Genomic DNA, 144,179 nt, shown 5'->3' on the forward strand with positions numbered 1-144,179 from the left:
GAAAAGTTCACTCAGTTTCTTTCTCCAAAGTGATCAAGGTAAGCATCAAGAGGTTTTTCATCCTCAAAGGCACCCAGAAAGCTAGAAAGGAACAGAGGGAAATGTCCCGACTCCAGAAAAACATGCAGAATCTGCTCTGGCTGCAGTCGATGGGGGTCGATGTCAAGGAGGAACTCCAAGAGGTGAAGAGCCAGCAAGCCTCGCTCTTTGCCTCGGAGGCCTCCAAGATCATCTTCTGTTCCAGGGACTAAGGCCCTTGAGTCCTTCGAGAAGAGTAAAACTCCTGGAAGCGACGGCTTGCTGGCGGAGTTGTATTCGGCTCTGTGGGACTTGATCGGCCCAGACCTGCTAGGAGTGTACGAGAGTATGCTCCTGGCCGGTAGTATGTCAGAATCCATGAGGAAAGGCATCATCACCCTCATCTACAAGCACAAGGGGGGAAGGGAGGAAAGGGAGGAAATTAGAAATTGGTGACCCATTTCACTGTTGAATGTGGACTATAAGCTTCTGTCGAAGGTCATCGTCAATCGGGTCAAATCCGCTCTGGAATTGGTGATCCACCCTGACCAGACCTGCACTGTGCCGGGCAGGAAGATCTTTGACAGCCTGGCGCTGCTCAGGGATACGATTGCCTATGTACAGGACAGGGGTGTGGATACCTGCCTCATCAGCTTGGATCAGGAGAAGGCCTTTGACAGAATATCGCACACCTACATGGTGGATGTGCTCTCCAAAATGGGGTTTGGGGACGAAATTCGCAACTGGATCCAACTGCTCTACACTAACATCAGTAGCGCAGTCTCAATCAATGGGTGGGAAACAGATAGCTTTCCGATGAAATCTGGAGTCAGGCAGGGCTGTCCTCTCTCGCCTGTCCTTTTCGTGTGTTGCATAGAACCCTTTGCCGAGTCCATCAGGAAGGATCCGGGCATAAGAGGAGTGACGATCCCAGGCAGTGGAGGCACTCAAGTCAAAGCCTCCCTGTACATGGACGACGTCGCCGTCTTCTGCTCGGATCCGCTGTCGGTGCGCAGACTGATCCACATCTGCGACCAGTTTGAACTAGCCTCGGGAGCCAAGGTAAATCGTGGGAAGAGCGAGGCCATGTTCTTTGGGAACTGGGCTGACCGATCCTTTGTCCCCTTCACCGTCAGGGCTGACGGCCTGAAGGTGCTGGGGATATGGTTCGGAGGGTCCGGGGCATGTGTTAGAAACTGGAAGGAATGAGTGGCAATGGTAATAAGAGCACTGGGCATGCACCCAAACCCATTCTTAGGAAGGATGAGTGCCCATGAGTAGCATGTTGGCATGGGTCAGTGTGGAGAACAGTTAGGGGCTGGCCATCCCCCATGGACCTCAGGGGTGTTACAGTCAGTGGCAGCTGCCAATGATGCCGAAGTTCGCCAAGGGGGTGAGCCCTGGCTGCATGGACTGAGTGCCTTGCGGGTCGAGTGCCACGAATCGGATGTGCCCTGCGAGATGGTCCTCAGCTGGGGTTGGACTGGCTGCAATGGCGCTGCAGGTAGAGAGTGGACTCACTGCTCCTCTATACTTTCAGGAGAAGACATCCCATAACAATATTGAGAGGTCACAGACTGGCGGGGAACCCCACACCTCCTCATCCTCACTCACTATAAGCAGAAGGCCTTGGAACTCGAGGGGCAGCAAGTACCTCGGTCAACCAGCCATGGTGAGGTTGGGGTATCAGACGAAGGTCAGAGTGCAGCGCACTGAGGTGAGAACTTCAGCTTGTGCAACCATTCTAGTGTAGCCTCTTCATTGATGTGCGCCTCGAACCTGGAGTCCCCATTGACAATCAAAAGACGAGGGCACCATGAAGCAGATCTCCGTTGTCTCACCAGGGTGCCTGGCATGTACAGTGAGAGTCTGATGACTTTCACTAACGACATGTTCATCTTCTCCCTTTTGGGTTCAGCAGCAGGCGCTCGCACTCAGGACCCTGAAGGGCCACCCCTGACCCCGGAAGATCACCATGTTCCCCACGCGCCTGCCTCACACCCGCTCTGTCAAGCAGGCACCAGCGCAGATACCAGCATTAGATGGCCGTCCAGTATCTCAGTGCACATTGGTGAGGGCACTTCACACTCGTTTGAGGTGCAGGCGGAGGCAGAGAGTGCCCAGGGTGCTGGCAGTCGGAGGACTGCTGGAGACCAGGACGATGCTCAGTCGAAGGCTGATGATGAGCCTCTGGAGTCGTCCATTAGGAAGCAGATGCTGGACGTCCAGCGGGGTGTGCGGGAGGATCTAGCGGAGATCTATGAGGGTATGTGCGCCATGGTCTCCATTATGGAGGAGTCCATGCGGAGCATGACCACTGAGCGCACTGCCTCAGCCAAGGAGAGAGTGGTGACTGTCAGGGAGAGGCTGCCCCAGGGACAGGATCAGGGGTCCCTGGGGATACACTCGGACCTGCAAGCGCTCACACCGGCAATGACCTCAGGTGGTCAGTGTCCGTGTGTGAGATGGATGGGGTACCCAGTATACCAGCTAGGTGCCCGTCCATCAATGGTGAGCAGGGAGGTCCTGAGTGACCTCACGTTGGCGCACGAGCTGCCTGTTGTCTCTGCGGGCTCCTCTCAGGGCCCTACGGATGATGGCAGCAGCCCCTCTGCCCCTCTGCCAGTGACCGTGGCATCTGATGAGGCTGCGGCGACTGGGGAGATGGCAGCCATGGCACTGGCCGCTCCCTCCCAGGTGGGGACAGCACAGGCTCCACTGGCCAGAGGACGACCGCCAAGGTCACCCAGGCCAACAAGGCAGCAGAGTCAGCAGGCTGCCTCCAATGCCAGTGCCAGCGAGGGGGCAGCACCTAGACATAGCACCCACAAATGTAAATTTAAAGCACCTTAAGCACAAGATGGTCTTGTCACGGGTGATGTTTTGTTCCCCCATTTTGCTTTGAGTTTTTTAATGGTGTGACAAACAACACCGGTTAATGTTCAGTTCAGGAATCTGTCACCTGCAACATTAAATGACATTTGATTTTGTGTTATTGGCCTGAGTTTGCTTCATTTGTTCTGCAGGTGCAGCGTAGGCCAATATTTAATGATGCACCGAAATATCGCGAGAGTGCGCGTTGACGTTGGGACGCTCGGCTGATGTCAACATGTTTCATTTCAGGCTCGAGCGAATCGGACACGCGCCCGCCCACCAAGCCAAAAATTCTGCCCATTGAGTTCAGTCTTTAGCCTATTTTGGGCAGTGAAAGAAGTTGTTTTGGACAATGGAGCCCCAAATCCTGGAAAACCGTTCATACAAAAGCACCATTCACTTGCAAATACACCTCTCCACCACTCTCTCTCTCTCTCTCTCACTCCACTGCAGCTTTTACCTCACAACATTTTAAACCAGTTCTCTGCTGCCGCTGCTGATACCGCTCTTAAAAGTACAGCAAGCTCCCAGCTCAAAGCTCATAGACTTTACACAGCTGCTGACAAGCGTCTAAATTCACGATCACACAATGGTTACGGTGCGTAAGCAGGCCAATCGGCCCATCGTGTCTGTACTGGCTCTCTGAATGAGCATCTCAATACCCAGTGCCATTCTCCTGCCCTCACCCAATAACCCTACAGATTGTTTCTTTTCAACTAATTATCTAATTCCCTCTTGAATGCTTTGATTGAACCACACTCTCAGTCAGTGCATTCCGGACCCTAGCCACTCACGGTGTGAAATCGGTTTCTCTTATGTCACTTCTGCTTCTTTGACCCGTTGCTTTAAATCTGTATCCCCTCATTTTCGATCATTTCACAAGTGGGGACAATTTCTCCCTATCTACTCTCTCCAGACCTCTCATGACTTTCAATACCTCTATCAACTCTCTTCTCAGCCTTCTTTTCTCTCAGGAAAACAGTCTCAACGTCTCCAATCTTACTCCGTAACTGATCTTCCACATCCCTCTTCGGCACTCTCTCCAATGCCTTCACATCCTCCCTAAAATGTGGTGCCCAGAACTGTACGCAGTACTCCAGCTGTGGTCTAACTCGTGTCTTATACAAGCCCCTATTAATAAAGCCTAGGATACTGAATGCTGTGTTAACTGCTCTCTCAACTTGTCCTGCCACCTTTAATGACTTATGCAAATACACACCCAGGTCCATCTGTGTCGACGCCCCCTTTATTTTGTGCTGTCTCTCTATGTTCTTCCTACCAAAATGCATCAGCTCATATTTCTCCACACTGAACTTCATCTGCCACATATCCGCCCATTCGACCAACTAGTCTGTGTCCTTTTCAAGTTCTCCACTGCCCTCTTCACGGTTCACAGTTGCTTCCAAGTTTTGTATCGTCTGCAAATTTTGAAAAATTTTCCTCTACTCTAAGGTCTAAACCATTCATATATATCAGGAAAAGCAAGGGTCCAATACTGACCCCTGGGGAACTCCACTACAAACCCGCCTCCAGCCCTAAAATCATCCATTAACTATTACTCTCTGTTTCTTGTCACTCAGTCAATTTTCTATCCACATTGCTACTGTCTGTTTTATTCCATGAGATATAACTTTTCTCACAAGTCTGTGTGGCACTGTATCAAATGCCTTTTGGAAGTCCATGTACACCACATCAACAGCATCACCTTCACCAACCCTCTCTGTTACCTCTTCAGAAAATTTCAGCAAGTTAGGGAAACGCCATTTTCCCTTAAGAAATCCATGCTGGCTCTTCTTAATTAACCCGCATTTGTCCCTGAATTTTCCGTGCCCGCTGGTGGTGGGCATGATAGGTGGCGCGATCGGTTTCACGATGGTGGGAAGGCAGGTTGTGATTGTCCGCTCAGCCCGCCAACGACAGGCCGCGTTTCCCACCATCGGTCATCGGGAACCTCATTGTAATACACCAGCATATCATTATCAGGCCATCCCGCCAGGCTCTTGCACCCCCGCTGGATCATCCGTCCACGTCAGCGGGAAAGCACGCTGACGTGTTTCACAACAGCACAGAGGTGACGTGCACTTGGCGGCTGCACTTTGGGTAAACTGGAGGTGAGTGAACAGCTCACTGGGGTTGCCTGTTGCTTTCCAGGCTTCAGGGGCACAGGGGGGGTCGGGGGTATGTGCTGCCCTGCCTCGGAGGCGACTTTTGTGGGTGAGGGGGAGTGGGGGGCAAGTGCAGCCTTGCCGTTGAGGTGACTGGTGGCTGAGGGTCATCGTTTGCTGTGCCCTTTACTCTGGGTAGGAGACGGCAATGTCCATTTCGCCAAGAGTGGCTCGGTAGCACCACTACTGACCGAGCTGGCCGAGTCCTAAAGGACATAGCTGCTAGACTGGGTCTGTGGCAGGTGGTGAGGGAACCAACAAGAGGGGAAAGCATACTTGACCTCATCCTCACCAACCTACCTGCTGCAGAAGCATCTGTCCATGACAGTATCAGTAGGAGTGAGCACCACACGGTCCTTGTTGAGACAAAGTCCCATCTTCACATTGAGGATACCCTCTATTGTGTTGTGTAGCACTACCACTGTGCTAAATGGGATGGATTTCAAACAGACCTAGCAACTCAAGACTGCATCCATGAGGCTCTGTGGGCCATCAGCAGCAGTAGAATTGTACTCGAAACAATCTCTAACCTCATAAACCGGCAAGTTCCCTGCTCTGCCATTACCATCAAGCCAGGGGTTCAACCCAGGTTCATTGAAGAGTGCAGGGGGGCATGTCAGGAGCAGCTCCAGGCATACCTAAAAATGAGGTGTCAACCTGGTGAAGCTACATCACAGGACGACTTGCGAGCCAAACAGCATAAGCAGCAAATGACAGACAGAGTCAAGTGACTGACCTTGATATCAAGACAGCATTTGACCAAGTGTGGAGCGGAGCACATCAGTGTAAAAGATAAGGCTGAAGCACTTGCAATAATCTTCAGCCAGAAATGCCGAGTGGGTGATCCATCTCGACCTCCTTCTGAGGTCCTCAGCATCACAGATGCCAGTTTTCAGCCAAAGCGATTCACTCCACTTGATATCAAGAAATGGCTGAAGACACTGGATACTGCAAAGGCTACGGGCCCTGACAATATTGCGGTAATGGTACTGAAACTTGTGCTCCGGAACATGCCGTGCCCCTAGCCAAGCTGTTCTAGTACAGCTACCACACTGGCATCTACCCGTCAATGTGGAAAATTGCCCAGGTATGTCTTGTACAGACAAATCAGGGCAAACGCAACCCAGCCAGTTACCGCCCCATCACTCTACTCTCGTTCATCAGTAAAGTCATGGAAGGGGGTCATCAACTGCGCAATCAAGCGGCCATTGCTTAGCAATAACCTGCTCACTGACAGGTTTGGGTTTGGCCAGGGTCACTCAGCTCCTGGCCTCATTACAGCCTTGGTTCGAGCATGGACAAAAAAGCTGAACTCCTGAGGTGACGTGAGAGTGACTGACCTTGATATCAAGACAGCATTTGACCGAGTGTGGAATCAAGGAGCCCGATCAAATCTGGAGACGATGGGAAATGGGGGGAAGCTCTCCGCTGGTTGGAGTCATACCCAGCACTAGGGAAGATGGTTGTGGTTGTTGGAGGTCAATCATCTCAGTTCCAGGACAACAGTGCAGGAGTTCCTCAGGGTAGTATCCTCAGCTCAACCATCTTCAGCTGCTTCATCAATGACCTTCCGTCCATCAAAAGGTCAGAAGCGGGGACGTTCGCTGATGATTTCACAATGTTCAGGACTGTTCGTGTCTCCTCAGTTACTGAAGCAGCCCATGTCCAAATGCAGCAAGACCTGGACAATATCCAGGCTTGGGCTGACAAGTGGCTAGTAACATTTACGCCACATAAGTGCCAAGAAATTACCACCTCCAACAAGAGAGAATCTAACCATCACCCCTTGACATTCAATGGCATTGCCATCACTGAATCACCCACTATCAATGTGCTGGGGGTTACCATTGACCAGAAAATGAACTGGACTACCATCTCAATACTGTGGCTGCAAGAGCAGGTCAGAGGCCAGAAATCCTGCGCCGAGTAACTCACCTTCTGACTCCCCAAAGTCTGTCCACTACCTACAAGGCATAAGTCAGGAGTGTGATGGAATACTCTCCAATTGCCTGGGTGAGTGCCGCTCCAACAACACTCCAGAAGTTTGACACCATCCAGGACAAAGCAGACCGCTTAATTGGCACCCCATCCACAAACATTCACTCCCAACACCACCAACGCACAGCGGCACCAGTGTGTACCTTCTGCTAGATGCACAGCAGGAACTCCCCAAAGTTTCTTAGGCAGCACCTTGCAAACCCACGACCACTACCATCTGAAGGACAAGGACAACGGACACATGGGAACACCCCCACCTACAGATTCCCCTCCAATCCACTCACCATCCTGGCTTGGAAATATGTCACCGTTCCTTCACTGTCGCTGGATCCAAATCCTGGAAGCACTCCCTAACACAATGTGGGTGTATCCACAGCACATGGACTGCAGCGGTTCAAGAAGGCAGCTCAGCACCACCTTCTCAAGGGCAATTAGGGATGGGCAATAAATGCTGGTCTAGCCAGTGATACCCACGTCCTGTGTAAATGAATGAAAAAAGACTGGAAGAGCCTTTCTCACCACTGGCCAAGCCAAGTCTTGCTGGAAGCTGTGTAAAACCCCTCGGGCTGTATGTTTAACATGAAATGAATGCTGTAATGTAACCTTTAACTCTAAGTGTAGTGAGGCACCCTGTATGGAATGAAACTGATGTGTTAAATTTGAACTGTTCTGGAATGTAGCTTTACACATTTTATGAAACAAAATGTACTTTTTCACAAGCTTAGAGATCAACAGCAAATCAAGTACAGTGACTGTTGTTTACTGGGCTGAGGGGAGGAGTCAAGGTGTTGGGCTTCTCTCTGTCCCTGATATCTGATCGATTCAGCAGCCTGGAATGTTTATTCAAATTCAGTGTGAGGAAAAGACCAGACTAGGAGCAGTGAGCGAAGAGAGTAGCGGCATTTTAATTTTCGCATGGATGTTACTGATACAAGCCTTGATTGAAACAATCAAAGGTGAGCAGCCACTGCTGAGGACAGAAATACCGAGTGTTGATCTATCACGGAGCACTCACAAGAATTGACCAGCCCAGTGCATTGCCAGGAGGAACCTGAAAACTGTGCTAAGCACAAGAGACCAAGACAAATTCAATTGAAAAGAGGAAAGCTGAGATCTGGGAGAATTGAGCAGCAAAGACACTCAGGTAAGCATGCTAGTTTGAAGATCAAGTTCAAAATGTTGTGCAAGATGTATTTACAGCGCAGATAATTTTCACTTTCCTAGAACAAGCCTTTTCCTTTCTGCAAGTTGCTCAATCTGCACGGTTGTTCTTTTCTGCTGCCCCTTCCCACTCACCTTGCCTGTCGCACAGGGGCTTCATGAAATGATGGGGAGATGATTAAAAGTAAAGTGAGAGGAAATTGGTGCAACCTGGCAGATATTGTTCTGTGCTCACAAGTGATTTTGTTCCCAAGTTTGCCTTGCATTCAAATGCAGGTTGAGGTTGAAAAATTCCTAAAATGTTGTAGAAAATAACCTTGGAGAAGGACGGATAAACATTGTAAAAATGGAATCTCAAGTGATTGTGAAGGAAATAATGGTGTGACGGCAAAAGTTGATAATTTGTCTCATTGTATTGCACGGCCTCAATTGGGCTGAGCTGTGTCATGTTGCAGCTTCTGTAATTTTGAGATTGTTTTCCGAATGTCCGGCAGTAAAGCTTTTTTTAATAGTTTACTGTCGGCCCCACATGAAGCGTCTGGGTCCTGATTTGCACATGTAAGGGAGCCATCCACTCCAACAGGTCTTGTCTCGCTTTAGCTGTTGCCCCCATCCCCCACCAGGTTCCACCTCATGGCTAGGGGAGGGGTGCTGCTGAGGTGGGATTCTTTTGAAGAACTGAAACGTTTTTTGTGAAAAATATACTTTATTCATAAAATATCTGGAAGAACATTCCAAAATATTTCAAATTCACCATCACAAAAAGTACAGTCAGCTTCAACTTTTACACATGGATCACCAGGTGCATCAATACGATCAATGAATATTACAATCATTTCAATCTGGTCATTACAGACAGTCAGACAATGGGGTTGGAGTTATCAACATCCATCAAGTTGCTCTCTGAGGTGCTTCAATACAATTATAATACAATTAGCATTCAATGCATTCAATGCATTGTGAGCTGGACAGCCCGAGGGGCTCTGATTTAAAGCAACTGGCAGAAGAAGCAAAAACGATTTGAGAGAAAGCTTTTTCACACAGAGTGGCTAGGGTCCAGAACGCACTGACTGAGAGTGTGGTTCAATCAAAGCATTCAAGAGGGAATTAGATAATTAGTTGAAAAGAAACAATCTGTAGGGTTACTGGGAGAAGGTAGGAGAATGACACTCGGTATTGAGATGCTCATTCAGAGAGCCAGTACAGACACGATGGGCCGATTGGCCTGCTTATGCACCGTAACAATTGTGTGATCGTGAATTTAGACGCTTGTCAGCAGCTGTGTAAAGTCTATGAGCTTTGAGCTGGGAGCTTGCTGTACTTTTAAGAGCGGTATCAGCAGCGGCAGCAGAGAAGTGGTTTAAAATGTTGTGAGGTAAAAGCTGCAGTGGAGTGAGGGAGAGAGAGAGAGAGAGAGAGAGTGTGGTGGAGAGGTGTATTTGCAAGTGAATGGTGCTTTTGTTTGAACGGTTTTCCAGTATTTGGGGCTCCATTGTCCAAAACAACTTCTTTCACTGCCCAAATCAGGCTAAAGACTGAACTCAATGGGCAGAATTTTTCGCTTGGCGGGCGGGCGCGTGTCCCATTCACTCGAGCCTGAAATGACACATGTTGACATCAGCCGAGCGTCCCAACGTCAACGCGCACTCTCGCGATATTTCGGTGCATCATTAAACATTGGCCTACGCTGCACCTGCAGAACAAATGAAGCAAACTCAGGCCAATAACACAAAATCAAATGTCATTTAATGTTGCAGGTGACAGATCCCTGAACTGAACATTAATTACCGTTAATTAAATTGCACAATCAGAAAAGTAAAATCTAAAATAAACCAACGCACCAGGCAGAATAATAGAAAGCAATCTTTTCTTTGTTTTCCATAAGCAGCGTTCCTTGAGCTATTTAATAGAGGCAGCACTGATGTTGATTCTATTGCTACCACTGAAAATACTGTAACTCCTTCCGCTGACTGGAAAGGCGTCAGCAACAGTTGCGCCTGCGCACTCGGGCCTCACTGTTGAATAGAAAAGTAGAGAGCTGATGCTTCAGTTATTCAGGGCATTGGTGTGACCCCATCTGGAGCACTGTGTACACTATTGGTCTCCTTATTTGAGGAAGAATGTCAATGCGTTGGAAGCCATTCAGATACGGTTTACCCAGCTAGTACCTGGATTGGGCGGATTGCCTTATGAGGAAGGATTGGACAGGCTAGGCCTGTATCTGCTGTAGTTCAGAAGAGTAAGGGGCGACCTGATTAAAACATACAAGAAGCTGAGGGGCCTTGAGAGGGTGGATGTGGAGAGGATGTTTCCTCTTGTGGGAGAATCTTGTATTTGGGGCCACTGTTTAAGACAGAGGTGAGGGGAAATTCTTTTCTCTCAGAGAGTCGTGAAACTTTGGAATTCTCTTCCTCAACAGGCGATGGAAGCAGAATCGTTGCATATTTTTAATTATTGAGAAGTAAGTGGATGAAAGGTTATCGAGGGTAGGGGGTAATGTGGAAATGAGGTTACGATCAGATCAGCCGGGAGCTTATTGAGTGGCGAAGTGGGCTTGAAAGGCTGAGAGGCCGACTCCTGTTGCTAATTCATATGTTCATGTGTTTTTGTTAGTAACATGAAGAGGTTTTCACCCTCAAAGGTATTCAGAAGGCAAGAGAGAGAGGGAGAGGCTGGGGGAACGTTTCCCGTCTCCAGAAAAACCTGAACAAAAACAAAAATACCTGGAAAAACACAGCAGGTCTGACAGCATCTGCGGAGAGGGACACAGTTAATGTTTCGAGTCCGAATGACCCGTCAACAGAACTTCTCTGTTGAAGGGTCATTCGGACTTGAAACGTTAACTGTGTCCCTCTCCGCAGATGCTGCCAGAACTGCTGAGTTTTTCCGGTCTTTTTGTTTTAGTTTTGGATATCCAGCGTCCGCAGTTTTTGCTTTTATCCAGAAAAACCTGCTCCGGCTGCAGTCGATGGGGGTCGATATCAAGGAGGAACTCCAAGAGGTGAAGAGCCAGCAAGCCTCGCTCTTTGCCTCGGAGGCCTCTCTAGATGATCTTCCGGTCCAGAGTCCGCTCCGTGGAGCAGGATGAGACGTGCTCACGTTTCTTCTTCCAAAAGGTACACAGAGAGAGCTCTGTGATCAGCAGCCTGAAGGGAGAAGACAGCTCAGTAAAGTCATCGCAGTCCGACATTTTGAGGATCAGCAAATCCTTTTATGTCGGATTGTAAGATGTGATGCCCACAGACAGTACGGAGTCCCAGTCCTTCCTGTCCACCATTACAAAGGGCTTTGATAACAGTACATGGGAGAGTCTGGACAAACATGGTGGATGTGCTCTCCAAAATGGGATTTGGGGAGGGAATCCGCAACACGCCTGGAGTCTCACCCCCTCTGCATGTTGCCCTCGAGGTGGCTGTGGTGGGGACAAGATCGTTGTTCACATCCTTGTGGATTGTGCCTTTGCAAAGAAGGTCTGGAGAGAGATTTTTTTTGCAAAAATATACTTTATTCATAAAATATCTTCAATCACATTCCAAACCATTTCAAAAACACCATTACAAGGGTACAATCCAGGTTAAACTTTTACAAAATGTATCACCAGGTGCATCAGTACAAACAATATTACAATCATTTACAGCCTTTCATTTTGAGCTGTACAGCCCGAGGGGCTCTAAACAGTTCCCAGTCTCTCGGTGCGCTGTAGCACAAAAGGTCTTAGACAGCGACCCTTCCCCATTGTGCCTTTGCGGCGGCTGCCCCAAGCTTTAGTGCGTCCCTCAGCACATAGTCCTGGACTTTGGAATGTGCCAGTCTGCAACACTCAGTCGGGGACAACTCTTTGCGCTGGAAGACCAACAAGTTTCGGGCAGACCAAAGCGCCTCTTTCACCGAGTTGATGATCCTCCAGCTGCAGTTGATGTTCCTCTCGGTGTGTGTCCCTGGGAACAGCCAGCAGAGCACAGAGTCCTGTGTCACAGAACTGATCGGGACGAACCTCGACAGAAACCACTGCATCTCTCTCCAGACCTTCTTTGCAAAGGCACAATCCATAAGGAGGTGAACAACGGTCTCGTGCCCAACACAGCCACCTCGAGGGCAACATGCAGAGGGGGTGAGACTCCTGGCGTGTAGGAAGGATCTGACCGGGAGGGCGTTTCTCACCACCAGCCAAGCTACGTCTTGGTGCTTGTTGGAAAGTTCTGGCGATGAGGCATTTTGCCAAATGACTTTCACAGTCTGCTGGGGAACCATCCGACAGGATTCTCCCTTTCTTTTTCCCGCAGGGCCTCTAAGACGATATGTGCCGACCACTGCCTGATGGACTTGTGGTCAAAGGTGTTTCTCTGCATACATTTTTCCACCAGGGACGGGTGGTACGGCACGGTCCAACTACTTGGAGCGTTCCGCGGCAGCGTGGCCAGACCCATCCTTCGCAACACTGAGGACAAGTAGAACCTCAACACATAGTTACACTTGGTGTTTGCGTACCAAGGGTCTACGCATAGCGTGATGCAGCCGCACACAGTTTGAGGGCATGTTGGGAACGTATTCTCCCCCTTTATCTAGAGGCTTGTACATCACGTTCCTGCGGACACGATCCATTTTCGACCTCCAGATAAAGCTAAAGATGGCTCGGGTGATCGCCATCGCGCAAGAGTCTGGAATGGGCCAGACGTGCGCCACGTACAGGAACAGCGAGAGTGCCTCACACCTGATGACCAGGTTCTTACCCGCAAATGAGAGGGAGCGTCGCTCCCACATGCCCACTTTTCTTTCCACTATTGATACTCGCTCTTTCAAGTTTCTAACACATGCCTCGGTCCCTCTGAACCATATCCCCAGCACCTTCAGGCCGACAGCCCTGACGGTGAAGGGGACAAAGGATCGGTCAGCCCAGTTCCCAAAGAACATGGCCTCGCTCTTCCCACGATTTACTTTGGCTCCCGAGGCCAGATCGAACTGGTCGCAGACCTGGATCAGTCTGCGCACCGACAGCGGATCCGAGCAGAAGACAGCGACATCGTCCATGTACAGGGAGGCGTTGACCTGAGTGCCTCCACTGCCTGGGATTGGCACTCCTCATATGCCCGGATCCTTCCTGATGGACACAGCAAAGGGTTCTATGCAACTCACAAACAGGACAGGGGAGAGAGGGAAGCCCTGCCTGACTCCAGATTTAATCGGAAAGCTATCTGATTCCCAGCCATTGATTGAGACTGCGCTGTTAGTGTACAGCAGTTGGATCCAATTGGGTTTTGAAACATGTACATGTTGGAAAGTAAAGAAAGCTTCGCTGTCCTTCACCGTCACCCGAACGGTGTTACGTACCCCATGATATGGGGCTCGACTGGTTATAGCCATTGCTTCACGACTACACTTGATCTTTGCCAAAAGGCCGAGAAGCGATTCCATTTGCCTTCCTTGTTACCTGCTGTACCTGCATACTAGCTTACAGCGATTCATGCGCGAGGACACCCAGATCCCTCTGTGCTGAAGCATTTCTGAAGTTTCTCTCCATTTAAATAATAAGTCACCTTTTTATTCTTCTGACCAAAATGGATAACCTCACACTTATCCACGTTAAACTCCATCTGCCAAATTTTGCCCCATTCACCTAACCTGTCCAAATCCATTTGTAAATTTCTTATTTCTTCATTGCAACTTACTTTCCCACCTATTTTGGTGTCATCTGCAAAGTTAGCTATAGTACCTTCTACCCCTGAATCCAAGTAAATAGTTGGGGCCAAAGGACCGAACCCTGTGGCACCCCACTAGTTACAGCTTGCCATCCACAAAAGACCCATTAATCCTGACTCTCTGCTTTCTGTTGGTTAGCCAATCCTCTAGCCAAGCTAATATATTACCCTTAGCTGCGTGTGATCTTATCTTGTGTATTAATCTTTTGTGCGGCACCTTATCAAATGCCTTCTGGAAGTCCAGACATGCTACATCTACAGGATCCCCATTATCCACTTTGCTTGTCACATCTTCAAAGAACTCCAGCAAATTAGTCAAACACGATTCACTCTTCGTAAAGCCATGCCGACTCTGACGGATTGCAATTTGACTTGCATTTTAGGAAGGTAGTGAAGGCATTGGAGAGAGTGCAGAAGAGGTTTACGAGTTTGGTTCCAGGGGCGAGGAAGTTGAGTTATGAAGTAAGATTGGGGAAGCTGGGAATGTATTCCTTGGGGAAAAGAAGTCCGAGAGGAGACTTGATAGAGGTATTGAAAATCATGAGGGGTCGGGAGAGAGTAGATAGGGAGAAACTGTTTGCACCGGGGAAAGGATCGAGAAGGAGAGGGCACAGGTTTAAAGTAACTGGCAAAAGAAGCAAAAGTGATAGGAGCAGCGAGTGGCCAGGGTCTGGAATGCACCGCCTGATAGCGCGGCGGAGGCAGGTTCAATTGAAGAGGGAATGAGATGATTATTTGAAAAGAAAGCATGTGCCGGGTTACGTGGAGAAGGCAGGAGAAAGGCACGAGGTGGAATGTTCATTGGGAGAACTGGTGCAGGCACGACGGGGGGAATGGGCTCCTTGTGCAATGTAAGGATTGTGTGAATGTGGATGTAGAGGTTTCGGAGTAGCTGTGTAAAGTGTGTGAGGTTTGAGGTGTGAGTTTTGATTGTTGCTGTATCAGCAGCAGCGGCAGCGGCAGCAGAGAGCTGGTTTAAAATGTTGTGAGGCGAAAGGTGCAGCTGAGAGAGTGTTTGAGAGGTGTATTTGCAAGTGAAAGATGTTTTTATATGAGTGAGGTAGAGTGTTTGTGAGATGAGAGTGCTGTCTGTGAGTGTTGGGTGAGCGTGCATGTTTTTTGTGTGTAGCTGCTGCGGGTGAGTGAGTGAGTGAGAGAGAGAGAGAGAGAAAGAAAGAAAGTTGGGTTTTGGAACATGTACATGTTGAGAAGTAAAGAAAGCAGATGTTTGTAAGAAAACTATTTTTAGCATTGAAAATCCCCTGGAAAGGGGAGGGTGCACCGTTCCCAGAGATACTGCAATACCGGGTCGATGCGTGGAGTGGACGGAGCAAGCCCCTATTCCATCTCCCTGCTCCAAAAATCAATTTAATATATGGTCCCCAGATAAGGGACGTATCAGATATTAAACTGATAAGAACAGATTTTTTTTTTTGTAAAAATATACTTTATTCATAAAATATCTTCAATCACATTCCAAACCATTTCAAAAACAACATTACAAGGGTACAATCCAGGTTAAACTTTTACAAAATGTATCACCAGGTGCATCAGTACAAACAATATTACAATCATTTACAGCCTTTCATTTTGATCTGTACAGCCCGAGGGGCTCTAAACAGTTCCCAGTCTCTCGGTGCGCTGTGGTAGAAAGGTCTTAGACAGCGACCCTTCCCCATTGCGCCTTTGCGGCAGCTGCCCCAAGCTTTAGTGCGTCCCTCAGCACGTAGTCCTGGACTTTGGATTGTGCCAGTCCGCAACAATCGGTCGGGGACAACTCTTTGTGCTGGAAGACCAACAAGTTTCGGGCAGACCAAAGCGCCTCTTTCACCGAGTTGATGATCCTCCAGCTGCAGTCGATGTTTGTCTCGGTGTGTGTCCCTGGGAACAGCCCGTAGAGCACAGAGTCCTGTGTCACAGAACTGCTCGGGATGAACCTCGACAGCAACCAATGCATCTCTCTCCAGACTTTCTTTGCAAAGGCACAATCCACAAGGAGGTGGACAACGGTCTCTTCCCCACCACAGCCACCTCGAGGGCAACGTGCAGAGGGGGTGAGCTTCCTGGCGTGTAGGAAGGATCTGACGGGGAGGGCCTTTCTCACCACCAGCCAAGCTACGTCTTGGTGCTTGTTGGAAAGTTCTGGCGATGAGGCATTCTGCCAAATGACTTTGACAGTCTGCTCGGGGAACCGATAAGAAACTGATAAGAACAGATTTTTTTTTTTTGTAAAAGTATACTTTATTCATAAAAAATCTTCAATCACATTCAAAACCATTTCAAAAACAACATTACAAGGGTACAATCCAGGGTTAAACTTTTACAAAATGTATCACCAGGTGCATCAGTACAAACAATATTACAATCATTTACAGCCTTTCATTTTGATCTGTACAGCCCGAGGGGCTCTAAACAGTTCCCAGTCTCTCGGTGCGCTGTGGTAGAAAGGTCTTAGACAGCGACCCTTCCCCATTGCGCCTTTGCGGCAGCTGCCCCAAGCTTTAGTGCGTCCCTCAGCACGTAGCCCTGGACTTTGGATTGTGCCGGTCCGCAACAATCGGTCGGGGACAACTCTTTGTGCTGGAAGACCAACAAGTTTCGGGCAGACCAAAGCGCCTCTTTCACCGAGTTGATGATCCTCCAGCTGCAGTCGATGTTTGTCTCGGTGTGTGTCCCTGGGAACAGCCCGTAGAGCACAGAGTCCTGTGTCACAGAACTGCTCGGGATGAACCTCGACAGCAACCACTGCATCTCTCTCCAGACTTTCTTTGCAAAGGCACAATCCACAAGGAGGTGGACAACGGTCTCTTCCCCACCACAGCCACCTCGAGGGCAACGTGCAGAGGGGGTGAGACTCCTGGCGTGTAGGAAGGATCTGACGGGGAGGGCCTTTCTCACCACCAGCCAAGCTACGTCTTGGTGCTTGTTGGAAAGTTCTGGCGATGAGGCATTCTGCCAAATGACTTTGACAGTCTGCTCGGGGAACCTTCCCACAGGGTCCACCCTCTCCTTATCCCTCAGGGCCTCTAGGACGTTACGTCCTGACCACTGCCTGATGGACTTGTGGTCAAAGGTGTTTTTCTGCATCAATTTTTCCACCAGGGACAGGTGGTACGGCACGGTCCAACTACTTGGAGCGTTCCGCGGCAGCGTGGCCAGACCCATCCTTCGCAACACCGGGGACAGGTAGAACCTCAGCACGTAGTGACACTTGGTGTTTGCGTACTGAGGGTCTACGCACCGCTTGATGCAGCCGCACACAAAGGTGGCCATCAGTATGAGGGCGATGTTGGGCACGTTTTTTCCCCCTTTATCTAGAGGCTTGTACATCGCGTCCCTGCGGACACGATCCATTTTCGACCTCCAGATAAAGCGGAAGATGGCGCGAGTGATCGCCATCGCGCAGGAGTCTGGAATGGGCCAGACCTGCGCCACGTACAGCAACAGCGAGAGTACCTCACACCTGATGACCAGGTTCTTACCCGCAATGGAGAGGGAGCGTCGCTCCCACATGCCCAGTTTCCTTTTCACCATAGCCACTCGCTCCTTCCAGTTTCCAACGCATGCCCCGGTCCCTCCGAACCATATCCCCAGCACCTTCAGGCCGTCAGCCCTGACAGTGAAGGGGACAAAGGATCGGTCAGCCCAGTTCCCAAAGAACATGGCCTCGCTCTTCCCACGATTTACCTTGGCTCCCGAGGCCAGTTCGAACTGGTCGCAGATGTGCATCAGTCTGCGCACCGACAGCGGATCCGAGCAGAAGACGGCGACGTCGTCCATGTACAGGGAGGCTTTTACCTGAGTGCCTCCACTGCCTGGGATCGTCACTCCTCTTATGCCCGGATCCTTCCTGATGGACTCGGCAAAGGGTTCCATGCAGCACACGAAAAGGACAGGCGAGAGAGGGCAGCACTGCCTGACTCCAGATTTAATCGGAAAGCTATCTGTTTCCCACCCATTGATTGAGACTGCGCTACTGATGTTAGTGTAGAGCAGTTGGATCCAATTTCGAATTCCCTCCCCAAAGCCCATTTTGGAGAGCACATCCCCCATGTAGGTGTGCGATATTCTGTCAAAGGCCTTCTCCTGATCCAAGCTGATGAGGCAGGTATCCACACCCCTGTCCTGTACATAGGCAATCGTATCCCTGAGCAGCGCCAGGCTGTCAGAGATCTTCCTGCCTGGCACAGAGCATGTCTGGTCAGGGTGAATTACCAATTCCAGAGCGGATTTGACCCGGTTGGCGATGACCTTGGACAGAATCTTATAGTCCACATTCAACAGTGAAATGGGTCGCCAATTTCTAATTTCCTCCCTTTCCCCCTTGTGCTTGTAGATGAGGGTGATGATGCCTTTCCTCATGGATTCTGACATACTACCGGCCAGGAGCATACTCTCGTACACCCCTAGCAGGTCTGGGCCGATCAAGTCCTACAGAGCCGAATACAACTCCGCCGGCAAGCCGTCGCTTCCGGGGGTTTTATTCTTCTCGAAGGACTCGAGGGCCTTAGTCAGTTCGTCAGGAGTTAGCGGTTTGTCAAGGCTCTCCCGCGTGCTGTGGTCTAAGACCTCCGTGATAGAGGACAGGAAGGACTGGGAGGCCGTGCTGTCCGTGGGCTTCACGTCATACAGTCCGGCATAAAAGGATTTGCTGATCCTCAGAATGTCGGACCGTGATGACTTTACTGAGCCGTCTTCTTCCTTCAGGCTGCTGATCACAGAGCGCTCTCTGTGTACCTTTTGGAAGAAGAAACGTGAGCACGTCTCATCCTGCTCCACGGAGCGGACTCTGGAACGGAAGATGATCTTGGAGGCCTCCGAGGCAAAGTGCGAGGCTTGCTGGCCCTTCACCTCTTGGAGCTCCTCCTTGACATCGACCCCCATCGACTGCAGCCGCAGCAGATTCTGCATCTTTTTCTGGAGTCGGGACATTTCCCTCTGTTCCTTTCTAGCTTTCTGGGTGCCTTTGAGGATGAAAAACCTCTTGATGCTTCCCTTGATCGCTTCCCACCAGTGTGTCAGGGACTCAAAGAGGGGTTTCACGGTTCTCCAACCTTTGTAATCCCTCTTGAGCTCCTCAATGTTCTCTGGGGTCAGCAGTTGCACATTTAGCTTCCATGCCCCCCTGCCCACCCTCAGGTCTTCCTCCAAGTGGCAGTCCGCCAGTAGGAGGCAGTGGTCAGAGAAGAACACCGGCTTGACCTCGGTGGATCTGACTGTGAATGCACGGGACACAAACAGGAAGTCTATCCTGGAACGAATGGACCCGTCTGGCCGCGACCAGGTGTATCTACGCTGCGCTCGGTCTGCAGGGTTGCTGAAGACGTCGTGCAGCTTGGCATCCTTAACTGTTTCCATCAGGGATCTGGACGTAGCGTCCAATCTGCTGCCGGCCCTGCCGGCGAGTGTTGGGTGAGAGTGCGTGTTTTTTGTGTGTAGCTGCTGCGGGTGAGTGAGTGAGAGAGAGAGAGAGAGAGAGAGAGAGAAAGAAAGAAAGTTGGATTTTGGAACATGTACATGTTGAGAAGTAAAGAAAGCAGATGTTTGTAAGAAAACTATTTTTAGCATTGAAAATCCCCTGGAAAGGGGAGGGTGCACCGTTCCCAGAGATACTGCAATACCGGGTCGATGTGTGGAGTGGACGGAGCAAGCCCCTATTCCATCTCCCTGCTCCAAAAATCAATTTAATATATGGTCCCCAGATAAGGGACGTATCAGATATTAAACTGATAAGAACAGATTTTTTTTTTTTTTTTTGTAAAAATATACTTTATTCATAAAATATCTTCAATCACATTCCAAACCATTTCAAAAACAACATTACAAGGGTACAATCCAGGTTAAACTTTTACAAAATGTATCACCAGGTGCATCAGTACAAACAATATTACAATCATTTACAGCCTTTCATTTTGATCTGTACAGCCCGAGGGGCTCTAAACAGTTCCCAGTCTCTCGGTGCGCTGTGGTAGAAAGGTCTTAGACAGCGACCCTTCCCCATTGCGCCTTTGCGGCAGCTGCCCCAAGCTTTAGTGCGTCCCTCAGCACGTAGTCCTGGACTTTGGATTGTGCCAGTCCGCAACAATCGGTCGGGGACAACTCTTTGTGCTGGAAGACCAACAAGTTTCGGGCAGACCAAAGCGCCTCGTTCACCGAGTTGATGATCCTCCAGCTGCAGTTGATGTTTGTCTCGGTGTGTGTCCCTGGGAACAGCCCGTAGAGCACAGAGTCCTGTGTCACAGAACTGCTCGGGATGAACCTCGACAGCAACCACTGCATCTCTCTCCAGACTTTCTTTGCAAAGGCACAATCCACAAGGAGGTGAACAACGGTCTCTTCCCCACCACAGCCACCTCGAGGGCAACGTGCAGAGGGGGTGAGACTCCTGGCGTGTAGGAAGGATCTGACGGGGAGGGCCTTTCTCACCACCAGCCAAGCTACGTCTTGGTGCTTGTTGGAAAGTTCTGGCGATGAGGCATTCTGCCAAATGATTTTGACAGTCTGCTCGGGGAACCATCCCACATGGTCCACCCTCTCCTTATCCCTCAGGGCCTCTAGGACGTTACGTGCTGACCACTGCCTGATGGACTTGTGGTCAAAGGTGTTTTTCTGCATCAATTTTTCCACCAGGGACAGGTGGTACGGCACGGTCCAACTACTTGGAGCGTTCCGCGGCAGCGTGGCCAGACCCATCCTTCGCAACACCGGGGACAGGTAGAACCTCAGCACGTAGTGACACTTGGTGTTTGCGTACTGAGGGTCTACGCACCGCTTGATGCAGCCGCACACAAAGGTGGCCATCAGTATGAGGGCGATGTTGGGCACGTTTTTTCCCCCTTTATCTAGAGGCTTGTACATCGCGTCCCTGCGGACACGATCCATTTTCGACCTCCAGATAAAGCGGAAGATGGCTCGAGTGATCGCCGTCGCGCAGGAGTCTGGAATGGGCCAGACCTGCGCCACGTACAGCAACAGCGAGAGTACCTCACACCTGATGACCAGGTTCTTACCCGCAATGGAGAGGGAGCGTCGCTCCCACATGCCCAGTTTCCTCTTCACCATAGCCACTCGCTCCTTCCAGTTTCTAACGCATGCCCCGGTCCCTCCGAACCATATCCCCAGCACCTTCAGGCCGTCAGCCCTGACAGTGAAGGGGACAAAGGATCGGTCAGCCCAGTTCCCAAAGAACATGGCCTCGCTCTTCCCACGATTTACCTTGGCTCCCGAGGCCAGTTCGAACTGGTCGCAGATGTGCATCAGTCTGCGCACCGACAGCGGATCCGAGCAGAAGACGGCGACGTCGTCCATGTACAGGGAGGCTTTTACCTGAGTGCCTCCACTGCCTGGGATCGTCACTCCTCTTATGCCCGGATCCTTCCTGATGGACTCGGCAAAGGGTTCTATGCAACACACGAAAAGGACAGGCGAGAGAGGACAGCCCTGCCTGACTCCAGATTTAATCGGAAAGCTATCTGTTTCCCACCCGTTGATTGAGACTGCGCTACTGATGTTAGTGTAGAGCAGTTGGATCCAATTTCGAATTCCCTCCCCAAACCCCATTTTGGAGAGCACATCCCCCATGTAGGTGTGCGATATTCTGTCAAAGGCCTTCTCCTGATCCAAGCTGATGAGGCAGGTATCCACCCCCCTGTCCTGTACATAGGCAATCGTATCCCTGAGCAGCGCCAGGCTGTCAGAGATCTTCCTGCCTGGCACAGAGCAGGTCTGGTCAGGGTGAATCACCAATTCCAGAGCGGATTTGACCCGGTTGGCGATGACCTTGGACAGAATCTTATAGTCCACATTCAACAGTGAAATGGGTCGCCAATTTCTAATTTCCTCCCTTTCCCCCTTGTGCTTATAGATGAGGGTGATGATGCCTTTCCTCATGGATTCTGACATACTACCGGCCAGGAGCGTACTCTCGTACACTCCTAGCAGGTCTGGGCCGATCAAGTCCCACAGAGCCGAATACAACTCCGTCGGCAAGCCGTCGCTTCCGGGGGTTTTACTCTTCTCGAAGGACTCGAGGGCCTTAGTCAGTTCGTCAGGAGTTAGCGGTTTGTCCAGGCTCTCCCGCGTACTGTGGTCTAAGACCTCCGTGATAGAGGACAGGAAGGACTGGGAGGCCGTGCTGTCCGTGGGCTTCACGTCATACAATCCGGCATAAAAGGATTTGCTGATCCTCAGAATGTCGGACCGTGATGACTTTACTGAGCCGTCTTCTTCCTTCAGGCTGCTGATCACAGAGCGCTCTCTGTGTACCTTTTGGAAGAAGAAACGTGAGCACGTCTCATCCTGCTCCACGGAGCGGACTCTGGAACGGAAGATGATCTTGGAGGCCTCCGAGGCAAAGTGCGAGGCTTGCTGGCCCTTCACCTCTTGGAGCTCCTCCTTGACATCGACCCCCATCGACTGCAGCCGCAGCAGATTCTGCATCTTTTTCTGGAGTCGGGACATTTCCCTCTGTTCCTTTCTAGCTTTCTGGGTGCCTTTGAGGATGAAAAACCTCTTGATGCTTCCCTTGATCGCTTCCCACCAGTGTGTCAGGGACTCAAAGAGGGGTTTCACGGTTCTCCAACCTTTGTAATCCCTCTTGAGCTCCTCAATGTTCTCTGGGGTCAGCAGTTGCACATTTAGCTTCCATGCCCCCCTGCCCACCCTCAGGTCTTCCTCCAAGTGGCAGTCCGCCAGTAGGAGGCAGTGGTCAGAGAAGAACACCGGCTTGACCTCGGTGGATCTGACTGTGAATGCACGGGACACAAACAGGAAGTCTATCCTGGAACGAATGGACCCGTCTGGCCGCGACCAGGTGTATCTACGCTGCGCTCGGTCTGCAGGGTTGCTGAAGACGTCGTGCAGCTTGGCATCCTTAACTGTTTCCATCAGGGATCTGGACGTAGCGTCCAATCTGCTGCCGGCCCTGCCGGCGAGTGTTGGGTGAGAGTGCGTGTTTTTTGTGTGTAGCTGCTGCGGGTGAGTGAGTGAGAGAGAGAGAGAGAGAGAGAGAGAGAAAGAAAGAAAGTTGGATTTTGGAACATGTACATGTTGAGAAGTAAAGAAAGCAGATGTTTGTAAGAAAACTATTTTTAGCATTGAAAATCCCCTGGAAAGGGGAGGGTGCACCGTTCCCAGAGATACTGCAATACCGGGTCGATGTGTGGAGTGGACGGAGCAAGCCCCTATTCCATCTCCCTGCTCCAAAAATCAATTTAATATATGATCCCCAGATAAGGGACGTATCAGATATTAAACTGATAAGAACAGATTTTTTTTTTTTTTTTTGTAAAAATATACTTTATTCATAAAATATCTTCAATCACATTCCAAACCATTTCAAAAACAACATTACAAGGGTACAATCCAGGTTAAACTTTTACAAAATGTATCACCAGGTGCATCAGTACAAACAATATTACAATCATTTACAGCCTTTCATTTTGATCTGTACAGCCCGAGGGGCTCTAAACAGTTCCCAGTCTCCCGGTGCGCTGTGGTAGAAAGGTCTTAGACAGCGACCCTTCCCCATTGCGCCTTTGCGGCAGCTGCCCCAAGCTTTAGTGCGTCCCTCAGCACGTAGTCCTGGACTTTGGATTGTGCCAGTCCGCAACAATCGGTCGGGGACAACTCTTTGTGCTGGAAGACCAACAAGTTTCGGGCAGACCAAAGCGCCTCGTTCACCGAGTTGATGATCCTCCAGCTGCAGTTGATGTTTGTCTCGGTGTGTGTCCCTGGGAACAGCCCGTAGAGCACAGAGTCCTGTGTCACAGAACTGCTCGGGATGAACCTCGACAGCAACCACTGCATCTCTCTCCAGACTTTCTTTGCAAAGGCACAATCCACAAGGAGGTGAACAACGGTCTCTTCCCCACCACAGCCACCTCGAGGGCAACGTGCAGAGGGGGTGAGACTCCTGGCGTGTAGGAAGGATCTGACGGGGAGGGCCTTTCTCACCACCAGCCAAGCTACGTCTTGGTGCTTGTTGGAAAGTTCTGGCGATGAGGCATTCTGCCAAATGATTTTGACAGTCTGCTCGGGGAACCATCCCACATGGTCCACCCTCTCCTTATCCCTCAGGGCCTCTAGGACGTTACGTGCTGACCACTGCCTGATGGACTTGTGGTCAAAGGTGTTTTTCTGCATCAATTTTTCCACCAGGGACAGGTGGTACGGCACGGTCCAACTACTTGGAGCGTTCCGCGGCAGCGTGGCCAGACCCATCCTTCGCAACACCGGGGACAGGTAGAACCTCAGCACGTAGTGACACTTGGTGTTTGCGTACTGAGGGTCTACGCACCGCTTGATGCAGCCGCACACAAAGGTGGCCATCAGTATGAGGGCGATGTTGGGCACGTTTTTTCCCCCTTTATCTAGAGGCTTGTACATCGCGTCCCTGCGGACACGATCCATTTTCGACCTCCAGATAAAGCGGAAGATGGCTCGAGTGATCGCCGTCGCGCAGGAGTCTGGAATGGGCCAGACCTGCGCCACGTACAGCAACAGCGAGAGTACCTCACACCTGATGACCAGGTTCTTACCCGCAATGGAGAGGGAGCGTCGCTCCCACATGCCCAGTTTCCTTTTCACCATAGCCACTCGCTCCTTCCAGTTTCTAACGCATGCCCCGGTCCCTCCGAACCATATCCCCAGCACCTTCAGGCCGTCAGCCCTGACAGTGAAGGGGACAAAGGATCGGTCAGCCCAGTTCCCAAAGAACATGGCCTCGCTCTTCCCACGATTTACCTTGGCTCCCGAGGCCAGTTCGAACTGGTCGCAGATGTGCATCAGTCTGCGCACCGACAGCGGATCCGAGCAGAAGACGGCGACGTCGTCCATGTACAGGGAGGCTTTTACCTGAGTGCCTCCACTGCCTGGGATCGTCACTCCTCTTATGCCCGGATCCTTCCTGATGGACTCGGCAAAGGGTTCTATGCAACACACGAAAAGGACAGGCGAGAGAGGACAGCCCTGCCTGACTCCAGATTTAATCGGAAAGCTATCTGTTTCCCACCCGTTGATTGAGACTGCGCTACTGATGTTAGTGTAGAGCAGTTGGATCCAATTTCGAATTCCCTCCCCAAACCCCATTTTGGAGAGCACATCCCCCATGTAGGTGTGCGATATTCTGTCAAAGGCCTTCTCCTGATCCAAGCTGATGAGGCAGGTATCCACCCCCCTGTCCTGTACATAGGCAATCGTATCCCTGAGCAGCGCCAGGCTGTCAGAGATCTTCCTGCCTGGCACAGAGCAGGTCTGGTCAGGGTGAATCACCAATTCCAGAGCGGATTTGACCCGGTTGGCGATGACCTTGGACAGAATCTTATAGTCCACATTCAACAGTGAAATGGGTCGCCAATTTCTAATTTCCTCCCTTTCCCCCTTGTGCTTGTAGATGAGGGTGATGATGCCTTTCCTCATGGATTCTGACATACTACCGGCCAGGAGCGTACTCTCGTACACTCCTAGCAGGTCTGGGCCGATCAAGTCCCACAGAGCCGAATACAACTCCGTCGGCAAGCCGTCGCTTCCGGGGGTTTTACTCTTCTCGAAGGACTCGAGGGCCTTAGTCAGTTCGTCAGGAGTTAGCGGTTTGTCCAGGCTCTCCCGCGTACTGTGGTCTAAGACCTCCGTGATAGAGGACAGGAAGGACTGGGAGGCCGTGCTGTCCGTGGGCTTCACGTCATACAATCCGGCATAAAAGGATTTGCTGATCCTCAGAATGTCGGACCGTGATGACTTTACTGAGCCGTCTTCTTCCTTCAGGCTGCTGATCACAGAGCGCTCTCTGTGTACCTTTTGGAAGAAGAAACGTGAGCACGTCTCATCCTGCTCCACGGAGCGGACTCTGGAACGGAAGATGATCTTGGAGGCCTCCGAGGCAAAGTGCGAGGCTTGCTGGCCCTTCACCTCTTGGAGCTCCTCCTTGACATCGACCCCCATCGACTGCAGCCGCAGCAGATTCTGCATCTTTTTCTGGAGTCGGGACATTTCCCTCTGTTCCTTTCTAGCTTTCTGGGTGCCTTTGCGGATGAAAAACCTCTTGATGCTTCCCTTGATCACTTCCCACCAGTGTGTCAGGGACTCAAAGAGGGGTTTCACGGTTCTCCAACCTTTGTAATCCCTCTTGAGCTCCTCAATGTTCTCTGGGGTCAGCAGTTGCACATTTAGCTTCCATGCCCCCCTGCCCACCCTCAGGTCCTTCTCCAAGTGGCAGTCCGCCAGTAGGAGGCAGTGGTCAGAGAAGAACACCGGCTTGACCTCGGTGGATCTGACTGTGAATGCACGGGACACAAACAGGAAGTCTATCCTGGAACGAATGGACCCGTCTGGCCGCGACCAGGTGTATCTACGCTGCGCTCCGTCTGCAGGGTTGCTGAAGACGTCGTGCAGCTTGGCATCCTTAACTGTTTCCATCAGGGATCTGGACGTAGCGTCCAATCTGCTGCCGGCCCTGCCGGCGAGTGTTGGGTGAGCGTGCGTGTTTTTTGTGTGTAGCTGCTGCGGGTGAGTGAGTGAGTGAGAGAGAGAGAGAGAGAGAGAGAGAAAGAAAGAAAGTTGGATTTTGGAACATGTACATGTTGAGAAGTAAAGAAAGCAGATGTTTGTAAGAAAACTATTTTTAGCATTGAAAATCCCCTGGAAAGGGGAGGGTGCACCGTTCCCAGAGATACTGCAATACCGGGTCGATGCGTGGAGTGGACGGAGCAAGCCCCTATTCCATCTCCCTGCTCCAAAAATCAATTTAATATATGGTCCCCAGATAAGGGACGTATCAGATATTAAACTGATAAGAACAGATTTTTTTTTTTTTTTGTAAAAATATACTTTATTCATAAATTATCTTCAATCACATTCAAAACCATTTCAAGAACAACATTACAAGGGTACAATCCAGGTTAAACTTTTACAAAATGTATCACCAGGTGCATCAGTACAAACAATATTACAGTCATTTACAGCCTTTCATGTTGATCTGTACAGCCCGAGGGGCTCTAAACAGTTCCCAGTCTCTCGGTGCGCTGTGGTAGAAAGGTCTTAGACAGCGACCCTTCCCCATTGCGCCTTTGCGGCAGCTGCCCCAAGCTTTAGTGCGTCCCTCAGCACGTAGTCCTGGACTTTGGATTGTGCCAGTCCGCAACAGTCGGTCGGGGACAACTCTTTGTGCTGGAAGACCAACAAGTTTCGGGCAGACCAAAGAGCCTCTTTCACCGAGTTGATGATCCTCCAGCTGCAGTCGATGTTTGTCTCGGTGTGTGTCCCTGGGAACAGCCCGTAGAGCACAGAGTCCTGTGTCACAGAACTGCTCGGGATGAACCTCGACAGCAACCACTGCATCTCTCTCCAGACTTCCTTTGCAAAGGCACAATCCACAAGGAGGTGGACAACGGTCTCTTCCCCACCACAGCCACCTCGAGGGCAACGTGCAGAGGGGGTGAGCTTCCTGGCGTGTTGGAAGGATCTGACGGGGAGGGCCTTTCTCACCACCAGCCAAGCTACGTCTTGGTGCTTGTTGGAAAGTTCTGGCGATGAGGCATTCTGCCAAATGACTTTGACAGTCTGCTCGGGGAACCATCCCACAGGGTCCACCCTCTCCTTATCCCTCAGGGCCTCTAGGACGTTACGTGCTGACCACTGCCTGATGGACTTGTGGTCAAAGGTGTTTTTCTGCATCAATTTTTCCACCAGGGACAGGTGGTACGGCACGGTCCAACTGCTTGGAGCGTTCCGCGGCAGCGTGGCCAGACCCATCCTTCGCAACACCGGGGACAGGTAGAACCTCAGCACGTAGTGACACTTGGTGTTTGCGTACTGAGGGTCTACGCACCGCTTGATGCAGCCGCACACAAAGGTGGCCATCAGTATGAGGGCGATGTTGGGCACGTTTTTTCCCCCTTTATCTAGAGGCTTGTACATCGCGTCCCTGCGGACACGATCCATTTTCGACCTCCAGATAAAGCGGAAGATGGCTCGAGTGATCGCCGTCGCGCAGGAGTCTGGAATGGGCCAGACCTGCGCCACGTACAGCAACAGCGAGAGTACCTCACACCTGATGACCAGGTTCTTACCCGCAATGGAGAGGGAGCGTCGCTCCCACATGCCCAGTTTCCTCTTCACCATAGCCACTCGCTCCTTCCAGTTTCTAACGCATGCCCCGGTCCCTCCGAACCATATCCCCAGCACCTTCAGGCCGTCAGCCCTGACAGTGAAGGGGACAAAGGATCGGTCAGCCCAGTTCCCAAAGAACATGGCCTCGCTCTTCCCACGATTTACCTTGGCTCCCGAGGCCAGTTCGAACTGGTCGCAGATGTGCATCAGTCTGCGCACCGACAGCGGATCCGAGCAGAAGACGGCGACGTCGTCCATGTACAGGGAGGCTTTTACCTGAGTGCCTCCACTGCCTGGGATCGTCACTCCTCTTATGCCCGGATCCTTCCTGATGGACTCGGCAAAGGGTTCTATGCAACACACGAAAAGGACAGGCGAGAGAGGACAGCCCTGCCTGACTCCAGATTTGATCGGAAAGCTATCTGTTTCCCACCCATTGATTGAGACTGCGCTACTGATGTTAGTGTAGAGCAGTTGGATCCAATTTCGAATTCCCTCCCCAAAGCCCATTTTGGAGAGCACATCCCCCATGTAGGTGTGCGATATTCTGTCAAAGGCCTTCTCCTGATCCAAGCTGATGAGGCAGGTATCCACACCCCTGTCCTGTACATAGGCAATCGTATCCCTGAGCAGCGCCAGGCTGTCAGAGATCTTCCTGCCTGGCACAGAGCAGGTCTGGTCAGGGTGAATCACCAATTCCAGAGCGGATTTGACCCGATTGGCGATGACCTTGGACAGAATCTTATAGTCCATATTCAACAGTGAAATGGGTCGCCAATTTCTAATTTCCTCCCTTTCCCCCTTGTGCTTGTAGATGAGGGTGATGATGCCTTTCCTCATGGATTCTGACATACTACCGGCCAGGAGCATACTCTCGTACACCCCTAGCAGGTCTGGGCCGATCAAGTCCCACAGAGCCGAATACAACTCCGCCGGCAAGCCGTCGCTTCCGGGGGTTTTAGTCTTCTCGAAGGACTCGAGGGCCTTAGTCAGTTCGTCAGGAGTTAGCGGTTTGTCCAGGCTCTCCCGCGTACTGTGGTCTAAGACCTCCGTGATAGAGGACAGGAAGGACTGGGAGGCCGTGCTGTCCGTGGGCTTCACGTCATACAGTCCGGCATAAAAGGATTTGCTGATCCTCAGAATGTCGGACCGTGATGACTTTACTGAGCCGTCTTCTTCCTTCAGGCTGCTGATCACAGAGCGCTCTCTGTGTACCTTTTGGAAGAAGAAACGTGAGCACGTCTCATCCTGCTCCACGGAGCGGACTCTGGAACGGAAGATGATCTTGGAGGCCTCCGAGGCAAAGTGCGAGGCTTGCTGGCCCTTCACCTCTTGGAGCTCCTCCTTGACATCGACCCCCATCGACTGCAGCCGCAGCAGATTCTGCATCTTTTTCTGGAGTCGGGACATTTCCCTCTGTTCCTTTCTAGCTTTCTGGGTGCCTTTGAGGATGAAAAACCTCTTGATGCTTCCCTTGATCGCTTCCCACCAGTGTGTCAGGGACTCAAAGAGGGGTTTCACGGTTCTCCAACCTTTGTAATCCCTCTTGAGCTCCTCAATGTTCTCTGGGGTCAGCAGTTGCACATTTAGCTTCCATGCCCCCCTGCCCACCCTCAGGTCCGTCTCCAAGTGGCAGTCCGCCAGTAGGAGGCAGTGGACAGAGAAGAACACCGGCTTGACCTCGGTGGATCTGACTGTGAATGCACGGGACACAAACAGGAAGTCTATCCTGGAACGAATGGACCCGTCTGGCCGCGACCAGGTGTATCTACGCTGCGCTCCGTCTGCAGGGTTGCTGAAGACGTCGTGCAGCTTGGCATCCTTAACTGTTTCCATCAGGGATCTGGACGTAGCGTCCAATCTGCTTCCGGCCCTGCCGGATCGTCCAGCCGCATCGATGATGCAGTTGAAGTCCCCGCCCAGAATGACCGGCCTGGAGGTCGCCAGCAGCAGTGGGAGCTGCTGAAAAACCTCCAGCCGCTCAGCCCCTTGTGCCGGGCCATACACGTTAATTAACCGGAGTGGAGCGTTCTTGTACATTACGTCTGCTACCAGGAGTCGCCCGCCCACCACCTCCTTGACCTCGGAGACGGTGAAGTTGCCTCCCCGCAGCAGAATACCCAGGCCGGAGGAACGAGAGTCGTTTCCGCCCGACCAGATCGATGGCCCGTGGGACCACCATCGTGACCATTGCCTGTAGGAGCTGAGGTGCGGTATCGCACACTCCTGCAGAAACAACAGGTCAGCTTTGACCTTGGCTAGGTAGTCCAAGGTCGCAACACATCGCGTAGTAGATTTAATGCTACGCACATTTATGGATACAATCTTTAAACCCATTTTAAAGCATTTATTCTCCTACCAAACCCACTGTCTCTGAGAGTCCCAGACCTTTAGTCTGCTCCTTCATACCCGTAGTGAGCTCAAATTCCTTCACTTTGGATGGGCTGAGGTAGATCTCCTTGGCCGTGTTCTGCTCCAGTGGCATCTGGAGGTTCTCGTAGAGAGCGGGTTTTGAGATGACCTTTGCTGGAGAAGCTTCTCCAAAACTCACCCCCTCTGGGGTGTTGCTGTTCCCGGCTTCCTGGAGCTGGGGTGCGATGATTGCCTCACTGCTCCCAGATTCCAGGGGCTGTGGTGCACTGGCCTCCTCAGGTTGCAGGCAAAGTTGGGGTGCGCTGGTCTCCTTGTTGTCTCCAATTTCCTGGAGCTCGGGTGTCTCGTCCTCCAACGCCCTGGAGCTTTGCCGCCTCTTCTGTCGGTGCCGCCCTGGCACTTCATCATCCGAAGAGCTGCTGCCCTTGTCGTCCGTGTCGGATGGGAGACGCCTCTTGCCGCTTCTCTGGGAAACGCCTTTGCTTCTTCTTCGCTCCCTCTTACTTTTCTTGTTCTTGTTCTTCACCGTCCGCCACTCCCCCTGCTGCTTTTCCACTGCTGCCTCCTCCTCCATTGATTCGCTGTCCTGAGGACTGGGAGGTTCAGGGGGTAGTGCTGTTGGTTGGCTCTCTGTTGCCTCAATCTCTTTCTCCACCTTGTCTCTCTCTGTGTCCTCCTTTGTCCCGTTGAGCTCCCTGGGGGCCTTGGTGGTTGGAGTGACACGAAACATTTCTTCTGCTTCCCCCTGGTCGGCTTTGGCTGCCTGTGCGTAAGTACGGCAGCGTTTGGGGCAGGTCCTGTAGAGGTGACCTGCCTCGCCACACAGGTTGCAGCACTTGGCCTGTTTGCAGTCTTTTGTCTGGTGCCCTTCCTGTTTGCAGATCTTGCAGAGGGAGGCGCTGCAGTTGGCCGCCACATGACCAGCCTTGCCGCATGAGCGACAATGCTTGGGTTGCCCAGCGTAGACCAGGTAGCCACGGTTTCCCCCGATAGCGAAACTGGAAGGAGGGTGGAAAATGGCTCACTTACCATCGGTCTTTAGCGTGACCTTAAACAGGCGTTTGCCTGTCCAGATCCCCAAGTCGTCTCGAATCTCGGTGCCGCTCCCCACCTTATCGAAGTACCTGGTGAGGAAGGTGACCACGTCGGCGACAGGGACGAAGGGGTTGTACACATGCACCATCACCACACGTTCCCGTTGCAACGGCAGAGAAAAGTGCGGCTCCGCCGTCAGGATTTTCATCTCCGGCAGGTCTCTCTTCTCCTCGAACACCCTCAGGAGCCGGACGCAGTCTGCCACCCGCTTGAACGTCACGTCAAAATAACCACCTTTGCGGGAGTCCTGCAGGGTGAAGATCTCCGGAGCTTGGAAGCCGCACGCCTTCAACAGGATCCTCCTGGTGAAGAAGCCCCGATCCATAGGTGATCCTCCTTCGCTGTGGTTCACCGTGACTCGGACGGTGATAGGTAACCCACGGTATGGATTTGGATTGCGATTGGTTTTCGCCCTTCCATCCCGACCTTGCCTTGGCAGGACCATGGTGTCGCCCCTGCAACACTTGATCTTAGCCAAAAGGCCGAGAAGCGATTCCATTTGCCTTCCTTGTTACCTGCTGTACCTGCATACTAGCTTTCAGCGATTCGTGCGCGAGGACACCCAGATCCCTCTGTGCTGAAGCATTTCTGAAGTTTCTCTCCATTTGAATAATAAGTCGCCTTTTTATTCTTCTGACCAAAATGGATAACCGCACACTTATTAAACTTATTTAACTTAGTTAAACTCCATCTGCCAAATTTTGGCCCATTCACCTAACCTGTCCATATCCATTTGTAAATTTCTTATTTCTTCATTGCAACTTACTTTCCCACCTATTTTGGTGTCATCTGCAAATTTAGCTATAGTACCTTCTACTCCTGAATCCAAGTAAATAGTTGGGGCCCGAGGACCGAACCCTGTGGCACCCCACTAGTTACAGCTTGGCATCCACAAAAGACCCATTTATCTTGACTCTCTGCTTTCTGTTGGTTAGCCAATCCTCTATCCAAGCTAATATATTACCCTTAGCTGCGTGTGATCTTATCTTGTGTATTAATCTTTTGTGCGGCACCTTATCAAATGCCTTCTGGAAGTCCAGACATACTACATCTACAGGATCCCCGTTATCCACTTTGCTTGTCACATCTTCAAAGAACTCTAGCAAATTAGTCAAACACGATTTACTCTTCGTAAAGCCATGCCGACTCTGAGGGATTGCATTTTGACTTGCATTTTAGGAAGGTAGTGGAGGCATTGGAGAGAGTGCAGAAGAGGTTTACGAGTTTGGTTCCAGGGGCGAGGAAGTTGAGTTATGAAGTAAGATTGGAGAAGTTGGGACTGTATTCCTTGGGGAAAAGAAGTCCGAGAGGAGACTTGATAGAGGTATTGAAAATCATGAGGGGTCTGGAGAGAGTAGATAGGGAAAAACTGTTTGCACCGGGGCAAGGATCGAGAAGGAGAGGGCACAGGTTTAAAGTAACTGGCAAAAGAAGCAAAAGCGATAGGAGCAGCGAGCGGTCAGGGTCTGGAATGCACCGCCTGATAGCGCGGCGGAGGCAGGTTCAATTGAAGAGGGAATGAGATGATTATTTGAAAAGAAAGCATGTGCCGGGTTACGTGGAGAAGGCAGGAGAAAGGCACGAGGTGAAATGTTCACCGGGAGAGCTGGTGCAGGCACGACGGGCGGAATGGGCTCCTTGTGCAATGTAAGGATTGTGTGAATGTGGATGTAGAGGTTTCGGAGTAGCTGTGTAAAGTGTGTGAGCTTTGAGGTGTGAGTTTTGTTTGTTGCTGTGTCAGCAGCAGCAGCGGCAGCGGCAGCAGAGAGCTGGTTTAAAATGTTGTGAGGCGAAAGGTGCAGCTGAGAGAGTGTTTGAGAGGTGTATTTGCAAGTGAAAGCTGTTTTTGTATAAGTGAGGTAGAGTGTTTGTGAGATGAGAGTGCTGTCTGTGAGTGTTGGGTGAGCGTGCGTGTTTTTTGTGTGTAGCTGCTGCGGGTGAGTGAGTGAGTGAGAGAGAGAGAGAGAGAGAGAGAGAAAGAAAGAAAGTTGGATTTTGGAACATGTACATGTTGAGAAGTAAAGAAAGCAGATGTTTGTAAGAAAACTATTTTTAGCATTGAAAATCCCCTGGAAAGGGGAGGGTGCACCGTTCCCAGAGATACTGCAATACCGGGTCGATGCGTGGAGTGGACGGAGCAAGCCCCTATTCCATCTCCCTGCTCCAAAAATCAATTTAATATATGGTCCCCAGATAAGGGACGTATCAGATATTAAACTGATAAGAACAGATTTTTTTTTTTTTTTTTTTGTAAAAATATACTTTATTCATAAAATATCTTCAATCACATTCCAAACCATTTCAAAAACAACATTACAAGGGTACAATCCAGGTTAAACATTTACAAAATGTATCAGCAGGTGCATCAGTACAAACAATATTACAGTCATTTACAGCCTTTCATTTTGATCTGTACAGCCCGAGGGGCTCTAAACAGTTCCCAGTCTCTCGGTGCGCTGTGGTAGAAAGGTCTTAGACAGCGACCCTTCCCCATTGCGCCTTTGCGGCAGCTGCCCCAAGCTTTAGTGCGTCCCTCAGCACGTAGTCCTGGACTTTGGATTGTGCCAGTCCGCAACAATCGGTCGGGGACAACTCTTTGTGCTGGAAGACCAACAAGTTTCGGGCAGACCAAAGCGCCTCTTTCACCGAGTTGATGATCCTCCAGCTGCAGTCGATGTTTGTCTCGGTGTGTGTCCCTGGGAACAGCCCGTAGAGCACAGAGTCCTGTGTCACAGAACTGCTCGGGATGAACCTCGACAGCAACCACTGCATCTCTCTCCAGACTTTCTTTGCAAAGGCACAATCCACAAGGAGGTGAACAACGGTCTCTTCCCCACCACAGCCACCTCGAGGGCAACGTGCAGAGGGGGTGAGCCTCCTGGCGTGTAGGAAGGATCTGACGGGGAGGGCCTTTCTCACCACCAGCCAAGCTACGTCTTGGTGCTTGTTGGAAAGTTCTGGCGATGAGGCATTCTGCCAAATGACTTTGACAGTCTGCTCGGGGAACCATCCCACCGAGTCCACCCTCTCCTTTTCCCTCAGGGCCTCTAGGACGTTACGTGCTGACCACTGCCTGATGGACTTGTGGTCAAAGGTGTTTTTCTGCATCAATTTTTCCACCAGGGACAGGTGGTACGGCACGGTCCAACTACTTGGAGCGTTCCGCGGCAGCGTGGCCAGACCCATCCTTCGCAACAGGTAGAACCTCAGCACGTAGTGACACTTGGTGTTTGCGTACTGAGGGTCTATGCACCGCTTGATGCAGCCGCACACAAAGGTGGCCATCAGTATGAGGGCGATGTTGGGCACGTTTTTTCCCCCTTTATCTAGAGGCTTGTACATCGCGTCCCTGCGGACACGATCCATTTTCGACCTCCAGATAAAGCGGAAGATGGCTCGAGTGATCGCCATCGCGCAGGAGTCTGGAATGGGCCAGACCTGCGCCACGTACAGCAACAGCGAGAGTACCTCACACCTGATGACCAGGTTCTTACCCGCAATGGAGAGGGAGCGTCGCTCCCACATGCCCAGTTTCCTTTTCACCATAGCCACTCGATCCATCCAGTTTCTAACGCATGCCCCGGTCCCTCCGAACCATATCCCCAGCACCTTCAGGCCGTCAGCCCTGACAGTGAAGGGGACAAAGGATCGGTCAGCCCAGTTCCCAAAGAACATGGCCTCGCTCTTCCCACGATTTACCTTGGCTCCCGAGGCCAGTTCGAACTGGTCGCAGATGTGCATCAGTCTGCGCACCGACAGCGGATCCGAGCAGAAGACGGCGACGTCGTCCATGTACAGGGAGGCTTTTACCTGAGTGCCTCCACTGCCTGGGATCGTCACTCCTCTTATGCCCGGATCCTTCCTGATGGACTCGGCAAAGGGTTCTATGCAGCACACGAAAAGGACAGGCGAGAGAGGGCAGCCCTGCCTGACTCCAGATTTGATCGGAAAGCTATCTGTTTCCCACCCATTGATTGAGACTGCGCTACTGATGTTAGTGTAGAGCAGTTGGATCCAATTTCGATTTCCCTCCCCAAAGCCCATTTTGAAGAGCACATCCCCCATGTAGGTGTGCGATATTCTGTACAGATTTTTTTTTTTTTTTTTGTAAAAATATACTTTATTCATAAAATATCTTCAATCACATTCAAAACCATTTCAAAAACAACATTACAAGGGTACAATCCAGGTTAAACTTTTACAAAATGTATCACCAGGTGCATCAGTACAAACAATATTACAGTCATTTACAGCCTTTCATTTTGATCTGTACAGCCCGAGGGGCTCTAAACAGTTCCCAGTCTCTCGGTGCGCTGTGGTAGAAAGGTCTTAGACAGCGACCCTTCCCCATTGCGCCTTTGCGGCAGCTGCCCCAAGCTTTAGTGCGTCACTCAGCACGTAGTCCTGGACTTTGGATTGTGCCGGTCCGCAACAATCGGTCGGGGACAACTCTTTGTGCTGGAAGACAAACAAGTTTCGGGCAGACCAAAGCGCCTCTTTCACTGAGTTGATGATCCTCCAGCTGCAGTTGATGTTTGTCTCGGTGTGTGTCCCTGGGAACAGCCCGTAGAGCACAGAGTCCTGTGTCACAGATCTGCTCGGGATGAACCTCGACAGCAACCACTGCATCTCTCTCCAGACTTTCTTTGCAAAGGCACAATCCACAAGGAGGTGAACAACGGTCTCTTCCCCACCACAGCCACCTCGAGGGCAACGTGCAGAGGGGGTGAGACTCCTGGCGTGTAGGAAGGATCTGACGGGGAGGGCCTTTCTCACCACCAGCCAAGCTACGTCTTGGTGCTTGTTGGAAAGTTCTGGCGATGAGGCGTTCTGCCAAATGACTTTGACAGTCTGCTCGGGGAACCATCCCACATGGTCCACCCTCTCCTTATCCCTCAGGGCCTCTAGGACGTTACGTGCTGACCACTGCCTGATGGACTTGTGGTCAAAGGTGTTTTTCTGCATCAATTTTTCCACCAGGGACAGGTGGTACGGCACGGTCCAACTACTTGGAGCGTTCCGCGGCAGCGTGGCCAGACCCATCCTTCGCAACACCGGGGACAGGTAGAACCTCAGCACGTAGTGACACTTGGTGTTTGCGTACTGAGGGTCTACGCACCGCTTGATGCAGCCGCACACAAAGGTGGCCATCAGTATGAGGGCGATGTTGGGCACGTTTTTCCCCCCTTTATCTAGAGGCTTGTACATCGCGTCCCTGCGGACACGATCCATTTTCGACCTCCAGATAAAGCGGAAGATGGCTCGAGTGATCGCCGTCGCGCAGGAGTCTGGAATGGGCCAGACCTGCGCCACGTACAGCAACAGCGAGAGTACCTCACACCTGATGACCAGGTTCTTACCCGCAATGGAGAGGGAGCGTCGCTCCCACATGCCCAGTTTCCTCTTCACCATAGCCACTCGCTCCTTCCAGTTTCTAACGCATGCCCCGGTCCCTCCGAACCATATCCCCAGCACCTTCAGGCCGTCAGCCCTGACAGTGAAGGGGACAAAGGATCGGTCAGCCCAGTTCCCAAAGAACATGGCCTCGCTCTTCCCACGATTTACCTTGGCTCCCGAGGCCAGTTCGAACTGGTCGCAGATGTGCATCAGTCTGCGCACCGACAGCGGATCCGAGCAGAAGACGGCGACGTCGTCCATGTACAGGGAGGCTTTTACCTGAGTGCCTCCACTGCCTGGGATCGTCACTCCTCTTATGCCCGGATCCTTCCTGATGGACTCGGCAAAGGGTCCTATGCAACACACGAAAAGGACAGGCGAGAGAGGACAGCCCTGCCTGACTCCAGATTTAATCGGAAAGCTATCTGTTTCCCACCCATTGATTGAGACTGCGCTACTGATGTTAGTGTAGAGCAGTTGGATCCAATTTCGATTTCCCTCCCCAAAGCCCATTTTGGAGAGCACATCCCCCATGTAGGTGTGCGATATTCTGTACAGATTTTTTTTTTTTTTTTTGTAAAAATATACTTTATTCATAAAATATCTTCAATCACATTCAAAACCATTTCAAAAACAACATTACAAGGGTACAATCCAGGTTAAACTTTTACAAAATGTATCACCAGGTGCATCAGTACAAACAATATTACAGTCATTTACAGCCTTTCATTTTGATCTGTACAGCCCGAGGGGCTCTAAACAGTTCCCAGTCTCTCGGTGCGCTGTGGTAGAAAGGTCTTAGACAGCGACCCTTCCCCATTGCGCCTTTGCGGCAGCTGCCCCAAGCTTTAGTGCGTCCCTCAGCACGTAGTCCTGGACTTTGGATTGTGCCAGTCCGCAACAATCGGTCGGGGACAACTCTTTGTGCTGGAAGACCAACAAGTTTCGGGCAGACCAAAGCGCCTCTTTCACCGAGTTGATGATCCTCCAGCTGCAGTTGATGTTTGTCTCGGTGTGTGTCCCTGGGAACAGCCCGTAGAGCACAGAGTCCTGTGTCACAGATCTGCTCGGGATGAACCTCGACAGCAACCACTGCATCTCTCTCCAGACTTTCTTTGCAAAGGCACAATCCACAAGGAGGTGAACAACGGTCTCTTCCCCACCACAGCCACCTCGAGGGCAACGTGCAGAGGGGGTGAGCTTCATGGCGTGTAGGAAGGATCTGACGGGGAGGGCCTTTCTCACCACCAGCCAAGCTACGTCTTGGTGCTTGTTGGAAAGTTCTGGCGATGAGGCGTTCTGCCAAATGACTTTGACAGTCTGCTCGGGGAACCATCCCACATGGTCCACCCTCTCCTTATCCCTCAGGGCCTCTAGGACGTTACGTGCTGACCACTGCCTGATGGACTTGTGGTCAAAGGTGTTTTTCTGCATCAATTTTTCCACCAGGGACAGGTGGTACGGCACGGTCCAACTACTTGGAGCGTTCCGCGGCAGCGTGGCCAGACCCATCCTTCGCAACACCGGGGACAGGTAGAACCTCAGCACGTAGTGACACTTGGTGTTTGCGTACTGAGGGTCTACGCACCGCTTGATGCAGCCGCACACAAAGGTGGCCATCAGTATGAGGGCGATGTTGGGCACGTTTTTTCCCCCTTTATCTAGAGGCTTGTACATCGCGTCCCTGCGGACACGATCCATTTTCGACCTCCAGATAAAGCGGAAGATGGCTCGAGTGATCGCCGTCGCGCAGGAGTCTGGAATGGGCCAGACCTGCGCCACGTACAGCAACAGCGAGAGTACCTCACACCTGATGACCAGGTTCTTACCCGCAATGGAGAGGGAGCGTCGCTCCCACATGCCCAGTTTCCTCTTCACCATAGCCACTCGCTCCTTCCAGTTTCTAACGCATGCCCCGGTCCCTCCGAACCATATCCCCAGCACCTTCAGGCCGTCAGCCCTGACAGTGAAGGGGACAAAGGATCGGTCAGCCCAGTTCCCAAAGAACATGGCCTCGCTCTTCCCACGATTTACCTTGGCTCCCGAGGCCAGTTCGAACTGGTCGCAGATGTGCATCAGTCTGCGCACCGACAGCGGATCCGAGCAGAAGACGGCGACGTCGTCCATGTACAGGGAGGCTTTTACCTGAGTGCCTCCACTGCCTGGGATCGTCACTCCTCTTATGCCCGGATCCTTCCTGATGGACTCGGCAAAGGGTTCTATGCAACACACGAAAAGGACAGGCGAGAGAGGACAGCCCTGCCTGACTCCAGATTTAATCGGAAAGCTATCTGTTTCCCACCCATTGATTGAGACTGCGCTACTGATGTTAGTGTAGAGCAGTTGGATCCAATTTCGATTTCCCTCCCCAAAGCCCATTTTGGAGAGCACATCCCCCATGTAGGTGTGCGATATTCTGTACAGATTTTTTTTTTTTTTTTTGTAAAAATATACTTTATTCATAAAATATCTTCAATCACATTCAAAACCATTTCAAAAACAACATTACAAGGGTACAATCCAGGTTAAACTTTTACAAAATGTATCACCAGGTGCATCAGTACAAACAATATTACAGTCATTTACAGCCTTTCATTTTGATCTGTACAGCCCGAGGGGCTCTAAACAGTTCCCAGTCTCTCGGTGCGCTGTGGTAGAAAGGTCTTAGACAGCGACCCTTCCCCATTGCGCCTTTGCGGCAGCTGCCCCAAGCTTTAGTGCGTCCCTCAGCACGTAGTCCTGGACTTTGGATTGTGCCAGTCCGCAACAATCGGTCGGGGACAACTCTTTGTGCTGGAAGACCAACAAGTTTCGGGCAGACCAAAGCGCCTCTTTCACCGAGTTGATGATCCTCCAGCTGCAGTTGATGTTTGTCTCGGTGTGTGTCCCTGGGAACAGCCCGTAGAGCACAGAGTCCTGTGTCACAGATCTGCTCGGGATGAACCTCGACAGCAACCACTGCATCTCTCTCCAGACTTTCTTTGCAAAGGCACAATCCACAAGGAGGTGAACAACGGTCTCTTCCCCACCACAGCCACCTCGAGGGCAACGTGCAGAGGGGGTGAGCTTCATGGCGTGTAGGAAGGATCTGACGGGGAGGGCCTTTCTCACCACCAGCCAAGCTACGTCTTGGTGCTTGTTGGAAAGTTCTGGCGATGAGGCGTTCTGCCAAATGACTTTGACAGTCTGCTCGGGGAACCATCCCACATGGTCCACCCTCTCCTTATCCCTCAGGGCCTCTAGGACGTTACGTGCTGACCACTGCCTGATGGACTTGTGGTCAAAGGTGTTTTTCTGCATCAATTTTTCCACCAGGGACAGGTGGTACGGCACGGTCCAACTACTTGGAGCGTTCCGCGGCAGCGTGGCCAGACCCATCCTTCGCAACACCGGGGACAGGTAGAACCTCAGCACGTAGTGACACTTGGTGTTTGCGTACTGAGGGTCTACGCACCGCTTGATGCAGCCGCACACAAAGGTGGCCATCAGTATGAGGGCGATGTTGGGCACGTTTTTTCCCCCTTTATCTAGAGGCTTGTACATCGCGTCCCTGCGGACACGATCCATTTTCGACCTCCAGATAAAGCGGAAGATGGCTCGAGTGATCGCCGTCGCGCAGGAGTCTGGAATGGGCCAGACCTGCGCCACGTACAGCAACAGCGAGAGTACCTCACACCTGATGACCAGGTTCTTACCCGCAATGGAGAGGGAGCGTCGCTCCCACATGCCCAGTTTCCTCTTCACCATAGCCACTCGCTCCTTCCAGTTTCTAACGCATGCCCCGGTCCCTCCGAACCATATCCCCAGCACCTTCAGGCCGTCAGCCCTGACAGTGAAGGGGACAAAGGATCGGTCAGCCCAGTTCCCAAAGAACATGGCCTCGCTCTTCCCACGATTTACCTTGGCTCCCGAGGCCAGTTCGAACTGGTCGCAGATGTGCATCAGTCTGCGCACCGACAGCGGATCCGAGCAGAAGACGGCGACGTCGTCCATGTACAGGGAGGCTTTTACCTGAGTGCCTCCACTGCCTGGGATCGTCACTCCTCTTATGCCCGGATCCTTCCTGATGGACTCGGCAAAGGGTTCTATGCAACACACGAAAAGGACAGGCGAGAGAGGACAGCCCTGCCTGACTCCAGATTTAATCGGAAAGCTATCTGTTTCCCACCCATTGATTGAGACTGCGCTACTGATGTTAGTGTAGAGCAGTTGGATCCAATTTCGAATTCCCTCCCCAAACCCCATTTTGGAGAGCACATCCCCCATGTAGGTGTGCGATATTCTGTCAAAGGCCTTCTCCTGATCCAAGCTGATGAGGCAGGTATCCACCCCCCTGTCCTGTACATAGGCAATCGTATCCCTGAGCAGCGCCAGGCTGTCAGAGATCTTCCTGCCTGGCACAGAGCAGGTCTGGTCAGGGTGAATCACCAATTCCAGAGCGGATTTGACCCGGTTGGCGATGACCTTGGACAGAATCTTATAGTCCACATTCAACAGTGAAATGGGTCGCCAATTTCTAATTTCCTCCCTTTCCCCCTTGTGCTTGTAGATGAGGGTGATGATGCCTTTCCTCATGGATTCTGACATACTACCGGCCAGGAGCGTACTCTCGTACACTCCTAGCAGGTCTGGGCCGATCAAGTCCCACAGAGCCGAATACAACTCCGTCGGCAAGCCGTCGCTTCCGGGGGTTTTACTCTTCTCGAAGGACTCGAGGGCCTTAGTCAGTTCGTCAGGAGTTAGCGGTTTGTCCAGGCTCTCCCGCGTACTGTGGTCTAAGACCTCCGTGATAGAGGACAGGAAGGACTGGGAGGCCGTGCTGTCCGTGGGCTTCACGTCATACAATCCGGCATAAAAGGATTTGCTGATCCTCAGAATGTCGGACCGTGATGACTTTACTGAGCCGTCTTCTTCCTTCAGGCTGCTGATCACAGAGCGCTCTCTGTGTACCTTTTGGAAGAAGAAACGTGAGCACGTCTCATCCTGCTCCACGGAGCGGACTCTGGAACGGAAGATGATCTTGGAGGCCTCCGAGGCAAAGTGCGAGGCTTGCTGGCCCTTCACCTCTTGGAGCTCCTCCTTGACATCGACCCCCATCGACTGCAGCCGCAGCAGATTCTGCATCTTTTTCTGGAGTCGGGACATTTCCCTCTGTTCCTTTCTAGCTTTCTGGGTGCCTTTGCGGATGAAAAACCTCTTGATGCTTCCCTTGATCACTTCCCACCAGTGTGTCAGGGACTCAAAGAGGGGTTTCACGGTTCTCCAACCTTTGTAATCCCTCTTGAGCTCCTCAATGTTCTCTGGGGTCAGCAGTTGCACATTTAGCTTCCATGCCCCCCTGCCCACCCTCAGGTCCTTCTCCAAGTGGCAGTCCGCCAGTAGGAGGCAGTGGTCAGAGAAGAACACCGGCTTGACCTCGGTGGATCTGACTGTGAATGCACGGGACACAAACAGGAAGTCTATCCTGGAACGAATGGACCCGTCTGGCCGCGACCAGGTGTATCTACGCTGCGCTCCGTCTGCAGGGTTGCTGAAGACGTCGTGCAGCTTGGCATCCTTAACTGTTTCCATCAGGGATCTGGACGTAGCGTCCAATCTGCTGCCGGCCCTGCCGGCGAGTGTTGGGTGAGAGTGCGTGTTTTTTGTGTGTAGCTGCTGCGGGTGAGTGAGTGAGTGAGAGAGAGAGAGAGAGAGAGAGAGAGAGAAAGAAAGAAAGTTGGATTTTGGAACATGTACATGTTGAGAAGTAAAGAAAGCAGATGTTTGTAAGAAAACTATTTTTAGCATTGAAAATCCCCTGGAAAGGGGAGGGTGCACCGTTCCCAGAGATACTGCAATACCGGGTCGATGCGTGGAGTGGACGGAGCAAGCCCCTATTCCATCTCCCTGCTCCAAAAATCAATTTAATATATGGTCCCCAGATAAGGGACGTATCAGATATTAAACTGATAAGAACAGATTTTTTTTTTTTTTTTGTAAAAATATACTTTATTCATAAATTATCTTCAATCACATTCCAAACCATTTCAAAAACAACATTACAAGGGTACAATGCAGGTTAAACTTTTACAAAATGTATCACCAGGTGCATCAGTACAAACAATATTACAATCATTTACAGCCTTTCATGTTGATCTGTACAGCCCGAGGGGCTCTAAACAGTTCCCAGTCTCTCGGTGCGCTGTGGTAGAAAGGTCTTAGACAGCGACCCTTCCCCATTGCGCCTTTGCGGCAGCTGCCCCAAGCTTTAGTGCGTCCCTCAGCACGTAGTCCTGGACTTTGGATTGTGCCAGTCCGCAACAGTCGGTCGGGGACAACTCTTTGTGCTGGAAGACCAACAAGTTTCGGGCAGACCAAAGAGCCTCTTTCACCGAGTTGATGATCCTCCAGCTGCAGTCGATGTTTGTCTCGGTGTGTGTCCCTGGGAACAGCCCGTAGAGCACAGAGTCCTGTGTCACAGAACTGCTCGGGATGAACCTCGACAGCAACCACTGCATCTCTCTCCAGACTTTCTTTGCAAAGGCACAATCCACAAGGAGGTGGACAACGGTCTCTTCCCCACCACAGCCACCTCGAGGGCAACGTGCAGAGGGGGTGAGACTCCTGGCGTGTAGGAAGGATCTGACGGGGAGGGCCTTTCTCACCACCAGCCAAGCTACGTCTTGGTGCTTGTTGGAAAGTTCTGGCGATGAGGCGTTCTGCCAAATGACTTTGACAGTCTGCTCGGGGAACCATCCCACAGGGTCCACCCTCTCCTTATCCCTCAGGGCCTCTAGGACGTTACGTGCTGACCACTGCCTGATGGACTTGTGGTCAAAGGTGTTTTTCTGCATCAATTTTTTCACCAGGGACAGGTGGTACGGCGCGGTCCAACTACTTGGAGCGTTCCGCGGCAGCGTGGCCAGACCCATCCTTCGCAACACCGGGGACAGGTAGAACCTCAGCACGTAGTGACACTTGGTGTTTGCGTACTGAGGGTCTACGCACCGCTTGATGCAGCCGCACACAAAGGTGGCCATCAGTATGAGGGCGATGTTGGGCACGTTTTTTCCCCCTTTATCTAGAGGCTTGTACATCGCGTCCCTGCGGACCCGATCCATTTTCGACCTCCAGATAAAGCGGAAGATGGCTCGAGTGATCGCCGTCGCGCAGGAGTCTGGAATGGGCCAGACCTGCGCCACGTACAGCAACAGCGAGAGTACCTCACACCTGATGACCAGGTTCTTACCCGCAATGGAGAGGGAGCGTCGCTCCCACATGCCCAGTTTCCTCTTCACCATAGCCACTCGCTCCTTCCAGTTTCTAACGCATGCCCCGGTCCCTCCGAACCATATCCCCAGCACCTTCAGGCCGTCAGCCCTGACAGTGAAGGGGACAAAGGATCGGTCAGCCCAGTTCCCAAAGAACATGGCCTCGCTCTTCCCACGATTTACCTTGGCTCCCGAGGCCAGTTCGAACTGGTCGCAGATGTGCATCAGTCTGCGCACCGACAGCGGATCCGAGCAGAAGACGGCGACGTCGTCCATGTACAGGGAGGCTTTTACCTGAGTGCCTCCACTGCCTGGGATCGTCACTCCTCTTATGCCCGGATCCTTCCTGATGGACTCGGCAAAGGGTTCTATGCAACACACGAAAAGGACAGGCGAGAGAGGACAGCCCTGCCTGACTCCAGATTTAATCGGAAAGCTATCCGTTTCCCACCCATTGATTGAGACTGCGCTACTGATGTTAGTGTAGAGCAGTTGGATCCAATTTCGAATTCCCTCCCCAAAGCCCATTTTGGAGAGCACATCCCCCATGTAGGTGTGCGATATTCTGTCAAAGGCCTTCTCCTGATCCAAGCTGATGAGGCAGGTATCCACACCCCTGTCCTGTACATAGGCAAACGTATCCCTGAGCAGTGCCAGGCTGTCAGAGATCTTCCTGCCTGGCACAGAGCAGGTCTGGTCAGGGTGAATCACCAATTCCAGAGCGGATTTGACCCGGTTGGCGATGACCTTGGACAGAATCTTATAGTCCACATTCAACAGTGAAATGGGTCGCCAATTTCTAATTTCCTCCCTTTCCCCCTTGTGCTTGTAGATGAGGATGATGATGCCTTTCCTCATGGATTCTGACATACTACCGGTCAGGAGCATACTCTCGTACACTCCTAGCAGGTCTGGCCCAATCAAGTCCCACAGAGCCGAATACAACTCCGCCGGCAAGCCGTCGCTTCCGGGGGTTTTACTCTTCTCGAAGGACTCGAGGGCCTTAGTCAGTTCGTCAGGAGTTAGCGGTTTGTCCAGGCTCTCCCGCGTACTGTGGTCTAAGACCTCCGTGATAGAGGACAGGAAGGACTGGGAGGCCGTGCTGTCCGTGGGCTTCACGTCATACAGTCCGGCATAAAAGGATTTGCTGATCCTCAGAATGTCGGACCGTGATGACTTTACTGAGCCGTCTTCTTCCTTCAGGCTGCTGATCACAGAGCGCTCTCTGTGTACCTTTTGGAAGAAGAAACGTGAGCACGTCTCATCCTGCTCCACGGAGCGGACTCTGGAACGGAAGATGATCTTGGAGGCCTCCGAGGCAAAGTGCGAGGCTTGCTGGCCCTTCACCTCTTGGAGCTCCTCCTTGACATCGACCCCCATCGACTGCAGCCGCAGCAGATTCTGCATCTTTTTCTGGAGTCGGGACATTTCCCTCTGTTCCTTTCTAGCTTTCTGGGTGCCTTTGAGGATGAAGAACCTCTTGATGCTTCCCTTGATCACTTCCCACCAGTGTGTCAGGGACTCAAAGAGGGGTTTCACGGTTCTCCAACCTTTGTAATCCCTCTTGAGCTCCTCAATGTTCTCTGGGGTCAGCAGTTGCACATTTAGCTTCCATGCCCCCCTGCCCACCCTCAGGTCTTCCTCCAAGTGGCAGTCCGCCAGTAGGAGGCAGTGGTCAGAGAAGAACACCGGCTTGACCTCGGTGGATCTGACTGTGAATGCACGGGACACAAACAGGAAGTCTATCCTGGAACGAATGGACCCGTCTGGCCGCGACCAGGTGTATCTACGCTGCGCTCCGTCTGCAGGGTTGCTGAAGACGTCGTGCAGCTTGGCATCCTTAACTGTTTCCATCAGGGATCTGGACGTAGCGTCCAATCTGCTGCCGGCCCTGCCGGCGAGTGTTGGGTGAGAGTGCGTGTTTTTTGTGTGTAGCTGCTGCGGGTGAGTGAGTGAGTGAGAGAGAGAGAGAGAGAGAGAGAGAGAGAGAAAGAAAGAAAGTTGGATTTTGGAACATGTACATGTTGAGAAGTAAAGAAAGCAGATGTTTGTAAGAAAACTATTTTTAGCATTGAAAATCCCCTGGAAAGGGGAGGGTGCACCGTTCCCAGAGATACTGCAATACCGGGTCGATGCGTGGAGTGGACGGAGCAAGCCCCTATTCCATCTCCCTGCTCCAAAAATCAATTTAATATATGGTCCCCAGATAAGGGACGTATCAGATATTAAACTGATAAGAACAGATTTTTTTTTTTTTTTTGTAAAAATATACTTTATTCATAAAATATCTTCAATCACATTCAAAACCATTTCAAACACAACATTACAAGGGTACAATCCAGGTTAAACTTTTACAAAATGTATCACCAGGTGCATCAGTACAAACAATATTACAATCATTTACAGCCTTTCATTTTGATCTGTACAGCCCGAGGGGCTCTAAACAGTTCCCAGTCTCTCGGTGCGCTGTGGTAGAAAGGTCTTAGACAGCGACCCTTCCCCATTGCGCCTTTGCGGCAGCTGCCCCAAGCTTTAGTGCGTCCCTCAGCACGTAGTCCTGGACTTTGGATTGTGCCAGTCCGCAACAATCGGTCGGGGACAACTCTTTGTGCTGGAAGACCAACAAGTTTCGGGCAGACCAAAGCGCCTCTTTCACCGAGTTGATGATCCTCCAGCTGCAGTCGATGTTTGTCTCGGTGTGTGTCCCTGGGAACAGCCCGTAGAGCACAGAGTCCTGTGTCACTGAACTGCTCGGGATGAACCTCGACAGCAACCACTGCATCTCTCTCCAGACTTTCTTTGCAAAGGCACAATCCACAAGGAGGTGGACAACGGTCTCTTCCCCACCACAGCCACCTCGAGGGCAACGTGCAGAGGGGGTGAGCTTCCTGGCGTGTAGGAAGGATCTGACGGGGAGGGCCTTTCTCACCACCAGCCAAGCTACGTCTTGGTGCTTGTTGGAAAGTTCTGGCGATGAGGCATTCTGCCAAATGACTTTGACAGTCTGCTCGGGGAACCATCCCACAGGGTCCACCCTCTCCTTATCCCTCAGGGCCTCTAGGACGTTACGTGCTGACCACTGCCTGATGGACTTGTGGTCAAAGGTGTTTTTCTGCATCAATTTTTCCACCAGGGACAGGTGGTACGGCACGGTCCAACTACTTGGAGCGTTCCGCGGCAGCGTGGCCAGACCCATCCTTCGCAACACCGGGGACAGGTAGAACCTCAGCACGTAGTGACACTTGGTGTTTGCGTACTGAGGGTCTACGCACCGCTTGATGCAGCCGCACACAAAGGTGGCCATCAGTATGAGGGCGATGTTGGGCGCGTTTTTTCCCCCTTTATCGAGAGGCTTGTACATCGCGTCCCTGCGGACACGATCCATTTTCGACCTCCAGATAAAGCGGAAGATGGCTCGAGTTATCGCCGTCGCGCAGGAGTCTGGAATGGGCCAGACCTGCGCCACGTACAGCAACAGCGAGAGTACCTCACACCTGATGACCAGGTTCTTACCCGCAATGGAGAGGGAGCGTCGCTCCCACATGCCCAGTTTCCTTTTCACCATAGCCACTCGCTCCTTCCAGTTTCTAACGCATGCCCCGGTCCCTCCGAACCATATCCCCAGCACCTTCAGGCCGTCAGCCCTGACAGTGAAGGGGACAAAGGATCGGTCAGCCCAGTTCCCAAAGAACATGGCCTCGCTCTTCCCACGATTTACCTTGGCTCCCGAGGCCAGTTCGAACTGGTCGCAGATGTGCATCAGTCTGCGCACCGACAGCGGATCCAAGCAGAAGACGGCGACGTCGTCCATGTACAGGGAGGCTTTTACCTGAGTGCCTCCACTGCCTGGGATCGTCACTCCTCTTATGCCCGGATCCTTCCTGATGGACTCGGCAAAGGGTTCTATGCAACACACGAAAAGAACAGGCGAGAGAGGACAGCCCTGCCTGACTCCAGATTTAATCGGAAAGCTATCTGTTTCCCACCCGTTGATTGAGACTGCGCTACTGATGTTAGTGTAGAGCAGTTGGATCCAATTTCGAATTCCCTCCCCAAACCCCATTTTGGAGAGCACATCCACCATGTAGGTGTGCGATATTCTGTCAAAGGCCTTCTCCTGATCCAAGCTGATGAGGCAGGTATCCACACCCCTGTCCTGTACATAGGCAATCGTATCCCTGAGCAGCGCCAGGCTGTCAGAGATCTTCCTGCCTGGCACAGAGCAGGTCTGGTCAGGGTGAATCACCAATTCCAGAGCGGATTTGACCCGGTTGGCGATGACCTTGGACAGAATCTTATAGTCCACATTCAACAGTGAAATGGGTCGCCAATTTCTAATTTCCTCCCTTCCCCCCTTGTGCTTGTAGATGAGGGTGATGATGCCTTTCCTCATGGATTCTGACATACTGCAGGCCAGGAGCATACTCTCGTACACTCCTAGCAGGTCTGGGCCGATCAAGTCCCACAGAGCCGAATACAACTCCGCCGGCAAGCCGTCGCTTCCGGGAGTTTTACTCTTCTCCAAGGACTCGAGGGCCTTAGTCAGTTCATCAGGAGTTAGCGGTTTGTCCAGGCTCTCCCGCGTACTGTCGTCTAAGACCTCCGTGGTAGAGGACAGGAAGGACTGGGAGGCCGTGCTGTCCGTGGGCTTCACGTCATACAATCCGGCATAAAAGGATTTGCTGATCCACAAAATGTCCGACCGTGATGACTTTACTGAGCCGTCTTCTTCCTTCAGGCTGCTGATCACAGAGCTCTCTCTGTGTACCTTTTGGAAGAAGAAACGTGAGCACGTCTCATCCTGCTCCACGGAGCGGACTCTGGAACGGAAGATGATCTTGGAGGCCTCCGAGGCAAAGAGCGAGGCTTGCTGGCTCTTCACCTCTTGGAGTTCCTCCTTGACACTGACCCCCATCGACTGCAGCCGGAGCAGATTCTGCATCTTTTTCTGGAGTCGGGACATTTCCCTCTGTTCCTTTCTAGCTTTCTGGGTGTCTTTGAGGATGAAAAACCTCTTGATGTTTCCCTTGATCGCTTCCCACCAGTGTGTCAGGGACTCAAAGAGGGGTTTCACGGTTCTCCAACCTTTGTAATCCCTCTTGAGTTCCTTAATGTTCTCTGGGGTCAGCAGTTGCACGTGTAGCTTCCATGCCCCACTGCCCACCCTCAGGTCTTCCTCTAAGTGGCACTCAGCCAGTAGGAGGCAGTGGTCAGAGAAGAACACTGGCTTAACGTTGGTGGATCTGACTGCGAGTGCTCGGGACACAAACAGGAAGTCTATCCTGGAACGGATGGACCCCTCTGGCCGCGACCAGGTGTATCTACGCTGCGCTCCGTCTGCAGGGTTGCTGAAGACGTCGTGCAGCTTGGCATCCTTTACTGTTTCCATCAGGGATCTGGACGTAGCGTCCAATGTGCTGTTGGCCCTGCCGGATCGTCCAGCCGCATCGATGATGCAGTTGAAGTCACCGCCCAGAATGACCGGCCTGGAGGTCGCCAGCAGCAATGGGAGCTGCTGAAAAACCGCCAGCCGCTTGCCCTTTTGTGCCGGGGGGTACATGTTAATTAACCGGAGTGGAGCATTCTTGTACATTGCGTCTGCTACCAGGAGGCGCCCGCCCACCACCTCCTTAACCTCGGAGACGGCGAAGTTGCCTCCCTGCAGCAGAATACCCAGGCCGGAGGAACGAGAGTCGTTTCCTCCCGACCAGATCGATGGCCCGTGGGACCACCATCGTGACCGTTGCCTGTAGGAGCTGAGGTGCGGTATCGCACACTCCTGCAGAAACAACAGGTCAGCTTTGACCTTGGCAAGGTAGTCCAAGGTCGCAGCACATCGTGTAGTAGATTTAATGCTACGCACATTTATGGATACAATCTTTACACCCATTTTAAAGCATTTAGTCTCTTACCAAACCTGTTGTCTCCGAGAGTCCCAGAACTTTGGTCTGCTCCTGCATACCCATGGTGTTCACAAATTGCCTCACTTTGGATGGGCTGAGGAAACTGTCCTGAACCTCCCCATTGGAGATGTTCTGCTCAGGTGGCATCTGGGGATTCGTGTAGAGGACGGGATTTGAAATGTCCTCTGTTGGAGAAGCTTCCCCAATCCTCTCCCCCTCTTTGGCGTCGCTGCTCCCGGCTTCCCGGAGCTGGGGTGCGCTGAGCGCTTCACTGCTCCCAGATTGCTGGGGCTGGGGTGAGCTGGCCTCTTCGGGTTGTAGGCAAAGTCGGGGTGCGCTGGTCTCCTCATTGTCTCCAATGTTCTGGAGCTCGGGTGTCTCGTCTTCCAAATCCCTAGAGCTTTTGCGCTTCTTCTGTAGGTGCCGCCCCGGCACATCTTCGTCCGAAGAGCAGCTGCCCTTTTCATCCGTGTCGGATGGGAGACGCCTCTTGCCTCTTGTCTGGGAAGTGGCTTGGTCCCTTCTTAGCCCCTTCTTCCTTTTGGCTCTCTTCACCAGCTGCCACTCCCCCTACTGATTTTCCGCTGCTGCATCCTCCTCCATTGATTCGCTCTCCTGAGGAGTGCGAGGTTCAGGGGCAGTGCTGTTGATTGGCTATCTGCTGCCTCAATCTTTTCCTCCACCTTGTCTCTCTCTGTGTCCTCCTTTGTCCCGTTGTTCTCACTGGGGGCCATGTTGCTTGGAGTGTTGCAAGTGTCTTTGGTAGTAGTGACACGAAGCATTTCTTCTGCTTCCCCCTCATTGGCTTTGGCTGCCCGTGCATAAGTGAGACAGCGTTTGGGGCAGGTCCTGTAGAGTTGACCTGCCTCGCCACACAGGTTACAGTACTTAGTCTGTTTGCAGTCCTTTGTCCGGTGCCCTTCCTGTTTGCAGTTCTTGCAGAGGGCGGCGCTGCAGTTGGCCGCCACATGACCAGACTTGCCGCATGAGCGACAAAGTTTGGGTTGCCCAGCGTAGACAAGGAAGCCACGGCTTGGAAGATGGCTCCCTTACCGTCGGTCTTGACCGTGACCTTAACCTGGCGTTTGCATGTCCAAATCCCGAAGGCGTCTCTAACCTCGGTGCAGCTCCCAACCTTGTCGACGTACCTGGCGAGGAAGGTGAGCACGTCGGCGACAGGGACGTAGGGGTTGTAGAGATGCACCGTCACCACACGGTCCCGTTGCAACGGCAGAGCAAAGAGCGGCTCCACCGTCAGGATCTTCATCTCCGGCTGGTCTCTCTTCTCCTCGAACACCTTCAGGAACTTGACGCAAGCTGCCCCTCGCTTGAAAGTCACGTCGAAATATCCAGCGCTGGGGAAGTCTCGCAGGGAGTAGATCTCCTCCGCTTCAAATCCACACGCCTTCAACAGGATCCACTTGATGATGAAGGCCCGATCCATGGGTGCTCCTCCTTCGCTGTCCTTCACCGTCACCCGAACGGTGTTACGTACCGCATCATATGGGGCTCGGCTGGTTATAACCATCGCTTAACGACCTTGTCCTGGGAGAACGGCTTTTTTTGGAAAAATTTACTTTATTCGTAAAATATCTGGAAGAACATTCCAAACCATTTCAAAATCACCATCAGAAAAGTACAATCAGATTCAACTTTTACACATGGATCACAAGGTGCATCGATACAATCAATGAATATTACAATCATTTGCAGACATACATTTTGCGCTGTACAGCCCGAGGGGCTCTAAACAGTTCCCAGTCTCTCGCTGCACTGTGGCAGAAAGGTCTTAGACAGCGACCCTTCTCCATTGCGCCTTTGCGGCGGCTGCCTCAAGCTTTAGTGCGTCCCTCATCACGTAGTCCTGGACTTTGGAATGTGCCAGTCTGCAACACTCGGTCGGGGACAACTCTTTGCACTGGAAGACCAACAAGTTTCGGGCAGGCCAAAGAGCGTCTTTCACCGAGTTGATGATCCTCCAGCTGCAATTGATGTTTGTCTCGGTGTGTGTCCCTGGGAACAGCCCGTAGAGCACAGAGTCCTGTGTCACAGAACTGCTCGGGACGAACCTCGACAGAAACCACTGCATCTCTCTCCGGACTTTCTTTGCAAAGGCACAATCTACAAGGAGGTGAACAACGGTCTCGTCCCTACCACAGCCACCTCGAGGGCAACGTGCCGAGGGGGTGAGACTCCTGGCGTGTAGGAAGGATCTGACGGGGAGGGCCTTTCTCACCACCAGCCAAGCTACGTTTTGGTGCTTGTTGGAAAGTTCTGGCGATGAGGCATTCTGCCAAATGGCTTTGACAGTCTGCTCGGGGAACCATCCCACAGGATCCACCCTCTCCTTTTCCCGCAGGGCCTCTAAGACGTTACGTGCCGACAACTGCCTGGTGGACTTGTGGTCAGAGGTGTTTCTCTGCATAAATTTTTCCACCAGGGACAGGTGGTACGGCACGGTCCAACTACTTGGAGCGTTCCGCGGCAGCGTGGCCAGACCCATCCTTCGCAACACCGGGGACAGGTAGAACCTCAGCACGTAGTGACACTTGGTGTTTGCGTACTGAGGGTCTACGCACCGCTTGATGCAGCCGCACACAAAGGTGGCCATCAGTATGAGGGCAATGTTGGGCATGTTTTTCCCCCCTTTATCTAGAGGCTTGTACATCGCGTGCCTGCGGACACGATCCACTTTCGACCTCCAGATAAAGCGGAAGATGGCTCGAGTGATCGCCATCGCGCAGGAGTCTGGAATGGGCCAGACGTGCGCCACGTACAGCAACAGCGAGAGTGCCTCACACCTGATGACCAGGTTCTTACCCGCAATGGAGAGGGAGCATCGCTCCCACATGCCCAGTTTCCTCTTCACCATAGCCACTCGCTCCTTCCAGTTTCTAACGCATGCCCCGGTCCCTCCGAACCATATCCCCAGCACCTTCAGGCCATCAGCCCTGACGGTGAAGGGGACAAAGGATCGGTCAGCCCAGTTCCCGAAGAACATGGCCTTGTCTGAACATATCAACGGACAGGCCTCCTGGGGAGCAGATTGAAAGACCTCCCAACATGCCAGGGGTGGAGTCTGCAAACTGCTCGTTCAGGGTATACCTGGCTAGGAACCCAATCCGAAGACCGCCTCCAGAGTGCGGAGCTAGTCCCCACTCTGGCTTAATGTGTGTGTGTTCCCTCTGTCTCAATCTGCTTTATAACTTTTTGACTTGTTTGTATTTGAATGTTGCTGAGTTGCAACTGAGAGTGAATCATTGGCTCTTGTGCTATTTTGTTTGAAAATGATCTTTGCTTTCTGTTTTAATGAAATTAATTTTCTCCCCCACCCCTCAAGGAATTTTTATTTTGAAACTTGCAATCTGAAGATCCAGATCGGGACAAGGACTCTTCCTCTTCAGGAGCTTCCTCCAGAGGGGACGGACTGAGACCTTCTCCAAGGCTGCGCCCCATGGGCCCACGTGAGTTTGTGTCGGTTTCTTACCCTGAGATTTCATTTCCTCTCCGGGACCCTGGTTTTCGGTGGCTCCGGTTAACCAGTTCCTGTTGGACTGCGGGCCTGGAGTTTCAAAAAGATAATCCTGGGGTTAAAGTAGCCCGGCCTTGCAATCTAAAACTTACATGTTAGCCTCTGGTGCGTGAGGAACAGGAGCCCCACAAGAGGAAATGAAAAGTCCTAATGTGAAGCTGCCTAAAATCTTGTTATAATTCAGGGATAATGCGTGTATTTTGGGCTGTGCGATCATTCTGACGGTTAAACGGGATTGCCGGTGGTCATTTTACTGAGGGTTTAGATTTCTATCTGCCTTTCTCCAGTTTTCTTTCTGTTTATTTCTTCGCTTTGCGCTATTTAAGTCTTCAAGGAATAATCACAGGTGAATTGATGGACCCACAGCAGGGGAAGTGAGCTGCAGAAGGGGCAGGGAAAGACTTTACACATGGGGAGAGGGGGCAGGAGTTTCAGAAGGTAGGAGTGACAGAGGCGGCTGATCAAGGGGGAGGGAGGCTGCTGTTCGTTTCGGAGGGGGGTAATTAGAATGAACATGGGGACAGGGTGCTTGTTCATGTTTGAAGTAGTGAGGGGTCGCTGCTACATGTTTTAAATGGTGAATGCATATGAGTTAATAGCTGACTGATATGAGTTTGTATTTACACAAAAGTCCAGAGAGGTAGGGGGTGGAGGGCGGTGCTGGGAGTCGGGGGACTGTTGTGATGGTGGGTTGGGTGTTACATGGGGGTTTGAGAGAGATTTTTGAGTGGGCAAATGCGGGGTTAAAAATGGCGCGAGTAATTTGGTGGCGACAAAACAAATGGTCGGGCGAAAATGACGTGGAGATGGAATAATTGCCGGCTGATAATGACAGGGAGGAAAAGGAAGGGGGTTGGATAATATTTGCGAGGCGGAAAGAAAAAATGAATAACCAACCAGTATGGTATAGATTTTGAAGAGCACACACCGGGGGTTTTTATATGAAAGGAAGTAGAAGACAAAATGAAAGATATGATGTGAAGTCTATTTTTTGAATCGTGAATCAGGGGAGAGCGCGAACGCAGTCCCCCACTACCACAAATTTTGCAGTCGAGTATCCCGCATTTGGGGACATCGCAGGCGTCAGCACACCCGAAGTGCAATGGGCTAGCCTCGTCCTGGGAGAACCTTTTTTTTTGCAAAAATATACTTTATTCATAAAATATCTTCAATCACATTCCAAACCATTTCAAAAACACCATTACAAGGGTACAATCCAGGTTAAACATTTACAAAATGTATCACCAGGTGCATCAGTACAAACAATATTACAATCATTTACAGCCTTTCATTTTGAGCTGTACAGCCCGAGGGGCTCTAAACAGTTCCCAGTCTCTCGGTGCGCTGTGGCAGAAAGGTCTTAGACAGCGACCCTTCCCCATTGCGCCTTTGCGGCAGCTGCCTCAAGCTTTAGTGCGTCCCTCAGCACGTAGTCCTGGACTTTGGATTGTGCCAGTCCGCAACAATCGGTCGGGGACAACTCTTTGTGCTGGAAGACCAACAAGTTTCGGGCAGGCCAAAGCGCGTCTTTCACCGAGTTGATGATCCTCCAGCTGCAGTTGATGTTTGTCTCGGTGTGTGTCCCTGGGAACAGCCCGTAGAGCACAGAGTCCTGTGTCACAGAACTGCTCGGGATGAACCTCGACAGAAACCACTGCATCTCTCTCCGGACCTTCTTTGCAAAGGCACAATCCACAAGGAGGTGAACAACGGTCTCTTCCCCACCACAGCCACCTCGAGGGCAACGTGCAGAGGGGGTGAGCCTCCTGGTGTGTAGGAAGGATCTGACGGGGAGGGCCTTTCTCACCACCAGCCAAGCCACGTCTTGGTGCTTGTTGGAAAGTTCTGGCGATGAGGCATTCTGCCAAATGACTTTGACAGTCTGCTGGGGGAACCATCCCACAGGGTCCACCCTCTCCTTTTTCCTCAGGGCCTCTAGGACGTTACGTGCTGACCACTGCCTGATGGACTTGTGGTCAAAGGTGTTTTTCTGCATCAATTTTTCCACCAGGGACAGGTGGTACGGCGCGGTCCAACTACTTGGAGCGTTCCGCGGCAGCGTGGCCAGACCCATCCTTCGCAACACCGGGGACAGGTAGAACCTCAGCACGTAGTGACACTTGGTGTTTGCGTACTGAGGGTCTACGCACCGCTTGATGCAGCCGCACACAAAGGTGGCCATCAGTATGAGGGCGATGTTGGGCACGTTTTTTCCCCCTTTATCTAGAGGCTTGTACATCGCGTCCCTGCGGACACGATCCATTTTCGACCTCCAGATAAAGCGGAAGATGGCTCGAGTCCAGAGTCCGCTCCGTGGAGCAGGATGAGACGTGCTCACGTTTCTTCTTCCAAAAGGTACACAGAGAGAGCTCTGTGATCAGCAGCCTGAAGGAAGAAGACGGCTCAGTAAAGTCATCGCAGTCCGACATTTTGAGGATCAGCAAATCCTTTTATGTCGGATTGTATGACGTGAAGCCCACAGACAGTACGGAGTCCCAGTCCTTCCTGTCCTCCATTACAAAGGGCTTTGATGACAGTACATGGGAGAGTCTGGACAAACATGGTGGATGTGCTCTCAAAATGAGATTTGGGGAGGGATTCCACAACACGGCAGGAGTCTCACCCCCTCTGCACGTTCCCCTTGAGGTGGCTGTGGTGGGGACAAGACCGTTGTTCACCTCCTTGTGGTTGTGCCTTTGCAAAGAAGGTCTGGACGTCGGTGATAGACGCTCTTTGGTCTGCCTGAAACTTGTTGGACTTCCAGCGCAAAGAGTTGTCCCCGACCGAGTGTTGCAGACTGGCACGTTCCAAGGTCCAGGACTACGTGCTGAGGGACGCACTAAAGCTTGGGGCAGCCACCGCAAAGGCGCAATGGGGAAGGGTCGCTGTCTAAGACCTTTCTGCCACAGTGCACCCAGGGACTGGGAAATGTTGAGAGCCCCTCGGGCTGTACAGCTCCAAATGAATGTCTGCAGTGAATACTAATTATATTGAAGCACCTCAGAGAGCAACATGATGTATGTTGATAACTCCAATACTTTTGTCTGATTGTCTGCATTGACCATATTGAAATGATTGTAATATTCATTGATTGTATCGATGCACCTTGTGATCAATGTGTAAAAGTTGAATCTGATTGTAGTTTTGTGATGGTGATTTTGAAATGTTTTGGAATGTTCCTCCAGATATTTTATGAATAAAGTATATTTTTCAAAAAAAAATCTGTTCTTATCAGTTTAATATCCGATACGTCCTTTATCTGGGGACCAAATATTAAATTTATTTTTGGAGCAGGGAGATGGAACAGGATCTTTCTCCGTCCATTCCACACATCGACCTGGTATTGCAGCGTCTTCAGGAATGGTGCAGTTTTGCCCTCTACAGGGTGAAAGGGAAACTGAAAAGAAGAAAAAGTCATTCAGAGCATTGTCCTGCTTTCCATCATTGATCTGGTTGAACTGAACTTGTGCTGAGTGGCAGGACAGGCTCATTGGTGCCAGACTGAGTGATGCCCCCTTTAACTTTAATTTCTCCTTTAACTCCTCTCAATTCCTCCAAATAAAAGGTGTGGCCATGGGTACCCGCATGGGCCCCCGCTATGCCTGTCTCTTTATGGGGTATGTGGAACATTCCTTGTTCCAGTCCTACTCCGGCCCCCTCCCACAACTCTTTCTCCGGTACATCGATGATTACTTCGGTGCTGCTTCATGCTCTCGTCGGGAACTGGAAAAATTTATTAATTTTGCTTCCAATCTCCACCCCTCCATCATTCTCACATGGTCCATCTCTGACACTTCCCTTCCCTTCCTTGACCTCTCTGTCTCAATTTCTGGTGATAGACTGTCCACCAATATCCATTACAAGCCTACCGACTCCCACAGCTACCTTGACTACAGCTCCTCACACCCTGCTTCCTGTAAGGACTCCATCCCATTCTCTCAGTTCTTTTGCGTCCGTCGCATCTGTTCTGATGCTGCTACCTTCAAAAACAGTTCTGCCACCACCAAACACACCTTCCCTTCACCCCCCTTGGCGGCATTCCGTAGGGATCGTTCCCTCCGGGACACCCTGGTCCACTCCATCACCCCTACTCCTCAACCCCCACCTATGGCACCTCCCCATGCACACGCAAAAGATGCAACACCTGCCCCTTCACTTCCTCTCTCCTCACCGTCCAAAGGCCCAAACACCCGTTTCAAGTGAAGCAGCATTTCACTTGCATTTCCTCTGACTTAGTCTACTGCATTCGTTGCTCCCAATGCGGTCTCCTCTACATTGGAGAGACCAAACGTAAACTGGGCGACCGCTTTGCAGAACACCTGCGGTCTGTCCGCAAGAATGACCCAAACCTCCCTGTCGCTTGCCATTTTAACACTCCACCCTGCTCTCTTGCCCACATGTCTGTCCTTGGCTTGCTGCATTGTTCCAGTGAAGCCCAACTCAAACTGGAGGAACAGCACCTCATCTTCCAACTAGGCACTTTACAGCCTTCCGGACTGAATATTGAATTCAACAACTTTAGATCTTGAACTCCCTCCCCCATCCCCACCCCCATTTCCGTTTCTTCCCCCTCCCTTTTATTTTTTCCAATAATTTATATAGATTTTTCTTTTCCCACCTATTTCCATTATTTTTAAATTTATACCTTTTATGCCCTGTTAGTCTTATATCACCCCACCCCACCCCCACTAGAGCTGTACCTTGTGTGTCCTCCCATCCATTCTTAATTAGCACATTCGTTTAGATAATACCACCACCTTCAACACCTCTTTGTTCTTTTGTCTCTGACATCTTTTGGTTATCTGATCCTATCACTGCTTGCTTGTCCCTACAACCACACCACCCCCCCGCCCGACTTCTCTCCCCCCACCCCCCCACCTTAAACCAGCTTATATTTCACCCCTCTCCTAGTTTTACTCAGTTCTGTTGAAGGGTTATGAGGACTCGAAACGTCAACTTTATTCTTCTCCACCGATGCTGCCAGACCTGCTGAGTTTTTCCAGGTAATTCTGTTTTTGTTTTGGATTTCCAGCATCCGCAGTTCTTTGTTTTTATATCTGAATGATGCCCCCCGTTGGATTTTGGTGCAACTGCAGGGCTGCTGCTGGTTTGCACTTGTGCTGCTTGTCAGGGTGGAGCCCGGGACTAGACGATGCCCCCTGTTGGATATTGGTGCAACTGCAGGGCTGCTGCTGGTGTGCACTTGTGCTGCTTGTCAGGGTGGAGCCCGGGACTGGACAATGCCCCCTGTTGGATTTTGGTGCAACTGCAGGGCTGCTGCTGGTGTGCACTTGTGCTGCTTGTCAGGGTGGAATCCTGGACTGGAAAATGCCCCCTGTTGGATATTGGTACAACTGCAGGGCTGCTGCTGGTGTGCACTTGTGCTGCTTGTCAGGGCGGAGCCCGGGACTGGACGATGCCCCCTGTTGGGTTTTGAAGCTGTTGCAGGCGCTGCTTCAGGGAGGCAGCATCAAGCAAGAAAGGTCCTGATGCTCAATGCTGGCTGTCGGGTCTTCAGCCCGTGTTCGGCCACACGCAGCAAAACGGACGGTGAAGCCGAGGCCGAGGAAGACGGGACGGGCGCATGGGTTTCTGGGTTATCGCTTCTCGGCCTTTTGGCTAAGATCAGTTGTAGTGAAGCGACGGCTAAAACCAAAGGAGCCCCAAACCAGGGGGTACGTAACACCGTTCGGGTGACAGTGAAGGACAGTGAAGGAGGAGCACCCATGGATCGGGCCTTCTTCATCAAGCGGATCCTGTTGAAGGCGTTTGGATTGGAAGCGGAGGAGATCTACTCCCTGCAAGACTTCCCCAGCGCTGGATATTTCGACGTGACCTTCAGGAATGTTGCTGCCTGCGTCAAGTTCCTGAAGGTGTTCGAGAAGAAGAGAGACCAGCCGGAGATGAAGATCCTGACGGTGGAGCCGCTCTTTGCTCTGCCGTTGCAACGGGACCGTGTGGTGACGTTGCATCTCTACAACCCCTAAGTCCCTGTCGCCGACGTGTTCACCTTCCTCGCCAGGTACGTCGACAAGGTTGGGAGCTGCACCGAGGTTAGAGACGCCTTCGGGATTTGGACCAGCCATCGCCAGGTTAAGGTCACGCTCAAGACCGACGGTAAGGGAGCCGTCTTCCACCCTCCTTCCAGATTTGCTATCGGGGGAAGCCGTGGCTACCTGGTCTACGCTGGACAACCCAAACTTTGTCACTCATGCGGCAAGTCTGGTCATGTGGCGGCCAACTGCAGCGCCTCCCTCTGCAAGAACTGCAAACAGGAAGGGCACCAGACAAAGGACTGAAAACAGACTAAGTGCTGCAACCTGTGTGGCGAGGCAGGTCACCTCTACAGGACCTGCCCCAAACGCTGCCTCACTTATGCACGGGCAGCCAACGCCAATGAGGGGGAAGCAGAAGAAATGCTTCGTGTCACTACTACCAAGGACTCTTGTAACACTCCAAACACCATGGCCCCCAGTGAGAGCAACGGGACAAAGGAGGACACAGAGAGAGACAAGGTGGAGGATAAGATTGAGGCAGCAGACAGCCAATCAACAGCACTGCCCCCTGAACCTCCCACTCCTCAGGAGAGCGAATCAATGGAGGAGGAAGCAGCGGAAAATCAGCAGGGGGAGTGGCAGCTGGTGAAGAGAGCCAAAAGGAAGAAGGGGCTAAGAAGGGACCAAGCCACTTCCCAGACAAGTGGCAAGAGGCGTCTCCCATCCGAGACGGATGACAAGGACAGCTGCTCTTCAGACGAAGAAAGGTAAGGGCGGCACCTACAGAAGAAGCGGAAAAGCTCTAGGGAGTTGGAGGACGAGACACCCGAGCTCCAGAACATTGGCGACAATGAGGAGACCAGCGCACCCCGACTTTGCCCACAACCTGAAGAGGCCAGCTCACCCCAACCCCAGCAATCTGGGAGCAGTGAAGCGCTCAGCGCACCCCAGCTCCCGGAAGCCGGGAGCAGCAACGCCCCAGAGGGGGAGAGGATTGGAGAAGCTTCTCCAACAGAGGACATTTCAAATCCCGTCCTCTACACGAAACCCCAGATGCCACCTGAGCAGAACATCTCCAATGGGGAGGTTCAGGACAGTTTCCTCAGCCTATCCAAAGTGAGGCAATTTGTGAACACTATGGGTATGCAGGAGCAGACCAAAGGCCTCGGACTCTCAGAGACAACAGGTTTGGTAAGACACTAAATGCTTTAAAATGGGTGTAAAGATTGTATCCAGAAATGTGCGTAGCATTAAATCTACTACTTGATGTGTTGCGACCTTGGACTACCTTGCCAAGGTCAAAGCTGACCTGTTGTTTCTGCAGGAGTGTGCGATACCACTTCTCATCTCCTGCAGGGGTCCAAGTGAGGCCTCACCCTCCCACTTCAATCCAGCTTCACTCTCTGCAACATCAAACATTCCAGTTAGAGAGGGGAAAGGGGGACGTCCAACATCTAGAGGATCAATGTCCCACCAGCTTCAGGTACAAGATCTCTCCTTCCTCTGGGACCTAACCACAACTCCCTTGTGGCACCACAGTTACCCACATGGCAACAGGCACAAATGTCAATGCTCGATTCCTCCAATGGGGTGCAGCTAAACAAGAGAAAGAGCCCATCAACCAGGTTGTGCATCACATCCCCACACAACATCCCTGAGGGAGAGAGAGGGGGAACTGACACATTCTGCACCTTCTGGAAAGTACAAGCTTTGTTCCTGGAATCCCTCTGATCCAATGGAGCAACTTTCAGGTGACAGGTGATGAAAATCTGAGGGACACATTCAACACAAGTCATGATTCAGTGACTCCCTCCCAACATGGAGACCCCAATGATCAGCTTCCTCTTACCAAGGAACGGTCATCTCCAAGGAAACGGAACACATCCAGGTCAAAGCGGAGCTTGTCCAGCTCCCGCTCGTCTCTTGGCAACACAAAGGTTGAAAAGGAGTCCTCAGCTTTGCTGTCCAGGAGGCAACTGAAGAAAGATTAAAAAGGGACAGGAAGTGAATCAAGTGAAGCCATTGAGATGGGACCAGCTGGAGAAAGCAGAGAGATCCTTGCCCATTGTGGTCAATGAAGCTGTATCTCCGGGTGGAGTCCTTGTCTGGGCTCAGTGTAGCTACACAGCGGTCAATGTAGAGCTTCAGGGGCATGTGGTTGATCATTGAAACAGAGGCCTCAATGTGAATGAGCTCACCCAGGTAGTAGACAGTCGAAGTGCGCTCTGTAAGCCAGTCACCTGAAGTACAAGAGGACAAGGGTTAGAGACAGTGGCTGTAACTCCCAGTGAGTGACTACAGGAAATCACTCCCCATCCACCCATCACATACCATTCATTAGGCGCAGAGAGAATGACAGATGCCCTTCTCCAGACTTGGTGGAGCTGAATGGGATCCAGGTGGGCTTGATGGGGTCACTGCTCACATTGCCCTTCCTGGAAAGGCAGGGGAGTCATTTTAGGACATATTCAGAGACCACCAGCAGCTGTAGATCTTATTGACAAAGCGAATAAAGATTCTCACCTCAAATAACGACACTCAATGGGAACGACAGCTCCATTCGTTCTCACAATGACAGATCCATGATACTCTGGGGTGTGGTTCAGGTGGGTGGTGTAGATGAGGAAATCTCCAATCATCTGAAAGAATCAGGTGAAGGAATGAAGAACTGATCTGAAATGAGAATGTTCTCCACAGGGGTTAACAATGAAGTCATCCCATCCCCTGAAAACAATTCTGAGGGGGATGGACAGGATCAGTGTGAAGAGGCTGCTTCCCCCCAGCCGGAGGAGAGTTGATTATTAGGGGTAGGCATCTCAGGTCAGGGGGTCACTTAAGATTAATGTGACAGGGAATTACTTCATACAGCAGGTGGTGAATGTTTGGGATTCTATCCCAGAGAGCTGTGAATGCTCAGTCACCGAGTACATTGGAGACAGATGGATTTATTTTGGGGAATGAAGGGAATGTTATGATGTGGCAGATGATGCTAGTCAGGTGGATCAAATCTACGAGGGAAACTTGATTAGGCACTCAACTGTTTTGCAATTAGTATTTTATTTTGAGATCAGTGCCCGGAATTCAGGAACAGCAAAGACTGCCACAAATTCAGGAGGTTTAGATAAAAATGTAAACATTTAAAGAAAAGATTAAGCACATCCATTATGTCTACAAATTACTATAAGAACTCCCAAAATTCTGATTAATCTGGCTCCCAGTGACACCTTCATTAAGGCAACAGTTAAAAAACAGATTTGTACAGACCCAGGCAAAGCAACACCACCTGGACAGGAGAATTCAATACGAGTTGACACATCCTTGGTTCCTTTAGACAGGAACTTGATGCAGAGGCTGGAGGCTTCTCACATTTATGAAAGATCTTAGGATGTCTTCAATACTGACTCAGCCTCATCCTCTCTACAGGTAAATTCCATTGTTCCCATATCTTGTTGCAACTTCACTTTTCATAATATAAAACTTTAGTACTAATTTATCAGTAACCTTTTGAAAAAAATTAACACTTCAGCTTAGTTTCTGAAAGCTGGGTGTCACATCCCACCATTGCTTGGAAATTCAAGCTATCCAAATTTATATAAAAAAGCAAATTTTCATCACATCTCATTCTAAACCTGGTTCGATTAAACTGGACTGAAACCTCCAGTTGGATTGATCTGAATGAGGGGAATAGAGCTGAAAATCCTCAAAACAACAAAAGGAAAAGCTTGGAGGATCCAAAGAGAAGGTTCAAGACCAATGGGGCTGATGTCATAGGTTGGAGAGACTCAGGGATCAGTTAAAGTAAAGTACAATACAAGATAGAAAGCTAATTTGTAGTTTTATAAAGCAGGAGACAGCTATCTCCTCAATATCATTGACATCTCACCCAGTGTTGGAATGAAGAGTGGGGAACAACCTACAGCCCAAGCTTAGAGCAAGAGCTGAGGATTCCCATTACCTGCAACCTGCTGCCACACTCATGGAGTCCATAGTCAAAGAGGACAGTGTGGTTCTGAGAGTAGATCCTGGTTGGCCGACAACCTGCTGTCCCCGGGGTCAGGTCAGCAGCTTTGATCAGGTGCCTGGTTCCAAATAAATCCAGCTGGACCCTGAGCAGCAGCTTGTCCTCTCCACACTGCACCATCACAGTCTGCAGTGGAGACACACTTCCACCCTCAGACACACGGAAATGGGAACCAAAGGGAGGCCCAGGAGGAGAGACTGTCTGAGGCACAGGGGTGGCTTTGACTCTGCTCCATGGAAACCTCTGGCCCAGAAACAGTTGCCAAGTATCAGAGCCACAAACAGCTCCAGCTAACACCAGCACTGGGAACAAAGGCCTCACTACAAAATCACCCATGATACCAAACAACTCAACCATCCCTTCAGCCACCGAGCAGCACCTTTTATACACACAAGCTGCACTCACCTGACACCAATGAGACCGGAAGCAGCAACATTGAACCAATTAACCAGCCCCAAACTCCACAATCTCCACCAATGACAGAACTCATGGATTTATTACCAGGAAGGCTGATTTTATTTGGACCAATAGGAGTTGGTCTGGCGGGGGGGAATGATGTCGATGAACAAAAGGGAAGGTGCGTGATAGGGTGGAGGGCAGGAGAGATTAAAGGATAAAAGGTTTCATGGTGCAAAAGCCAAACGCAGTGGTAATGGGTAAAGTAAAGAAACAAAAGATGTGTCCAGATGAGGTGTGAATGGCTGCATAGCAACCGTCTGAATGTAACGTAGAATCGTAGAATTTTTACAACACAGAAAGAGGCCACTCGGCCCATCGTGTCTGCCCCGGCTGAAGAACGAACCCCCCCCAGCCTAATCCCACTTTCCAGCACTTGGTCCGTAGCCCTGCAGCTTCCGGCAGTTGAGGTGCATATCCAGACACCTTTTCAATGAGTTGAGGGTTCCGGCCTCTACTCCCCTTTCAGGCAGTGAGTTCCAGACCCACACAATCCTCTGGGTGAGAAAAGGTTTTCCTCATCTCCCCTCTAATCTTTCTATCAATCACTTAAAATCTATATCGCCTCGTCAATGTGCTCTCTGCTAAAGTAAATAGGCCCTTCCCATCCAGTCTATCCAGGCCCTTCACAATTTTGTACATCTCAATCAAATCTCCCCTCAGCCTCCTCTGTTCCAAGGAGAACAACCCCAGCCTCTCCGATCTTTCCTCATATTTGCAATTTTCCAGCCCAGGCAACATCCTGGTAAATCTCCTCTGTTCCCTCTTGAATGCAATTACATCCTTTCTGTAACAAGATGACCAGAACAGCACACAGTACTCAAGCTGTGGCCTAACTAATGTTTTCTATAGTTCCAGCATAACCTCCCTGTTCTTATATTCTACACCTCGGCTAAGAAATGAAAGGATTCCATCTGCCTTCTTAACCAAATTCTCAACCTGTCCTGCTACATTCTGGGATCTGTGGACATTCACTCTAAGACCCCTCACTTCCTCTACACCTCTCAGTTTCCTCCCATTTATTGTGTAATCCTTTGCCTTGTTTGACCTCCCCAAATGCATCATCTCACACTTCTCTGGGTTGAATTCCATTTGCCACTTTTCTGCCCACTTAACCAGTCTATTGATGTCTTCCTGCAGTCCACAGCAACTCTCCTCACTATCAACCAATTTTTCTGCAAACTTCTTGATCATTCTACTTTTATGCCCAAATCATTAATATAGACCACAAAAAGCAGGGGGCCCAGTACTGAGCCCGGCAGAACCCCACTGGAAACAGCCTTCCAGTCACAAAAACATCCATCCTTTGTTTCCTGCCACTGAACCAATTTTGTATCCAGCTCGCTACGTTCCCCTGGATCCTATGGGCTTTTATTTTTTTAAGCAGTCTGCCATGTGGAACCTTGTCGAAAGCCTTGTTATAATCAATGTGTATCACATCAACTACACCACCCTCATCAATCCTACTTGTTACTTCCTCAAAAACTTCAATCTAATTAGTCAGATATGATCTGTGTACTATAGGCCCCCAAACAGTCAGGGAGAGATAGAGGATCAAATATGTAGACAAATTTCAGAGAAGTGTAAGAATAATAGGGCAGTAATGGTAGGGGATTTTAACTACCCAAATATTAACTGGGATAGTTTCAGTGTGCAAGGTAGGGAGGGAGTAAAATTCTGAAGTTGCATCCAGGAGAACTTTCTTAGACAGTGCGTAGAAAGCCCAGCAAGGGAGGGGGCAGTTCTGGACCTAATATTCTGAAATGAGCCCGGGCAGGTGGAAGGCATATCAGTAGGGGAGCATTTTGGAGATATTGACCATAACTCAGTTAGATTTAGGATAGTTATGGAAAAGAATAAGGTTGGGCCAGGAATAAAAGTTCTAAACTGGGGAAAGGCTAATTTTACTAAGATGAGATGCGATTTGGCACAAGTGGACTGGGAGCAGCTACTTGCAGATAAAACTGTCAGAGCAGTGGGGGGTCTTCAAGGAGGTAATAGCAGAAGCACAGGGCAATTATGTTCCCGTAAAGGCAACGGGTGGGGGGAACCAATCCTGGAGAACCCTGGATGTCAAGAGGCATAAAGGTTAGGATGAAGAAAACAAGAGAAGCTTATGGCAGATACCGAGGGCTCAATACAGCTGAGTCCTTCCTGGAATGTAAAAAGTGTAGAGGGAACTTAGAAAGGAAATTAGGAAAGCTAAGAGAGTGCATGAGAAAGCATTGGTGGATAGAATAAAGGAAAACTCAAAGGGGTTATTTAAATATATATAGGGTAAGAGAATAACTAGGGAAAGAGTAGGGCCAATTTGGGATAATAGAGGTAATCTGTGTGTGGACCCGGAAGACATGGGTGCAGTCCTCAATGAGTCCTTTACGTCGGTCTTCACAATGGAAAAGGACGACTCAGATACAGATATCAGGGTGGAGGACTGTGAAATATTAGAGGAAATTAACATAGAGAGCGAGGGGGCACTTGCAGGTCTAGCGGCCTTAGAAATGGATAAATCCACAGGCCCGGATGAGATATATCCCAGGCTGTTGAGGGAGCCAAGGGAAGAGATTTCAGGGGCCCTGGCAATAATTTTCAAATCCTCTCTGGCCACAGGTGTGATGCCAGAGGACTGGAGGACTGCTAAAATTGTTCCAATATTAAGAAAGGGAGGAATGGATAGATCAGGAAATTACAGGCCAGTCAGTCTAACCTCAGTGGCGGGGAAGTTACTAGAAAGAATTCTGAGGGGCAGAATATATCTGGCCTTGGAGAGACAAGGATTAATCGGGGACAGTCAGCATGGGTTTGTTAAGGGAAGGTCGTGTTTGAAAAATTTGATCGAATTTTTTGCGGAGGTAACCAGGAGTGTTGATAAGGGTAATGCATTTGACTTTAGCAACGCTTTTGAAAAGATCCCCCATGGCAGACTGGGCATGAAAGTAAGAGCCCATGGGATCCAAGGCAAAGTGGCATGTTGGATCCAAAATTGGCTGAACTACAATGTCAGCATTCTCCCCCTCTTTTGTTAAGACAGATGCAAAGTATTCATTCAGACCCACACCCACATCCTCCGCCTCCACCCACAGGTTACCTTTTCGGTGTTTTATGAGCACCACTCTTTCCTTCGTGATCCTCTCACTCTAAATTGATCAATCATCTTTGTGTTGATTTTGCTTGCCAATATTCTTTCATGCCCTCTCTTTACTGTCCTAATTTCCTTTTTGATTTCACCCCTCCGCTTTCCCTACTTCTCTCAGCTTGATCTCTTTGTCTAAATCATTAACAGGGATTGTAAATAGTTGAGGCCCCAGCTCTGATCCTTGCAGAAATCCCCTAGTTAGCGGCTGAGAAAACGAAAATGTCCCGTTTATCCCTACGCTCTGCTACTTCTCCATTGTCCAATCATCCACCCATGCTAAATGGATACATGGATCCATGTCAGAAGTTTAATGGTTAATTTGAGACAATGTCAGAAGAGTAAAAATACAATTTTAGAAGCAAACAAGCTCTAACAAAATGGCCCAGGGAACTTGTTTTCAATAACATCCATTGCATCCGTGATCCCGGGCTGGAGTAACAGAGAATTCCTCTGAATACATTCAGAAATCCTTGGATATACTCATCAGGTCTGACAGCATCTGTACAGAGAGAAATCGAGTTAACGTTTCAGGCATCAGAACTGGACAAGTTTGAAATGTCATCGACTTTAAGCAACAGGAGGGTGAGAAAAAGGACAATAGGGAAGCTCTGTGATTGGGTGTAAGACAGGGAGAGATTAAATGACAGAAGAGTTAGTCGTGCAGAGTCAAAGGGAGTGGAAATGGGACAAGTAAAGAAACAAAAGATGTGCATCGAGCAGTTGTGCTGCATTCCGAATGTGAGAACAAGAGTAAGAGTGAAACATGAAAAGAAATGGAGACAGTATGGAGACAGAGATTCCAGTCTGTAATGGTTGAACTCAGTGTTGAGTCTGGAAGGCTGTAAAGTATCCAATTGAAAGATGAGGCCAGAATCTTCCGAGGAATGTCAATCACTGTCGGATTGCCACTCCGCTCCTACTATCCTCCAGCACACCGGAGCGCGGCGTTCCTGACCAGGTCTTCCCATCCCGGCTTCTCCAGAAATGCGGAGCGAGCCTGAAATGGAACTGCTCCTTCCTAGCGTCGGATCGTTGGGGGAGGACAGGCCACGCCCCCTTTTTACAACACCAGCTCCCAGATTTTTTGTTATTCATTCACTGGATGTGGGCTTCACTGGCTGGGGCAGCATTTATTGCCCATCCCTACTGGCCCTCGAGAGGGAGGTGGTGAGCTGCCTTCTTGAACCACTGCAGTTCATGTGGTGTAGGTACACGCACAGCGCTGTTAGGAAGGGAGCTCCAGGACTTTGACCAGTAAGTAAAGAGTTTAAATGTCCCAAAGCTTCTTTGGAAAGCTACAGAGAGAAGGTAAGTGAGTAATGGGGGTGGGCGGGCAAGGGGGTAGGTTGTGTGAGGTAAATGGGTAAGGGGATAGGATGTCAGGTAGGTAAGGTGGAAGCTGGGTAGGTTGGCAGGTGGGTGAGGTGGGCAGTTTGGCAGGTGGGTAAGCGGGTAGCTGGGGCAAAGGCTAGTCAGGTTGAGTCGGGGGAATAGGGTGCGTCGGCGGAGTCGGGTGGAGCAGCTAGTCAGGTCGAGTTGGGGGTGTTGGGAGGTCAATGGGGAGTCAGGTGTCAGGGGGTAGTTGGGGGTCACGAGGCAGTCAGGTGGGGGGGACATGGTGAGTGATTGGTCGGTCAGCTGTGCAGTTACCCAGGAGTTAGACTAGGTTTTCATCGGTCTAACATTTCCTGGTTATCTATTCAGGTAAGTACACGGGAACTGTTTGAAGTTGGAGACTTTTGCGGAGGGTCCCAGTGAGCAGGTGAATTGCCCATCAGATGTTAAAACTTCCCTGGCAGTTCCCGTGGAGTCAGTGCGTTGGGACTTCCGATAATGTCCCATGGCGCATCTTCCGGGGTACATCCATCCGGACTCCGACTATCTGGAGATCAGAAGCTCTCTGCTGAGGAATTCAGAGCTGGAGATTGCCTGTGAAATCAACCTAAAAACTGAAAGCTGCCTCACAGTGTTTGACAAGGAGTTAAATACACCGCAGTGTTTATTAAAAGTTCATCTCATGGGGTTTGTTACTGAGCCCCCAGAGCAGGACAGGCCCAGGCTCCAGATTATGCTGTGTTAGCTGAAGTCTCCTGGTGTGATAGCGAGCCAAACGGAGCACGGAGCTCCATCCCGGGCCTGCGTTGAGTGAGCTGATCCCGTGCCAGAGATCACCCAATGCCCTCCCCTACGTCCTGTCACCATGTGGAAATCTCCCAATTCCCAGTTCCATGTCACCTTGGCAACAGGCCTCTCCCCTAATTCTTTTTCACCATGGGAACAGGCCCCACCCTCAGTCTCCCATCACTATTGGCCGCAGGCTCTACCCTCACTTCACTGTCACTGTGGGAAACAGGACCCACCCCCATTCCCTATCACCATGGGGAACAGGACATGGCCCCTGCTGGAAATGTGAAATAAAATGAGAAGGTGCTTGAAGCTCTCAGTGATTCAGTTTTTCTGATCAATGAATGAGTCGAACAATTTGGGTGAAGGGATACTTCAGCATATCCTTCAGATGTTCTCTAAACTTAGTCTGGGTCACGGCATAAATACAAGTGTTTGTGCAGCAACTCAGGAGCTGCAGCATGAAGCCCAGTTCCAGCACAACTTCATCAATCCAAACAGAATCATATCCCAAATCCCACATCCGGTACCACACGGAATAAACCATTAACGTCGTCCATAACAGGATGAAATTTGCCGAGATAACAAACAGTAAAATGATGGATTTCCTTCGACTCTCCATCTCTGGGTCTCTGGGACTCTCCCCACTGCTGTCAGCCCGGAGTCTCCTGCGGGCTCTGCCGCTCACTAAAATGTGTCTGACAGTGAAAACATTGAGCAGCAAAATCAGAACAAATGGGACCGCTGGGTTTAGAATATTATGGAGGAACTCGATTGATCCCCAGACTTGAGAATACTGAATACCCCCTGTTACATCACAAAACCAGGGGACATTCAACAGCAAATATTCACCTATGAACATAAAATACCAGAAAATGTTCTTTAAACAGCTCAGCACAGTCACTGTTCCCAGAACCACAGTCGCTGTTTTCTCAGTGCAATATTTACTTTTCAGCTTCTGGACACAAATGGCCACAAATCGGTCAATGGTGAAAGTGACAGTGAACCAGACAGAACAGTCAGTGGCTACATAAAGGAAAACAGTGTGTATGTTACACACGGGAATGGAAAACAGGAACTGGAACTGCTCCCCATAAACAATTGGTATGTGTCTTAATATCAGGTCCAGGATAATGACCAGTAGATCTGCCACTGCCATGGCCACCAGGTAGCAAGTAACACATTTGGAGAGACCGCACTTTTGCTGAGACAGTATTCTAATCGCCATTAAGTTAACTGTGAAGAAGGAAAATAAAGTGGGGTAAAATACATCAGGTTGAGAACAAAGTTACTAGCTTGATTGAGAACTTATTAAGGTTTTAACATTTGTTATTGGATTCAGTCATATATTGAAATGAGGCCCAAACAATCCTCATCCACCACCACTCTCCTCTGTCTGGCTGAACTTGTTCTCCCACTGAATAACTTTTCCTTTAACTTGTCTCACTTCCTCCAACTAAAAGGTGTGGCTATGGGAGCGGAGCAGAGGCAAGTCAGGAACCAGGATCAGCATAAATAGATACTTGGGCTCAGAGCACAGCCTTTCTTGCCTGAGAGTGGAGCAGAGGCAAGTCTGGAACCAGGAGCATTTCAGCTTCTGTAGAAGCTGAGTGGTAAAAGCAACTGTGACATCACATGAAACCAGGAAGCTGATTGGCTGGTAAGAGCTTGGTGTAAGGGTTAGTGTGTTAAAAGCCAGCTTAGGATGCAGGAGTTAAAGTAGGTCTTGTAAATAACAAGAAGTAAAACTTTAAAATAAAAAATATATATACAACAAAATAAGTAAAATAAAATAGCTAAAATAAAATAATTAAAATAAATACTTAAAACACATACCCGTGTAATTAAGGAATGTGTAACTTTTAGTTGTAATTGTGGGTGATGCTAGCATTTAATAAACACAGTACTGTACTATACGTGGGAAATATTCCAAATTAATTAAGAAAATAATTGTTTTAAATGAGTAATTTAGAATAAATTATAAAATAAATACCGTAGTAAATGCTTCATACAAAGTTTAAGGTATGTCAGCGCAGCTCGGCCATGTGGAATGTACATCCTGTGGGATGTGGGAAGTCGCGCAGGCACAGAGTGGACTCAATGATCATATCTGCAGGAAGCGTCACTAGTGGCAGAAAGTTGAGCTCTGATTTGGGGAGCTTGAGTGGCTGCTGGAGTCACTGCAGTACATCCACAAGGCCGAGGATAACGTGGATAGCACTTTTAGAGAGGTAGTCACACAGCAGGTTCGAAGAACACAGAGAGGGAATGGGTGACCGCCAGAGTATCTAGGAGAAACAGGCAGGTAGTGCAGGAATCTGCTGAGGCTACCTCACTCTCTAACTGCTTTTCCATTTTGGATACTGGTGAGCGAGATGGTTCCTCGGAGGGCGATATCAAGAGCCAAGTTCATGGCACCACAGGTGGCTCAGCTGCACAGGAGGGGAGGAGGAAGGGCGGGAGTGCTATAGTAGTAGGGGATTCCATAGTTAGAGGAGCAAACAGGCATTTCTGTGGCCATAGACATGACTCCAGGATGGTATGTTGCCTCTCTGGTGCCAGGGTCAAGGATGTCACAGGGCAGCTGCAGAACATGCTTTTGGGGGAGGGTGAACAGCCAGAGGTCGTGGTCCCCATTGGTACCAATGATATAGGTAGGAAAAGGGATGAGGTCCTGAAACCAGATTTTAGGGAGTTAAGAAGATAATTAAAAAGCAGGACCTCAAGAACAGTAATGACAGGATTATTCCCAGTGCCACGTGCCAGTGAGCACAAGAATAGGAAGATTGAGCAGTTCAACACGTGGCTAGAGAAATGGAGGAGAAGGGAGGGCTTTAGATTTCTGAGGCATTGGGCCAGGTTCTGGGGGAGGTGGGACCTGTACAAGCTGGACGATCTACACCTGAATATGACTGAGATGAATGTCCTCGCGGGGAGCTTTGCTAGTGCTACTGGGGAGGGTTTAAACTAGATTGGTATGGGGATGGGACCCTGAGGGGAAATTCAGAGTGGAGAGGAGAAAAACTGGCAGTGGGGAGTAGGGAAGCATCAACTGATACCAAGGATATATCAGCCAGTTGTATCAAGGTTAATAGAACCTTGGAGAGTTTGTTAGAACTAGAGTAGGCAACAGCAAGTCATTAGATGGGACCAGAATGAGGGGGAAAGGATAAAAAGCCTAAATCAGGGCTAATGTGCATGTGTGTGAAAGCACGGAGTGTGGTTAATAAGATTGGTGAACTGCAGGCACAGGTTAACAAATGGAATTATGTGATACTATTGTTATAACAGAGACCTGGCTCAAAGAAAGGCAGGACTGGGCTAAATATTCCTGGTACAAGGTGTTTAGGAGAGACAGGAAAGGAAGAAAATGTGGTGGTGGGGGTTAGGGTGGCAGTGGGAAGTGGCAATTCTGGTTAAAGATGGCATTACAGGATTGGAGAGAGAAGATGTTCCAGAGGGGTCAAGGACAGAATCTCTCTGGCTGGAGGTAAGGAATGAAACAGGTGCAGTAACATTGATTATATACGACACAGACCACAAACTAGTGGAAGGGATATGGGGAAACAAATTTGCAAAGAAATTATGGAGAGGTGCAAGAGTTATAGAGTAATCAGAATGGGAGACTTCAATTATCCGAATATGGACTGGGATAGGAATAATACAAAGGGAAAAGTAGGCAAGAGTTCCTGGAATGTGTTCAAGATAATTTTCTGCATCTGTATGTTTCCAGTCCAACTAGAGGACATGTACTTTTGGACCTGGTTCTGGGGAATGAGTTGGCCCAAGTGGATCAAATATCAGTGGGAGAGCCTCTAGGGGACAGTGACCATTGTATCATAAGGTTTAGGTTAATCATGGAAAAGGACAGGGAACAATCCAGAACGGGGATAATTAATTGCGGGAAAGCCAAGTTCGATGGGATGAGAAGGCATCTGAGATGAGTGAGTGGGAATCAAATGTTGGCAGAAAAGACGGTGGCCGACAATGGGCCACCTTTAAAGAAAAAGTATTGCAGCAAATGTCAAGGGATATTCCCTGAAGGGGAAAGGTAGGACAAATAAATCCAGAGAACCCTGGATGATGAGAGAGATAGAAGATGAAAAGGAGGAAGTGCGCACACAACAGATGTCTGTTGAAAATACAATGTAAAATCAGCCTCAATATGGCAGGACCGGGGGGAAATGAAAAAACTAATAAGAAAAGCAAAGAGAGAGCATGAAAAGAGGCCGGCAGCGAACAGAAAAGGAAATCCCAAGGTCTTCTACAAGCATGTAAATAATAAAAGGGTGGTAAAAGAAAGAGTAGGGTTGATTAGGGGCAAAAAATGGGACTTGCATATGGAGGCTGGAGAAATAGTGCAGGTGTTGTCCGAGTACTCTGCATCTGTCTTTACAAAGGAAGAGGATCCTACCCAGGCCAAGGTGAGAGAGGAGGTAACTGGTACACTAGAAAAACTTACAATCAAGAGGAAGGAGGTGTTGGAAAGACTATCTTTACTTAAAATAGATAAGGTACCAGAACCGGATGAGATGCATCCAAGAGTACAGAGAGACGTGAGTGGAAATTGCAGAGGAAATAATGATAATCTTCCAGTCTTCCTTAGACACAGGGGAGGTGCCACACGACTGGAGAATTGCAAATGTTCCACCCTTGTTTAAAAAGGGGTGCAAGGATTAAGCCGGCAACTACAGAGCAATCAGAATGACCTCAGTGGTAGGGAAACTTCTGGAAACTACAGGATGGGGTAAAATCAATAGTCACTTAGACAAGTACATGATAATGAGGGAAAGCCAGCATGGATTCATTAAGGGAAAATCATGTTTAACTAACTTGCTGGAATTTTTTGAGGAAGTAACAGAGAAGGTTGATAAGGGAAACACTGTTGATGTGGTGTATATGGATTTTTAAAAAAGGCTTTTGATACAGTGCCACACAACAGACTTGTGAGAAAAATTCTAGGTCATGGAATAAAAGGGAAAGTAGGCACTTGGATAAGAAATTGGCTGAGTGACGGGAAACAGAGAGTAGCGTTAAATGGTGGTTTTTCTGATTGTGAAAGGTTTGTAGTGAAGTCTCCCAGGGTCAGAGTTGGGACACTTATTCTTCATGATATATATTAAGGACATAGACTGTTGTGTGCAGGGCATGGTTTCCAAATTTGCAGATGATACGAAGATTGGAAATGTTGTCAACTGTGATGGAGATAGTCTTGAACTTCAAAAGGACATAGACACGTTGGTGGATTGGGTAGACAAGTGGCAGATGAAGTTCAATGCAGAGAAGTGGCAGGAAAAAGATGGTGAGACCATCTAAAACAAAGGGAGGTGCAGGAACAGAGGGACCTCGGTGTATGCGTACATAGGTCATTGAAGATGGCAGGGCATGTTGAGAGAGCAATTAATAAAGCATATAGTATCTTGGGCTTTATTAATAGGGACATTGAGTACAGGGGTAAGGTGATCATGCTGAACTTGCATAAGACACTAGTTAGGCCTCATCTGGAGTACTGGGTCCAATTCTGGGCACCATACTTGAGGAAGGACGTAAAGTCATTGGAAAGAGTACAAAGGAGATTAATGAGAATGATTCTAGGGATGAACAACTGCAGCTATGAGGATAGACTGGAGTGATTGGGACACTTTTCCTTGGAAGAAAGAGGGCTGAGAGGAGACTTGATAGAGGTATTCAAGATCCTGAGGGATATGGACAGGGTAAATAGTGAGAAACTGTTCCCACTCAAGAAAACATCAAGAACCAAAGGGCACAGATTCAAAATAATGGGCAAAAGGAGTAGAAGGAGGAAAATTTTTTTCACCCAGAGGGTGGTGGAGGCAGGTTCGATCAAGGTATTCAAAAGGCAATTGGATTGCTAACGGAAAAGAGAGAATGTACAAGGTTATGGGGATAATGCAGGGGAGTGGGAAGAGGTAGAATGTTCTTTCAGAGAGCCAGTGCAGACTCGATGGGCCGAATGGCCTCCTTCTACACTGTAAAGATACTGTGATACTGTGGGTACCCGCATGGGCCCCAGTTATGCCTGTCTTTTTGTGGGATATGTGGAACGTTCCTTGTTCCAGTCCTACTCAGGCCCCCTCCCACATCACTATTTTCGATGCATTGATGACTGTATCGGTGTCGGTTTGTACTCTCATCGGTACCTGGAAAACTTATCGATTTTGCATCCAATTTCCACCCCTCTCTCACCTTCACATGGTCCATTCTGACACTTCCCTTCCCTTCCTTGACCTCTCTGTCTCCATTTATGGAGGTAGAATGTCCACCAATATTCATTACAAGCCCACTGACCCCCACAGCTACCTCAACTCCAGCTCCTCACACCCTGACTCCTGTAAAGACTCCATCCCATTCTCTCAGTTCCTTCACCTCCGTTGCATCTGTTCCGATGGTGCTACCTTCCAAAACGGCGTATCTGGCATGTCATTCTCTTTCCTTAACCGATTATTCCCCGTCACTGTGGTTGACACGGCCCTCAACCATGTCCGACCCCTCTCCCACACCTCTGCCCTCACCGCTTCCTCTCCCTCCCAGAACCATGATCGTGTCCCCTTTGTCCTCACTTTTCACTCCACCAGCCTCCGCATTCAAAGGATCATCCTCCACCATTACCGCCAACTCCAACATGATGCCAACACAAAACATATCTTCCCCTCACCCACCCCCCCTACCAGCATTCCGTAGGGACCGTTCCCTCCCTACACCCTGATCCACTCCTCCATCCCCTTCCCACGGCACCTTCCCATGCAATCACAGAAGGTGCAACACCTGCCCTTTTACCTCCTCCCTCCTCACCGTCCAAGGGCCCAAACACTCCTTTCAGGTGAAACAGTGCTTCACTTGCACCTCCTTCAATTTGGTCGACTGCATTCGCTGCTGCTAACGCGGTCTCCTCTACATTGGGGACACCAAACGCAGACTGGGTGACCGCTTTGCGGAACACCTTCGGCCTGTCCACAAGCATCGGACAGAGTCAGCATGGATTTACGAAAGGGAAATCATGCTTGACAAATCTACTGGAATTTTTCGAGGATGTAACTAGCAGAGCTGATCAGGGGAAGCCAGTCGATGTGGTTTATTTGGGCTTTCAGAAGGCTTTCAACAAAGTTCCACATAAGAGATTAGCGTGAAAAATGAAAGCACGTGGGATTGGGGGTAGTGTATTGAGATGGATAGAAAACTGGTTGGCAGAAACAAAGAGTAAGAATAAACGAGTCTTTTTCCGAATGGCAGGCAGTGACTAGTGGGATACCGCAGGGATCGGTGCTGGGACCCCAGCTATTCACTATATATATTAATGATTTAGATGAGGGAATTAAATGTAATATCTCCAAATTTGCAGACGACACAAAGCTGGGTGGGAGGGTGAGCTGTGAGGAGGATGCAGAGATGCTTCAGTGTGATTTGGACAAGCTGAGTGAGTGGGCAGATACATGGCAGATGCAGCATCATGTGGATGAATGAGAGGTTATCCACTTTGGTAGCAAAAACAGGAAGGAAGATTATTACCTGAATGGCTATAAATTGACTGGAGGATGAGGAGCATGATGGACGCTGGGCTATTGGAGGACTGGTGGATAGGAGGTTGTTCGAGTGGGAAAATCAGATCCTCTTTCCCTCCCCCTACCCGGATTTTAACCTAGCGACAGATTTAAAGATAAATCTGTTGAATGAGTTAATAAATTTTATTTATTCTGAGAGGGGAATGTGCAACGAGACCTGGGTGTCCTTGTACACCAGTCGCCGAAGGTAAGCATGCAGGTGCAGCAGGCGGTAAAGAAGGCAAATGGTATGTTGGCCTTCATAGTGAGAGGATTCGAATACAGGAGCAGGGATGTCTTGCTGCAATTATACTGGGCCTCGGTGAGACCGTACCTGGAATATTGTGTGCGGTTTTGGTCTCCTTATCTGAGGAAGGATGTTCTTGCTATAGAGGGAGTGCAGCGAAGGTTTACCAGCTGATTCTTGGGATGGCGGGACTGACATATGAGGAGAGATTGAGTCGATTAAGATTATATTCTCTGGAGTTCAGAAGAATGAGGGGGGCTCTCATAGAAACCTATATAATTCTAACAGGGCTAGATATGGTGGATGCAGGAAGGATGTTCCTGATGGTGGGGGAGTCCGGAACCAGGGGTCACAGTCTGAGGATACGGGGTGGACCATTTAGGACTGAGGCGAGGAGAAATTTCTTCACCCAGAGAGTGGTGAGCCTGTGAAATTTGCTACTACAGAAAGTAGTTCAGGCCAAAATATTGTATGTTTTCAAGAAGGAGTTAGATCTATCACTTGGGGAGAAAGGGATCAAAGCATATGGGGAGAAAGCGGGAGCAGGGTTGGATGATCAGCCATGATCATAATGAATGGTGGGGCAGGCTCGAAGGGCCGAATGGCCTACTCCTGCTCCTATTTTCAATGTTTCTATGTTTCTATGACCCAGACCTTCCTGTCGCTTGCCATTTCAACACACCATCCAGCTCTCATGTCCACATGTCTCTCCGTAGCCTGCTGCAATGTTCCAGTGAAGCTCAACGCAAACTGGAGGAAAATCACCTCATCTTCTGATTAGGCACTTTACAGCCTTCCGGACTGAACATTGAGTTCAACAACTTCAGACCATAAACTCTCTCAACCATCTCTAATCCTTTATTAATCCCACTTTCTTTATTTCAATTTAATTAAAATTTTTCTTCTTATTTATTTTCATTTTTAGTTTTATATATTTATTTTTATTTATTCATTGATTTTTAAAATCCTTTTCCCCCCACCCCTGCTCCCACAGGGCTTTCTGTCACTTGTTTCTATGTTGTACTTTCACAGAGCGCTGACCCTTGTTCTGCTATTAACACATTCTGCCGCTATCAGCACCTCCTTTAGTCCTCACAAAAAAAGCAGCTCTGAAGAAGAGTCACACGGACTCGAAACGTTAACTCTGCTCCTTGCTCCACAGGTGCTGCCGGGTCTGCGGAGCTTTTCCAGCAGTTTTTGTTTTTATTTCAGATTTCCAGCATCTGCAGCATTTTGCTGTCATTTCATTGAAATGATTGTACCTGAAAGAACAAATGTTCTTTCAAAGGGAAGGTCTATGATATGATGGAAGGCAGGACAGATTAAATGCTAAAAGGATGATACTGAAATTGTTGATGATGTCAGTGTTGATCCAAATGCTCCTCTCCAGCCTTTCAATGTCTGGCTAAAATAATTAAAATTCCCCAAGCGCCCCCGGTAATGATGTAGATCCATGGACCGGAAACATTAGCTCTGTTTCTCGCTCCATAGTTTCTTCCAGCCATGCTGACTATTTCAACAACAATAACATGTTTACACAGCACTTTCAGTGTATTAAAACATTCCAAGACTCTTAACAGGAGCATTATAAAACAAAAGGTGACACTGGAGCCACACAAGGAGTCCACAGCATTAAGCTTTGTCTGAGTGCAGCGAGTTTAAGTGTTTAGCTCCGGGAATTTGGGAAGTGAAAGAATTTTAAGGATTGATTCCTTTCTAAAATCTAGTTGAGTTTGCATTTTATGTTTAACTTAAGTGTAACAGTAAATTGTAGTTTCTTTCAGTGTTAGTCATTTATTCTTTCATGGGATGTGGGCATCACTGGCTGGACCACCATTTATTGCCCTTCCCTAATTGTCCTTGAGAAGGTGGTGTTGAGCTGCCTTCTTGAACCGCTGCAGTCCATGTGGTGTAGCTTCACCCACTGTACTATAAGGAAGGGAGTTCCAGGATTTTGACCCAGCAATAGTGAAGGAACAGCAATATAGTTCCAAATCTTAATTGTGTGTAGCTTAGAGGGGAACTTGAAGATGGTGGTGTTTCTACGCATCTACTGCCCTTGTCCGTCAAGGTGGGAGTGGCTGTGGGTTTGGAAGGTGCTGTCGAAGGAGCCTTGGTGAGTTTGTGCAGTGCATCCTGTAGATGGTACACACTGCGGGCACTGTGCATTGGTGGTGGGGGGAGTGGATGTTGATGGTGGCGAATGGGGTGCCAATCAAGCCGGCTGCTTTGTCCTGGATGGTGTCCAGCTTCTTGAGTGTTGTTGGAGCTGCACTCACTTCGGGAAGTGCAGAGTATTCCATCACACTCCGGACATGTGCTTTGTGGATGGTACAGGCTTTGAGGAATCAGGTGATGAGTAACTCACTGCAGAATTCCGAGACCCTGACCTGTTCTTGTAGCCACAGTATGTTTTTGGCTGGTCCAGTTCAATTTCTAGTCAATGGTCAGCCCCCATGGGGTGGAATTTTCCATGCCCGCTGGCACTGGGCGTGATCGGTGGCATGAGCGGACAATATGGCCACGATGGCGGGAAACCAGTTCTCGACCGTCCGCTCAGCCTGCCGACAGCGGCCGTGTTTCCCGCCATCGGACATCGGGAACCTCATTGTCATACATCAGCCCATCATTTTCCGGCCAGGCCGCTGGAATCACCCTTCCCCCAACACCTCTCCCGCTGGATTGTGTGTCCAGGTCGGTGGGAAAGCACGCCGACGTGTTTCACAACAGCACAGAAACGACCTGCACTTGGCGGCTGCACTTTGAGGGGAATTCGGAGTTGAATACCTCGTATTAGGGAAACCTGTATAAAGTGACCATTCCTCTGAAATTCAGACAGTTCAGGCACAGCCACATTGATATGATTGGGGTCGGGCTCCGAGCTTATCTGCCCACTCAAGCAACGCAGAGGCATCAAAGAGCCACCAAGTTCTCCAGAGCTCCCCCCAGCACAGACTGCACATTCAGGAGCACTTTAGTGGACTGCAGAGCAGTTGGACTGCACACGTTGTACAATCTCCTCGCTAAAGCTGGCCATGGAGCAGTCACTGCTGGAGGTGTTCACAGCCTCTTGCAATGTAAACATCCCGGTTTGGACCAGCCTCCCCCATGGTTCAAGCTAACAGGGCAGCCATGCAGCGCACTAATCTCTGGCCATCCAAGTGGGGATCAGCTCTCTCCGGGAAATGTTAAGGGGCCGTCACACTTAACCAGGACAGGTTCTTAGTACACCCATGCTAACCAGGTATCTCTCTCTTTAACCCAGCAGGAGGAGTACATTAGGATCAGGGAGCCTGGTGAACTAGCTGTATGCCTGATGGCCTACAGAGAGCGAAGACGACGGAGGAGAGAGTGACTGAGGCTCCTGGCTGCGCAGAGGAGGGGACCAGCAACCTCAGGAAGAAGTGGGGCTGTGGCTCCCGCACACGCAGCCCAAGAGCCAGAGCGAGCCCTGGCTGGTTGGCGCCTAGTGACACCCAGGGTCTATAGACGCCGCCTTTCATTCCTGCAGATGACCAAGAACCAATGTCTCCGCAGACTGTGCATTTCTAGGGAACTGGTTGGTCACATCTGCCAGCTACTGCAGGATTTGGCACCACGGGGACATGGAGGGCACCCACTGCCAGTGGCCATGAAAGTGACCACAGCGCTCAATTTCGACGCCAGTGGCTCCTTTAAGAGCTGCACAGGTGACCTCTGTGGGACATCACAAGCCTCCACCCATAAATGCATCCATGAGGTCACGGATGCCATCTTTTCGAGGGCACACAACTTTGTGCATTTTGCCCGGGACCAGGAAAGCCAGGATGCAAGAGTGATTGGATTTGCCCAGACCTCGGGTTTCCCACTGGTGCAGGATGCGATCGACTGCACTCGTGGTGCTCAGATATCCGTCACAACACATGGTGGACTACATCAACCGCAAGGGGTTCCATTCGCTGAATGTGCAGCTGGTGTGCGACCACCAGAAACACATCCTGCAGGTGTGTGCTCGGTTTCCAGGGAGTGTGCACGATGCCTACATCCTCAGTCGGTCACAGATCCCTGGAGACTTCCAGGATCCACTGAGGCTGCAGGGATGCTCCTCGGGGACAAGGGCTCCCCGCAGAGTCCATGGCTGATGATGCCGAGCGGCAGCCTCAGACTGCAGCAGAGCGACAGTATAATGAGGCTCATGCTGCAGCTCGCAACTTGCTGGAGGTAACCATCGGGATGCTGAAGGTGAGGCTCCGGTGCCTGGAGTGGTCTGGTGGAGCCCTGCAATACAGTCCACAGAGGATGTCACACATCGTCATCGTTTGCTGTGCCCTTTACAACCTGGCGCTCCAACAGGGAGACGAGCTGGCTGAGGAGGAGCTGGAGGAGCTGCAGATCTCCTCCGATGAGGAGGACGCTGAAGGGGATGAGACTGAGGAGGTCCTCGGAGGCGATGATGACGGGGATGAAGACCTCGCACAGGCTAGACGAGGCAGGCACGCTCGGGAGGCCCTCATAGTTGCTAGATTTGTGGAGGATGATGACGACATGCAGTGAGGAGACACCATAGTCCCTCACATCACACTTGTGAACGTTTGACTCCCGTCTGGCTTATGGCAGAATGTGAGAATGCTCCTGTCATGGAGACGCAGGGGAGGCCCTAATAGTCACTCAATTGCAGGAAGATGATGATGACCATGCACTGCGCACACTCCATAAATCTTCACACAGCCTCTAAGAATGTCTGACTCCTGTCTGGCCGAGGGCAGCTCACTTGTTCTTTGTGATCAGGGTCATATCATAGAGACGCAGCCATAAAACTGTTAAAGTATCTGATCCTTTATCCACCTTCAGCACCTGTTGCTGTTGCTGTCCATCCTGCGGCCAGAGCGGGCGTAGAGGACATCCTGGCAGGTCTCTACGGCATCCAAAAGGTTCTCGAGGAACGTGTGGCTGAATCTGGGGCTGCAGTTCTCTTTAGTTTCAGGGCCATGTCTTCCATGCAGCAGTGGTGGTCTGGATGAACTGAGATATGTGCTTGTGGCTGGACTTTAAACATGGCGCCTGGCGAGATGCAGCGGCTGGGTGATGGCAGGCGGGTGAATGGGAGCCCGTTCGCCATGGAAACGGCAGGTTTCCCAGGAATGCAGAAATAATGTGCCGGGTTTGGGATGATACAGTGTGAAAACCCGACATCGAGGCCCATGGGTAAAACATCATTTTACCCACCCGCTACCGCACTTAGTGCCATCCTGGGAAAATTCCACCCATGATGTTGATAGAGGGGGGCGGGGGGTGCAGTGATGGTAATGCCATTGAATATCAAGGGGGGATGGTTAGATTCTCTCTTGGTGAAGATGGTGGGCATTTGTGTGGAGTGAATGTTACAAGCTCTCTACTAAGAGGTAGCTTTACATACGAACATACAAGTTAGGAGCAGGAGTAGGCCACTCAGCCCCTCGAGCCTGCTCTACCATTCAATAAGGTCATGACTGATCTGATTGTAACCTCAACCCCACATTCCTTCCTACCCCTGATAACCTTTCACCCCTTGTTAATCAAGAATCCAGCTAGCTCTGCCTTAAAAATATTCAGACTCTTCTTCCACCGCCTTTTGAAGAAGAGCGTTCCAAAGACTCCCTACCCTCTGACAGAAAAACATTCTCCTCATCTCTATCTTAAATGAGCGACCTCTTATTTTCAAACAGTGACTCCTAGTTCTAGATTCTCCCACATGAGGAAACACCATCTCCACATCCACCCTGTCTAGACCCATCAGGGTCTTAAAGGTTTCAAGCAAATCGCCTTTTACTCTTCGAAATTACAACCTTTCCTCATAAGACAACCCACCCATTCCCAGTACTAATCTAGTAAACCTTCTCAGAACTGCTCCTAATGCATTTACATCTTTCTTTGGATAAGGAGACCAGTACTGTACACAATGCTCCAGATGTGGTCCCTCCAATGCCCTGTACAACTGAAGCATAACCCCCCTACTTTAGTGATCAATTTCCCTCACAATAAATGATAACATAGTATTAGCTTTCCTAATTACCTGCTGTACCTGCACACTAAGCTTTTGTGATCCATGTGCTAGGATTCCAAGATCCCTCTGAATCTCAGAGCTCTACCCTCTCTCACCATTTAGTTAATAAGCTTCCTTTTTATTCTTCCTGCCAAAATGAACAATTTCACATTTGCTCACATTCTAGCCCATTCGCCAGATCTTTTCCCACCCACATAACCGATCTATGTCACTTTGTAGCCTCATGTCCTCTTCATAATTTACATTCTTACCTATCTTTGTGTCATCAGTAAATTTAGCAACCATTCCTTTGGTCCTTTCATCCAAGCCATTTATATAAATTGTAAAAAGTTGAGGCCCAGCACTGATCCCTGGCACACCACTCGTCATATCCTGCCAACCACAAAAAGACCCATTTATGCCTACTCTCTGCTTCCGGTTAGTCAGCCAATCTTCTATCCATGTCAATATGTTACCCCCTACCCCATGAGCTTTTATTTTCCACAATAACATTTGATGTGGCACTTTATCAAATGCCTTCTGGAAATCTAAGTTAAGTTCATCCACTGGCTACCCTTTATTCACAGCATATGTGACTCCTCCAAAGTGCTCCAATAAATTGGTGAAACATGATTTCCCTTTTACAAAATCATGTTGACTCTGCCTGATTGCCTTGATTTTTTTCTAAGTGCCCTGCTGTAACATCTTTAATAATAGCTTCTAACATTTTCCCTATGACAGATGTTAACTGGCCTGTAGTTTCCTGCCTTCTGTCTCCCTCCCTTTTTGAATAAGATAAATAAATAACCTTTGTTATTTTGCAGTCTAATGGAACCTTCCCCAAATCTTGGGAATTTTGGAAAATTAAAACCAATGTATCAATTATCTCACTAGCCACTTCGTTCAAGACCTTAGGCTGAAGTCCATCTGGACATGTGGATTTGTCATCCTGCATTCCAACAATTTGCTTAATATCACTTCCCTGGTGATTGTAATTTTCCCAAGTTCCTCCCTCCCTTCCATTTCCTGATTCACAGCTATTTCTGGGATGTTACTTGTCTTATCTACAGTGAAGACTGAAGCAAAATGCCTGTTTAATTCATCCACCATCCATTATTTTCCACTAGCAATTCCTCAGACGCACTTTCTATAGGACCAATGCTCACTTTGTTAACTCTTTTCTTATTTAAATACCTATTGAAGCTCTTACTATCTGTCTTTATGTTACTAGCTAGCTTTCTCTCATACTCAAATTTTTCCATCCTTATTAATCTTTTTGCCATTCTTTGCTGTTCTTTATATTCTTTCCAATCTTCAAGCTGCCACCCATCTTTGCGTAATTATATGCTTTTTCTTTAAGTTTGATACTGTCTTTAACTTTATTAATTAACCACGGATGGTGGGCCCTCCCCTTGGAATTTTTCTTTCTCATTGGAATGTATATATTCTGTGTATTCTGAAATATCCCTTTAAATGTCTGCCACTGAACCTCTATTGACCTATCCCTTAACCTCATTTTCCAGTTCATTAACTAGCTCTGCTTTCATGGCCTAATAATTGCCTTTATTTAAGTTTAAAATACTAGTCTTGGACGTAATCATTTGTCCCTCAATATGGATGTAAAATTCAATCATATTATGATCACTGTTACCCAGGGGGTGCCTTCACTAAGAGGTTATCAATTAATCCTATCTCATTGCTCAATACCAGGTCTAGTATAGCCTGTTCTCTGGTTAGTTCCAGAATGTGCTGTTCTAAGAAACTATCCCGAGAACATTCTATGAACTCCTCATCTATGATACCTTTGCCCATTTGACTTTTCCTGTCTATATGTAGATTAAAATCCCCCATGATTATTGCCGTACCTTTCTGACAAGCTCCCATTATCTCTTCCTTTGTACTCTGTCCTACTGTGTGGGGGGCCTGCAAACCACTCCCACAAGTAACTTCTCGCGTTTATCATTCCTCTTCTCAATCCAAACTGCATCAACATCCTGGTTTCCTGAATTTAGGTCATCCCTCTCTAATGTGCTAATATCATCTTTAATTAACAGATCCACCCCTCTAGCTTTTCCTAACTTCCTGTCCTTCCTAAATGTCACACACTGTTAAATATTCAGATCCCAATCTTACATCATCCTGTAGCCATGTTTCTGTAATTGCTATCAGATCGTATTTATTTGTTTCTATTTACGCTATCAGTTCATCCGTTTTGTTTTGAATGCTACGTGCATTTAGATACAGAGACTTTAGTTTTGTCCATTTATTATTTTTGTAGTGTATAGCCTTATCTGCTGATTTACTCTGAGTGCACTCTTTGTCCCTTTCTGTCATGGATGGTTTATCATTTCCCACATTAATAGCTTTCCCTCTTGTCTTATCTCTACTCTTTGCTTTACCACATTTTCCCAGATTTGATGCCTTGACCCCACTATTCAGTTTAAAACCATCTCTACTTCCATAGTTATGCAGCTCACGAGGATACCAGCCCCAGCACAGTTCAGTTGTTGACCGTCCCAATGGTACAGATCAGACTTTCCCCAATACTGATGCCAGTGCCCCACAAACCGGAACCCACTTCTCACACACCAGTCTTTGTCCCACACATACATTTCTCTCATCTTACTTGTCCTAGGCCAATTTGCATGTGCTCAGGTAATAATCCAGCGTGTAATAGAGTTGATCTTTCAGACAATTTTCTTTGTGGACACAGTTAACTTTATTTATAAGACAGCAGCAACTACTTACAGATGTGTATCAAACTCCATAACTAAAGAGGAACTCTCTACTAGAGGTTCCCCGTGCTGCTCACACATTGGTTTACACAGGTCATGTGATCTTACAAAACAGGATTATTCTTAAAGCTGCAGTCCTATGTTTATCCAAACTATAATTGCTACATTCCTCCCCCTTTAACATTTCTGTACATTTTGCATTTACAAGGATATTTATCTCATGAACTTAGAATACTTACACAGGTCATGAAATTACAAGTTCAGTCTTTCAGGTGGTTTTCTGATCCATAGCTTTACGACTTCAATTCTTTTGCAGGGAACACATTCTCTGGAACTGCATTAACATCAGATACCTCATTAGGCACATGCAGTTCAGTGTCTTCCACTCTAACAGAGGCATTGGTCATGTCTGTCCTTGGTTGAGCGACTTCAACAGGAACCACTGGTTCAGTAATGGTTACATGTGGAACATTTTTTTTTGGGGTATCTCTCTTCTTCTTAAATGATCCACATGTTTACTGCTGATCCGGCCTTCCACTTCCACATGGTACAATAATGGCTCAGTGACGGAGCTCACTCTACCAGCTATCCACTTCAGTCCTCGACCGAAAGTCCTTACATATACTGCTTCTCCAACAGTAAATTGTAGCTCACGATTATGCAAATCATGAATCTCTTTTTGGATTCCTTGACTTTTCTCCACCCTCCCCTCCAAAATTGGGAAGTATCAGGCTTAATCTTGTTCGAAGACAACGCCTCATCAGTAATTCTCAGGGGTTGCTCCTGTTGTAGTGGGGGGGGGTGGGGGGGTTGTTCTGTCGTGAAATAGGAAATGAGCAAGTCTAGTTTCCAGTGATTCACTTTAACTTTTTCATTCCCACTTTAAAAGTTTGTACTGCCCTTTCTGCCAGTCCGTTAGATGACGGATGGTCCAGTGCAGTCTTCACGTGGTTGATATCATTGATGTTGATAAATCATTGAAATTCAGCGCTCATAAACGTAGTACCATTATCTCAGACAATTACCTCTGGCAATCCATGGTTGGCGAAGTTCTGGCGTTGGTGATTTTACCTCATAAACCATAGAACCATAGAACACTACAGCACAGAAAACAGGCCATTCGGCCCTTCTAGTTTGTGCCAAAATACTATTCCGCTAGTCCCATTGACCTGCACCTAGTCCATAACCCTCTAGACCTCTCCCATCCATGTATCTATCTAATTTATTCTTAAAACTTAAGAGTGAGCCCGCATTTACCACATCAGATGGTAACTCGTTCCACACTCTCACCACTCTCTGAATGAAGAAGTTCCCCCTAATGTTCCCCCTCAACCTTTCCTCTTTCACCCTAAAGCCATGTCCTCTCGTGTTTATTTCTCCTAATCTAAGTGGCAAGAGCCTACTCGCATTTACTCTGTCTATACCCCTCACAATTTTGTAAACTTCTATCAAATCTCCCCTCATTCTTCTACGCTCCAAGTAATAAAGTCCTAACCTGTTTAATCTCTCCCTGTAACTCAACTCCTTAAGACCCGGCAACATCCTAGTAAATCTTCTCTGCATTCTCTCAATCTTACTGATATCCTTCCTGTAGTTAGGCGACCAGAACTGCACACAATACTCCAAAGTTGGCCTCACTAATGTCTTATACAACCTCACCATCCCAACTCCTATACTCAATACTTTGATTTATGAAGGCCAGTATGCCAAAAGCTTTCTTTACAACCTTGTCTACCTGTGACGCCACTTTCAGGGAATTGTGTATCTGAACTCCCAGATCCCTTTGTTCCTCCGCACTCCTCAGTGCCCTACCATTTACTGTGTATGTCCTACCTTGGTTTGACCTTCCAAAATGTAACACCTCACACTTTTCCACATTAAATTCCATCTGCCATTTTCTGGCCCATTTTTCCAGTTGGTCCAGATCTCTCTGCAAGCTTTGAAAGCCTTCCTCGCTGTCCACAACTACTCCAATCTTAGTGTCATCAGCAAATTTGCTGGTCCAATTCACCACATTATCATCCAGATCATTGATATAGACAACAAACAACAATGGTCCCAGTACAGATCCCTGAGGCACACCACTAGTCACAGACCTCCAGTCTGAGAAGCAATCATCCACTACCACTCTCTGTCTTCTCCCACACAGCCAATTTCAAATCCAGTTTACAACCTCTCCATGGATACCAAGTGTCTGAACCTTCTGAACTAACCTCCCATGTGGGACCTTGTCAAAGGACTTACTAAAGTCCATGTAGACAACATCCACAGCCTCTCCTTCATCTACTTTCTTTCTCACCTCCTCGAAAAACTCTACAAGGTTCGTTAAACATGACCTACCACGCACAAAGCCATGCTGACTATTCTTAATCAGCCCTTGGCTGTCCAAATAATTATATATCCGATCTCTCAGAACACCTTCCAATAATTTACCTACTACTGACGTCAGGCTCACTGGCCTGTAATTACCTGGTTGACTTTTGGAGCCTTTTTTAAACAACGGAATAACATGAGCTTCCCTCCAATCCTCCGGCACCTCACCCGTGGCTAAGGACATTTTAAATATTTCTGCCAGGGCCCCTGCAATTTCTACAATAGTCTCCCTCAAGGTCCGAGGGAATATCATGACAGGCCCGGGGGATTTATCTACCTTTATTCGCTGCAAAGCAGCAAGCACCTCCTCCTCTTTAATCTCTATATGTTCCATGAAACTACTGCTTGTTTCCCTTCCTTCCTTATACACTATGCCAGTTTCCTGAGTAAAGACTGATGCAAAAAAACTGTTTAAGATCTCCCCCATCTCGTGAGGCTCCACACATAGACGACCACTCTGATCTTCAAGGGGACCAATTGTGTCCCTTACTATCCTTTTACTCTTAATATACTTGTAGAAACCCTTAGGGTTTACCTTCATATTATCTGCCAAAGCAACCTTATGTCTTCTTTTTGCCTTCCTGATTTTCTTTTTTAGTATTTTCTAACATTTTCTATACTCTACAAGTACTCATTTGCTTCTTGTTGCCTATACCTGCTATACACCTCTCTCTTCTTCTTAACCAGATCGCCAATATACCTTGAAAACCAAGGTTCCCTATGCCTGTTAACTTTGCCTTTAATCCTGACAGGAACATGCAAACTCTGCACTCTCAAAATTTTGCCTTTGAATCCCTTCCACTTACTGAACACATCCTTGCCAGAAAACAACTTATGCCAATCCACTCTTCCTAGACCCTTTCTCATTTACACAAAATTGGCCTTTCTTCAATTTAGAATCTCAACTCGAGGACCAGACCTATCCTTATCCATAATTAGCTTAAAACTAATGACATTGTGGTCACTGGACCCAAAATGTTCGCCTACACATACTTCTGTCACCTGACCTGTCTGGTTCCCTAATAGGAGATCAAGTATTGCATTCTCTCTCGTTGGTACCTCTACATATTGATTTAGAAAACTGTCCTGAACACATTTGACAAACTCCAAGCCATCCAGCCCTTTTACAGTATGGGAGTCCCAGTCAATATGTGGAAAGTTAAAATCTCCTACTATCACAACTTTCTGTTTCTTACATCGGTCTGCTATCTCTCTACAGATTTGCTCCTCTAATTCTCTCTGACTATTGGGTGGTCTATAATACAACCCTATTAGTGTGGTCACACCTTTCCCATTCCTCAGCTCCACCCATATGGCCTCTGTAGACGAGCCCTCCGGGCTGTCCTGCTTATGCACAGCTGTGATATTTTCCCTGACTAGTAATGCCACTCCTCCCCCTTTCATCCCTCCCCCTCTATCACGTCTGAAACAACGGAACCCCGGAACATTGAGCTGCCAGTCCTGCCCCACCTGCAACCAAGTCTCACTAATAGCAATAATGTTGTAATCCCATGTGCCAATCCACGCCCTAAGCTCATCTGCCTTTCCGACAATACGTCTAAGTGCTTGGAATGAAAGATGATTCCGAGGCAAGGACCAACGTAATCTCTGTGCAATTGCACCCAAGGTCTACCAGGACACTCCCATGGGTGTAACGGGACTGCCACTGGTAACTCTTGCAGCTGTTGACATTGCACACAGTGCTTTACCCCCCCGTCCAATATCACCGTCCATCCCCGGCCACCAAAGATAACTTTGCGCTATCGTCTTCATGCGTGAGATTCCTGGATGGGCATGTGTAGCTCTACTAAGAGTGGTTCCCTTCCTTGTGAAGGAACTACCACTCGTACACCCCATAATAGAATACCATCTTGACTGCTCATCTCGTATCTTCGGTTGCAAAATGGCTTCAATTCATCAGAGACTGATTTCTGGGACCAGCCATGTAACACTTAGTCTCTCACTCGAGACAGGACTGGATCACAATTCGTCCAGTTTCTTATCTGCCTGGCACAGACTGGCGAGGAATCTCGGAAATTCATCACTAATATGAGTGCTTGAGGAATTGGGATGTGGTCATTGTTCTCTTGTAAAGGAAGGCGACTTAGGGCATCGGCATTTGCTATATGAATCCCTGGTCTATGTACAAATGTTATTCATATGCTGCCAAAATTAGGGCCCATCATTGTATATTCGTGCTGACGCTATGAGTGGTATAGCCTTTTCCTCACTAAAGACCCAAAAGTGGTTTGTGGTCTAATACGATCGTGAAATGTCGCCTGTGCACGTATTGGTGGAATTTTTTACGCCAAAAATAATGAACACACTTTCCTCTTGGAGCTGAGAATATCCTTTTTCAGCTGTGATAAGTGTCCTGGATACATAGCCTAATGGCCTCTCGGTGCTCTCATCCATTTTGTGAGATAGGACCGCTCCCAATCCATAGGGGGACCCGTCACAGGTTAGCACCAATTCCTTTGTCTGGTCATAATGCACTAACAAATTTGAAGAGTATAAGAGCTGTTTTACTTTCACAAAGGCTTCTTCTTGGGGTGACTCCCAAAACCAACCCTGTTTTTTTCCTAGCAGAGAATGTAGAGGGGCTAGAACTGTGGAATAATTTGGTAGAAATCGCCCATAATAATTTACCATCCCTGAAAATGCTTTAAGTTCAGAGATGTTCTTAGGTGCAGGTGCCTCTCTTATTGCTTTACCTTTCTCCACAACAGGGTGTAACCCTTGGGCATCTACCCAAAGGCTCAAATAAATGACTTTGTTTGCCTGAAAAGTGCATTTTTCCTTCTTCAGGAACACTCCTGCTTCCATAAATCGTTCCCAAACTTCCTCCAGGTTCGCCAAGTGTTCCTTTTCTGTGAACCCAGTTATCAGTACATTGTCCAGGTAGACCATTACTTGAGGTAGGCCCTGTAGTAAGCTCTCAATTGTCCTTTGGAAAATGGCACAGGCCGAGGAGACACCGAAGGGCAGGCATGTATGTTGATACCCTTTGTGGGTATTTATGGTCACAAATTCCCGGGAGGCATCTTCCAACTCCAGTTGCTGATATGCATGACTCATGTCAAGCTTTATATACGTTGTACTTCCTACTATAGGTCTTCAATCTTGGGAATGGGGTACCTGTCCAGTTTGGCTGCTCCGTTGATTGTTAGTTTATAGTCCCCGCAGATCCGGATGGTCTGGTTTGGTTTAAGGACAGGGACCTTGGGTGCTGCCCACTCTGAGAACTGGACCAATCTTGATACCCAGCCTCTCTAGCCGGTTCAACACAGCATCAAACTTCTCTCTCAGGGCGTATGGCACCGGACTTGCTTTCAAGAAGCGAGGGGTTGCTTCTGGGCCCACATAAATCCTGGCCTGTAGGCCTTGGATTTTTCCCAGTTCATCCTTGAAGACAGTGTCATATTCTATTAGCAGCTCGAGTGGTCTCCCTGCTCGTAACTGGAAGATTTCGGACCAGTTTAATTTAATCTCTTTCAACCAATCACACCCTAGAAGGCTTGGTCCTTCACCTCCTACCACCATCACTGGTAGCTGTGCCAATTGGTGTCTAGAATGAACAGTTGCTCTAGTGATACCTATTACCTGGATTTCTTCATCTGCATATGTTTTCAACTTGGCAGATGTTTGTTCCAAATTTAATTGTTGATCACCTTTATTTAAATATCTGAAAGTGTGTTCTCCTATAACAGAGGGAGAAATACCTGTGTCTCCTTCCATTTTTAATTGTTTACCATTCATTTGCACTGTGACAATAATTGGCTCTGTCTTTCCAACTTTCATGTTGAATAATGAATAAATGTCAGAATTGGTTCTTTCCGGCTCTTCTACACTACAGACTTCATTGAACTTCGATTGTTGTTTGGAGGCCTGTTTAAATCTCACTTTGCAATGTTTCAATATGTGTCCACTCCTGTGACAAAAATAACACTCGACTTTCTTAAATTGCCAATCGCTAGAAGAATGATTGTTTCCATGTCGATACAAATTCGTTTTTGATTTTGTTGCTGAGCGATTTCCTCGCATTTTTTGGTTTGCAGGGGCTGTTTCCCACTTCATAGCAGAGTTCCGGCTTTTCACGCCACTTTCTGCTGACTGTTCCCGCCCAACTAGGAGGACAGTGCTATTTTGTGCCCCTTGAATTGCTTGTGAATCCCTTCCGGAGATTTCCATCACCAGCGCTATTTCTAACGCTTTCTTAAAATCAAGATCCACTTCAGCCAGCAATCTTCGCTGAATAGCATCCTCCTGCACGCCACATACCAAACGATCTCTGAGCATGTCATTCAGGGTTTCACCCAATTCACAATCTTCCGTTAGTTGTTTTAATTTCACCATGTAGATAGCAATGGACTCTCCTGGGACTCCATTCCATCAATTAAACCGGAATCTCTGCATTGTGACTGAGGGCTTGGGTTGAAAATGTCCCTGAATGAGGTCTATTAATTGAATGAAAGTCTATGAATCCAGGGCACTGGGGGCCTTCATGCTTCAAATTAAACTGTAGGTCTTGCCTCCACAAATACTCAAGAGAATCGCTCTCCTCCTTCCCACCTCTGTGATTTTGTTGGCTTGAAAGTAGAACGCAAGTTGATCTATATATTGAGAATAATCGTTTGTGATTGGTTCAAAGGGTTTGGTTCTGCCAAACTGTGGCATTTCAGATCAGAATATCTTCTTTTCTTTTTAATGAACTTAGATACCGACAATCTCTGGGCAAGTTACAGCAGCGCATCTGATGTTTCCTCATCACCAGTTTGTTATAGAGTTGATCTTCCAGACAACTTTTCTGAGTGGACACAGTGAACTTTATTTACAAGACAGCAGCAGCAACTTACATATGTGCATCATACTCCATAACTAAAGAAGAACTCTCCCCTAGAGGTTCCCTGTGCTGCTGAGATGTTGGTTTACACAAATCATGTGATCTTACAACACAGGATCATTCTTAAAGCTACAGTCCTAAGTTTATCCAAACTATAATTACCACAGAGAGATTATTACCTTTAAGGTTCTGCTTCTTAGTCTGGTGACTAGTTACTCATACTGACTATGCAGAGCCTCCTTCCTCATCCTGCCTTTTTCTTGGTACCCACATGGACCACGACCACTGGAACCACCACACCCACTGCAAGTTCCTCTCCAACCCTGAGCAGATGCCAGAACCCTGGCACCGGGCAGGCAACACAACCATCTGCACTCTCGCTCTTTGCTACAGAGAACAGTGTCAATCCCCCTCACTATACTGTTCCCTACTACCACTATGTTCACTTTTGCTCCCCCAATTTGAATGGCTTCCTGTACTACGGTGCTGTGGTCTGTTTGCTCATCCACACTGCTGTCTCTGCTCTCATCCAAACAAGCTGAGTGAACCTCAAACCTGTTAAATAATTGCTGAGGCTCACACTCCTGCACTCCTGCCCTCTGGGTCCCCTTATCTTCCTCACTCGCAGTCATACCCTCCTGTCCCTGGCCACTGACCAAATCAGAAGACCCTGTCTTAAGAGGTGTGATTGCCTCCTGGTATAAAGCATCCAGGTAACTTTCCCCCTCCCTGATGTGCCGCAGTGTCTGCAGTTCAGCCTCCAGCTCAATGACTCTGAGCCAAAGCTCCTCAAGCTGCAAACACTTACTGCAGACGTGTTTGACCTGGATCACAATGTTATTCAGGAGCTCCCACATGCTGCAGCCTCGACACATCACCTGCCCTGCCATCCTTAATGTGTTTTAAATAATTACTCAATTATATTAATCATTTACCTATGTCATTTCCTTGTATATTTTATTAACTTTACCACACATTTGTGTACCTTTTAAAGCCTTAGGGATAGAATGGAGCTTATTCACTAGCCCGATACTCGCCAAATTGCTCACTCCTTTCCCTGGACTGGAGCAAGAACCAATTCCTATGGGATGAGAAAGATAGAAAGAGGAAATAAACATCTCCTTCCCTGCTTCACTGAACTTCCCCTCTCACCAATCTCCAAGTCTCCACTCAGTTAGCTCAGCTGAACTCCGTTTGCCTTGGCTGCACTAAAGAATCCTGAATCCATTGTAGACTGAACTGCAGCTTCAGTAACCAGGTTCAGGCAGTTAGCTAGTTAACTACTCAGCTCCTACAGCTGAGAGTGAGTTTACCTTGTCTCAATTGCCAGAATGAAAGAACTCAGCCTGCCTGCACAGTACTTTCCAGTTACTGCTAATTACAGACTAGATTAGCTTTTAAGAACAAAATTTAAGAGTAAAAATTAACACTTTAACACCCCCGCACGCCCAACCACCAAATTCCAAGTCTTCACTCAGTTATCTCAGCTGCACTCCACTTGCCTTTGTTTGTAATTTGTTAATTAGGTAGTTAGTCAGAACTAGTTTCCTAGCCATAAGTGGCTGAATCAGCTGACTAGGATTTCAACTGGTATAAATACAGGAGGTTTCACAGACCCATGAAGTAAGTAGTACAAAGGTGAAACTTTGTCTGAATGGAGTGAGGCTGAGAGCTGAACTCTGGGAAGTGAGGGAGGAGGTGCTTTCTGGTCTTGTACAAGAATAGAGTGGTCCAAGAGAAGGAGCTGGAGACAGTGAAATCATGTCAATGTATTTGCCCACTCACTCAAGCTGTCTAAGTCCACATCCTGGGAGTGGCTGGTTGTGCAGTTTACAATATTCTTAGAATCAAGGCTTCTGGAACATTGTTGATGCTGGAGAGACAAAATTCATGACCAAGAAAGAGAAGGAAAGAAACTGATTTTATAAAGAGGTTTGGATAAACACTTGAAGGGAAAGATATGCAGGAACATGGGAAATTAACAGGGGAATGAAACTAAATGGAGGGGAAAAGGCATGGGGAGGTTTGAACACAGGAATGGGAATATTAAAATTGAGGAGCTGCAAGACCAGGAATCGGTGGAGGTCAGTCAGCACAGGGATGATGAGTGAATGGGATTCGGTATGAGGTAGGACATGGGAAGCAGAGTTTGGGATGAGCAGTAGTTTATATGGGGTCATAAATCAGCTCAGGGTCGAATAGAAATCAAAGGTTGCATCAGCCTGGTTCAGCCTCAGACATTGGCCAGGGAAGTGGATGCACTTCATGGGTATGGAATGGAGTTTATAGTGGGGACCGATGACACTGACTTCAGTCTTCCCAAGAGTTTAATGAGAAAGAATAAGAGAATGAATCATGGTTTACAGAATTATCAGGGACGCCAACTGCAACACAAGTGAAAGAAAATTACAAAACCAGGAATGCAGTTAGCAATGGGGTATAGAGTTAATAACTGATTATAGAGAGTCACCAGCAGCAACAGCAGCAAAGAGGGCAGAGTAAACGATGGGAACAGTAATACAGTTAAACATGGTGGACAGAGTTAATAGAGAGACTTACCAGAGACACCAACAACAGCCAGGATGGGATAGTAAAAGTACTGAACGATGTAAAGTGAATATTTGATCTGAATTTTTAACGATAGACGATCATAATATGTGGAAAGAAAGTAAAAATCCCAGGAGAAACTCCTGTCCATTGTTGTAACATTCCAGTCGATTGTTCTCAGATTCCAATCCATTGTTGTAACATTCCAATCCATTGTTCTCAGATTCTGATCCATCCTCTCCTCCTCTCTGGAGCCGCTGATCCCTGTCAGTGTTGGTGGTGAGGTTCCCGCTGATATTATGGGATAACACATTGAAAGGATTCCCTTTTAACAGAAGAGGGAAACCCTCCAGTGACACAATTAGGATCCGTGGAGAGTGACATTAATTACAGTCACTGAACAAACAAGTTCAGTTAATCCCTTCCAATCCAACACTTTTTATACCACAATAAAGTAGAACATTTACCCGGTCTGGATGTGATTTGTGAGGGTAACTGAGGGAAGGAATGGTGGAAATAGTGGACACACTGACCCTAACCTTCCAATCCTCCTTGGATATGGCGGTGGTGCCAGAGAACTGGAGAGTTGTAAATGTTCCATCCGGTTTAAAAAAGGAGGGGGATAAACCCTGTAACTACAAACCAGCCAGTCTCACATCAGTGAAACATTGGGGGAAACTTCTAACTTCTAAAATCTGCAACAACTTAAAATGTGGTTTGGAAAACATGAGTTAATAAATGAGCAGCAGCAAAGGTATGTTCATGGGAAATCGTGTCTGACCAACTTGGAGTTCTTTGAGGAAGTAATGGAGAGGGTTGATGAGCTCAGCCTGGTTCATGTTATGTATATGGACTTTCAATTGTCACATGTTAGGAAAGTGAAACCCATAGATTAAAGGGGCAGTGACATTGTGGATACGACACTGGCTATGGGACAGAAAGCAGACAGAAGTGGTCAACGGTGAAATTCAGGATGGAGGGGAGTACACAGAGATGTTCCCCACGAGTCAGTATTAGGACCACTGCTCCTTCTGATACCGTTAAATGACCTGGACATATATAAAGGACAGAATTTTGTTGTTTATAGATAACAGGAATACAGAATGCAAACAGTGAGGAGAATTGGAATAGGCTTTAGGAGGACATAGATTGGTGAAATGGAGAGAGAATTTGTGGTGTCCAATGATTCAATTGTTCTGCCTTTGATTATGTCTGTCTGTTGACTGATCAATGCTCATGGTGCTTGATTAATTAAGCCTGAGTGTGGACTCAGAGAAAAGTCAATAAAGCTGAAGAAAGTGCTGGAAGCTGGAGCAGACATTTAAAACACTGCGAATAAAATCTGTTAGACACGTAGAAAATCAACATCAATGTGAGATATAAAATATAAAACATACCTGAGAAATGAAATTTAATGCAGAGCAATGTGAATGATTCATGTGGGAGGAAGAATGAGGACAGATGATATAAATAATATCAGGTGATTTTAAATGAGGTGCAGGGACAGTGGAGAACATGTACACAAATCCTCGAAGGCTTTTACACTCGATGGGTGTGAATTTCCAGCCCCATCCACCACCGGGATCGTCTGCTCCCATCGAAAGTCAATGGGCTTTTGGCTGGGCCACCAAATCTCCCGCAGCAGGTCCCACCATGGCGTGGCTGGAAAATCCTGGCCTCTGTCTCTGTCTAAACCAAATATCCTGCAGGGATTTTTAACAATTTGATCAACTTCTCCTGCCACCTTCAAAGATTTGTGCATTCCAGCTTGGAACAACTCACTGGATAAAAATGTTCTCTTTCTCTCCCCTCTGGTTCTTTTGACAATTATTTGAAATCTTGTAACTGAGTGTTGTTCCGGTGGGAACAGTTTCTCCTCACTCTGTCAATACTCCACATTAATTTGAACACCTCCATTCAATCTCCCCTTGACTTTATCTGCTCTAAGGAGAACAATCCCAGCTTCTCTGATCTCTCCGTATAACTGAAATCCTCATCCCTGGTACCATTCCAGTAAATCTCTGCTGCACTCCCTCCAAGACCCTCACATCCTTTCTCATATGAAACACCCAGAATTCGACACAATTCCTTTTATCCAGTGAGTTGTTCCAATCTAGAATGCACTGCCTGAAGACATGCTGGAAGCAGATTCAATAGTAAGTTTCAAAAGGGAACAGGATAAATACCGATAGGGGGGATTTGCAGGGTTATAGGGAAAGAGCAGGCAGGAGAGACAAAGCAAAATCGCTCTTTCAAAGATGGTACAGACATAATGGAGCAAATGAATTCCATCCAGGCTGTATGATTATCCAAACCTGTGATTACAGAATCCAGTGAGTCCACACCTCGTGTACAATTGACATTCAGCTGTTAACTAGTGCACCATCCAGATTCCATCACTTACTCATCAAAATACAAGGCTATGACTGTGACATACGCTACAAACTGGCTTGTTCCATGCTCACATCTGATCCAAAACTGCAGATATTTCCTTAGATCTGCAAGTGGATTTCATCGAAATGGAAATTGAAGACATCTTTCATATCGACCGGCTGAATTTCGGGAAGAATAGATGCCAGCAACTGCAACAAGAGATGTCCAATGTTCCTGTATTGCAACAGTTATGGAAGACTGTGATTGGAGGGTGGCCAGAGTCCTTCCAGGATGTTCCAGAGGCTCTAAGACTATTTTGGCCTCACAGAGATGAGCTTGGGATTCCCCAAGGGCCAGAAAGTCCTTGTTCTCTTAGACCTGACATCCTCCAGCAATTGCACCAAGTGTATATGTGGATAGATTGAACCAGGAAACAGGCTGGAGAACAGTATAGTGATCAGGTATGAATCTAGACATCGAATGATAAGAACGTAAGAAACAGGAACAGGAGTAGGCCATTCGGCCCCTCGAGCCTGCTCCACCATTCAATAAGATCATGGCTGATCTTCTTGTGTTTCGATTTCCACATTCCCATCTACTCCCGATAACCTTTGATTCCCTAGCCTAACAAGAATCTATCTACCCCTGCCTTAAAAATATTCAATGACCCCAACTCCACCACCTTCTGAGGCAGAGTCCCAAAGTCGCACAACCCTCTGAGAGAAAAATGTTCTCCTCATCTCCATCCTAAAAAGGTGACCCCTAAATTTAAAACAGTGCCCCCTAGTTCTGGACTCTCCCACAAGAGGAAACATCCTTTCCACGTCCACCTTGTCAAGGCTGTTCAGGATCTTGTATAATTCAATCAAATCACCCCCCTCACTCTTCTAAACTCCAGTGGAAACAAGCCCAGCCTGTCCAACCTTTCCTTAAAAGACAACCCACTCATTCCAGGTATCAACCTAGTAAACCTCCTGTCAACTGCCTCCAATGCATTTACATCCTTCCTTAAATCAGGAGACCAAAACTGTGCAGAGCATTCGAGGTGCAGTCTCACCAATGCCCTATATAACTGAAGCAAAACATTCTTACTTTTATGTTCAGTTCACCCCGTAATAAAGGATAGCATTCCATCAGCCTTCTTAATTACTTGCAGTACCTGTACACTAAGTTTTTGTGGCTCATGTACAAGAACATCTAGATCCCTCTGCACCTCAGAATTATGCAGCCATTTTCCATTTAAGTCATACTCTGCTTTTTTGTTCTTCCTGCCAAAGTGAACAACTTCACACATCCCACATTAAACTCCATTTGCCAGATCTTTGCCCACTCACTCAACCTTTCTATATCCATCAAGAACCTCCTTATGTCTTCTTCACAAAATACTTTCCTACCTATCTTTGCGTCATCTGCAAATTGAGCTACCAGCCTTCACTCCCCTCATCTAAGTCATTGATGTAAATTGTAAAAAGTTGAGGCCTCAGCACAGACCCCTGTGGGTCTCCACTTGTTCGCATCCTGCCAGAGGGAATGTGAGGCGTGCCAAGTCAACATGCCCTGACATCAGAAGAATCATTATTACCTCACAAGGTACCCACACATCCAATAAACATTTGATGGTCCAGAACCTGAGTATTGCTGAAAAAAAGAGACAGTTTTTGTCAAAGCTTTTCATCTTGCACTGGTCAGGACAATTTGCAAGAATGGCAATATAAGGGAAAAAACAAATTTATACTGTGTGAGCAGAGAGTGCTGATTGGTTAGCAAGTAGACTCTGATGGTAGAGATGCTGCCATGGAGAATGCACCAGGTGATGGTGACTTACAGTTAACTGCTAAGAATTGTTTGAAATGTAAACCAGGCAGCTTGACTCTGATTGATCAAGACATTGCCCTGAGGAATGAACGAGTGAATGGCTGTCACTTATTTTGTTCAGTTAAACAGGCGCAATATGCGTACATGTTCTTTCTGTCTGCAATGAACAGGGCCCTGTGAATAAATATATGTAGCTTCCAGTACACATAAATGGGCCACACTGTGAGGCTGCCTGACAATCTTAAATTCTTAAACTGATCATCAGCATAATTCTTAGCACACTGCTGATTGTTTAGCAAATGTTCTCCAATCGCGAATCATATCTAATGTTGCACATTATGTTTTATGGGCTGGTTGGATCCAGCCTGTACCTTGCCCGTTGTGAACAGTGGATGGGACATGATGTTGATATGATCCGCCAGGTTTTGGGACATACGGCCTACATACCTAGCATCACACTGGCACTGAAACTCATATACCACATTACTCATTTGTGTGATAGGCAAAATGTCTTTTTGGCTTGATGGCAGCATCTTGTTAGTGGCCAATAGCACTCGTGTTGCTATTGCATTGTAGCAGTGTGAAACAACTAGCTTCACCTGCTGCTCAAATTTTGAGATACCTTGCCCTTCTAGAGTAGTGTGAGGTAGATTGGGCACTTTTCACAGCCAAAGGAGACAGTCTTAGGCCCGTTCTTGAGTTTGCGTGATATACAGTGCGAAATAATCTGATCAGGGTAGCCATTGTCCTGCAGGATGCCTTTGATGAGCCCTATTTAAGCATCAAGCTTGCATGATGAGCAAATGGCTTGGGCCCTATTTTAAACTTCAAACAGTGCATGGCAGTTAAATGTCAATCACCATCAACTGGTGCATTCTCCATGGCAATGCCTCAACCAATCAGAGTCCACTTGACCAGCAATAAACACTCTGTTCTCATACAGTATAAATTTGTTGTTTCCCTTTCATTGCCATTCTTGCAAATTGACCTGACGAGAGCAAGACAAAAAAGTCTCCTTTTTCAGCGATACATCCAATAATTAGAATTTTAACCGATCTCTTCAGCATCCATGGGGTGATTTCTTGGTTGTGATGATTTCGCCAAATATTCATCAGTTCCATGATACATCCAGCGCAGCCACTGCCAACGCATTGGGTGGAATTTTATGCCGGCAGCATTTTACAGTCACGCCAAAGCTAAGGGACTTTTGAAAGGCTCCCGGCATTTTACAGCCCCACCCAGGCCATGACAGGGCTGTAAAATTCTGCCCACTGAGTTCAATCTTCAGCCTATTTGAGGCACCGTAAGAAGTGGTTTCGGACAACGGAGCCCAATATTCTGGAAAACCACTCAAGGTGATGTCTGAAAAGTGGGGAGTTGACATATTACCTCATCACCCACACTACCCCAGGCCCAATAACATGGCCGAATGGATGGTATGCAATGTAAAGTCTTTAATTATAAAATGTTGATCGAATCTTCCAGCACAGGAAGAGGCCATTCTGCCCACTTAGCTTTTCAGGCTCTTTGAAAGAGGGACCCAATTCATCCCATCCCCTCACTCCTTCCCTGTCGCCCTGCAAATTTTTCCTTTTTCAATAAATATCCACGTCCTATTTGAAAGTGAATTATTAAGTGATATTGAATCTTCTTCCATCCCCCTTTCAGACAATCATCATAACATCCTGTGAAAAAAAAAAAATTCTCCCCATCTTCCCCCCGGCACTTTTGACAATTGTTTTAAATGGAGTTGAAAGTTGTATTGGTGACTTCCTGATTCTGGTTGTGGACCTTGCCTGATGTTTGGGGAAGGACCGTACAGATTAACAATGACAAAAGGCCAATTACTGACCTACAGCTGGAGACTGAAAGGTCACCTTTAATGGTCAGAATCACAATGTCAGACCACAGAGCAAGATAGGATCAAACAGCACAGGAGGAAGTCATTTGGCCCATTGTGTCTGCGATGGCTCTTTACAACAATGAGCTGCAGTTCCACTACTTTAGAATGAATCAATATAAAAATATCCGTATAATTCAGGAGACTGGAGGACCCTCTCTAGCCAATAAAAAATCAAAGCAGCAAGTTTGTACAAAGTGACCTGTAAAAACTCCGCTGGACAGAGCTTTGTAATGTAAACTCGGTTTCCAATTGCTGGCTTGTATGCAATGCTGAAAAATTTTATTCACTTAAAGAATGTAAAACGTTAATTTTATTGGATAGTGTTATGATTCCCATAGAGACTGGTAACTTTAAAAAAAGATATGAACTTCCCAGTAAACAACACAAAGAATCACATGACAAGATTTCATGTTTGAAAACCTTTGCTGTAACAAAACACCAAAATCAACCCAGACTAAACAGTACTTAGTAGGAAACTAATACTCCAAACTAGAGAAAAGGTATTCTCCATTAACATCTTAACAGAGCCAAAAACACCACACCACATTTATACATTACATGGATCTCTCAGCAAAAACGTAATCTTCTTTTTAAAAGCCCAAATCCTTCCTGGTTTTAACAAGATATTTCTCACTGCCCAAGATTTCATTGAAGTCACGTAGCGAGGTCTCCAGGCAGATTTCACAGGAGGTCACATCCCCCTCTCCAAATTAATCTATTTTATCTTGAATTAAAGGAGGAAGTTTAAAACATAACTATCTTCTAAAGTCCACCATTTGCACAAACAGACATGTATGGTAAGCACTTACCCAATTTCTCAACATGCACTTTGAGCAGTTGTGACTCCTCTCTGGGAATGTGCATCAGTAAAATATGATTGTATATGTGAACAGAACTGCAGTGACTACACATTGAGCAGGGTGATGCCGCACAGACTGTTTCACCACTCCTCCAACTACCTTCCACATGATCCATCCAGCACCGGTGTCCAGTGTCAGGAGTGTGTGACATCTGCAACATGCAGTGCTGCTAAACCCCTCGGCTTCCCTGTGAACCCACAGCCTCTACCACCGAGAAGACAAAGGCTTCAAGTGTAGTGGAGAAACTACATAAACATCCTTCCCTGGAACATACACGGCATCTTGACATGTGGGGAATCGTCTTTAGTCAGTGTATAACAGTCGCGTGTGGATGACTGCCTTCAACACAGCACTCATGGTTGAAGTGCACCTGATAAACTCCATCTGATCTTTGAGTCTGATCATTGATGAACAAGAAATGCTGCAAGGAGCAGCTCAATCCACAACCCTTGGTGTATTACAGCCTTATCTGAAGTTCTGGAGAAGCAAACAGCCTTCCACTGCTGGACATGCATGGGCACACCCTGGCTCCTGATGGTGTCAATGAGAGCTGGATTTCAGAATGCAGTCTTCAGTGCCAATGGTAAGGACCGCGTTCACTCTGTTAACATTCCCACTGAGGGTGCAAAAACAGACCCAAACATTCTTTGCAATAGATATGTGTGTTTACAACTTGTGTAATTGTGATGTTAGTGTGAGGTCATCCATTTTGGAATTGAAAAAATAAATTCCAAAATGTTCTAAATGGTTAGAAACCAGGAACTGGAGAGGAACAAAGTGGTTTGAGATTCCAAGGACACAAATTATTAAAAGCTGGTGGTCAGGTAAAGGTAGCAATAAAAAAACGATGAGTGGAATGTTGACCCTTACCTCAAGGAAGCTGGATTGTAAAAGGAATGAATTTCTGCTTCAGTTGTATTGAACCTTGGTCAAACCCCATCTGGATATTATATTCAGTTCTGGGCACCCAGCTCAGGAAGTGCCGGGTAGATTCACCAGAATGAAAACGGTGCTTCGAGGGTTAAATTATGAGGAGAGCTTGTATAAGCCTGGCTTGTATTCCATTGAGTTTAGAAGATTGAGCAATGATCAGATTGAGGTGTTTAGAATGTTAAAAGGATTGAAGAGGTCGATACAGAGAAACTATTTTCTCTGTTGGGGGAATGAAGAATGAGGGAACATATTGAGCTCAGTCATTTAGGAGAGAAATCAAGAAATAACTTTTCACACAAAGAAACCGGGAATTTACCCCCAGAAGGCTGTGGATGCTGGAACAACTGCAGATAACAAGACTGAGATTGAGGGATTTTTGGTGAGGAATGATTTCAAGGGATCTGGAGCTAAGGTGGGTAAATGGTGGTGAGGGACCAATCAGCTGTGATCTAACTGAATGGTGGGAGGAAAAACCACCTCCTCTTGTTCCAATGTTCCTAATCTTTATCAGTCCCTCCTCAGACAGGGGAAGCATTGCAGCAGAACGATGGTTAAACTTTGGTTTTCTATTAGTCAGGATTCATCAATTGACGTTAAATGTTTCTCGATCACCCTTATCTCCTGAGGTTTTGTGGATAAGCACAGACATTAAAAACAAAATGAGGAAAAAGTTCAGATTTTCAAGTGGAAAAGGCTTCGGACACCGATTTCCTTTACTTTCAATTTAGTATACGGTATTCACTGCTCCCGATGTGGTCTCCTCTACATTGGGGAGTTCAAATGCAGACTGGGTGACTGCTTTGCGGACACCTCCGTTCAGTCCACAAGTATCACCCTGAGCTTCCTGTTGCTGGTCATTTCAATTGTCCACCTTGCTCTCACTCTGACCTTTCTGTCCTTGACCTGCTACAGTTTTCCAATGAAGCTCAACACAAGCTCGAGGAACAGCATGTCATCTTTCGACTGGACACTCGACAGCCTTCTGGACTCAGCACTGAGGCTAACACTTTTAGATCAGACCCTCTGTTTTCATTTTGTTTTTTTTGCTGGTTTGATTGGGTCTCGTTTTTTTCTTTATTCCTTCATGTTACATTCAGACGGTTGCTATGCAGCCATTCACACCTCATCTGGACACATCTTCTGTTTCTTTCCTTTCCCAATTACCACTGCCTTTGGCTTTTGTTCCATGAAACCTTTTATCCTTTAATCTCTCCTGCCCTCCTCCCTATCACACACCTTCCCTTCTGTTCTTCCACACCTCTCCCCGACCACTTGCTCAAAACCTATTACATTTCGAAACTTCCTGGGATTTATTACAAGTTGTTGTTGTTGTTGTAGCAGTGTGAGAGTCTCCATTTCCCATCACTCCATTTATCAGTCTGCACGCCAAGCTCCCTGGGTCAGTGTGGGCAGTGCCCACCAGTCATCCTCATGGATCAATGAACAAAACCACGTGAGATGATTGGATTAATGGTGCCTTCAACATGAGAACTTGTGGGGCTGAATTCAGTCAGGTGACACCAGAGCAACTCAGAGTGACTCCTATTGCTCCAAATAAAATCGGCCCTCCTGGTAATAAACCCATGAGTTCTGTCATTGGTGGAGATTGTAGAGGTTGGGGCTGGTTAATTGGTTCAACGTTGCTGCTTCTGGTCTCATTGGTGTCAGGTGAGTGCAGCTTGTGTGTATAAAAGGTGCTGCTCGGTGGCTGAAGGGATGGTGAGTTGTTTGGTATCATGGGGGATTTTGTAGTGAGGGCTTTGTTCCCAGGGCTGGTGTTAGTTGGAGCTGTTTGTGGCTCTGATACTTGGCAACAGTTTCTAGGCCAGAGTCAAAGCCACCCCTGTGCCTCAGACAGTCTCTCCTCCTGGGCCTCCCTTTGGTTCCCATTTCCGTGTGTCTGAGGGTGGAAGTGTGTCTCCACTGCAGACTGTGATGGTGCAGTGTGGAGAGGACAAGCTGCTGCTCAGGGTCCAGCTGGATTTATTTGGAACCTGGCACCTGATCAAAGCTGCTGACCTGACCCTGGTGGACAGCAGGTTGTTGGCCAACCAGGATCTACTCTCAGAACCACACTGTCCTCTTTGACTATGGACTCCATGAGTGTGGCAGCAGGTTGCAGGTAATGGGAATCCTCAGCTCTTGCTCTAAGTTTGGGCTGTTGGTTATTCCCCACTCTTCATTCCAACACTGGGTGAGATGTCAATGATATTGAGGAGATAGCTGTCTCCTGCTTTATAAAACTACAAATTAGCTTTCTAGTCTGTATTGTACTTTGCATTAACTGGTCCTTGAGTCTTTCCAACCTATGACATCAGCCCCATTGGTCTTGAACCTTCTCTTTGGATCCTCTAAGCTTTTCCTTCTGTTGTTTAGAGGAATTTCATCTCTATTCCCCTCATTCAGATCAATTCAACTGGAGACTTCAGTTTCAGTCCAGTTTAATCCAATTTGATTGTCTCTTAAATGAAGAAAATGGAATACGAATTAAGTCCTCTTTGACTAAAGAGTAACTCCACACTTCCCAGTTTCCCTGCTATTGGAATAAATGGGGCCCTGGCTTCAAACTGTTCTATTTCCATGCTCCATGTTATTGTCCACTTGTGGCTCCTTTTACTGTTAACTGAAGCTGTCCTTTTGTTGAGAGACTTCCCAATTAATGGACCATGATCTTGTGCTCATGATCTCTCTCCTTCGATAAGGGCTGAGGTTACAAAGCAACAAATAACCAAATGAGGCCATACGGCCCCTCGAGCCTGTTCCCCAATCATTAAGATCATGGCTGATCTTCTACACAACCTCCATGTTCCTCTCCCCTCAACATATTCTTTGATGCCCCAAAGTAAATCCATCTGTCTAAAATATACTCAATAACTGAGCATTCACAGCTCTCTGGGGCAGTGAAGTCACAAAGTGCATGACCTACAGGATGTTCTGGCAGTGTTACATGTGGGACTGAGCACGCTACTGCCGACAGTAATTTAAGGCCCATGATCCAGACCCAGGGTCGATTTGCTGCTGAACACAGATGTGGGAATACCAAGCTGTACCTGTGAAAATAATTCTAGTTAATGAAGACTTAGTTAAGCTACAGGAGACAATGGAGACTTCCTCAAAACACAGCATTCTCTGAACACCCTCAAACTGGGATAGAATTCCCAAGATTCTTTCCTTGCTGAATGAAGAAATTCCCTGTTAAGTTAATCCTAAATGACTGGCGCCTGACCTGAACTGACAGCCCCTAATAGTAAATTCTCCAGTGATGGGGTAGCAGTCTCTTCACACTGACCCTGTCAATCCCCCTCAGAATTGTTTTCAGGGGATGGGATGACTTCATTGTTAACCCCTGTGGAGAACATTCTCATTTCAGATCAGTTCTTCATTCCTTCACCTGATTCTTTCAGATGATTGGAGATTTCCTCATCTACACCACCCACCTGAACCACACCCCAGAGTATCATGGATCTGTCTTTGTGAGAACGAATGGAGCTGTCGTTCCCATTGAGTGTCGTTATTTGAGGTGAGAATCTTTATTCGCTTTGTCAATAAGATCTACAGCTGCTGGTGGTCTCTGAAGATGTCCTAAAATGACTCCCCTGCCTTTCCAGGAAGGGCAATGTGAGCAGTGACCCCATCAAGCCCACCTGGATCCCATTCAGCTCCACCAAGTCTGGAGAAGGGCATCTGTCATTCTCTCTGCGCCTAATGCATGGTATGTGATGGTTGGATGGGGAGTGATTTCCTGTAGTCACTCACTGGGAGTTACAGCCACTGTCTCTAACCCTTGTCCTCTTGTACTTCAGGTGACTGGCTTACAGAGCGCACTTCGACTGTCTACTACCTGGGTGAGCTCATTCACATTGAGGCCTCTGTTTCAATGACCAACCACATGCCCCTGAAGCTCTACATTGACCGCTGTGTAGCTACATTGAGCCCAGACAAGGACTCCACCCCGAGATACAGCTTCATTGACCACAATGGGTAAGGAGCTCTCTGCTTTCTCCAGCTGGTCCCATCTCAATGGCTTCACTTGATTCACTTCCTGTCCCTTTTTAATCTTTCTTCAGTTGCCTCCTGGACAGCAAAGCTGAGGACTCCTTTTCAACTTTTGTGTTGCCAAGAGACGAGCAGGAGCTGGACAAGCTCCGCTTTGACCTGGATGCGTTCCGTTTCCTTGGAGATGACCGTTCCTTGGTAAGAGGAAGCTGATCATTGGAGTCTCCATGTTGGGAGGGAGTCACTGAATCATGACGTGTGTTGAATGTGTCCCTCAGATTTTCATCACCTGTCACCTGAAAGTTGCTCCATTGGATCAGAGGGATTCCAGGAACAAAGCTTGTACTTTCCAGAAGGTGCAGAATGTGTCAGTTCCCTCTCTCTCCATCAGGGATGTGTTGTGTGGAGATGTGATGCACAACCTGGTTGATGGGCTCTTTCTCTTGTTTAGCTGGACCCCATTGGAGGAATCGAGCATTGACATTTGTGCCTGTTGCCATGTGGGTAACTGTGGTGCCACAAGGGAGTTGTGGTTTGGTCCCAGAGGAAGGAGAGATCTTGTACCTGAAGCTGGTGGGACATTGATCCTCTAGATGTTGGACGTCCCCCTTTCCCCTCTCTAACTGGAATGTTTGATGTTGCAGAGAGTGAAGCTGGATTGAAGTGGGTGGGTGAGGCCTCACTTGGAGCCCTGCTCATTCTGGATACTGATGTGACCAAGCTGGCAACAGAGTCCCTGAATGAGGCTGAGCGAAGGATGCAGGAGAGGTCTCCAGGTGGTGAGTTGGCCGACTACTGGTTTCCATTTCCCCCTCAGTGTTTCCTTCACTAACCATTGGTTTCTCATTGCTTTGTAGGTGTGGAGTCTGAGGTGGTCCTGATCGTGGCCCTGACTGTGACAGCTGTCTCCCTGATCTCTGCTTCATTCTGGAGGTTATTAGCTATGAGGAGAGGTTGGAGAAACTCGGATTGTTCTCACTAGAGCGACGGAGATTGAGGGGCGACTTGATAGAAGTTTACAAAATTATGAGTGGCATGGACAGAGTAGATAGTCAGAAGCTTTTTCCCAGGGTGGAAGAGTCAATTACTTGGGGACATAGATTTAAGGTGAGAGGAGAAAACTATAGAGATGTGCGGGGCAAGTTTTTTTACACAGGGTAGTGAGCGTCTGGAATTCGCTGCCAGAGGAGGTGGTGGAAGCAGGTACGATAGTGGTGTTTTAGAGGCAGCTTGACAAATACATGAATAGGATGTGAATAGAGGGATACGGACCCCGGAAGTGCAAAATGTTTTAGTTGACGGGCAATATGATCGACGCAGGCTTGGAGGGCCGAAGGGCCTGTTCCTGTGCTGTACTTTTCTTTGTTCTTTTCTTTGTTCATTGCTGGCCTTGCTCCTGTACAGGAAACACAAGCAAACTCAGGTCAAACAGTGATCAAATGATCAATAAAGCAGAGACTCCTTCTACCTTGTGTCAGGGAGCTGAATGGTCTATGCATTCTCCTTGTTAGTTAAATATCTCCATGGACCTAATGACTGGTGTTAGTCTATCCAAGCACAGAACTAGGCCTCCTGAATGATGGGTTTACTGAAGGTTGAGAGAAGCAGGAATTGTTCATTTTTTTTCTGGGTGCTTCAGACCCCAGGCTTGGTATCTATAGCCACCCAGTGTGGGGGAGGGGGTGTGAGCAGGCCTGGCATGAGGGGGAGGGGATGTGAGCAGATCTGGGGCCTCCTTGTGGACCTGTTCCTGAGCCTGGCTGGTGTGGATGTTTACTCAGGCTGCCTCACTCTCTTCCATGGTGATGTTCACCCCCTGGAGAGGGGGATCACTGTATTGGAGTGTTTGAGGTTTGCTGTCATCAGTGGTGCCAGAAGGACCGAGTGGATGATCCATCTCAGCCTCCTCCTGAGGTCTCCAGCATCAGATGCCAGTCTTCAGCCGAGTTGATTCACTCCTCATGATATCAAGAAATGGCTGAAGAGCCCTGGATCTGCATCTGCACTGGCCCTTACAATATTCCAGCAATAGTACTGAAGGCTTGTGCTCCAGAACTTGCCGTTCCCCTGTTCAAGCTGTTCCAGTGCGGCTACAACACTGGCATCACCCAGCAAAGTGGAAAATTGCCCATATGTGACCTGTCCACAAAAAGCAGGACAAATCCAACCCAGCCAATTCCTGCCCCATCAGTCGACTCTCGATCATCAGCAAAGTGATGGAAGGGGTTGTCACAAGTGCTGCTTGTTAGCACTGTCGCTGCTCACTAACACTCAGTTTGGGTTCTGCCAGGGCCACTCAGCTCCTGACCTCATCACAGCCTTGGTCCTCAGGGCGGTGTCCAAACCCCAACCATCTTCAGCTGCTTCATCAAAGACCTTCCCTTCATCATAAGGTCAAAAATGGGGATGTTCACTGATGATTGCACAATATTCAGCATCATTCAGGACTCCTCAGATACTGAAGCAGCCCATGTCCAAATGCAGCAAAACCTGGGCAATATCCAGGCTTGGGCTGACAAGTGGCAAGTAACATTCGTGCCACATGAGTACCAGGCAATGAACACTTCCCACCAGAGAGAATCTAACCATCTCCCTTTGAAATTCAATGGCATTACCGCCACTGAATTCCCCACTATCAACATCCTGTGGGTTACCATTGACCTGAAACTGAACTGGGCGAGCCACATAAATACTGTGGCTACAAGGGCAGGTCAGAAGCCATGAATCCTGCAGTGAGTATTTCACCTCCTGATTCCATTAAGCCTGTCCACCATCTACAAGTCAGGAGTGTGATGGAATAATCTCCCCTTGACTAGACAAGTACAGCTCCAACAACACTCGAGAAGCTTGACACCATCCAAGGCAAAGCAGCCCACTTGACTGGCACCCCATGCACAATCATTCGCTCCCTCCATCACCAATACACAGTGCACAAGATGCTCTGCAGAAACTCACCAAGGCTCCTAGAACAGCACCTTCAAAATCCACGACCACTCCGATCTCGAAGAACAAGGGCAGCAGATAAATAGGATCACAACCAACTGGAAGTTCCCTGCTAAGCCACTCACCATCTGACTTGGAAATATATCGCCGTTCCTTCACTATCGCTGGGTCCAAATCTTGGAACTCCCTCCCTAACAGCAGTGTGGGTGTACCTACACCACAGGGACTGCAGTGGTTCAAGAGGGTAGCTCACCACCGCCTTCACAAGGGCAATGAGGGACGGGCCATAAACGTTGGCTGAGCCAGTGATGCCCAAACCTCATGAATGAATAAAATATTTTGTATCTGTTTTCATGGTAGACGACACGAACAACATCCCAATAATAGTGGAAGGTCAAGGGGCTACAGGGAGCAAGGGTCTTAAAACAACCACTATCACGAAAGAAAGTGTAATGGGAATACTAATGGGACTTAAAGCTGACAAGTCCCCTGGACCTGATGGCCTGCATTCTAGGGTCCAAAAGAAGTGGCTGCAGAGAGAGTTTATGCATGGGCTGTCATCTTACAAAATTCCACAGGTTCTGGAGATGTAATGAAGTCAGGAGCTGAGAGTCCCTGGCGAAATCCATACTGGGCATCAATGAGCAGGTTATTGCTCAGCAAGTGCTGCTTGATAGCACTGTTGATGACTCCTTCCATTGCTTTACTGATGATCGAGAGTAGACTGATGGGGCGGTAATTGGCTGGGTTGGATTGCCCTGCTTTTTGCGTACAGGACATACACGGGCAATTTTCCACATAGCCGGGTAGATGCCAGTGTTGAGCTGTACTGGAACAGCTTGGCTAGGGGCATGGCAAGTTCAGGAGCACAAGTCTTCAGTACTATTGCTGAAATATTGTCAGGGCCCATAGCCTTTGCAGTATCCAGGGTCTTCATCTGTTTCATCATATCACGTGGAGTGAATCGAATTGGCTGGAGACGGGCATCTGTGATGCTGGGGACTTCCGGAGGAGGCTGAGGTGGATCATCCACTCAGCACTTGTGGCTGAAAGTTGTTGCAAATGCTTCAGCCTTATCTTTTGCACTGATGTGCTGGGCTCCCCCATCATTGAGGATGGGGATATTTATGGAGCTGCCTCCTCCAGTGAGTTGTTTAATTGTCCACCACCATTCACAACTAGATGTGGCAGGACTGCAGAGCTTAGATCTCATCCGTTGGTTGTGGGATTGCTTAGCTCTGTCTATCACTTGTTGCTGATGCTGGTTGGTACGCAAATAGTCCTGTGTTATAGATTTACCAAGTTGACACCTCATTTTTAGGTATACCTGGTGCTGCTCCTGGCATGCCCTCCTGCACTCTTCATTGAACCAGGGTCAATCGCCTGGCTTGGTGATGATGGTAGAGTGGGGGATATGCAGGGCCATGAGGTTACAGGTTGTGTTCGAGTACAATTCTGCAGCTTCTGATGGCTCACAGCGCCTCATGGAAGCCCAGTCTTGATTTGTTAGATCTGTTTGAAATCTATCCCATTTAGCACAGTGGTAGCGCCACACAACACGATGGAGGGTATCCTCAATGTGAAGGCAGGACTTGGTCTCCACAATGACTGTGCAATGGTCACTCCTACCGATACTGTCATGGACAGATGCATCTGCGACAGGCAGGTGGGTGAGGATGCAGTCAATCATTTTTTTTCCCTCACCACCTGCCCCAGACCCAGTCTAGAAGCTATGTCAATTAGGACTCAGCCAGCTCAGTCAGTAGTTGTGCAACCGAGCCACTCTTAGTGATGGACACTGAAGTCCCTACCCAGAGTACATTCTGCGCCCTTGTCACCCTTAGTGCTTCCGTCAATTGGTGTTCGGTATGGAGGAGCGCAAATTCTTCAGCTGAGGGAGGACGGTACGTGGTAATCAGAAGGAGGTTTCCTTCTTGTTTGACCTGATACCATGAGACTTCATGGGGTCCAGAGTCGACACTCCCTCCCGACAGTATAGCACTGTGCGGCCACCTTTGCTGGGATGATGACGGTGGTTTCTGGGACCTGATCTGTGAGGTATGATTCCATTGCTTCACTAGTCTGTGAGACAGCTTTTGGCACTAGCCCCCAGATGATAGTTAGGAGGACTTTGCAGTGTTGACAAGGCTGAGTTTGCCGTTGTCTTTTCCGGTGCCATGGAGAATGCTGGGTGGTCAGCAGAATTAGTTCATTTTCAAGTTGGCTAACGGTCACTAGAGGAGTGTCCCAGGGACCCGTGCTGGAATCTCAACTACTTACAATCCATATGAGCAACTTGGATGAAGGGACCGAGATTATTGACAAATTTGCATCCAATACAAGGATAGGTGGGAAAGCAAATTGCCAGGACACACAGGTCGGGATTTTCCAGCACCACCTGTCACCAGGATCTTCCGGTCCCGCCAAAAGTTAATGGAACTTTGGCTGACCTGCCCCATCCCCTGTGATGGGCACTGCCACATGGGGCCGGAAAATCACGGCAAAGGGATATCGATGGGTTAAGGGAGTCGGCCGATATTTCAGAGATGGATAAAAATGTGGGAAAACGTGAGGTTATCCACTTTGGCAGGAAGAACAGAATAGCAGAATATTATTGAAATGCAGAGAGACTGCAGAATGCTGCAGTACAGAGGGAACTGGGTGTCCCTCATACATGAAACTCCAAAAGTTAGCATGCAAGTCCAGGCAGGAATTAGGAAGGCAAGTTGAATGCTGGGCTTCATTACAAGGGGGACAGAGTGTAAAAGTAGGGACGTCTTGTTACAATTGTACAGGGCTTTGGTGAGACCACTCCGACTGCACCGCGGACAGATTTAGGCACCTTACTCAATGACAAATACACTTACATTGGAGCCAATTCAGAGAAGGTTCACCAGGTTGACCCCTGGGGTGAAGGGGATTGTTTATAAGAAAAGTTTGGGCAGATTGAGGGTATAAACATTGAAGTTTTGAAGAATGTGAGCTGACCGCATTGAAACATATAAGATACTGAGGAAGATTGACAGGGTAAATATTGAGCAGTTGTTTCCCCTGGCTGGGAAATCTTGAAACATGGGGGCACTGACTCAGGATAAGGGGCCCATCATTTACAACTGAAATATGGAGACATTTCTTCACTGAGAGTTGTGAATCTGTGGAATTCTCTACCCCAGAGGGGGAGTGGATGCTCCATCATTGAATATAGTTAACGCTGAGAAAGAACAGATTTTGGATCTCAGGGAATCGGGGGATATGTGGAGTGAGAGCAGCAAAGAGCTCCCAGAATGAGAGCTGCTGAAACATAGGATTGAACCAGGGAGCTTCAGATCCTCAATCTAACACTGTCCCAACTGAGCTATTTCAGCCACCATTTTGCTGTGTTTTTGTGCCATTCTTTTAGAAGAAAATATAACCCCACCTGCTGGAATTCTCCCTCCTGCTCATTCCTCATTTCGTGGCACTGCAACCTGACCAGGGCGTTTCATCTCTCCTCTCTTACACCCAATCACACACCTTCCCTTTTCTTCATTTTATCACCCTCCCCTCGCCTAAAGCCCATCACATTTCAAACTTTTCCCACTCCTCATCAAAACTTATCTGCCTGAAACTGCAACTCTCTTTCTCTCTACACACCCGCTGTCACACCCGCTGAGCATTTCCAACATCTTCTCTCTTCATTAAAAACAATTCTCTCTTACTCCATATCAGAAACACAATGGACATTATGCAAAATAAGTTCCCTCTCACATTCCCTCTCAACTTGTTTGCTTTAAAACTTTGCATTTTTATTCTTCTGAAATTGTCTCAAATTAAACACACAAACTCCTGACATGGACCCATGCATCCATTTAGCACGGATGGACGATCAGTTCACAGACATTTCACTATTAATCTGCTGCTGTTAATTGTTGCCATGGGCCTTTAAATTAGGCAGAGGGTGATGACATCATACAGACACACTTGGCCACCATATCAGAAAGCTCCCAGAGTGTAATCTCCGATCTAGCGCTTTGAAAGGTTGGAATTATTGATGTAAACTTGGAAATGTTTGACTTCACAGGCTGGGATTGCCTCAATCTCTCCCTACACTAGTCTTCCTCCCGAGCTGTTTGTGTTTGAGCTATCCCACTCGATTTGGGGCAGGATAGTGGGGGAAATCCAGGCCCAGGACAAAGAGACAAAACCTGAAAATCAGAGCCAGGTCATTGAGGAGAGAAGTTAGGAAACACTTCATCACACAAAGGGTGGGAGAAGGGTAGAACTCGATCCCACTATACAATCACAGAGACAAGCTCAATTAATCATTTAAAACCTGAGATTGAAGGAGCTTTGGTGGACCAGGGAACTCAGGGAGATGGGGACAAGGCAGGTAAATAGTGTTAGGATTCACATCAGCCATAATCTCATTGAATAGTGAAACTCATGTTGCTACGTTTCAATGTTTTTCCTGTAGCTTTGATGTGGATCATTTCGAAATAATGGACTCTTCTGATGTCATACAGTCCTCGTGTTATGATGTCATGAAGATAAATAAATTACAGCAGAGCCTTGGTAGCGGAGAGAGTTTTGTTTGAGACGGCAGCAAGCCCTTTGCTTAAGGATTTGTAATTGAAATACAGGACAGGGCATTGGTGAGACCACATCTCGAATACTGTGTGCAGTTTTGGTCTCCTTATTTAAGGAAGAATTAAGTATGTTGGAGGTGTTTCAGAGGAGGTTTACTAGATTGATACCTGGAATGAGCAGATTGTCTTATGAGGATAGGTTGGACAGGCTGGGCTTGTTTCCACTGGAGTTTAGAGGAGTGAGGGGTGACCTGATTGAAGTCTATAAGATCCTGAATGGTCTTGACAAGATGGAATTAGAAAGCATGTTTCCTCTAGTGGGTGAGTCAGAACTAGCGGCAACTGTTTTAAAATGAGGGGTCACCCTTATCAGACAGAGATGAGAGTTGTGCGACTTTGGAACTCTGCGTCAGAAAGTGGTGGAAGTGGGGTCATTGAATATTTTTAAGAAAGATTCTTGTCAGGCAACAGAATCAAAGGTTATCGGCGGTAGGTGGGAACGTAGAAGTCGAAACACAAACAGATCAGCCCTACTGTTATTGAACGGCAGAGCAGACTCGAGGGGCCGAATGGCCTACATCTGCTCCTATTTCGTATGTTCATAAGTCAGCAATGGAAAAGAAAGCTAGACAGCATATGAACATCAGGAATAGTGTTGTAAATGATGATGATGAACAATGTCTACACTACCGGCTCAGTATGGTGCACCAAATATCCTATCCTGCCTCATTGGACGAACAATGGAAGAAGTCAGGGAAATTGTACACCACAGAGACAAAGAAACTTTTATACATCCCGAGGCGTCCCACTCAAACCAGACCCAAGTCCTGTCTCCAGTTCCGGTTGCTAAGAAACAACAGAAAGATTCAGCTGCTGGAGACGGTAACAGAGAAAAGGCACCAGTTACCAGATCGGTGGAACTTGGACCGAACACCAAGGTTGGCACAAAAAACAAACCCAACTGGCGGCTGTGAAGAAGAAGGTGAGAGGGAGGTGAAGGGTGAACTGAGGAGGCAAGGGTCACAGTGTCAGGAGGAGGTGGTCACTCAGTGGGATCGGAGGTCAAGATCCAGTGTATAGACCGTCCACTCTCTTTCACTCCTCAAACTCTTCCACTAGGTATTAGTTCCGGAGCAGCATTCACAGAAACCTTGAGAACAAGCCACTTGTCATCGTGACTAGGATTTGCCATTTGATCATTGTCCAGACTGCCATTGACACTCACTCCTTAAGAAATGCACACTTAACCCGTTCACACTCTCTCTGCAGCTGCTGCCCAATCTCCAGATTTTTCTCCAATCTTGGAAGATATTGCTGTCTCTCACCTATGCTGTCACCCCTCCCACTGATCCTTATTTGAAACCCTCTAATCTCCCGCCCTGTCTCTCACAGCACCGGGACCCCATTCATCAAAGTCACAGAGAACAGCTAGTGTGACAGCAACAATTACTGACATCAGAACCTGGATGTGTGAGAACTTTCTCCAAACCGTCCTCGGTTAAATTAAAGACAGCCTGTTTGGTTCCTGCCAGGACTCGTGTTTCTGGTTTTCACCCATCAGCCTCTCTGACTGCCGGGCCTGACTGCTTGGAATTATGCACCTACCTGAAGCAGAGCTCTGTTTCCTGTTGTGTATCCACAGTTACTTTTAATAATGAAATGTGTCCATCTGCAGGAACGACTGGATCAGGTAAGTGAGGAAAACCAAAGGCTGAAGACAGCGATCACCAGAACGACTGAAGAACTGAACCAGATCAGGACGAAGCTTCAGGAAGAAGTTTTGGGAACCTGAAAATTCAATTTTAGCCTCGTTTAAAAGTTGCCTCATTAACTTTGTCTCCAGATTGTTTCGAAATTCTAAATTGTATATTCACCAAGACTCGGGAACTCCAACCAAGTCACAGCCCGAGCTCCCTCCGTTTGATTTCACTGAGTAGTGAGGTTTATGGTGTGTCATTGGTGAAAGAATTTGTTTTGTAATTTCAAATCTCTCACTCTCATAAGATTGTTCTGGAGAAAATGTTCCAGCGAATACATTTCAAGACAAGAAGCACAAAGAAATTCTGGGGTTAGCTATTTCGTGACTTTTAGTTTAAATGATTTTTACACAGCAACAAGAACTGGAACTGCCCAGCTCTTTCCAATCTGAACTACATGCAAAGAAGGAGGTGTCTCAGAAGGTGGGCGATTTGCAGGGGGGCGTCGCTGACTTGAAAGAAAAGGTATAAATCCCACCCAAAGTGCAACAATGTCCAGTGATTTCCACTGGCCTTATATTGTGTGCTTCTTAACCTCGTAGTAGTTTCATTTGAGGGATCATCATCCCAAATGGCTGCTATAAGCAGGGAGCTTGTATTAATATTACACTCTGCCCCTATTCCTTTTATTCAGGAGTCTTGTCCATCTTTTCAGGTGTCCTCAGTCTTTGCATCTTGGAGTGAATGTGGTACAATGGAGTATGTTAGACTCAGTCCCATAAAGGGTTAACTGTAATAGTCTGTGATGTCAGAGAAGGAAGTGACTTTCTCATGTGATGTGAGATTCTGGGACAATCTGAAGTGAAAGGAAAGCAAGTATGGTCAGAAGCTTGTAAGAATGTTCTCCTTAATCTGTGAATATGTGAAAATAAATGTTAGCGTCTTTATAGCTAGCAGTCTTCAGAATTCACTGAAACTGCTCCAGCCCAACAGCACAATCATATAGTGCACAGTTTGTCTTTGATGATGTGGAACTGGAGCATGTTCTTTGTAACAAGCTGAACATTCCCTGGAATGTCGGACTGGCTGGTTAATGTACACTGTGCAGCTGAACATTCCCAGTAATGTCGGACTGGCTGGTTAATGTACACTGTGCAGCTGAACAGTCCCTGTAATGTCAGACTGGCTGGTTAATGGACACTGTGCAGCTGAACAGTCCCTGTAATGTCAGACTGGCTGGTTAATGTACACTGTGCAGCTGAACAGTCCCTGTAATGTCAGACTGGCTGGTTAATGTATACTGTGCAGCTGAACATTCCCTGTAATGTCAGACTGGCTGGTTAATGTACACTGTGCAGCTGAACATTTCCTGTAATGTCGGACTGGCTGGCTAATGTACACTGTGCAGCTGAACATTCCCTGTAATGTCGGACTGGCTGGTTAATCTACACTGTGCAGCTGAACAGTCCCTGTAATGTCGGACTGACTATTTTTTGGAAAAATATACTTTATTCATAAAATATCTGGAACAACATTTCAAACCACTTCAAAATCACCATCACAAAGGTACAATCAGATTCAGCTTTTACAACATGTATCACCAGGTGCATAAGTACAAACAATGAATATTACAATCATTTGCAGACATTCATTTGAGCTGTACAGCCCGAGGGGATTTAAACATTTCCCAGTCCCTCGGTGCCCTGGCAGAAAGGTCTTAGACAGTGACCCTTCCCCATTGCGCCTTTGCGGCAGCTGCCCCAAGCTTTAGTGCGTCCCTCAGCACGTAGTCCTGGACTTTGGAATGTGCCAGTCTGCAACACTCGGTCGGGGACAACTCTTTGCGCTGGAAGACCAACAAGTTTCGGGCAGACCAAAGAGCGTCTTTCACCGAGTTGATGATCCTCCAGCTGCAGTTGATGTTTGTCTCGGTGTGTGTCCCTGGGAACAGCCCATAGAGCACAGAGTCCTGTGTCACAGAACTGCTCAGGACGAACCTCGACAGCAACCACTGCATCTCTCTCCAGACCTTCTTTGCAAAGGCACAATCTACAAGGAGGTGAACAACGGTCTCTTCCCCACCACAGCCACCTCGAGGGCAATGTGCAGAGTGGGTGAGACTCCTGGCGTGTAGGAAGGATCTGACGGGGAGGGCCTTTCTCACCACCAGCCAAGTCACGTCTTGGTGCTTGTTGGAAAGTTCTGGCGTTGAGGCATTCTGCCAAATAACAGTCTGCTCGGGAAACCATCCCACAGGGTCCACCCTCTCCTTTTCCCGCAGGGCCTCCAAGACGTTACGTGCCGACCACTGCCTGATGGATTTGTGGTCATAGGTGTTTCTCTGCATAAATTTTTCCACCAGGGACAGGTGGTACGGCACGGTCCAACTACTTGGAGCGTTCCGCGGCAGCGTGGCCAGACCCATCCTTCGCAACACCGGGGACAGGTAGAACCTCAGCACGTAGTGACACTTGGTGTTTGCGTACTGACGGTCTACGCACCGCTTGATGCAGCCACACACAAAGTTGACCATCAGTATGAGGGCGATGTTAGGCACGTTTTTTCCCCCTTTATCTAGAGGCTTGTACATCGCGTCCTTGCAGACACGATCCATTTTCGACCTCCAGATAAAGTTAAAGGTGGCTCGGGTGATCGCCATCGTGCAGGTGTCTGGAATGGGCCAGACCTGTGCCACGTACAGCAACAGCGAGAGTGCCTCACACCTGATGACCAGGTCCTTACCCGCAATGGAGAGGGAGCGTCGCTCCCACATGCCCAGTTTTCATTTCACCATAGACACTCGTACCTTCCAGTTTCTAACGCATGCCCCGGTCCCTCCGAACCATATCCCCAGCACCTTCAAGCTGTCAGCCCTGACGGTGTAGGGGACAAAGGATCGGTCAGCCCAGTTCCCAAAGAACATGGCCACGCTCTTCCCACGATTTACCTTGGCTTCCGAGGCCAGTTCGAACTGGTCGCAGATGTGGATCAGTCTGCGCACCGACAGCGGATCCGAGCAGAAGACGGCGACATCGTCCATGTACAGGGAGGCTTTGATCTGAGTGCCTCCACTGCCTGGGATCATCACTCCTCTTATGCCCGGATCCTTCCTGATGGACTCGGCAAAGGGTTCTATGCAACACACAAACAGGACAGGGGAGAGAGGACAGCCCTGCCTGACTCCAGATTTAATCGGAAAACGATCTGTTTCCCACCCATTGATTGAGACTGCGCTACTGATGTTAGTGTAGAGCAGTTGGATCCAATTTCAAATTCCCTCCCCAAACTACAGTTTGGAGAGCACATCCACCATGTAGGTGTGCGATATTCTGTCAAAGGCCTTCTCCTGATCCAAGACCTCCGTGATAGAGGACAGGAAGGACTGGGAGGCCGTGCTGTCTGTGGGCTTCACGTCATACAATCTGGCATAAAAGGATTTGCTGATCCTCAAAATGTCGGACTGTGATGACTTTACTGAGCCGTCTTCTTCCTTCAGGCTGCTGATCACAGAGCTCTCTCTGTGTACCTTTTGGAAGAAGAAACGTGAGCACGTCTCATCCTGCTCCACGGAGCGGACTCTGGAACGGAAGATGATCTTGGAGGCCTCCGAGGCAAAGAGCGAGGCTTGCTGGCTCTTCACCTCTTGGAGTTCCTCCTTGACATCGACCCCCATCGACTGCAGCCGGAGCAGATTCTGCATGTTTTTCTGGAGTCGAGACATTTCTCTCTGTTCCTTTCTAGCTTTCTGGGTGCCTTTGAGGATGAAAAACCTCTTGATGTTTCCCTTGATCACTTCCCACCAGTGTGTCAGGGACTCAAAGAGGGGTTTCACGGTTCTCCAACCTTTGAAAACCCTCTTGAGCTCCTCAATGTTCTCTGGGGTCAGCAGTTGCACGTTTAGCTTCCATGCCCCCCTGCCCACCCTCTGGTCTTCCTTTAAGTGGCAGTCAGCCAGTAGGAGGCAGTGGTCAGAGAAGAACACTGGCTTGACATCGGTGGATCTGACTGCGAACGCTCGGGACACAAACAGCAAATATATCCTGGAACGGATGGACCCGTCTGGCCGCGACCAGGTGTACCTACGCTGCGCTCCGTCTGCAGGGTTGCTGAAGACGTTGTGCAGCTTGGCATCCTTAACTGTTTCCATCAGGGATCTGGACGTAGCGTCCAATCTGCTGTCGGCCCTGCTGGATCGTCCAGCCGCATCGATGATGCAGTTGAAGTCACCGCCCAGAATGACCGGCCTGGAGGTCGCCAGCAGCAGTGGGACTTGCTGAAAAACCTCCAGCCGCTCGGCCTTTTGTGCCGGGGTGTACACGTTAATTAACCGGAGTGGAGCATTCTTGTACATGACGTCTGCTACGAGGAGGCGCCCGCCCACCACCTCCTTAACCTCGGAGACGGTGAAGTTGCCTCCCCGCAGCAGAATACCCAGGCCGGAGGAACGAGAGTCGTTTCCTCCCGACCAGCTGCTACTTCCCCCTGCTGATTTTCCACTGCTTCCTCCTCCTCCATTGATTTGCTCTCCTGAGGAGTGGGAGGTTCAGGGGGCAGTGCTGTTGATCGGCTGTCTGTTGCCTCAATCTTTTCCTCCACCTTGTCTCTCTGTGTGTCCTCCTTTGTCCCGTTGTTCTCACTGGGGGCCATGGTGGTTGGAGTGTTGCAAGTGTCCTTGGTAGTAGTGACATGAAGCATTTCCCTGCTTCCCCCTCGTTGGCTTTGGCTGCCCGTGCATAAGTGAGGCAGCATTTGGGGCAGGTCCTGTAGAGTTGAGCTGCCTCGCCACACAGGTTGCAGCATTTAGTCTGTTTGCAGTCCTTTGTCTGGTGCCCTTCCTGTTTGCAGTTCTTGCAGAGGGAGGCGCTGCAGTTGGCCGCTGCATGAGCAGACTTGCCACATGAGCAACAAAGTTTGGGTTGCCCAGCGTAGACAAGGTAACCACGGCTTCCCCCGATAGCAAATCTGGAAGGAGGGTGGAAGGTGGCTCCCTGACCATCGGTCTTGAGCGTGACCTTAAACTGGCGTTTGCCTGTCCAGATCCCCAAATCGTCTCTAACCTCGGTGCAGCTCCCCACCTTGTCGAAGTACCTGGTGAGGAAGGTGAGCACGTCGATGACAGGGACGTGGGGGTTGTAGAGATGCACCGTCACCACACGGTCCCGTTGCAACGGCAGAGCAAAGAGCGGCTCCACCGTCAGGATCTTCATCTCCGGCTGGTCTCTCTTCTCCTCAAACACCTTCAGGAACTTGACGCAGGCAGCAACATTCCTGAAGCTCACGTCGAAATATCCAGCGCTGGGGAAGTGCTGCAGGGAGTAGATCTCCGCAGCTTCAAATCCACACGCCTTCAACAGGATCCTCCTGGCGAAGAAGGCCCGATCCATAGGTGCTCCTCCTTCGCTGTCCTTCACCGTGACTCAGACGGTGTTTGATACCCCATGGTATGGGGTTCGATTGGTTATAGCATTTGCTTCACGACCTTGCCCTGGCAGAACCACGATCATGGTCTCTCCCCTGCCAGGTAAGTAAGGGTTATGTTGGGCACGTTTTTCCCCCCTCATCTAGAGGCTTGTACATCGCGTCCCTGTGAACATGATCCATTTTGTAGTGCATTTCCACAGCACATCACTTCAGATTCAGGCTAGTGGTGAAAATCTGAAGAGTTTCATGCATTGCTAATTACAGAGACGCCTAATAGGTCACAATGTTCTGTAACTGCTCCCAGACATGCTACACCACAACGTAGCAATTTAAAGCCTTTTATTCTGCACTGGTAAACTGAAAGGAAGCAGAAATATCCAGATGCCAACTATGGTACATGGCCAATAAGACGTAAAGCTCCATCAAGCACTCACTTTGATTAGACAAGTACAAGAGGGCAAGAGAACAGGCTGCACTCCATTAGCTGCACTGTTCACTTCTGAACATTTAATTCAGTGTCTTAATTAGTTTCATTCATATTCAGGTATCACAGTTTAAGCAACTCCCTCTGTGCACTACAGAAAACTCCAGATTAAGCGTTCTGTTACCCTACATGGTGTAAGAAATCTAAAGCCTCTCTCTGCAATCCTACCCCCAAAAAAATGATCTGTACACGCAACACGCCTACCTTCAACTTTCATCCCCTTCCTGTTTTAGATAAAATTCAAAACAACCTGACCACGTGTTAAATCCTGCCAGGATTGGGTGCTGAGTGGTTACTCTCCCCATTGGGTAACCATGTGATCCTGCTGGCTTCTGCAGCTAATGCTCGTTTAACCAAAGTGGAGCCAGCCAAGGGGGCCACGTGCGCGAGAGACTGAGCGAAGGGGGAGTGTGGACCTGCCATGGTGCATTCCACAAAGCAGCGGGGAGTGACGTCACAGGACAGCAAGGCACTTCCTTAAACTCGGAGTCAGGAAACGACCAATTTCAATCGGGGTGCGTGCAACAGTCACAATAATAATCCAAGCATTGGCACAGAGCAGGTCTAGAGGCATTCATTAAAGTTAATGACTTAAACATTTTACTCAATAGATTGTAAAAGAGGTAATCGAGGATTTTTTCTTCAGTCATGGATGGGCAGCTGAGAGCTGCTGCTTACAATCCCTGCGCGGTGTGGGAACTTCAGGACATGATTCTTGGGGGGGCCACGGGTGGAGGAGGAGTTCCAGCTGCTTGAGCTCGAGCCCAGGTTTTCCAAGCTTGAGGGGCTGCAGTCACTGCGGAGCATGAGGGAGGATGAGAATTCCCAGGATCATACGTTCCAGGAGGTGATCACGACACAGGCAGTGAGAGATCAGGACTGGAGACGGGCGGCCATCAGGAAGAGGCAGGAAGTGGAGACTTCGGGGTGTGCGCCGCTCTCAAACTGGGACTTGGGATTGGAGACTGCTGGGAGTGACGATACCTTAAAGAGGTGCAGTCAGATCATGGCACCAGAGGGCAAGGGACAGCAAAGTGTAGAAATGCAGTTGTCATAGGAGATTCTATAGTTAGGGGGACAGACCAGGTTTCGTCATCATGAGTTCCACATGCTGTGCCGTCTCCCTGGTGCCAGGGAAAAGTACATCACAGAGAGGAGACAGAACACTCTGCAAAGGGAAGGGAGGGAGTCACAAGTTGTGGCACATATCAGTGTCACCAAGTAGAGGGGGCAGATATTGAGGTTCTATGGTCAGATTTTCAGAAGCTAGGGAAGATGTTGGAAAGTATGACCCTGAGGGTACCATCACAGAATTAATCTCTGGATTGCTCCCAGTGCCAGGCGCTGGTGACAGTAGAGATAGGAAGATAGGGAGGATCAGTACGTGGCTTGAAGCATGGTGCAGGAGGGACGGCTTGGGACATTGGGACCGGTACTGGGGCAGGAGGAACCTAGTCAAAAAGGGACAGGTGCACCTCAACAGGACTGGGACCATTGCCCTGATGGGAAGTTCACTCGTGTGGTTGGGGAGGATTTAAACTAAATTGGCAGGTGGATGGGCACCAGCGTATAGAAACAGAAAAGATGAATAAGGTGCATAAATGGAGTGTTGGACTGTACCAGAGAATGGGGTATTTCCCTATTAGGAGAGCACGATGAAGCAGGAATACAAAGACAGGTTTGCGATGCATGTATGTAAATGCACAAAGTTGAGATATTTTGGTGAATAAGGTTGGTGAGCTACAAGCACAAACAGCCGTGTAGGAATATGATGTAGTGGCAACAAGAGAAACATGGCTCAAAAATGCTGAGGACTGGGCACTCAATATACATGGATATAAAATGCTCAGGAAAGACAGGGAAGGAAAACAAGGGAGGTGGAGTGGCAGTACTGATTATGGAAGACATTGTAGAATTAGAAAGAAAGGATATCCTTCACAGGGCAAGGGCAGAACCGATTTGATTCAAGTTGAGAAGCAACAAGGGTACAGATCACGCTACTGGGGCTATTCTGAAGGCGCCCAAAAAGAGAGAGAGATAGAGGATTAAATCTGCAGGGAAATCACAGAGATATACATGAACTATCGTGTAGTGATACTAGGGAGCTTCAATTACCCAAATATCAACTGGGATAATGCTGGAGTAAAGGGTAAAGAGGGGAAGGAATTTCTGACATGTGAACAGGAGAACTTCCTTGGCCAGTATGTTCTTGGCCTGACCAGGATGGTTGCAGGGGAGGCGATGGCGCAGTGGTATAGTCGTCGGACTAACAATCCGGAGACCCAGGTCAGTGCTCTGGGGACCCAGGTTCGAATCCCGCCACAGCATACGGGATTCAATAAAAATGTCTAACGATGACCATCAAACCCATCTGATTCACTAATCATCGCCCTCCCTTAGCTTAGTTGAACACCACTTGGAGGAAGCACTGAGGGCGGCATGGGCCAGAATGTACTCTGGGTGGGGGAATTCAATTTCCATTACCAAGTGTGGCTGACCAAGCCTTAAAGGACATGGGTGCTAGACTGCGTCTTCTGCAGGTGGTGAAGGAACCAACAAGAGGGAAAAACATACTTGATCTCATCCTCACCAACCTGCCTGCCGCAGATGCATCTGTCCATGACAGTGTCGGTAGGAGTGACTACTGCACAGTCGACGTCCCATCTCCATCATGTTGTGTGGCACTGTCACTGTGCTAAATGGGATAGGTTTCGAACAGATCTAGCTGGGCATCCATGAGAGGCTGTGGGCTATCAGCAGCAACAGAATTGTACTCAACCACAATCCATAACCTCATTGCTTGACATATCCCCCACTCTACCATTGCCATCAAGAACATCATTCAATGAAGAGTGCAGGAGGGCATGCCAGGAGCAGCAACAGGCAGACCTAAAAATGAGGTGTTGACCTGGTGAAGCTATAACACAGGACTACCTGCATGCCAAGCAGCAAGTGATAGCTAAATGATCCCATAACCAACAGATCTAAGCTCTGCAGGCCTGCCACAACCAGAATGATGGGGGACAATTAAACAACTCACTGGAGGCAGCAGCTCCACAAATATCCCATCCTCAATGATGGGGGAGCTCAGTCACACCAGTGCGAAAGATAAGCTTGTGGCCGTCAGCCAGAACTGCCGAGTGGATGGTCCATCTCGGCCTCCTCCAGAGGTCCCCAGCATCACAGATGCCAGTCTTCAGCCAATTTGAATCACTCCATATGATATCAAGAAATGGCTGAAGGCACTGGATACTGCAAAGACTATGGGCCCTGACAATATTTCAGCAATAGTACTGAAGACGTGTGCTCCAGAACTTGCCGCACCCCTAGCCAAGCTTTTCCAGTACAGCTACAACACCGGCATCTAACCGGCTATGTGGAAAATTGCCCAGGTATGGCCTGTACACAAAAAGCAGGACAAAGCCAACCCGGCCAATTATCGCCCCATCAGTCTACTCTCCATCATCAGTAAAGTAATGAAAGGGGTCATCAAAAGTGCAATCAAGCGGCACTTGTTTAACAATAACCTGCTCACTGACACCACTCAGCTCCTGACCTCATTACAGCCTTGGTTCAAACATGGACAAAAGAGCTGAACTCCCGAGGTGAGGTGAGAGTGACTGCCCTTGACATCAAGGCCACATTTGACCGAGTGTGGCATCAAGGAGCACTAGCAAAACTCGAGTCAGTGGGAATCAGGGGAAAACTCTCCACTGGTTGGAGTCATACCTAGCATAAAGGAAGATGGTTGAGGTTGTTGGAGGTCAATCATCTCAGCTCCAGGACATCACTGCAGGAGTTCCTCAGGGTAGTGTCCTCAGCCCAACCATGTTCAGCTACTTTATCAATGATCTTCCTTCCATCATAAGATCAGAAGTGGGGATATTCGCTGAAGATTGCACAATGTTCAGCACCATTCGTGACTCCTCAGATACTGAAGCACTCCATGTCCAAATGCAGCAAGACCTGAACAATATCCAGGCTTGGGTTGACAAGTGGCAAGTAACATTTGTGCCACACAAGTGCCAGGAAATGACCATCTCCAACGAGAGAGAGTCTAACCATCACCCCTTGATGTTCAATGGCATTACCATCACTGAATCCCCCAATTTCAACATCCTGGGGGGGGTTACCATTGACCAGAAACTGAACTGTTCTAGCCATATAAATACTGTGGCTACAAGAGCAGGTTAGAGGCTAGGAATCCTGCAGTGAGTAACTCACCTCATGACTCCTCAAAGCCTGTTCACCATCCACAGGGCACAAGTCAGGAGTGTGATGGAATACTCCCCACTTGCCTGGATGAGTGCAAGCTGCAAAACACTCGAGAAGCTTGACACCATCCAGGACAAAGCATCCTGCTTGATTGGCACCATATCCACAAACATTCACTCCGTCCACCACGACACACAGTAGCGCCACTGCGTACCATCTACAAGATACACTGCAGGAATTCACCAAGGCTCCTTAGACAGTACCTTCCAAGCTCACAATCACTGCCGTCTAGAAGGACAAGGGCAGCAGATAGATGGGAACACCATCACCTGGAAGTTCCCCTCCAAGTCACTCACTATCCTGACTTGGAAATATATCGCCGTTCCTTCACTGTCGCTGGGACAAAATCCTGGAACTCCCTCCCTAACAGCACTGTGGGTGTACCTACACCACATGGACTGCAGCAGTTCAAGAAGGCAGCTCACTACCACCTTCTCAAGGGCAACTAGGGATAGGCAATAAATGCTGGCCCAGCTAGCGAAGCCCACATCCCGTGAATTAATTTTTTAAAAAAAATCTGGTGCTGGGAAACGAGGCAGGCCAAGTGGACTAAATGTCTCTGGGGGAACACTTGAGCAAGAGTGATCATCATATCGTAAGATTTAGACTAGTAATGCAAAAGACCAAGAAGCAATGTAAGGTAGAACATCTAAATTGAAAGAGGCTATTTTCAATGGGATCAGAAGGGATTCAGCCAAGGCAAAATGGAACCAAAGAAAGACAGAAAGAACTGTAACAGAACGATGGGTGATCTTTCAGCAAGAGATGCTTCAGGCACAGACTTTGTACATTCCAACAGGAGGGAAAGGCACAGGAACCAAAACCCAGGCTCCTTGGAAGACAAGAGATATAGAGAAAACGAAGAAACAAAAAAGGAAGGAGGGTGTATGATGCATGTCAAGTGAATTCTTCAAGCAAGAAACAGATCAAATACAATAGGTTAAGGGGAAGTGAAGAGGAAAATATGACTGACAAAGAGAGAGTATGAGAACAGAACGGCAGTCAACGTAAAAGGAACCCAAAAATCTTCCAGTAGCACATAAATAGTCACCGGGTAGGAGATGGAGTGGGTCCGAAAGGCACTAAGGGTGATGTATGCTCAGAGGCACAGGGTAAGGCTAGAATACTTAATGAGTACTTTGCATTAGTGTTTATGAAAGAAGAGGAAGCTGACAAAATATTGGTAGAGGTAACGAATGGGGTGAAAATTGAGAGACAGGAGGTATCGCATAGGCTGACTACATTTTGAGTCGATAAGTCATCTGATCTGGACGGCTTGCACCCCAGGTTGCTAAAGGAAGTGGAGGTGGAGATAGAGAAAGGGCTTGCCATAATTTTCCAATCATCCCTTAATATGGGTGAGGTGCCAGAGAATTGGAGTGTGGCAAATGTGACACCCTTAGTGGAGAAAGGCAAGGTCAGTCCTGACAACTGCAGGCCAGTCAATTCAACATCAGTTATGAGGAGGGTTTTAGTGACTGAAGGCACTTGGAGATGTTTGGGTTAATTAAGTTCCAGCACAGATTTGCAAAAGGCAGATTGTGCTCGACAAACTAACGGAATTCTTTGAAGTAACAGAGATGGTTGATGAAGGGAATGCAATGGTTTGTCAGCTATATGGGTTTTAAGAAAACCTTTGACAAAAGTACCAGATAAAAGACTGGTTAACAAAATTGTGATGCATGGAATAAGAGGGTCAGTGTCTAATTGGATAAAAAGTGTCTTAAGGTCAGAAAAAACTGATCCTTATTAGCTGATAGTGCAAGGACTAGGGGGCACAGGTTTAAGGTTTTGGCTAAGATATGCGGGGAAACGAGAGGAAGAGCTTTTGTACACAGTGAGTGGTCATGACCTAGAAAACTCTGCTCACAAGTGTGGTTAAAACAGGGACAATGAACTATTTCAAAAAGGAAATTGGACGAGCATTTGAAGGAAAAAAACTTGCAGGGTTTGGGGAATAGAGCGGGGGAATGGGACTGAGTGCTCCACGGACAGTCAGCATAGACTAGATGGGCCAAATTAACTCCTCCTGTGCCATAAATTGACTCTATGGCTCTTGTAAATAACTGGGAGTTATCAATTCAGTCTTGTAATCCTACCCTGCTGCGGGCTTGAAAGGATAAATTTGTTAGGAAGAAAACAGAAGTCAATTGCCCCGTACATCCATTCTGTGGTGCACCGCATTACAGTAATTTTACATCTAATCTCATTTAGGAGTTCAGATTTCTAACATAGCTTGCAATCACTTCCAGGCATTCATTATTCATTATTTACTCCTACTAAACATTGGCAAGACTGAAGCCATTGTTTCTGGTCCATGCTCCAAACTCCATCCCTCACCCTGGCAACAGTCTCAGAATAAGCCAGTCTTGTTCACAGCTTTGGTGTCACATGCAGTGAACTTCCAGCCTCTCATTCCTGCATCACTAAGACCACCTATCTCCACCTCTGCAACATTGCCCGACTTCACCCCCAACTCAGCTCATCTGCTTTGGAAAGCCTCATTGATGCCTTCACTAACTCTAGAATTGACTATCCCAACCCACTCCTGGCTGCTCTCCCACGTTCCACCCACCGTAAACTTGAGGTCATCTAAAATTCTGCTGCCTGCCTCTCAACTCACGCCAAGTCCCGTTTCCCTATCACCCCTGTCCTCGCTGACCTGAACCTTGACTGTAAAATTCTCACCCTTCGTGGTCTCGTCCCTCTCTACCTCTGCAATGTCTTCCAACCCCACAGCCCTCAGATATCTGTCTTCATCTAATTCCCTTGTGCGTTCCTGATTTTAATGCTCTGCCGTTGGTGGCCAGACCTTCAGTTGCCTCAGCTCCAAGTTCTGGAATTCCCTCTTTACACTTCGCTGCTTCTGAACTTGGCTTTCCTCCTTTAAAATGCTACTTGAAAAATACCTCCAAGCTTTTGTGAGTGAGCAAGGATTGCTCAGTTTACTCCAAGTGTTTCTCTCTCAATTCTCTCGAATGCAACGCCTGGCTTTGTAGGAATCAGCTGGTTACCTGTATTAAGTACTCAAACTGGTAGATGCAGAGTCCCAGCTCTGCCATACTGGGTTTGAAGAGCTCCCGCAATCGATATTCTTGCATCAAACGCACAAACACACAAAAGGCTTCTTCCTCGGGCATCTATAAAAGGAAAGAGAAATTTGCTGCAGGCGAGGCACCGGGAAAACGTGCAAACAATTTCATTTCTGCACAGGCTCAAATTAAACCATAAGGCTATTGGCTAAAGAGCAGCGATTATTGAGGAAGATTTCATTGTCAAAGAAGCAAATACAGAAGGTGTAAAAGAAGCTTCCAGCTCTTTACACAATCCCTTGGAAGAGCTGTGGGAAATAGTTATGGCGAGAATAAAATGTGGGTTTTAAATTCTTCCCCTGAGGCTATTCTGTTACTCTATTTGAAATGGGATTACTAGGTCTACAAGATTGCTATAACATTTAACAGAATAAACACCTGGAGCACTCACAGGGCTCCTAGAATGAGATTTTTAAAAGATCCACATAAAACTGGTTGTTACATCCTGACAATGTCAATGAATAAATATTCAACTACTCTTTGACAGCATTTCAGTTTTATGATGGTGTAGTTCAGGCAGCATCTTTCACAGGATGCCTGCTGTGAATAATAATGCCCTAAAATTAGGCTGACTACCTGGCAAGTTTCTGATTGTTTGTTTAATCTCAATGGGCTAGATGGATTACACACTCTACACACTGCTTTCATACAGGAGCATCAGTCAAGGCCTGTTCACTGGGTTAATACTGCACAAAGCAAGTTCCATCCTGTGTGCAGAACACCTGGTTATGTGAATCACAGAGCAGAAAAGACCCTTCGGCCCATCGAGTCTGCACCAACACATGAGAAACACCTGACCTTTCTACCTAATCGCATTTACCAGCACTTGGCCCATAGCCATGAATGTTATGACATGCCAAGTGCTCATCCAGGTACTTTTTAAAGGATGTGAGGCAACCCACCTCCACCACCCTCCCAGGCAGTGCATTCCAGACCGTCACCACCCTCTGGGTAAAACATTTTTCCTCACATCCCCCCAAACCTCCTGCCCCTCACCTTGAACTTATGTCCCCTCGTAACTGACCCTTCAACTAAGGGGAACAGCTGCTCCCTATCCACCCTGTCCATGCCTCTCATAATCTTATACACCTCGATCAGGTCACCCCTCAGTCTTCTCTGTTCCAACGAAAACAACCCAAGTCTATCCAACCTCTCTTCATAACTTAAATGTTTCATCCCAGGCAACATCCTGGTGAATCACCTCTGTACCCCCTCCAGTGAAATCACATCCTTCCTATAATGTGGCGACCAGAACTGCACACAGCACTCCAGCTGTGGCCTCACCAAGGCTCTATACAACTCCAACATGACCTCCTTACTTTTGTAATCTATGCCTCAATTGATAAAGGCAGGTGTCCCATATACCTTTTTCACCACCCCACTAACATGCCCCTCTGCCTTCAGAGATCTATGGACACACACGGCAAGGTCCCTTTGTTCCTCAGAACTTCCTAGTGTCATGCCGTTCATTGAATACTTCCTTGTCAAATTACTCCTTCCAAAGTGTATCACCTCACACTTTTCAGGGTTAAATTCCATCTGCCACTTACCTGCCCATTTGACCATCCCATCTGTATCTTCCTGTAGCCCAAGACACTCAACCTCACCGTTAACCACCCGGCCAATCTTTGTGTTATCCGCAAACCTACTAATCCTACCTCCCACATAGTCATCTATGTCATTTATATAAATGACAAATAATAGGGTGAGCACAGATCCCCGTGGTACGCCACTGGACACTGGCTTCCAGTCACTAAAGCATCCTTCTCTCATCACACTCTGTCTCCTGCAACTAAGCCAATTTTGAATCCACCTTATCAAATTACCCTGTATCCCATGCACATTTGCCTTCTTTATAAGTCTCCCATGTGGGACCTTGTCAAAGGCTTTGCTGAAATCCATATGGATCAAATATCTGAAATAAAAGATTGCTCTAACAAAGCTGATCCTTGAAACACCAGGGAAAGGGTCGAGACCTTACACTAAGATACTTAGACACAAGCGCCATACCATTACAATGTTCAGCAGGAATTGCTGACCCTGGTACATCACTGGAGAAATTATTCACACTAACCTGCATGAGGAGCAGCCCCACAACGAATGCACTTCCTTGGCAATATCCAACTTCACGGTCAACTAGAGAGTATGCCTGTAACAAAGCAACTGAATGCAGTCTCAAACCTGGGAGAAAATTCAGATACTTACACCACATGGTGACTCAGCAGCACAGTGATGGTTAATAGACAGTTATATTGCTGCTTAACAATAATGGGAATATTGGAAGCTCTGTCTGTCAAACTAACAAGGGCCTATAGAACCAACCTATCCAAGGTCTTGTTCAATTATTTGCACTACCTGGTATACATGAACGAGATTGCACTATAATGGATCTTAAGAGTACAGCTTAGTAAATGTTAAGTTTTCACCTTGCAGGTTATGACGATGCAAAACCCTCCATGGGTTATTCCTTGACAATTGTCAATGTGACTATTATCCGTGTGCTAATAATAAAGTGATAATGAGTCAGACATACCTCCATTGCCCATAGCCCATTGTCGCAGTATGTAACATGTCAGTCAGGCTGCTCAGTCACACGTGACAGAATCTAGGGAAAAGGCCATCCCTTGGTACACTGAGTTCCTTGGGTACATTAACCATTGTATATTTTCTGGAATACCGTCAACCCGTGAGGGTGCACAGGTAAGAGTTACACACACCAGCTTTTAAGCTTAAATTTACTGCTTTTGATTCAAATTCATTGAATTCGACTTCTTTCAGTGCTAACTTCTCTATTTGGTGTTGTCGATGTAATTCAAATCGAGTATAAAAGTACACCGGGAAGTAAAAGTGAAATGAATTATGGCTTGAACGGCTCAAGTTCAAGAATTGGTGAACAGCTGCTTTCTCTGCTGCAAATTAAATGACTCTAGTCTTGTTTGTCTAGTGTTTACTCTAAGGGTGAAATTTGTTTAATTTGAAATGACATTGCAGCCCTCAATGAGATCCCAACATCGAATTCACTTCCCCGTATCCATCATTCCATTTCCCAGCACTGAGTCGATAATTTAAAGATGTGCTGTATTATTCCAATCCCAAGCCACTTGAAGAAGTACGAGGCTAGACACTAATACTTTTCTTGATAATAGGTTTATTTACAGAATGCAGCATTCCATCCGTCTGCTTCCTATCTACTGTAGGCCTGAGGACAGCAGCCACTAATTGTTGCAATTTTGTATTTTTGCATTTTATTTCTGCTTTGCTCTTGATTTTAAGTCTAGGTTGAATATTTAAAGTTATTTTGTATTGAATCTTACTTTGGAGACATTGATCTAAACCTAGCTGTGATTATTATTGATTAGTTAATCAAAGCACAAATCAGTAGGGACGTGTTTTCCCAAGACCTTGTTTTCCATGTTGGGCCATCCACAGCTCTTGTTCGGTTTACGACTCTGTTATTTTAGTAATCTAATGGGGAAAAAGTTATTTTTTTATTCATCAGAAGTCCCTTTACTTACTGTATTCGATGATCCTTGAACTACAACCAGGACAATGATTAGGCTTACATGGGGCGGTCAACTATGGTGTGGAATCAGGAGATGAAGTTTGATTGATGGACATGCAGCCTGACTGATGGCAGTTCAAAGGATGTGTAAACAACTTGAATAGGCAAATTTGTTGAGAGCCTGCAGTGCCTGTGAGGAGAATTGATAAGGACATGTGTTTACCAGGCCTGTTTTGAGAAGATCTGAACAAGGTCGCGAAAGACTGGAGTGGAGCAAGAAATCTGGCTTAAAAGGGACGCTGCTTCCAGGATTCAGTGCTGCAGCCAGAGTGGGATAGTCAACCACTGGAGGCTGCTGGGGGAATGGCCAGGAACAGAGTGACTGACTGCAGTACCCATCCACTGTGAGGTTATTTGGAGACTTTGAGATGTATGAACCAAAGGGAATTTTACCGAATTAGGTTCCTGTCGTGGGACAGACTAATTTGCAGTTATCCATTCTGGGGAGTTGTTGTAAGCAGACCAGTTTGAGGTTAACATTCGTAAAATAATAAATATATATAATATATAAATAATATATATGCCTGTAATATAGTATTATTAGAGTTGCCTTTCTTCCTTTTAATATATAAAGTGCTTTCTCCTTTCAATAAAGTTATCTTTATTTTTACTTTTTTTTTAAATCAATTATAATTGTTATATCACTATCATTATCTTAATTTTCATTATTCAATAATCATTCATTATTCAATAAAATTGTTGTTTTAACACGTTACTTGGCATTGTCACTCATTCCTGTTATGTCTGGAGTACAGCTCCGAACCCAAGTGAGACTCCGTAGGGATACTTTCATCCCCCTTACACAACCAACCAAGTGTCCCAGCAGTCTCTCTTTATAAGTGTTCTAAGTACTTAATTAAACAATGCCCTTCATCAGTGCATCTTAATATAATTAGAACTTCATTTACATGCCGTGGCATAGCACATAACCCTTTGTAGCCCACGGTGTAAGCATGAGTCCCCATGTGATAAGTTACCATTTTAGAGCAGCCTTTAGGGAGCTATCTAACAGAAAGGTAGATGTTCCTTGCACACAGAGGCAAGACAACATTGAGGGGGTGTCAGTGATGGCCTCTTCAGTGTTGGGAAATGTAGTTCACTTTCCAGTATCCGTTATTTCAGGTTGGGATCGAATTGAGGAATGCAAAGTCTTGTGACTTTTTTTAAAAAGTAGGATATCCTGAGAAATTGCAGACCTGTCTGAATTAGGACTGATGTGGTTCTAATCGGATCTGTGTCTTAACTTCATTTATCCACCTTTGTTCCAAACACGAACCTTACCTGACAAAAATCTATCAATCTCAGTTCTGAATAGCCACAGTGGCCTCAACAGCTTTTTGGGGGAGAATGTTCCAGATTTCCACCATTGTGTGTGAACAAGGCCTTCCTGATATCACCCCTGAATGCAAAATGCTGCAGATGCTGGAAATCTGAATTATGAACAGAAAATGCTCAGCAGGTCCGGCAGCATCTGTGGAGAGAGAAATCAAGTTAATATTTCAGGTTGATGGCCTTTCTGAGCCAGTTCTTGTGAAAGGTCATCAATCTAAAATGTTACCTGTTTCTCCCTCCACAGATGCTACCTGACCTGCTGAGTATTTCCAGCACTGTTTTATATCACTCCTAGTGGCCCAACTCTAATCTTAAAGTTGTGGGCCCTTGTTCCAGAGTCCCCCACCAGAGGAAATAATCCTCCACAGTTCCCAGTTTCTCGCCTTTAGTAAATAATCCGATTTAACTTTTTCAGGTCCAAAGTGGATGACCTCACACCCACCCCACACTGAACTCCATCTGCCACAGATTTTCCCCACTTCCTTAATCAATCAATGTCCCTTCACAACTTCTGCTCCCATTTACTCTATTACTGTTTCACCACGGGAGAGATTCTCTTGGTGAATTTATAGAGCAAATCTAAACCACACATCCTTTTTGGCCAAAATGTTGTAACTGGGGAAGTTACAAAGGTCACAAAGTGAAGCTTCACTCAACATCCAGGCCAAGCAGCTGCTGTACCTGGAAACAGGCTTCAGGGTGTGCATGCCTGCTCGTTGTGAGGTGTACTTTTAGAAATTCAATCAATCCAACATGAATAATTTACAAGACACTGGACTCCCCAACAAAATGTTTCCATAACCCAGCAACTTGCCTTCAAAAGCTTGCATCTATATAGTAAACCCAGGAGAGATCGGAGAACCAGAGGGGTTTAGGGAGGGAATTCCAGAGCTTAGGGCCAAGACAACTGAAGACACAGACAACAGTTGTGAGATGGAGGAAGTGGAGGATGGACAAGAGCCTGAATTGAAGGAGTGCACAGCTCTCAAAGGGTTGTTGGGGCTGGAGGAGGATATGGAGATAGGGAGGAGCGAGGCCATTAAGGGGTTGGAACATAAGATGAGAATTTTAAATTTGGGGTGCTGCTGGACCCATGAGACGATTTAAGTCGGTGACCACTGGGGTGATGGATGAATGAGACTTGATGTGAATTCAGATATGGGCAGAGCTTTAGATGAGCTTAAGTTTACAGGGGGCTAAAACTGAGAGGCCAGCCAGAGGAGAATAGGAATAATCAAGGTTGGAGTAAACAAGTCTTCAGCAAAGGGATGAGGAAATCATAACTGGGTTGGAGTTAAGTCTCATCTCTCACCTTCATGACATTGAACAGCACATCTTGTCCGAGACTGTCTTGTCCTTTAAAGAATTCATGCTCTGGGTACGTGCGAGCAATGTCTCTCCGGATCAACTTCTCACAGGGAGAGGTCATCTTTAGCAACTCTGAATACTGATTTTTCACCGGCATGTCTGTCGCATTGCATAGTAACTGCCAGACAATCCCCCGGAAATGGTGCGGAATTCCTTTCCGAATAAGCTCCTGAAAAGAAGAGACATTTCTTTCATTTCTTCCCCCTCTTATCCAATTTCCCTTCTACCACCTGAAAAGGCACTGGGCTAATGTTTCCTGTGCAGCGAAACCCTGCAGCCCATTGCCCAAGTAACTACTCTACACAGAAGCCCAAACACCGAGCAAATCAACCACAATGAGCACAGTCAAGTGCTGTCTTTAATGTTAACTCCAGCAGAGGTTACTGGACAGCTTTAAGGAGAAGACCTGGCCATTTTCCCCTCCTTAGCTTAGAGCAACTGAGGACAGCTACAGCATCAGTATCCAGAGAAAGGGTTATTGCTATTGGCTTCAGTATGCCAACCCAGAACCCTTCCATTCTGTAATTACCCATTAAGACAAAAAGGCCTACAGAGAATGACATATTGTTTATCAGATATGAACACAATGTTCAAATCACAACCAACCATGCAGTCAGCAAAATCCTTCAGAGCTGCCCACGGGGTGGGAGATAGCATGTGCTCATTAACCCCTCCAGCTTTTCCCTCCTGCATAGTGCTCAGCACCTTACTAACCTGGCAAGATCACCTCTACACTTTCTAGATTTGACCTTCAGCCAGAAATAAAATGAAGTGACTGTTTTGAACTGAAGCTCATTAAGTCTTTCTATTATAGGCGTGGTGGGGAAACTTTGGAGCATGAGCATCCGCAGGCAACAGTCAGGTTAGTAACTTGCTCAAGAATCTTTCACTGCAGTCCTGAGTACCCCAATGACAACATCATCTTTCCCTTGTGCATGATACTCGAGCTCTGGTTGGCACTTTCTTACAGCAGGGGCCACCGAAGATTGATAACTCCAGAGTTGGTAAGAATTGAACCTGTATCCCTCACTGTTACACAGTCTGATGGTTCTCAAACTCACTGTAACACTTTACTCCAAACCCTTCCCATCCCGACTCACCCCACCACCCTCTTGGGTGCATTAGGAATAAGAGTTATTTCATCTCAAGTCTATCCCCTCTCCCACACACCATAATACTGTTGTTAGGGCAAGGGAGAGTGGGGAAATTAAACTCCTTTATTTTTCTCGCCCTATGTCCTAAGCAGAGGTGTTTTAATTTTTGAAATAGGCTTTGGCGTGTTTCCCCAGACTTCTGTTTGTGAAGTTAATTTAAAAGTGACTCGCAGCAAACTCTCTTTAGGGTTAAATCAGAAGTATTGTTTATTCATGCATTCAAACACAGGGGAGATTGTCGCAACTGCATACACAGGAGATAGGAAAGAAAAGAGTTTTACAATTAGGAATAACTTAAAACAAAAAAAACAAAGATGTGGATATTAATTCACATGAATGTCAAGAGTCCAGAATGTCAGAGTCCACTGAGGGTTCCTTCACCTTAGGAGTTAAAGTTCAGGTGGGTTTAGCTAGCTGAAAGCAGGAGTTGCAGAATTCCTTTAAAGTTGGTGCTGACGCAGCAAGTTGGGGTTGGTATCCAGAGACTTGGTCCACTCTACAGGCAATGGCAGGAATCTTCCAGAGAACAAGGTTTTGACTTGAGACAGGCTTTGTTGTCAGCCTGGAGTCCTGCTTTGATGTTGACAGGTTGGATGTTAATAGCAGACTGCCCTTGGAGTTCAGGAATGTAACATTAAAACTTTCCAAAGGCTAAAGAAGTTTAGGTCATGTGATGTTGCCCATTGATGAGACATTTTCAGGGTAACAATCAGTTTCTATGCCTCTGGTCAAAATCTATCATTCACCTTAGGAGATAGATGGTGGTTATTAGCACCTCCACACATATAGCAAGTTTCGATGGCTCTCTCTTGTTATAAGTCCAGGCTGGGCAGACAGAACATATGCTGCTGCCTTATTTCATTGACTCTAATGGGTTCACACAATGATAGGTGAGAGATTCCATGAGGATGAGGGTTGAGCTTTGTCCTCTAATTGCTGCTGGAAGCTTCCAGAACTGTAGCCACCGTACAAATCATGTGACCTGCAGCAGCCATGTTTTTGCTCCAGCAAAGTCCATTATTAAATGTGCAGAAAGTACAATTTGATTCAGTTTAGGATCTCTTTCATGTCTTATGGACATGACACTGTCTTTATCAAAGATCTCTGTATGGTCATTCAGTGACTAACTCTGTTAGGGTAGGGTGCATGTGTGATGTGTGTCAGTGTTGGGGCAGGTGACTAAGAGCTGTGAGCCGACTGTAAGTATGTTTTAGCAAACAGATCTCTGCACAAGGTGCTAAAGCTTTAGGTCATGTACTCATCAGGACAAACACAAGGATGTCAAATTTCAAATGATCACGAGGAGAAAAGGATGCTGATTGGTTGGTAAATTGAGAAAATTTAAACAACAGGTTAAGGAAGCCATTTTATACTGTTACTATGCCACAGCTATGTATTTTCCACGAACAGAATACTGCCGTCAGTCCAAAAAGACATTCTGCCTGCCACACAATTGAGCAACATCGTGTCAGAATTTCAGTGCTGGTGCAACACAAGCCTTTCATCCCAGCGATTAGCTGATCGAATCACACAGCACCTTCCTTCAGTTGTTCATAGTAGCCAGTGCACAGGCTGTAATGTCGAGCTCGCAATATGGCTCATTTACACTTGCGAGAAGCAACATATATTTCATAAGCAGGGACCCATTGTCTGCAAACAAAGCAAATATGTTCAAGCCTTGTGCCATTTTTCAATTACCCAGGAGCTTTGGGAGCCTATAGTTCCCTGTTACTTTCTCCACAGCAATGCCTTGGCCAATCAGAGTTGACTTACCAACCAATCAGCACCCTCTTCTCCTGTAGTTTACAATGTTGTGATCATTTGAAATTTGGCATTCTTGTGTTTGTCCTGATGAGTGCAGGGTGAAAAGCTTCTGCTCTCTTTTCAGCAATATTCAAGCTCTGCACTACAAAGCAACTGCTAGCTACTGTTGTACACGCAGAAGACTATAGTGTGGTAATGCTGACAGACCCTGGAATTTCAGCCTCATGCGAGAACGTTAAAAGGATCACCTTCGCTGAATGTCATCCCAAGTGGTTAACAAATTCAGAATTTTTCTGAGGAATACACAAATGAAAGGTTAAAGTAAACTATTGTGTTTTGGACAACAGCTGTAGGATTCCTGGATATCTGATTTTGAAAGAGATTTTCTCTCCCTCTCTCGCTATATCCCCAAAGCCAGCAATCCACCCTTCATATTCGCCACCCCCCACCCAGCCCCGATGCCACTCGAGCCAGTCTCCAGGAGGCAAGTGACAGCAGGTAGTTTCCATTCTCAGTGCGTAAAGCCAGGTGCTGCTTCCTGTAATACCACAGGATATAAAATACAGACAAACACCCGGATACAAACAGCTGCATCTCTGAGCAAAAAACTCACTACAAAAAAAAACATTTAGAGCTAGATTCCCACCCATGCAATTGCTGGACTTCCAATTCCCAATCTGCACATTAACAGCAAATGGGTTATTCAAGGAGCAGTGGGGCTGAGTAGGGATGAAAATGGAGATCAACTGGTGGATGCAGAATGCATGGTTGAGGTGTTTTCCAAGAAAGAGGACTTTGCCAAAGCTAGTTTAACTAAGACGGGTCTTGTGGTGCAGTGGGTAGTGTCCCTACCTTTGGGCCTGAAGCTCCAGGTTCAAGTCTCACTCCAGACTTGATGACCACAGAAGGCATGTTCATAACATAGCCAGATTATCAGCTTGTAAATCCTTCCAATACACCTGATGGCAGGCTGTAAGAGTGGGAGTGTTTCCTGGTCAGCCATACTGCAGGAGGCAACAGTAAACCACTGCAGTTATTTGCCAAGCACAGTCATGGACCAATCCAATGGGAGTCCATTGTCATCAACACCCTCTTAGAGCATGGTACCCGAAAGAGTAGGAGATTGCCAGGATATTGGGTGAGATGAAACAAAGGGGAAGCATCAAAATGGCTGGCAGCACTCACTGAATAAGTCACCTCACCCAAACAGGATGCATCATAGGTTCCAGAGGAAGACCAGGGTAGAAATTGCAGAGGCGCTGGCCAAAATTTTTGAATCTTCCTTAGAATGTGGTGCCAGAGGGCAGCAGGACTTGTTCAAAAAGGTGGAGGAGGAGAAACCTGACAATTACAGGTCAGTCACTTTAATATCAGTGGCTGGGGAAGCTTTTTAGAAACAATAATCCAGGAGAAAATTAACAGCCATTTGGATAAGCATGGATTAATAAAGAGGAGCCAGGACAGATTTATTAAGGATAAATTATGTTTGACTAGCTTGATTAAAGTTTTTAATGAGGTAACAGAGTGGATGATGAGACTTTAGCTCACGGTTTAAATATGAACTTCCAAAAGGCAATTTATCAAATGCCACAAATTAGGCTCGTTAGCAAATTAAATCCATGGGATAAAAGCGACAGCAGCAGCAGCACGGACACAAAATTAGCTGTGGGATAGAAAACAGTTGTAGTGAATCAGACTGGAGGGTAAGTGTATAATGTTCAGTATGAAGGCCGCTGCTGTTTCTAATATACCTCAGTGACTTGTACTTGGAGGTACAAGGCCTAATTTCAAAATTTGTAGTTGACATAAAACCTGGAAGTGTAGTGAACAGCAAGAAAGACAATAATAAACTTCAAGATGACACAGACAGGCTGATGGAATAGGCAAACCCATGGCGGATGAAAGTCAATATAGAAAAGTGAGGAGTGGTAAGTCTTGGTGGGAAGAATGAGGAGAAACATTCAATCCTAAATGAAGTCTAAAAGGCGGCACACCTGGCCAGGGTGAGTGTGTTTGTGGACAAATCTTTGAGGGCAGCAGGACAGGTTAACTAGGCAATTACTAAGGCACGTGGGATCCCGAGTTTTAGAAATAGAAGCATACAGTACAAATGCCAGGAAGTTACCACCTAGAAGGACAAGGACAGCAAGTAGATGGGAATACCACTACCTGGAAGTTCCCCTCCAAGCCACACATTATCCTTACTTGGAAACATATCGCTGTTCCTTCACTGTCGCTGGGTCAAAATCCTGGAACTCCCTCCCTAACAGCACTGTGGGTGTACCTACACCACAGGGACTGCAGCGGTTCAAGAAGGCAGCTCATCACCACCTTCTCAAAGGCAATTAGGGATGGGCAATAAATGCTGGCCCAGCCAATGACACCCACATCCCATAAAAAAAGTTATGCCAGACCTTCAACACAAGTTCACCAGTCCAATTCTGAACACCACACTTTGGGAAGGCTTTGGAGAGGGTATAGAGGAGATGAACTAGATTGGATCCAGGGATAAGGGATTACAATTACATGGTTAGGCTGGAGAAGCTGCGTTTTTTAAAATTTATTCTTTAATGGGATGTGGGTGTCACTGGCAAGGCCAGCATTTGTTACCCATCCCTGATTGCCCTTGAACTGAATGGCTTGCTAGGCCATTTAGAAGGCATTTAAGAGTCAAGTCTGGAGTCACATGTATGGCAGACCAGGTAAGGACAGGTTTCCTTCCCTAAGGGGCATTAGTGAATAAGACGGTTCCAGTTTCATGGTCTTCAATACTGAGACTAGCTTTATATTCCAGATTTTATTAATTGAATTTAAATTCCACTGGTGGTGGGATTCGAAACCCCACCCCAGAGGATTAGCTTTAGCCTCTGGATTAGTAGTCCAATGGCATTACCTCTACACCACCATCTCCCCTTAACCTGGAGCTGTTCTCCTTAGAGCAGAGAAAGGCAAGAGGAGATTTGATAGAACTGGTCAAAATCATAAAGGCCTTAGATTGTTTATCTTGATTTGCTGTCTCTCCAATGGCCGATGGGAATAATCAGGGACACGGATTTGAGGTGAATGGCAAAAGACCGGGACCAACATAAGGACATATATTTTTACACAAGTGGCTAGGGTTTCGAAAACTCTGCCTGACAGCGGTGGACAAAGCAGCCTTCAAAAGAGGATTGGGTAAACGCTTGGAGAAAAAAGGGGTGTGGAGGAGTGGCACAAACTGCATTGGTCCTTCAAACAGCCAGGGCAGGTTTGATGGGCCGAAGGTCTCCTGTTCTGTTATACTCTATGAACAGTCTTTCAACTCTATAACCATTTAATGCAATGATATGGAATATAATGAAGTTTGTAATTTCTTCAAATTTCCCAAGTTGATCAATTGAAACCAGATTGGAAGGGAGGGTGCTGAGCAGGAGTTAAGTCCCACTGCAAAGTAACGGGGACTTTATGGTTTATGGGGTCTGATAGGCTGAAGGAAAAAAATGAACGTTGGAAAGCCATGATAAGAAACTGAAAACATCTGGAATGTAAAGCAAGCCAGTTAGCTTCTGGAGGAGGATGAGGTAACATTTTGATGGGCTCCACCAAACTTTCAACTACTTCTCCCTTCTTTTAACTGCCTGATATATTGGCCCAGCATTTTCTGCTCTCATAAAACTGCCAGGCCCTTGACCTGATTGATACCAGCAAGATCTGGAGGCTGATTATCTGCTTTACCATTTTGGAAACGGTAAAATTACATGGTGGTTCTGGCAGCAGGCTGGTGAACAGGAATTGCCACAGGCCTTTCATCAATAATATTGGCAAAATAACAAGCCGCACCCCCCGTGTCACTCACCCGCAGCAGTTTCTCTTTCTTTTTGCGCACTTCCTCCCATTCGTTGATCAGCCGGCCCCACAGGATCCATGTGTCTTCCTCCAAGTGGCTCAAGTTGCTCGAAGCTGAGGAGCTGGAGACCAGTGAGCCGCTGCTGTTCCGTCGCGACCCATTCACCGACCGTAATGACTTACTGTCGGCCTCCAGCAACCTAGCAAAAGTCGAGAGAGACAATTCCAGTGGGGGTTTCTGGACTCGTAATGGGATATTACTGTTTTGTAAAATGCACACCACGTCTCAGTAATTCCCCTCACACTAGAAACTGGTGCAGCAGTCACAACGGCCAGTCCTTCAATGAGAATGTTGTGTCGCATTAATGACAGGAATCGGCAGTCAACGTAAAAGTTGAAGGAAACCACAATAGTGAGTGCCAGTAATAGGGAACAACCTGCGGCTCCTATCTCACCTGCATGCCCACTCAAACATATCCCAAACAAAATCCTCTGACAACTTGCGCAGCTTCAGCTGAACCCAGTATCAGCTATTTCATGGCTCACCATGGAGGCGAGGCTTATAGGTGCTCCCAATAATGTTTGGGTCTATATTATCCGGCTCAGAAATATGTCAACGCACTGGCTCACGGAGAATAGATCAAAAATGAAACCGCCCAGGTACAGTATGTTTTACACTGAAGCAGTACTGGATTTCTGTCACCAGAGGGCCCCTGTCAGCTAAAACGCGAGAGGGGTCAAAAGATGGGCACTGCAGCATTTTAATTCCAGGGAGGGGCAGGATTAGGGGAACACTGCACACTCTAGATGGACAGTCTTAAATAATACCTCCCAATGTCTGCTGCCTCAACATCTACCCAAATCTTCCTCGGGTTTTCCTGCAGTATCAGCCTCCCTGGGACGTTCACTCTATGCTTTCACCAGCCTCTGCGTAACATTTATCAAGGTGTGTGTGTGCAGCACTCTCCAGGTTTGAAGCAATGCAATACAATAATGCACACCCAGGGTCAGATTTTCAATTCCTTCCCCAATAGCAATGCATTTTGGAAGGAAAAATTAGGAAACGTAATATAAACTAAAGGATAGTTTTAAAGGGAGAAATGGACTGCGTAGGGGGAAAATCACATACGCAACTGTTCATGCACAACAAGTTAGTGAGGCTGTTAAAGATCTTTGCCTTTATCAATAGAGCAAAACAAGTTGCGATAAAC

The 144,179-nt window shown here is 48.1% G+C and overlaps 1 protein-coding gene, 1 non-coding gene and 8 pseudogenes across 2 annotated transcripts in view; 1 reads left to right on the forward strand and 9 right to left on the reverse strand.

Moving 5' to 3' along the window:
• Positions 1–15,183: 15,183 nt before the first annotated feature.
• On the reverse strand, positions 15,184–15,357 carry LOC144669038 (U2 spliceosomal RNA; annotated as a pseudogene).
• Positions 15,358–19,499: 4,142 nt separating this feature from the next.
• On the reverse strand, positions 19,500–19,679 carry LOC144669118 (U2 spliceosomal RNA; annotated as a pseudogene).
• Positions 19,680–23,027: 3,348 nt separating this feature from the next.
• LOC144669137 (U2 spliceosomal RNA) lies at positions 23,028–23,207 on the reverse strand (annotated as a pseudogene).
• A 3,350-nt stretch (positions 23,208–26,557) lies between these two features.
• On the reverse strand, positions 26,558–26,735 carry LOC144669254 (U2 spliceosomal RNA; annotated as a pseudogene).
• A 6,829-nt stretch (positions 26,736–33,564) lies between these two features.
• On the reverse strand, positions 33,565–33,746 carry LOC144669042 (U2 spliceosomal RNA). Its single transcript, XR_013573588.1, has one exon. It is a non-coding gene; the product is annotated as a U2 spliceosomal RNA (small nuclear RNA).
• An 8,943-nt stretch (positions 33,747–42,689) lies between these two features.
• LOC144669025 (U2 spliceosomal RNA) lies at positions 42,690–42,868 on the reverse strand (annotated as a pseudogene).
• Positions 42,869–46,224: 3,356 nt separating this feature from the next.
• Positions 46,225–46,403, reverse strand: LOC144669023 (U2 spliceosomal RNA; annotated as a pseudogene).
• Positions 46,404–54,572: 8,169 nt separating this feature from the next.
• LOC144669151 (U1 spliceosomal RNA) lies at positions 54,573–54,716 on the reverse strand (annotated as a pseudogene).
• Positions 54,717–56,771: 2,055 nt separating this feature from the next.
• On the forward strand, positions 56,772–56,942 carry LOC144669200 (U2 spliceosomal RNA; annotated as a pseudogene).
• Positions 56,943–108,864: 51,922 nt separating this feature from the next.
• LOC144668726 (EVI5-like protein) overlaps positions 108,865–144,179 on the reverse strand; it is a 436,360-nt gene continuing 401,045 nt past the window's right edge. The window contains exons 4-8 of the mRNA XM_078531055.1: positions 142,979–143,168; positions 136,170–136,394; positions 132,038–132,112; positions 129,886–130,011; positions 108,865–108,882 (exon numbers count right to left, since the gene is read on the reverse strand). Coding sequence (XP_078387181.1) covers positions 108,865–108,882; positions 129,886–130,011; positions 132,038–132,112; positions 136,170–136,394; positions 142,979–143,168 — 634 coding nt within the window. The remainder of the gene's footprint in view (positions 108,883–129,885; positions 130,012–132,037; positions 132,113–136,169; positions 136,395–142,978; positions 143,169–144,179) is intronic.

Source organism: Cetorhinus maximus, chromosome 28 (assembly GCF_964194155.1).
Source record: "Cetorhinus maximus chromosome 28, sCetMax3.hap1.1, whole genome shotgun sequence".
Lineage (NCBI taxonomy): Eukaryota > Metazoa > Chordata > Chondrichthyes > Lamniformes > Cetorhinidae > Cetorhinus > Cetorhinus maximus.